Below are 132,890 nucleotides of genomic sequence, written 5' to 3'. Positions count from 1 at the left end.
GACAAGAATCCGCGCGTGGGAGGCGCGGGTGAGTGTGCAACCCCTGGGCGCTGGAGGACTCGGATGGAGCCGGCAAGCGGGGGCTCGACCTGGCCTGACTTGGCACTTGACTCCCGGTCTGGTTGCTCAAAACACCTGAGCCCTGTCCTGGTACTGCCTCGTGCGCCTCACCCCACCCGCGGCCTTCTGGGTCCCAGCTCTCGGCAAGCTGACTCGACAGGGCCGGGGTGCCAGGACCTTAAAGGTATTGAAGATGGCACGAGGAAGTGGGGAGCAGGGGATATTGACGACCCCTGGCCTAAGACCCACCTGGAGGGGTAGCGTGTAGTTAGCCCTTAGAGGACCTCCCCCAAACGATTGTTGGAATCTCTTGCGTAATTGTTCTCTTAGGCATTTCTTTACTTTTTTTTTTTTTTTTTTTTTTACAGATCAGGAAACAGGTTCATAGAGTTTTTAAGTGATTTGCTTAGTCACACAGCTTGAAAGAGGCAAAACTGAGATTAGAAACTTCTCTCCATATCGAAGCCCTCCCCCCCTTTTTTTTTTCCATTTTGGGATTGATTTTGGGATTCCAGACTTGGCAGGAAGCTCTGCCACTTCTCAATCTGCCCTCAGAGGCCCCCAAATTTCATGGCAGAAGCTTTTCTTCATTTTAAGGAGGACACTTGCCCCAGTTGGTGCTGAGAAGGCAAGGCTGGTTACCTATTCCCCTGCCTTACTCAAATCTGAGTGTGGAAAGAGTACTTGGTAGATACTGAATGAATAACATGCTGCCTGACCTCAAGGGTCCTGTGCCCTGGCTCCCCACTGGCCAACTCTACAGATGCAGAAAGTGTCCAGCTTGGGAGGAGTCACTTCCTGGCAAGCTCTTCTAAGGGAAGATGAAACTGTTGTTATTTCACTTTTAAAGTGCCAAGAGGAAGAGACTAGAAATGGCGAAATCAGGACAGGAAGACGCTGGGGGTAGGGGATTGAGGAAATGTGAAGCCCTTGTGCTAAGTCGACTCCATACAAAGATGACCCCCTGATCCCTGGGTCTCCACTGCCCCACCCGGAAAAGAGGGGCCTCACCTGCAGTTACAGTCTATTGAAGACAACAGTGCTTGCTTCTGGGGTTAGGCTTCGAGCTCCCTGAAGACAAGGGCTGGCTCATGTCTGAGTATCTGCTGAACGTGGGATGAGTGAAGTGAGAATTGAAATCAGGTTTAGAGTCAGCCTCCAGGTAGGGGAGGGGCCTTCTCTTGACAACTTCTCCACCCCAAGGTGCTTAATGCCTCAGTTCTGTCCTAGCCAATTCCAGTGGAGTCTCCATATCCCGCCACCTCTGTTGCAGAGCCTGCTCCACTCCTTTCCAAGGATCCTGGCAGAAGGACCCCCTTCCCAGGATGTGCTGGTTTGTAAAGCAAGAGGCCATGTGCCTTCCACTGGTCTCAGGCAAGGGCCATGGCCACAGGCTGGCTAGAGGCAGCCCTCTACTAAACTGTGTTGCCTCTGTGGGCCTGTAGTAGGTAAGTAATGGGCCCCAAAGATATTAGGTCCTAATTCTTGGAACCTGTGAATGTTACCGTACATGGAAAGTCTTTGCAGATGCGATTAAAGGAAGGATTTTGAGATGGGGAAATTATCCTGGATTATCAGAGTGGGCTCTAAATGTAATCACCAGTGTCCTTTTAAGAGAGAGGCAGAGGAGAAGAGGAGGAGGCAATGTGGCCACAGAGGCAGAAATTGGAGTGTGCGGCCACGAGACAAGGAATGCTGGCGGCCACCAGAAGCTGGGAGAAGCCAGGGACGGAGTGTCTCCTAGAGTCTCCAGAGGGAGCAAGGCCCTGCCGACACCTTGACTTTCGTCCAGTGATTTTGGTTTTGGACTTCTGGTCTTCTCAACTATGAGAGAATAAATCTCTGTTGTTTTAAGTCACCAAATTTGTGGTAATTTGTTACGGCAGCCACGGGAACGTAATTAGGGCCCCTGGGAAATTCCTGGTCTTGTTGTTCAAGGCTCCCAGGACTGTGTGAGGCCCCTCCCTCTGTCCTGACCGTCCTCACTGACGGGACCCATCAGACTTGTGCGATCACACACAGCTCTGTCTCCCCATCTCCGCTGTCCCCGGCCTTTCTGCCATCTTCTCCCTCAGCCACGCTCTGCCCTTTCAGACTCCTCTCTCTGTCCGGCCACCATTCATTTGTCAGTCTTCTCCCAGCGCCCCGCCTCTCTTTTCACTGCTCTGTTCCTGCTCCTCCTTTCTTCCATCATCGTTTCATAAACAGTGGCAGGGCAGAGGTGGCCAGCTTTGCCCCAGCTGGAACAGGCTCTGGGTGGCTGACGGTGCAGCCACTGCCGTGGGGCCACATGATGGCTTTCTCCGTTGCCAGGCACTTTTGTCTCGGTGGCCCCTTCCTTCATAAAAAAATTTTTTTTAATTATATTTTACCACCACGTGGGTAGAAAGATGACTAATCTAGGCTTGATTCGTGAGTAAGTATTCATTATTATTATGCTTAATTTTTCTTCCGGTTTTAAAAGAAATGAAATGAAAACATTTCCGTGGGCCCCTGAAGCATCCTGCGTCCTGGGCGCTGAACCTGCTCTGCTTTTTTTTTTTTTTTTTTTTCCCCTGCTCTGCTTAATGGAGAGGTTGGCTCTGTGCTGGAGATGCCGAGGAACAGCTCAGTGAGAGGAGCCCAGACTGGCTCCCGCCCCGGCCCCTGCCTGCCAGAGGCCAACCTCAGGGCTCTGGGGCCCTGGAACCCTCTTCCGCTCCAGCCCAGAGGAGCAGCAAGTCCCGCATCAGCCGAAAAGCAAGGGGGACCCACGATCTGTAGCCCTGGGTCTAGGCCGGCTGCGCCGCTTGCTTGCTCTGTGTCCTGCTCTGTGAGCCACTTCACCTCTCGTTCGTAAAATGCAAATAATAACTGTCCTGTCTGTTACACAACTGGCTGTGTGACCTGGGACAAGCCAGTGAGGCTCCCTGGCCTCTGTTTCCTCGGCTGTGAGGTCAGGTGAGGAGCGGCGCTGCCTCAGCACGAAGGGCTTTTGCCGCCGCGGTCTTTGAGAGACGAAGGGAGACGGCTTTGTCCCGGACTCAGAGTCAAGTCAGGTAGCTTCTCTGTGCTTCCAAAGACCGGGCTTCCCCGTTCCCCCCCGACGGAGTGGCGGAATAAGCCGTGTCCCTGTCTGCCCCCCCCCCAGGACTCCCGACACTTGCACCAGGACTGATCCTAGTAGGTGCTCAATATGCTTGTGTCAGATGCACACACGGGTGAGGGTAACGCCTCCAGGCACCTCCCTGCAGCCAAGGCCCCTCCATCTCTTCCTCCCGTCCTCACCCGCCAGCCTGTTGGCATCTGTCATTTAACCATCACAGGCAGAGTAGCCTTGGTGGGGGCGGGGGTGGGGGGGACTTTAATGTCAGACTTCCTGGCTGCAGGAACACGTTTGACAGCCACCGAGAGGCGGTAACCTCAGAGGATCTTGGTGCCCCGTCGGCCCCCCAGGGGCTGTTTCTCTGCCTCCTGGGAATCTGATGCGGGCTCCCTACTGCACCCCGCCCAGTCTGGCGACAGGGCTCTGTATTTACAGAATCTTTTATCCAGGGAGCTCAAAGAGCTCCGTCACCGGGTGGCAAGTGCAGTTAAGCCTGTTTTATGGAAGAAGAAGTCCAGTTGAGGAGGGAAAGATGCCTGGGCCAGCCGAGGCGCCAGGGACAGGTGTGGATCCCAGCCGAGATGGACTCTCCCAGGCAGGTTCTCGTGGGTGACTGTGCCTTAGTTATCTCTGTTCCCCCATGCCTATTACAATGCCTGGCTCCTCATAAATGCTCGATAAACGTGCAACAAGTGCCCGCCTGACTGCAACTCCCCAGTCTTCAAACATCCCACTCCCTCGTACAGCTTCGGAAAGCCAGCAGTCTGATACTCCCTGCGGCCTCACTTGCAGTCCGGAGCAGATCCCTCCTCAACGGCGCCCCGGGGCCCCTCCCACTCCCACACCTTTGCTCAGGCTGTGCCCTGGCCTGGAATGCCCTTGCCCTGTTTCTCTACCTGATGAACTCCTAATCGTTCATGGATGCGCTCAGAGGTCTCTTGTCTCTTGAAGGCTTGCTTCCCTGCCTCCAAGTTCCCAAGGTGGAAGAAATGGCTCCCGCATCCCTCTCTCCGCCCACTTCTCAGGCGGTGTTCTGGAATGGGAATAATAGTCACCTACAGCCCCCCAGGGGTACCATGAGGGTTAGACGGGCTGGTGCCTGGTACACAGTGAGTGTGGGCTACAATTATCACTCATCACGCCCCCAGCACAGCGCCTGGCCGCATGGAGGAACAGCCTGCACGGGCTGTGGCCTGGAGGAAGGTCAGGGCGGCACTGGGGCCTTCAAGGGCACTGGCCCATGCGTCAGAACTCAGAAGCTGACATCGGGGGACTTGCCTGATGTCTATGTGAGGTTGTCCCTCCTGGAAATGACACATCCACCAGCTGCTCCACCTCCCGTGGGGACGTTGCTGGCCAGTGGTGCAGGCTTGACACCTGGGCTTTCCTGGTGAACAACTCGTGCCAGTCATTTAGCCTTTCTCAGCCTCCATGTCCTTATCTGTAAAATGGGCATGTCTGTTTCTCAGGAGCTGAGCACAGTGCCTGGCACAGGGCAAGTGCTCAGTCAATGTAAACCACTTTTTAATTTACAAGCATGTATTTATTCACCCATTGCCTACTGTGTGCCTGCTCTGACAGTAAGACGTGGCCCTGCTGGAGGAGGCCGTCAAGTGAGCGGATCATCACCACACAGCAAGGCCCCGGGAGGCACACAGGCCTCTAAGGGTCCCCCGTGACCAGGGCCTCAGTATGACTTCTATGGGCCCCTTCTTACAAAAAAGGATTAAAAATTATATTTTGTGATTGTGCTGCTATAAAGAAGAATATAATCCAGGCTGGATTATATCCACCTTCCCCCCTTCTGATTGATAAAAATAATTAAAACATCTCCGTGGGCCCTGTAAGGGTGGTGGGCCCTGACATCGTGCCTGCTGCGTGTAAGGTCTGGCTGTGACTCCTCACCCAGATCCGGGGAGTCACAGAGGCTGCCAAAGATGGTGACCTGAAGGGCAGGAGGAGTAGCCTGGGGACAGAGGGGACAGCTGGGAGAGCACTCAGCTCTTGGGGACGTTGCCAGATAGATTAGGCCCACTGCATGGGGACAGCCTCTGCCCCATCCCAGCCCTGTCACTGGATCCTTCACTCTTGTCCCCCAGGCTAACCTGAGACGCCCCAGCACAACCCCAGCCCCTCCCCAATCCCAATTAAACCTCCATCATTCGCCCAGCTCCCTCCTCCCCGGCCCAGTCTTAGCTTTCCCACCCGCACAACAGGGTGCAGTGGGGCATGGGGGTCATTGCCGCCCTTCCCTGTTCTCCAAGGCCTGGGGAGAAGGGGCTGCATGAGTCCCCACGAGGCGGCCAGTCTTTGCCACAGTGTTATTGTTGGTGTGGCCGGCATGCCTCGCCCAGGCAGGACAGGCCTCAGAGGGGCGCTCAGCACCCAGCCATCAGCACTGCAGCCTGCCTGGAGGCATGTCCCATCACGAGGCACTCAGTGTGGTCCCCAGAGAGGGTGCAGGGCTGGCGGGCCCTGGGTCATGGCTGAGGGCATTTCAGTCTGGGGACCCCAGTTCATTCAGTCCACCTTCTGTGCCCAGCATGGCCCCCACCACCCGTTTCCTGGAGGTCTCTACTTCCCGAGAGCCAAAGCCCTCCAGGTGTAGGGGAATCCGGGTGGCTGGCTTTGGTGGCACACAGGTGGAGCGAGGCAGGGCTGCAGAGATTAAATGTGGTCCCCTGCCTGGCTCAGGCCTATGGGCTGGCCTCCACTAACACCTCCCAGGGCCCCCAGTCTGTGCCCCTGGGCATCATAACCGGCATGGCCTGCAGCCACCGGCCCGGGGCCTCCAGGTGCTCAGAGACTCCACCAGGCCATTGCTCGGGCTGTTGGGCCTGGTGGTCCGGAGCTGTGGACTCAGGAATGTTGACTCCTTGATGCCGAAGGGTGGGAGGGGAGGGCGGGTCCAGGGGAGGATGGCCAGGGGCTGCCCCTTCACCCCACTGGTCCAAGACGGGACTTGCCTTTAGCAGCTGGGGTGTGTGTGTGTGTGTGCACGTGCACACGTGCACACACCTGAGGGTGTGGAAAGCATGGATGGTAGACTGGGGCTGCTACTTGGGAGTGACGTGACCTGGGGCGAGCCTCAGCCTGCCCACCCAGGGGCTGAATGAACTGCCTCTGGGGTCCCTTCCAGAGCCCACCCTGGGCTCAGCCCTCCCCACTGGCCGTAGCTGCCCCCGTCTTTGCTCCAATCACCCTCCACGAAACTTTCCAGCCCCCAGGACGTGCCTGGGAGTGAGTTTCGTGACTCCATGCCCAGCACAGTGCCTGCGGCACATGGACAGCTCAGTTGTGTGGTGTTGGGGGTGTTGGGAGGTGTGGGGGGTGTTGGGAGGGGTGGTGGGTGTTGGGAGGGGTGGGGGGTGTTGGGAGGTGTTGTGGGTGTTGGGAGGTGTGGGGGGTGTTGGGAGGTGTGGGGGGTGTTGGGAGGTGTTGTGGGTGTTGGGAGGGGTGGGGGGTGTTGGGAGGTGTTGTGGGTGTTGGGAGGTGTTGTGGGTGTTGGGAGGTGTGGGGGGTGTTGGGAGGTGTTGTGGGTGTTGGGAGGTGTGGGGGGTGTTGGGAGGTGTGGTGGGTGTTGGGAGGTGTGGGGGGTGTTGGGAGGGGTGGGGGGTGTTGGGAGGTGTGGTGGGTGTTGGGAGGGGAGGAGGGTGTTGGGAGGGGTGGTGGGTGTTGGGAGGGGTGGTGGGTGTTGGGAGGGGTGGGGGGTGTTGGGAGGTGTGGGTGTTGGGAGGTGTTGTGGGTGTTGGGAGGTGTGGGGGGTGTTGGGAGGTGTTGTGGGTGTTGGGAGGGGTGGGGGGTGTTGGGAGGTGTTGTGGGTGTTGGGAGGTGTGGGGGGTGTTGGGAGGTGTGGGGGGTGTTGGGAGGGGTGGGGGGAGTTGGGAGGGGTGGGGGTGTTGGGAGGTGTGGGGGGTGTTGGGAGGGGTGGGGAGTGTTGGGAGGGGTGGGAGCTGAGCTGATATCTGTTCTGCTTATTGTCTGAAGTGCTTCAAATGCTCCTGTTTTCGCCTGCATCTCCCTGTACTACCCCCTACGTCTCAGTTACTCCATCCTCCTGTGTTTAATTCTCAGCAGCTTTGCTCTAGAGGCCGAGGAGGCTGAGGCTATTCGTAATTCAGGCAATTTCTCTGCCTTTCTCTTCCGGCCTCTCCCTAGCGCCCAGCGCCCACTGCAGATCCTCCAGAGTGGGGTCCCTGCCCCCGTCTCGTGCCCCACCCCACCCTCACCCCTCACCACCAGCCCCGTTCCCAGCACAGGCTCCTTGGATCCTGCACCACCTTCTGCCGCTCCGCCCCCCGGGACCCCTCAGCGCCGTGCCACCTCCCCGCCCAACAGTCCCTCTGCCCCCCTGAGGCCTCTCATGCTGTTGTCCTCTCCAGTGAACCCCAGTTCCAGAACTGGACTCTGGGTGATTTCTGCAGCTTCCCCTAGCTGTCCCCCCTCCCCTCCAGACACCATAAAGTTTCCAGAAGGATCTTCCTTAAGCAGAGGCTGGACCTTGTCACCCGTCTCCAGCTTATCCCCTGTCCGTGGCTCCAACACCCCCACCATCAAGTCCAGCCCTGGAAGGCCCTCCCTGACATGGCCTCCACGTGTCCCCCGCCCCCGGCCCACAGCCTCCCTCCTCCCCTTCATTCTAATGGTGCAGAGACGAATGAACACATCAGGCCTGAGACAAAGTTCTGCTTGCAAGGCTGGACCTTGGCTGGCATCTGGAAACTTGGATTTCAGGAAGGTTCCCACCACTCCCTGATAAGCGTGGCCACTGGGCCTAAACTGTTTGTACAGACAGTGTGGTTTATGCTGAACCCCTGCTTTCCTTCTGGGAGTCTGGATTTGGGTACATGCCAGGCAGAGGATGCCTCCATGACAAGCCCCCGGTAAAAACTTTTGCGCGTTGGGTCTCTAACGAGCTTCCCTGGTTGACAACACTTCACACGTGTTGTCACAACTGGTTGCTGAAGACGTTAAGCGCGTGTGATTCCACTGGGAGGGACCCTCGGAGGCCTGAGCCTGGTTTCCTCCAGATGTGGCCCTCATGCCCTTTCCCTTTGCTAATCAAGCTCCGTATCCTTTTGCGAAAATAGCCATGACCACGACTCGGCCAGGCCCTGTGAGTCCTCCTAGAGAATCATGGAACCTGGGGTGTTCTGGGGCGCCCCAGCACACTGACCCTTCCTCAAATACTCCGTGAAGGGGACTTCCCTGGTGGCGCAGTGGTTAAGAATCCCCCTGTTAATGCAGGGGACACGGGTTCGATCCCTGGTCCAGGAAGATCCCACGTGCCGCGGAGCAACTAAGCCCGTGCGCCACAACTACTGAGCCTGCACTCTAGAGCCCGTGTGCCACAACTACTGAGCCCGCGTGCCACAACTACTGAAGCCCGCGCATCTAGAGCCCATGCTCTGCAACAAGAGAAGCCACCGCAATGAGAAGCCCGCGCACCATGACAAAGAGTAGCCCCCGCTCGCTGCAACCAGAGAAAGCCCGTGCGCAGCAATGAAGACCCAACGCAGCCAAAAAAAAATTAATTAATTAATCTAAAAAAAATACATAAGAGCTATTTACTTAAAAAACCAAAAACTCCAGGGATGTTCGCGCCCCTGTGCCTTTGCTCCTCCTGCTCCTGCTTCATGAGCTGACCTCACCCCCTCGCCTGGCGGGCCGATCTGCCCCTGCAAGACCAGGACACAGGCCCCCTCCTCCGAGCTCCCCCTGCCCTCTGCCGTGGCATTTGTGACCCTGTGCTGTGGGCACAAGTGTGCCCGGGCCTCTGCTGGCTGATACGAGGATCCCTAAGTAGTTAGGAGGTGGTTATTCCTTTCTCAGAAGCTTCTTGACTTGACCAGGGGAGGTGAAGGAGGATCCCTTCTCTTCTCGAATTCTTTGTCAGTAACAAGCCTCTTGTGTGCGTTATAAATGAAAGACTGATTTTTGCACGTAGCCTTTTGGGGGCCCCTCTTGTCTGTGAAGTGCGGTGAGCCTGAGGGTCGGGCTGGTGACAGTTGGCAGGGCACCTGACTTGATTCATGTCTTGGTAACAATACTCCTGGCTGGACAGGGGCTGGGGACGCCCTCTCCTACCCTGGTCTGGAGCAACTGGCAAAGACACCGGGCTGCGCAGCAGGGAAAGAACTCGAGAAGGACAGAAAAACAACCCGGGCTTTGGCTGTTAGAAATGCTCCCCCTCCTTAGTCCTTGGGGTACCGGGGCCCATCCTGGGGTGGTCACTGCTGTCCTGACCATCAGGAGGGACGCCACATCACCAAGGGCCACAAGGCTCTCTGAATGGAGCTACCCTGGCCTCAGGCCCAGGGGCCCCCTGCCCTGGAGGGACTAGAAGGGGATTGTCCCTGTAGCCCACTCAGCCATGGCCTCAAACAGGGTCGGGGTGGGATGGGCGAGGCCACTGATGCAACTTCGCAATAAGCCAGGGAGCAGCTGTTAGTGCTCGTGTAGCAGCGGCCGTGGAGCCCTCGAAGCTGCCTCTCTGGGGACCATAATGCTCCCTGGGGTTATTGTGAGGGTTACATGAAATGATCTTTATTTCAAATGAATTTTTTAAAAAACTCATTTGAAATATTATGACTGAATTAATGAATCTGTGCTGCACATTTTAGGAGAAAGAAGGGGTGGCGCTGTGTATCCTCTGGGTCTCCCCAGACCTGAAACTCAGTGTCTGTGTCTGAACCTCACCTGTGGTGGTTCATGGATGTGTTCAGAGCGACAGCGGGCAAAACACCCCCAGGGCAGCCCTCCCCTGCTCCCTTAGCACTTGGAGAGACAGAGGGAAATTTGTGGTCACCTCCAAACACACACCGAGACACACACACACACAGACACACACACACACAGACACACACACACACACACACACACACACACACACACACACACACGAACACATAGAAACACATAGAGAGGGACTTCCCTGGTGGTCCAGCGGGTAAGACTCTGCGCTCCCAATGCAGGGGGTCCAGGATCGATCCCTGGTCAGGGAAGAGTCCGCATGCTGCAACTAAGACTCGGAGCAGCCAAATAAATAAATATTAAAAAAAAAAAAAAGAAGTACATTATTTAAAAAAAAAAAACATAGAGACAACACAATAGACACATACATCAGAGACACACTGAGATACACAGAGACGTACCAAGACACACACACACACACACACAGACTCCCAAGCGGCCCCTGCTGGTCCTGGCCTAACCTCCAACTGTTGTCCAGGTGTCGCAGAAAGTTGTCACTGCCGCACTTTTGGCACCTCTCATAACAGTAGTGGTGCAGGTTCCCTGGGGTGGGGATAAGGCAGGGAGGAGAGACAGGATCTAGCGAGGGCTCTCCCCTGGGGGCGTTCCCAGGTAAAGGTAGGAAGGGCCTGCGGGGACACTGGGGTAATAGCGAGGGGTTGCCCATCAAAGACTTATAGCTACTGTCGCTCTAGAAATGCTCAGGTCGGGAAGGCCCCCCACAGCCGGGTGAGGGGAGCCGTAGGGGACCACAGGGAGGCCGGTGGGGTCTCAGGTGGGGGGAGGCTGCAGCCTGCAGCGCCCACTCACCGAGAAGAGAGTCAGGAGCCGGGTCGCAGCCAGCACTGGAGGACGGGCCTGGCAGCAGTGGGCCTGGTTACCAGCCAGGCTGACCAGCTGCAGAGAGCTCGGCCCTCTGAGCCCCACCGGCCCACAGAGAGGATGGGCATGTGGCCGAGAGAGCAGCTCGCCCAGTGTTCCCTCAGATCTGAGAGGGCTCAGGGGCCCTCTGGAGGCCGGGCTTCCCCCATCCCCTCAGCTAGAGCTGGTCTGCACTCTCTGTTCCCCACACTGGGGTTCCCTGGACAAAGTTGTTTGCAAAAAGAATTCTGCTGCCAGAAACAAAACAAGCAAACCAAAAGGACAACTGGCTTGGCTGGCTTCCCAGCGCCCGCTTCTCACCCAGGAGGAAGCCCAGGACGGTCACGCTGACGACGGGAGCAGGTGGGAGTCCCTTGGATCTGGTACAGCAGCCCAGGTTCACCTCCCACCTGAGAGGGAGGCCGGAAAAGGGGGGCGCAGCTTGGCTCAGCAGTGCCGGGCAGCCCACGGCCACCCCAGTGATGGGGAGATGGCCAGGTCAGGCTGGGCCCAGGGAGGAGGGCGATGGCCGACAGGCTCAGGGTGCCGTGAAAAGGGCCTGGGGGTTGTCGGCAGATGGGGCCCCAATCCCACTTGTGCCCTTAACTTGGCGAAGGAGCTCGGCTCAGGCACTATTCCCCTCTGGGGCTCAGTTTTCTCTAGTAAAGGATGTGGCTACTGATTAATTCATCTAACACGCGCCAGGCCCTGGGGTTCCCAGTGAGCAGGACCACGATGCCTGTCCTCGAGGGGCCTGACCTCAGGTGGGGAGAAGAGGCAGTGCCTGGACCACACCAGGCGCTGCAGACACGTGATCTTCAGCCCTACCTCTACCTTTGCTCTGCTGTTCGCCTGCCTGGGGCCCGTCCCTGCGACGGCCACGTGGCTCATTCTCCATCTTCCCAAGGAGGCCATGTTCTTCTCAAACCGCCCTGTTAAGAACAGTCCCACCTACCCCTCCCTCCATTCCACCTTCCCTGCTTCCTTTTCTCCATAGATCACCACCAAACACAGCCTACATTGTACTTATTTGTGGTTGTTATCGATTGTCGGTACTTCTCCTCTTGAAAGTAAGCTCTCTGAGGGCAGGGATTTGACCTGTTTTGTTCACTGCCATACCCTCAGTGCCTAACGTAGGGCCAGGCACATAGTAAGAGCTCAATAAATACCTGTTGAATGAATGAATAACATCCCTGGTAGGCATTGTTGTCTCCATTTTACAGATGAGAAAACTAAGGCTCAGAGATGTGATTTGTTTAAGGTCATACAGCCAGTTACTAACAAAGCCAGGGTCTTCTGACTCCGAAGCATGTTCCTCTTTCCCTTTGACCAGTGACTGCCCTAGACCTTAGAGGAGAAGTGGGGGGACCATTGTGGGCAATAAGGAGGCCCGTGGCTTGACCAGAGCTGTTCTAGATGAGAGGTCTGCCCTGACTCTCTTGGCCTCCTTGCTCTTGCTGTGGGAGCATCTGGAGGGGCTGCACCAGCTGTGGCATTTGGCCATTCTGGCTTTGGGCAGAAAGGGGACCCCAGAGCCCTGCGACACGTGGGGCTGCCGCACAGCGCGGGCTCCCTCGCGCGGTAGGAGGCGCATACGTGGTTTTCTGCTGAGGGAGGACGAAGGCCGTGGGCGGTGCCAAGTGGGCCAGGTCCTGGGCAGGCCTGTCTGGCTCCCGGCCCTCAGCAGTTTCCCCAGGCTCCCCAGGCTTAGCCCATGCAAGGCCCCGGCCCCGATGCTGGGCATGGGGTCGGGGGGGGGCGGGCAGAAGGACCCCTGCCCCACCTTCTGCCAGGAAGAGGTGACTCCCTTGGGCTCTGACTCTGCACCCACCTCTGGTTGATGTGCTTTCTGCCACTTAGCCCAGATCCCAGCCACACCTGTGCCCAGATCCTGACAACCATGCCCGCTCTGTAGCCGGCCTGGGATAGTAGAGAGAGCGCAGGCCCGGCAGCCAGGCTGATTCACTAGCCGCGTTGCTCAGTCAGTCACTCCACTTCTCCGAACCTCAGTCCCCAGTCTGTTCCTTTCTCTCCTCAAATTCCAGTAACAGCCTCAGCGACTTGCCTATGCTTCCCTCACCCGTCATGCTGTTCCCAGGCTCCATGCTTCTGTTGGTGCTGTGACGTCTACCTGGCAGCCTGTCTCACCTTTGCTCTCTTGGCTAACTCTCATCTAACGCACACGCACGCTGACACACACATACACACACACCGACGCTCTTACATCTTTCAAATCCTAGTGACAATGGCGTCTCCTCCAGGAAGTCCCTCTGGACTCCAGGGTGGGCTATGTGTCCCTTCACAGTACCCTGTAACCTCTGCTGCCTTTGTCATTAGCACTGTCCCCCTGTCCCCTGCCAGAGACAGGCCAGTGTCTGAGGCTCCATCTCCGGGGCTGGCAAGGAGAAGCTCACAGACAGTAGGCGGAGTCCAGAGGACCACATCGGCGTCTACCCTGGCCGCGGGGTGCCCAGGGAGAAGCACTGGGGTGTGGCTGGTGTGGGGGACAGAGTGGGCAGGGGGAGGCCTCAGGGGATGGCTCAGCAGGAGGAGGGCTCTCGATTCACCTGTCTCCCCAGGCCGGGGACTCTGGAGAGGTGGGCCCACTCACCTGGGGACGTGAAGAAGGTTTTGCAGAGCTCTCTTGCTAGTAGTGACGTCTCAAATCTCCTTGATAATATTCACCCTTCGGCCCACGGCCACGGGGACCTCCAGAAATCCAGGATTCTGCCCCAGAAGAAAGGGAAGGGTAAGAAACCCGCTTTTATTTAGTGCCTGTTAATCAGGGGCTAGGCAACTTTCCTACCACCTATTAGCTCACTAATATCTCTGAAAAGTGAGATGTAAGGTGATCATCACCTTTACCGGAAGCTGGGCTTGGAGAAATTAAGGGGCTTGTCCAAGGAAAGCATCTGGTGAATGATGAGGCCAGAGGGTCTGACACACAATGGATGCCAACCCCCAGGTGGTCCCCAGGCTCTGGGCCAAGCATCAGGGGAAGAATCTGTCCCTGGAGAGTCGGGGTGGGGGCAGGGAACCCCAGGGCCGGGTTGAGCTTGAGGAGGTCTGCCGATCTGTCTGTGCTCCCGAGGCGCAGGCCCAGCGCTGCCAGGAACCTGGCCGGGGGAGGCGCACCAGCCAGGAGAAAAGCCGCCATTTCTGAATTGTGTTGCTCAAAGTCAGAGAAGTAGAAGCTGGCAGGGGTCTCCTGGTCCTGGGTCAGTCTGACATTAGATGGAAAGGCCCCCTGCCCACTCCCTACCTGGCCCTCCACCCCAGAGCCCAGCGGTCGGAAGCCACACTCGAGGCCAGAGACCTGCTGTCCTGGTGGAGGGGGCATCTCAGCAACCTGCCCGCAGCGTCAGGGACAGAATCCGGCACCTGTGGGAGAGCTGTTTGACCGTGGGTGTGGCTTTGCCTCCCTGGGTCTTGGTTTCCTCATCTGTCAAAAGTGGATCTACCTTGAGAGACCGTAGTGAGGATGAAATGAGAACCAGCAGGGAGCCTCGCACTTACTTGCCGGCTCCCTGGCTTCCTTCCCAAACTGGTCCACAGGCAGGCCTTTCTGCAGGTGAGCCAGATGGTCCAGGAAAATGGGCCTGGGGTCTCTGCAGAACACTGCACTTGTAGTCTGCTCTGGATTCCCTTCTCTGCGAAGTTCCCATGGCTGTGTGACCCTGGGCAGGATACTAAACCTCTCTGTGTTTCAGTGTACTCACCCTGCCTCACCAGGTAAATCACAGATGTGTGAGTGGCTGTGGGGGAATGTCCCTGGGTTGCTTTTTTTGGTTTTTTTTCTTTTCTTTTTTGGGGAGGAGTGTGGAGCATGGCAAGAGTCCCTCCCCAGGGTGACTGTAGGCTTGGGGTTGGGGGCCCTGCTTTGGACGTGACACTCCCAGCCACAGAATGAAGTACCAAGGGTCTGCCTTCTTGCTTTCTGGGAGGACTCCCTGGGGGCTGAGAGGGACTGGCCCAGCCTGTGTTTTTCTCTGGGGCCTGGGGTGACAGTACTTAAGCCCAGATGCTCTGGCCTGGGTTGGCCATTGGAGGGGGGAAGGGCTCAGAACTGCCCCGCTTTAAGCAAACCCACTGAGCAGAAAATCCAAAGGGGCCTGAAAGGCAAAGTTTAGAGCACTCCCTCAGTCTATGAAAGGATCTTTATTTTATAAAGAGCTTCCCAGTCAAATTCCATTAACTTGACCCCTTCCTTGGTGGGTGGGGGTAGCACCGAAATGATCTCCCAGAGGAGGCGGCCCAGCGTGGGCGGAGGTGCTCAGGCATTGGGATTTGGGGGGGGGGGGTCCCACTGGAAGCCCTTGGAACAACCCTCTGGGAAAAGGGGCAGCAGAGTGTGGAGGTGGGAGGGGGTGGGGGAGGAGGGGTTGGTGACCTACCAAGGGAGTCACCGGGTCCCGGGTGTCTGCCCTGGGCCAGGGCCCCAGCACCAGTGCCTCTGTTGTCATGGCAGCCCTGCGAGGTGGGGCTGTCGAGCAGGCAAAGTTACAGGAGGGACGTGGGGCTCGGAGTGTGAAGTGGAGGCACTGGGGCCTGGCTGGACCACAACTTCAGTAACAGTGGGGATCTGCCTGCTCTTAGGTGGCTGTCTCAGTACCCACACAAGCAAGGCACACAGCAGGTGCTCAGTAAATGTTTGCCAGTGAAGAGCAGTAGGAAGTCAGGTCCGACTGATTCAAAGCCACCACGCCATTTCCCCACTTGGGCCCAATGAACCCGAGGAGGTGGCCTGTGGCCCCCTGGGCCTGGGAGGAGAGCAGGGTGTGGGCAGAGCCAGGCCGCCCTCCCAGCGCCCTCCTGCGGTCCCGGCCGGGGCAGTCAGGGACGAGCCATGTTATGCCCACATGTGTCCACGAGAGGTCGCCCCGCACCGCCAGCAGCAGTGAGACCCGCCTCCCAGAGGACCCCTAGTGGTGGAGGAAGGAACTCACCTTGGAGGAAGCAGGATGCGGCCCGAGCAGCGTTGGAGAATTGTACCATGGAAGCGTTGGCCGAAGGGCACTGCAAAAGCGGCACAGAGGAGGAAATGAGCCCAGAGGGGGATGGCTGGTCCTGGGGACCCGCAGCTAGTCCACGGCAGAGCCTAGAGGTCCCCTCCCAGGTCCTCATCTCCTGGATCTGAAGAGGGCCTGCTTCTGGGGCTGCTTTGTCTGGGTTTCCCCAGACTTCTGGACTGCAAGGTGGAGATAGGGTCGGGGAGGGCGGGGCTGGTGGATGGGGAGCATGGGGTGGGGCCACGGGGTGCACTTGGCTGTACCCAAGGCCACGACCCTCTTGGTAGCCCCTCTTCCATCAGGACGGGCCCAGCTGGTCATGCTGGGGGTACAGCTCCTCCTCCTTGATGTGGGAGCATCACCAGGTGAGGTAGGTGCCCCAGGGGGTCTGGCTGGGAGGCTCTGTCAACTTGGCTTGGCCCTCACTGACCCTGGAACCCCACACCCAAGGGGCAGGGCTGGCGCTGGATGCCCAGGCAGCTGGGCCCTGCTGAGAAGCAGTGAGGCCAGGCCATGCTGGGCCTTGCGGGCTGGGTGAGGAGCTGGGTTTTATCCTGCGGCAGTGGGGAATCTATTGGGTGGGGGTTAAACCAGGGAGCAGCGTGGTCCTTCTAGTCACCGATGGGTGAGTGAGATGTGGGTAGGGAGCTGGGTTAGGAGGCCGTGGTTTCCTGGGCCTACAGCATAACTCACAGCCCAACTCATCCTGACTAGCAGGGCAGGTGACTGGCCCACTGGCTGTCTCCTGTCAGCCCTCCAAGCTGGGAGAAGAGGCCAGGAGACCTGTTTTCCTGGCTCTCTGGCATCATGATCCTTCAAGAAGCCCTCCTTGGCTCCCTGCTGCCGGTTGGATGACAGGTGTATACCTCACCCAGCCTCGGTTTCAGCTCTGTCCACTCCCACCCACAGCGACTTTAGCTGCAACGCCCTGACCCCTCCTCACCTCCCTGGGGCCTGCAGAAACCCCTTCCAGGCCCAGCTCAAATGTTATTTCCTCTGAGAGGCCCTCTCGGCCGGTCTGGGCAGCAAGGCCTCTCCCTGGCACCACATCCTGTGGGAGCTCAGAGCTCGCCGTGTTAGCAGGGTTCTCGGCCAAGGCCCGGCGGGTAGAGCCACTGCTGAATGTAGGGACTGGCCCAGTGGCATGCACAGCATCCAGCGAGGGGGATGCAGGGAGAGAGGACAGAGGGAGTCTGGGACAGAGGGGCCCGGAGGCGAGGGAGAAACCAGCTGAGCCCCACCCTCGAGTCCGTGAATGTCCATTCGGCACTCTCGCTGTTGGTCAGCGAACTTCTCCTTGGGTGACGTGGAAGAGCTTGTCCTTCTCCCCCAGCGTGACATGGCTGTGTAGACGGGGTGGGCAGAGAGCTCACCCGGTCGCCCTGGCCCTCCTGCAGGACTGTGGCCCCAGGCTCTGCTGGGCAGCCCCTCTCTCCACAGAGCCCTTGCCACCTTTGAAGTCCTGCGGCTCCTGAAGCCCCCGTGGCTTCGGGCTAAGTGCCTCCAGGGGCTTCCGAACTGGGGGGGGGGGGGGTCAGGCATGGGATGCCCTGGCTGTGACAAGGCCACCTAAAGGGGCCCAAGAGGAGGGGGAAGCCAAGTGTAGCAGCAGGGCCACCGAGCTGAGTCCCAGGACCTGGAGGTGGTACCACGGCTGCTATGCAAACAGCTGGAAGCCCAGGGAGCTGGGTCACACAGGCAGCCTCAAAGGGGGCACGGATACTGCGAGGACAGAGCGAGGTGGCATCTGCTGGAGCCAGCCACGGAGGGAGGGCCATCTCCCGGAGGGTTGCCCAGAGATGGAGTCCAGGGAGTACGCAAGGCCCTGGGGATGCAGTGGAGGTGGGGCAAGGGAGGGAGCCCTAGCCAGCTAGGGTGGGGTGGGGTTAGGAGCACTGATAAGAGAAGGGGCCGCAGGTCAAGGGGCCAAGGGGAAGGCAGGGCTGGGCTCCGGGCTCCTCAATAACAGAATGCTTACCCTGCCCCACTCCTGGCCCTGGACACACCTCCAAAGATGCTGGTCCATCTCCAGGGTGGCACTGCCCCTCCCAGGTCCACAGCGGCTCTAAGCTGGGGGCGGGAGAAATGCAAGGGCCACCCAGCCCAAGGAAGGACTGAGCGACCCCTCCCCACGCCTCCTCGAGGCCCTCCATCCAACCCTGCGTTCCCAACACTCAGTGGGTCCCTGCACACTGTTGCTTCCCCTGATTCAGCACCCTCTCCATCCCAGTGCAGGCCTCCCCCTGAACCCCCAGCCTGCCCTGTGTGTGGCAGCTGGACCCTGCCACGCGGATGCTGTCACCTCCTTCACTGCCCCCACTTCCATCCTTACCGCAGCGAGTAAGGCCCACGAAGGCCTGGCCCCTGCCTGACTCTCCGGAGGCATCTCTCAACTGTCCCCCCAACCTGCTCATCTCCCCCACCCCCGCCCCACCAAATGGCCTTGTTTTCTGAAAATGTCACACTCTCTGTCTTCAGGGCTTGTGTACACATCCCAAGTTCTGCCTCAATTCCTTCCCCTCGCATTGGACTCAGGTCCATTTCAGTTCAATGTCCCTCCTCTGGTCTCGGCGCCCCTCCTGGGTGCACCCATGCCCCACGATGGCACTTTGCACATGGAGCTGTCCTGCTAGCTCCATGTCTGCATAACTGCAAGCTCCTCCAGGTCGGCAAGCTTGTCCCACTGTCCCGTGTCCCTGACCCCAGCAGAAGCAGCACAAAGAATGTGCTGAAAGGTTTTGCAAATGATAAGGGCACTCACTTAACATTTATTGAGCACCAGCTGTGTACAAAGCCCTGTGCTAAGCCCTGTAGGGGGTTATATAATGCAAAGCCCCTTGGCTCCAGGCTCCTGAAAGAGCTCCAGACCAGACAGTGTTCAAGGGAGATCTTCTGCACCTGCCAGGGTGATCGGGGGCTTCCGCAGGGGACTCTGCCTGGAACACGCGTCTGCTGAACACCCAGCAGCTTATCTCCGCGCGGGCTGCACAGCGTTCTCCAGGAAGCCTCTTTAGAGCTCGTCCGCCCTAGACTGTGTCCCCAACAGCAAGGGACCACAGTGGGTGCCTATTTCCTCTGCACAGGGCCTGGCACCTCCAGAGCTCATTAAATCATTGCTGAGTGATGGCTGGGAAGAGCACCAGGACAGCAGGCAAAAGGCGGTCGTCACAGGCCAACCCGGGGTGCGGGGTCCGAGTTGAAGGCTCACCTGTCAATGATGACGCTCTGGCAGAGGCTTTAATAGCAGGAGCTCACCCCTGACCCGCTTTCAATGGCTGCTCTATAAGCTTAATCCTCCCAGTGACCTCTGGGATAGGAGGACAAGGACTTCACCCCATTCTACACGTGGAAGAGAATGGGGCTCAGGAAAAGGGACTCACTCAAGGCTACACGGCCAGCAAGTGGTGGAGCTGGTGTTGGAACTCAGGTCTGCTCACAGCCCGGATGCTCTTCTTGCTGCTCCTTAGCAAGATCCTCCAGCCTTGGGAACCCACTCGTGCTGCTTCTGAGTCTTCATCTTTTCTTAAGAACCAGATCAAAGGGGAGTGACTTTCTGAGTCCCAAATAAACCTGAGGCCTCCTGTGAGGGGCCAGGAAATTTGGCCGAGGGCATCAGGAATCAAGGGACGCCCCTGACCCAGCTGTCACTGACGTGCCTGCCTCGTGTGCCCTGTTGCTCTGAGCTCCCCGGGGAAGACTTTTCCTCTCATTTATCACCCATCTATCCATCCATCCATCCATCCATCCATCCAACCCTCCCTCCCTCCCTCCAACCATCCTTATTCACTTGCTCACTAGTCACAATGCATCTTTGATACATATCAGGCCCTGTGACAGAGAGATAAGCCATCGTCTCCACCATCAAGTCAATAAAATGTAGCAAGTGTAGATACCAGGACAGAAGATGAGGCACAGTGGGGACACACAGTGACCCTCTAGACGGAGTGTCCAGGGACCATGGGGGGGAAAGAGTCCTAGAGGCGCTGGCACCACTCTTACCCCGTCTCTGAGGCTATCGGTCTGTGGAGGAGAAGCCTCTGCCCCAGGCCAGCCCCCGTTTCTGGCGCACCCCAAGGTCTCTATGAAGCCATTTCCCTACTGTTAGGGCAGGGGATCCTCACGGAATTTACCCGGCTCACTTCAGTGGGCCATTTTGAGGCTGGAAGGACAGACACAGCCTGCTGTTGGGACTGTCTTTCCCGGCTCAGGGCGGAAGGTCTGGTCCCGGCTGTTTGGGATCCTTGGCCACTGGATGTGTGTGTGTGTGGTCACCCTGCCTCTCACGCTCTGACCCTGCAGGGCACTGGTGCCGACAGGGCCTTGGAGGCAATTACCTCCCTGCCCTGCTGAGCCCAACCTTCCAGACTCCCAAGTCTCCCAGTGGAAGTGGGGGCCCGAGGGCAGCAGATGGGTCCCCAGAATGGCCCTGACCCCAGTCCCCAGTCGGCACTTCTAACCTTAAAGCAATTCCACCTCCATGGCCACCATCTCCTTGGTGCCCTACAGTAACCCTGGGAAGGAGGCAGGGCAGAAGCTGGGAACCCTATTTTGCAGGTGAGAAAGCTGAGATCTGAGAAGCAGAGTGGCCGTCCCAGCTGGCGGGCAGACTCCCGGAGAGGTTTAAGAGCTGGGCTCTGGTGTCCTGTAGGCCTACGGTGAATCCTGGCTGTGTGACCCGGAGCTTGACCTCTCTGGGATGCCTCCTCTGTAAAAGGGGGATACTGAGAGTACCTCCTCACAGGGGGATGTACGACTTAAATGAGATAGAGTTTGGAAAATGCTTAGTGCAGGGCCTGGCACACTCGGGGCGCCCAATAGTTTGGCAATATTATGAATACTAATTCAGGTCTTCTGCCTCCTAAGCTTGCTCTCTTTCTACCCCACCCCCCCGCCCCATCTTTCTAAGGATTGAAGACAGCAGCTGGCAGTGGGAGGTGGTTGCTTTAAATATGAGATGAGGAGAACAAAAGGAAAATAGAACAGGGTGGTGGCTTATGGCTAAAATGGAACAATTCCCCTCGCAGACCTGGGGGAGGGGCCTGAAGGACATCATCCGACGTTCCTGCTCCCTGTTCTCGAGGAGCTAAGCCTTGCTTCACAGCTCTGTCAGTCCTGCTGCGGGGAGGGGGAGACGCTGGCCTGGGACCCCACAAGGCAGGAGGACACCCCCTGCCTGCCCGTAGGCTCTGTTCTCCAGAGGAGCAGGAAGTAGGCTAAGCGGGATCCTGGAGCTTCTCTGCACCACTTCCAAGACAACATTAAATATTCACCAGAAGATTCCTCCACAGGCCCACCGCGAGCTTCAAAGGCAGCCTGTCCCCTTGGCAGCGTGCGTGCTGCCTTGGTTGCCACGGGCCCCGTTACCAAGTCCTTGCTCTTCGTCTTCTCCCACTGACTGCCTTGGTGCCCCTGCTCCCCTCCCACGACCCCCCGCTGGTGAGGCCTGCGGTTCTGGCGTCTGTGGGGCCCCGGTGGGGGGACCAGCGTTTCATTCCCCCTGGCCGGCGCGCACTGCTCTCCCAGGCGGAGGGCCGGGCCCTGTGACTCGGCCTCTAGACGTGTCCAGAGAAGGCTGCGATCTCCCCTACGCCGACTCTGGCTGGGCCCGGCAGAGGGGACTGAGGTGTCGGTGGGCGAGTCACCGCTGCCCACACACAGACGGCACCGGAGGGGCCGGGGCTGGCGGCGGCTGCAGGGCTGTGGTCGCTGCCACCATCAAGTGAACGGCCGGGGCTGCGGCAGGCCGAGCAGAGGGGAGGTAGAGGCCTGCTGCCGGCGCAAGGAAGCCGCGGGGAGCCCGACGGACGGAGGTGCGGACTGGCCGTGGGGACCCCCGCTCCCCACTGGGCGGGAGGTAAACAGCAGGCCTGTGAACACAGCTCGAGCAGGGCCGCTGAGGCCGGCAGGCCGGGGTCTAGGTCCCGGCTGAAGTCGCTTCCTAACTGGACCTGGGCAAGATACCCCGCCCGCCCAGCCTCAGTTTCTTCATTTGTAAATGGGGACAGTGATTGCCACCTCGGAGGTCTGTGGAGGATACAGGACACCGCGGGCAGAAGGGAGGGAGCCCAGTGCCTGCCAGGGGGGGACGCTCAGCAGCTGGAAGCTTCCTCGCCCTCAAGCCCAGAAGCCCCTCACCTTCAGCCACTCCTCCTCCCTCTACCCTCTGGGGAGCTCCACGCCCAAATCCTCCACTGCCCCCAACATCCATCTCACCAGCGTCCTCAGGCCCCCGCTGTTCTTCACGTGCCCCTGCCCCCTCCCCCGAGGGTGCCTTCCCCAGGCGTTCCCCCCGTCTCATCCCTCCCCTGGAAATGCCATGGCCTAGTTCAATGCCACCTCCTCTGTGACACCTCCCCCAGTGCCCCGGGCAGGGAGAGCTGCTCCCTTCCCCGAACCCCACATTCCCCTGAACCCCACCGTCCCTCCCTGCTAGCAGATTACTTAAATGCATCCTGCTTTTCTGCTCCTGGGTCTGCCTCCCTCAGTGGACTGCCAGCCACTCACTGCCAAGGCCAGTGTGTTCCGATGCGTTCCTCACCGTCATGACCCTCTCCTGTTGCAGCCCCTGTCAGCAAATGCTTGCTGAATCACTGGCCATGAGCAGGAAGGGGCCTGTGAGGAAGGTCAGGGTGACCACGGCTGGCACAGGTCTCAGGGAGCAGAGGGAAGGAAAGCCACTGAGGTCGAGAAGAAATGCCCGGGAAACACAGCTGCGACGGTCCTGGGTCACCTGGCCCAATCTCGACAGCGGGCACACCGCCTTCTGGGAGCAGGAGGGGGAGGCGAGTGAGGAGGGGCCCGCCGCAGCAGACAGAAGCGGCACCACTGTACTGAGTGCCTGCTGGGGCCGGCACTCAGTACAGTGCCGGCTTGTAAAACCTTGCTGAATTTCCACCCCGTCCTGGGGGAGCTGGGTGTCAGCAGCCCATCTCCAGCTGGGAGGAGAGTAGCACGCCCAAGCACGCAGAGTGTGCACCACAAGGGTACCACCTGCTCCAGGTGCAGGCCTGAGACTCCCAGCAACCTCAGGAGCTGGTTCCTTTTATCCCCATTTTATAGACAAAGCAACTGAGGCACAGAGAGGTTAGGAAGAGCAGGGCTGGGCCTGAGCCGGGTCTGTGGACCTCAGAGTCCACACTCCCCACTGCCACCCCACTGCCTGGGATGCGGGCTGAGCCTGTCTTACTTTTTGGCACCCACGTGTGGCGGATTAAAGGAGAGAACAGCCGCAAAGCCGGCAGTTACTAAACCAGAGCTATTCCAGGCAGCGGCGCCCCCTCTCCTTGTACTCCCATCTGCACGCCTCGCCAATCTCCCGGCAGCACCCGGCGTGGCACAGGGCTCGGGCCAGCGCAGGTCTGAGGTCAAGGAGCTGTCCCCCGCGCCCCCCAAGTCCCAGAGGGCCAGGACCCGCTCCACAGTTAGATCCTGATGGTCAGCCTTGGGGCAGTGACCCTGACTTCTCCTTCTTTTCTGCCCCATTGCACTGAGCTCAGGACCCCACGCACGGCGGCAGCTCAGCGAGCACTTGTGAGGTTCTCAAGTGGACCGACGGTGCTCCTCTCCCTGCTCAGCCGCTCGGGTCTTTGAGCAGAGCTCAGCTGACTGACAGGGTGCCGTCCAGCAGAGCTGCTGACAGAACCCGTTACAACTGGACTCAGCCTCAGGAGGCTGTGACTGGGCCGGGGGCCAGGACTGCCAGGCCTTAATGTCCTAGGTGGGCCATCTCAGGAGGCCCCGTGAGCGCAGGGACAGTGGGCTGGGGAGGAGGACAGGCTGTCCCAGCTCCGCCCAGACCCGGCATTTTGGGGTGTGAGACTCAGAGTCTGGAGCCAGCCCCTGAGCTGAAGGGGCTTCTCGGGCCCGCAGTGCAGCCCCTCATCCTCAAGCCACTTCCGCCTCTGTGCGCCTATCCCCACCGCCCCTTGGCCTGGAGCATCTCCTCCCTGGGGAAAATCCCCTCTCCCTTCCAGAGTTGGCTTTCAGGGCTCACCCCACCGGAGGCTCCCCGTGACTCTCCGGGCTGGGCGTGGAGCCCCTCCTTCCACCCCACCACGTCCTGTCCTCTCTTTTATTACACCACTTTTCACATCCAGTTGAAACAACTGGATTCAAGTGTTCTTCTGCGATAGACTGTGAGCTCACTGAGGGCAGGGTCTGTGGCTTCTCCATCTTTGTGTCCCCACTCCCGGGGCTGGCACTCAGTGCTGCTGAATAAACATCTTTGAACTGAACTACATCATGTGAGACCGAAAACGTCTTTATAGTGGCTCAGGTTGGCCACCAAGGATGTCTCAGTCAGTATCCACGGGGCCCCATCCAACGGCGCTCAGTCCGCACCCGTGACGGAACGGCGGGGGGGCAGGGCCTGGGCACGCAGGGTTGTGCCTGGGCACAGGGTTTCCGGCAGCCTTGCAGTCCGGCCAGAAGCTTCTCCAGGTTCCTGGGACCCAGCACAGCCTGAGGACACTGAGCCTGCCTTCCCCCCAACCTCAAGAGACTGTAGATCAAGGTCAGTTTTTGGTTATTTTAATTGTAAAATCCAAGACATTCATATAAATAAGACCGCTGTGTAAAATAGGATTCACCCGTCTACTAAAACCCTTCTCCCCACACTCAAAAAGAATATAGAAAACCCAGTAGAGATAAGAAGTACAAATCAGCATGCGGTCCCTGATGAGAAGTAAGTGGCAGGCCAGGTTTCCCTGCTGAAACAGGCCTCACGGCGAGGGCACCCCTGGCCCAGGCGTCTCACCGGAGGTCAGTGACACTTTGAGAAACGGCGCAGTCGCAGTTCCCACACCCTCAGCCACTGGTTACCAACTGCATGGGTGAGGCAAGGTAACAGGTTCACGCGGCCTGGCGGCTGGGGAGCGGGGAGGGGACGGAGGGGGACAGGCTGCTCGGTCCTCACGTCAAAGCCCGGGGCTGTGGAGCTGTCGGCCCAACGAGATGCAGTGGCTTGTTCAGCCCGGGGTCAGGCCGGGAAAGGGGCTTCTGGGGCGGGGTGGGGGTCACCACTTCTCCGGAGGACAAGGAGAGAAGCGCCAGCGACCCCCGAGGAGAGACTCCCTCTCGAGGCCATCTGCATATGGCCCGTACAGCCGAGGACAGCGGACGCCTGCCTGCAGTGCTGCGGGCGGGAGCGAGGGGGCTCCCGGGCTCTGAGGGGTGAGCAGCCACTCGGAGAGGCGGGGCTGGCGTGTCCCGGTGCGAGAAGTTCCATCTCCCCTGCTCCTTCTACCCTGTCACATCTCCCCACCCCTCCCCTGCCGCCCCCTCACACCCTGGGACTCAGCGTGAGATGGCTGCGAGCCTGGGGACAGAGATGTCAACAAATTCACACACCCACACCGGGCGCGGCTCAGGAAACGGTACACAGGACAAGAGAAAAGACCCCGGCTTTCCTCTGGAAAGTCAGGACCTGCCTGGGGCTGCTCCCCATCCCAGAGCAACAGCAGGAAAAGGCCCGCGGGGGACGGGGGCAGGGGCGGGGGACAGTGTCAGGAGCACTTCCAGACACACACAGCCAGGGTCCCCCCGAAGTACAGGTAGAGTAGGTTCTTCACCTCATGCGTGATCTCAAAGCCGAAGCCTTCGCCGATCACCACGTGCCAGGAGGAGCCGAACTTCTTGTCCATGGTCTCTTTGATCATCTTGGCGGCGCTCTGGAACCAAGAGGGTGCTCGTCAGAGAGGGAGCTTTCGGGGAGAGAGTGGGCGTGAGTCAACACCTCTCCGGAAGGCAGAAGTCTTGGCAAGGGAGAGGCCTGTTGCCTGATATTGCTGCTCTGCTTACAGAACCTTCGGACAGGGTTTCCGCACGGGCCCCCTCCTGCCAGGGGCTGTCGTTACACAGGGACGGAAACCCAGACACTATCTCATCAATCAGAAGACACTGGCGAGGTGGCAGAGCGGGCATCGGGCCTGACACAGGGCCCCAGGCTGGAGCTCGGGCTCTGCCCTTAGTGCCCGTGTCCAGTGCCAGGGCCACAGGGCTTTCTCAGCACTAAATGAACAAGCCCCCGGAGAGCACGCCGCAGACTGCACGGATTACCATCGTCACCACGAGGTGTCAGGCTTGCCCTCAGGGAACAGAAAGGCTTTTCCCCGATGGGTCTGGTGGGCTCTGGGACAGAAGCTGGCCCGGCTCCCTCCTTCCCGCGCTCGCTCTTTCGAGAAGAGGTCTGGGCATGGGGCGAGGCCCGGCCTCTGCGGGGTGAGCCCCGTGCTCAGGCACTTGCTGTGCACTGGCAGCGCCCTCACCGTGCCGGGCAGCTCACCCACACCATCTCAGCACGTGTCTCCTCACGACCGCCCAGCGTGGAGGCAGCGTCCTCACCCCTGGCCATAGACTAGGCCACTGGGTGATAAGAAATGGCCTGTGCAAGGTTCAAGAGCTAGGAGGGGCTGGACATGCAATGTGCACTTGGGCCTCCCTGGCCCGAAGCCTGGGTCCTCACTAGCCAGGGTCTGCCTCACCCAAGCTGCCATGACACTGACTTCTTTCTCACTCACCACCAGACTGATGAATGACATCCCTGTGTTGATGCCGATTTGTTGTTATCGCCAGCACCTAGAACGGTGCCTGGCACAAGGATGTGTTTAACATCTTATTTGCATGGATGAATGGATACATGAACGAATGCCTGGGCGGGCCTCTGTTCTCCACTGGGATGGAGCCAAGGGGAAAGGTACCCTATTCAGCAGCCCACCTGAGACTGGGAACATGGGCAGGGCCGTCACGGAAAGCCCTCTGGCTCTTCTCCCTCTAGGGCTGGGCGTGAGCATCGATCAGTACTGGAGACAGCACCGGTCTCTCCCCTCACCGGCCTTCCCCACGGTCCGAATGCTTCCAAGGAAGGCTCTAGCCTGGTCCCAGCAGGACTCTCTGGAGCTGGCTGTGGGGACTGGGGCCACAGGGGTCACCAGAGACACGAGGGGCCGCCTGCACTGATGGCAATACCTCGTTGTTGTTGGAGAATTTCTCACAGGCCGTGACACACAGCTCCATGGTCTCCACTCGCATCTCCTCTGGCATGTCCGAGTGCTGGAGACAAGGCAGGGGACAAACAGAGAGAGCCTCAGCCTGTGACCTGCCTTCTGGGCTGGCCTCTGTCCCCAGCGTAAGGCACGGACACCGGGAAGCTGCCCCGGCACAGCCCCGGGCAGAGCCCAGAGAGATGACCCATCTCCTGATGGAATCAAGCGAAGCCTCGCGGGCTCTCATGCCCCGGGCCCCTGTGCGACCAACGTGTTACAGCGACAGACACGGGGTGAAGGCTGGCCCAGGCAGGAGCCTGCCGGCCACGGGAACGGGTTACCAGTAGCCTCAGAGCACAGCTGACTCGCCCAGAAGCCTGAAGAGGTGGTGTGGCCCCTCTGAGGGCTCCTGCTTTTCTTCCTGCCCCTCTGGGTGCTCCTTCTCGGGCCACTTTGCTGGATGTCTCGCCTCCTCTGGGCTTCGTCTCCACCCTCGCCTCTTCTCCAGCTATCTGCTCTCTAGGGACCCCACCCTGCTCCATGGATTTATACACCTTCTATGCGGGGAGGGTTCCCACATGTTCGTCCTTAGCTTTAACTTCTTTTTTGGGCTCCGGATTCCTATGTCCAACTGCCTACCTGACAACCTCAGATGTCTGAAAGATAACTCTTGATTTTTCCCACAAACCTATTCCTCCGTCTTCCCTCTCTTGGTAATCGACACAGTTTTCTCTCCTACGCTCAGGACAAAATAAACCCTAGCAATCACCCTTGGCCTGCTTTCCCTTGTACCCAGCATCCAATGCGCCAGTGAATTCTACTGCTCTACCTTCAAGATCTGTCCAGAACCCTACCATGTCTTGCCACCTCTACTCTGTGACCTGGACTCGGCCACCCTCATCTCTCTGGGCCTCTGCAATAGCATCCTGACTGGTCTCCCCACTTCCACCCTGGTTCCCTAAAATCCATTCTCCTTCCAACAGCTAGAGTGACCTTTTAGAAATACTGAACGTAAAACCAATCACCGTACTCCCACTCCTCTGCTTAAAGCTCTTCACTGTTCCCCTTTGAACTCAGGATAGAATCCACATTTCTCACCGCGGCCCCCAGGTCTCTGAGGCCTGGCCCTGCTGTCACGCTGACACTCACGTCCTGCCACCCCCTCAGCACCCTGTTCCAGCCACGCTGGCCTTCTTTCTGTTCCTCCCAAATGCTGAGCTTACTCAGGCTTTCTGTGCCTGCTGCTTCCCCTGCTTGGGGAGTGTTCTCCCCCAGACTTTCACAAGGCTTTCTCCCTAACTTTATTCAGGTCTCTGATCAGAGAAACCTTTCTAGAAGACATCCTCTATTCTCCATCCCCTTATACCTGCTTTATTCTTCTTCATAGCACTCATTACCTGAAATTATGTTCTTTAAACCTTTCTTTCATGTGGGCCAGGCCTTTGCCTTGTTCACTCCTATATCCACAGTGCCTAGAACAGTGCCCGATATATAGTAGGTGGCCTAAATAAATAATTGTCGAATGAATGAATGAATGAAAGAATGAATCACTGTTGACACCTCGGTCTCTAGGTCTGGCCAGCAGAGCCCTTCTTAACTTCCTCCCACTGCTATTCTGCAGGGGACAAGCTCCCCCTGCCTCTCTCTAAGGTTCTGTGGGGCCTGCCTCCCTCCTCCGGGGCTTACCCTGACCAGAGGGAAGGTCTGCAGTCGTTTATAATCAGCCTCATCTTTCTTCCCTTCTGTTTCTCCCATGATCCTTCCTCTGTGACCAGGAGGAGAGAGTGGGGCTTTCAGGAGGTGCTGGGACTGGTAATTAAGACACACCCAGGAGATTCAGGAAGCAGGCCCAGCCAGCTTGGTGGGAGCAGAAAATGTCTTTCCCCAAGGGGTGCTGTAGAAAACAGGAAAAACCAGGAGAAACGAGTTGGCTTAAAAACCATACATCGCAAATTAGAAATGTCTCAGTAACAATCTGACACCTCCCCATCTCAACTCCTCTGCATCCTTTTCCAAATGGCCAGCAAGTCTGCAGACGGGAGGATGAGTCAACACAAGATGCTGGGACCCAGTTAAGAACACGTTGGTACGATGCTGCAAGCCCACACTGTCATCATCAAGACAAATACTGACTGCGGGCCAGGCTGAGGGTGGAGCCTTGAGCTCGCAATTAACGAACGTAGCTTCTCTGCATGCCCACTATGTACGCAGTCCTTGCCCCCCAGCAGACGTGGTTAGTAAGTGAGATGTCAGGTCACGTTTAACAGTCCTGGGTTTATGGGCAAACGAGTGCCTCCTTCTGCAGGTCCCTGCTCTGTGGGAGGAATGGGACCAGCAATGCTCTGTGTCCTCCCTGGCACGCCTGGTAGCCCAGCTCTTCTCATCCACTCCCTCAGGCCACCTGTCTGGCTGGCCCAGGCGTTGGGAGGCTTAGGCATCAGTACTGGTCCTACCGCTCACTAGCTGCATGGCCTTGGACTTCAGATGCCTCATCAGTAACACGAAGGTAGTCCAATCTATCTCATGGGGCTGTTATGAGAATCAAATGAGACAGTGTACGCCAGGCACATGGTAGGCATTCAGTAAATTGTCCTTCCCTCCCTCTGGCTCCTGGGGCAATCACACAAGGATATGACTGAAAAGTTATAAAGCCTAATACACATGTATAGATTTTTTTTTTTCTTTCCAAATCTAGTTATGGAAAAACAGATGGGGCTTTTTCTAAAGAGACGGGCCTGGATCCTAAAGGACTGGAAGCAGTGCCGGAAATTCTGGTATTTCTCTTTATCCTGTAATTCAAAGAACTTTTAATCTCAGAAGTACTACTAATACAAATAAATACAAACTGCCATGTCCTTAAGCCCTTTGTAACCATCCTTCTTGGACAAATACAGCCAAATAATGTTATTCCAGCACTTCTCACATTTCCAAATAAATTTGTTTTCAGTGCACGGCCACTGAACCCTGAAGACGCCTAGCGTAGTAACTAACGGGCAGGTAACGACGAGTGACGTCTCTTGGCTTTCCTGTGGGCCAGACACTGTTCTAAGCGTTCCACGTGTATTTACTCAGCCTCATGCCACCAACGACCCCACGAGTTAGGGCCTGCACGAATGCAGGGTCACTCAGCTACTGAGCGGCAAAGCTGGGGTTTGATCTGGGCACAGTCACCCCAACCCCTCCTCACAAGGCCTCCGCACGGCAACGACACGTAGCGGGCGCCCACACGCCTGACCTCTAGGGCGTGACCACTAGCACGGCTCCTATGAGCCCAGCAGTGAGAGGAACGTTTGATCTTCCCTTTCGGTGTCTACTGGTCCAATGCTAACTTGACCCTTGTTTGGCCAAGCCTTGAGCTTTCCGTGCACTTTTTCTGGGCTGTGCTCTCAATCTTGCCCCACCCTCTGATGCTGCAGAAGTCCTCAGCGCCACACCATGTGGTCGGCTCTCTCGAGCGAGGCTGGAAGCCTGGCAGCGACCCCACGCCCCACAGCGTGGGTATGTTCTGAGTTCCCAGCGGACGGACAACTCCTCTTACTTCATCATCCTGGGCATTTGTACCACTCAGATATTAGCAGTTTCCGTTTGTCTCTACATATAAGCCTGCAAATTACCAAGTACAATCTCATTGTCCTCTCTGCTGAAGTTTCTTATTTCACCAAAGCCAGTGAAGCATTTCGTCCTTTCTCATTAATGTTAGGGTCCCATTGCACCCTGTCCCCCTAGCTGTCTTCGGTAAAGGCCACTTTACTGCCTCCTCCTCCACATCATCAAGGGGTGACAGAAGATGCAGGCCACACTGATGATAAAAGAATAAGGGCTTTAAGCTTCCACCGCCTCCTGAGGTTTTCAAGTGGGAACAACTTACAATGCTGAAGCAGCTGCTTAGGCCCCTTCCACCTGAATATGTCAACTCAATTCAATTCATCCTCTGGGCTAAAAAGCACTAGCGTGGAGGGGAGCTCGGAGGCAATTGTGCCTACGTCTGCCCTCTGGGAGGTCAGGGTCCGTGACCGCTGCTTGGACTCTGCTTCAACACATGGAATCCTGATGAAACAAGACTTCAGAGGTATTACCAAAGCCCATTCTTCAGGAACAAAGTGGAAAAGTCACTGGGACAGTTTTTTTAGGGGGGACATCACCTTGTAGAGAAGAGAAAGTACAGGATCACGAGGCGGAATATTAAGGCTGGAATACTAGCTCTGTAACTGAAATCAATTCTGCCCTCTTCCTTGCTTTGCAGCCTTGGGCAAGTAATTTAACCTCCTGAGTCTTGGTTTCCTCCGTGAAATGGGATAATCCCGCCTTCGCATTCTCAGAGAGCAGTCGAGAGCAGCAAGCAGATGCACGTGCGCGCTGTGAAACCGCAGAGCTCTCTGCACTCAGCACCGCACTGCTCTTACAGAAACCACGGTATCAGCCAGCACTTCGTCAATAGCATTCAACCGCATTGATTCAGGATCACGACTGCAAATACTTTTCCTACCCACCGCACGTACTCCTGCGGATCCAAAAGGAATGAGACTCACAGAATGAAAAGGAACAGTTATAGATGATGTGTTTCCAAATCCAGAGAGGTAGGAGAATTTTTTATGATGCTGTATCATTATAGTACAGCTACAGTCATTCAGCCACGATTTTAAAACCCTGCTGATAGAATGCTACCGAAAATAGCAGAACTAGAGGTTTTAATAACCTTATAAATCTTCCATGCAGATGAGTGTGTGCCTGACAGGATCAGGCCAGGAAGAAGTTGCGCCAGGTCTAAAAGAGAGCCCTTTAATAATGTAAGTGTGCCCCTGGCCAGGGCACTTGAATCTGCTGGGTACCAGAGCTCGACCGTCCCGGGGCCCGTCCTGGCGCACAGAGCCACTGGCAGCCTTGCTCCCTCTCTGCCCTTTATTCTCCTCCTTACCCAAGGGCCCCTCTGGAGCTTTACACAGCCTCGCCCGTGTCTGATGCGAGGCTTCTCCTAGGCAACAGGAGGCAGAGGCAGGGCTCTCCACCTCATCCTCTTGTCAAAGCCTGTGCCCCTTGTTCTTCTGTGGCGATGACCTCAGTCACTACTTATTATTTTGCTTTTGAAGTGTTTGGGAAGAATCCTTAAGAGGGTTAGGGGATGTGGGAAGGAGGAAGGAAAAATGAATGAATTCTGGGAAATAAGGCCAAAAGTGTCAGCCAGCACCCCGACCCCCACCCCAAGCCACTCAGAGCCTGGAACACGCTTGGCTCGTGGACCACGGCTCGCCACCCCTTACCACCTTCCGGCATCCGAGAGGTGGGAGGACACGCTTGGAGCACGGCATCGTGCTCCACAGGCAGGTCTGACTTCACACCTCGGTCTGTCTCGGATAAGTGTTTACATCTCTAGGCCTTGGTTTTCTCATCTGGAAACTGGGCCTAAGAATAGACTCTGCCTCACAGTAAATGTCAGCTCTTGCTACTGGTGTGGAAGGAAGGGGAAGTGCAATGCCCTTCTTCATATCCCAGCCAACTAAACAGCTAAATGCTAGGCCAAACAAACCAACACTCACCGAGTTCCCCACCCCGGTGCTGTTAGTACTGAAGCAGGAGGGAGTCACAAGGAAATTTGGTAAACACAGTTGGGCCGGGGGCTGTGGTGTGGTGACACTGCGCTTTCACACTTACTGCCTCATTTCATCCCATAACAACCTGTAGGGGCAGCACCCGCTCCCAGTTCTCAGACAAAGACACTGGGGCTCAGAGAGGTTTGGGGGCTGGCCTGTGGGCACACAGCCAGCAACGACAGAGCCAGGATCGGAGCCCATGTCTATTCTTCTGACGCTACCTTCTGTGCTTGCTTTCCTGTCACAAGCAAGTAGGAAACAAGACAGTAACACAAATAATGTCAGTCCTCGGCAGCCACTGGTCCAGCCCCCTGTCCAGGCAGGCCTCCTACTTCCAGCCGTATCGGGGCTACACATACACTCGGCACCTTGGTTATCCTCCTGCCTTTCCCTGACACGTCCGCCCTCTGCCTTCTGGCCAACAAAGGGCAAAGCTCGTAAGGTGAGGAGAAAGGAACCTAAGGACTTGAGCGCATTCGTCTAAGATGTCAGTGGTGAAGTCAGGTAACAACACGGAAGATCTGGATTTCATAATCAGTTTAAAACGCATCTGGGACTTCCCTGGTGCTGCACTGGTTAAGAATCTGCCTGCCAACGCAGGGAACACGGGTTCGATCCCTGGTCCGGGAAGATCTCAGGTGCCGCGGAGCAACTAAGCCCGCGTGCCACAACTACTGAAGCCCGCGCGCCTAGAGTCTATGCTCCGCAACAAGAGAAGCCACTGCAATAAGAAGCCCATGCGCCACCAGAAAGAGTAGCCCCCGCTCGCCGCAACTAGAGAAAGCCTGTGCAGCAACAAAGACCTAACGCAGCCAAAATAAATAAATAAATTTATTTATTTAAAAAAATGCATCATCTACTATAAAAGAAAGTTTTAAGAGTAAGAAAGAGACGATCACAGGAGAAAGAACAGTCCTTCTCAAGAAAAGAGTTACCTTTCATGCACACAAAGGCTTTTTTTTCTCACATCACCCTTATTTTTTCTCATTTCACTGAGGTCCAGTGAAAACTTCTGATGTGTCTTAAACCAGGGGGAGGGAAGGAAAGAAAGAGGGAGAGAGGGAGAGAGAAAGACGGGGAGGTAGAGAGCAAGACATTTTCTTTGTGTATAAGATGATGCAATAAACAACACTGACTCACATGGTACACCCTCATGGACATACCCAAATCCAAACATTTTTGTCAGGATACAAAGTACAACAAAAAGCCATAACTATCACAGACATCAGCTCCACAGGAGAACAGATGCTTACTACAGACAGCAGATTACACAGTCTCCCACCCCCCACTTTCCCACCTACCCCCTCCTTTCCCACTCAAGAGAACAGATTTGAACGTAAGGGACTAAGAACGACGTTATCACAGAAATGAATTGGAGTTAGCCCTGATTTACTTTTTGAAAAAAATCAGTCACAATTGCTAACTACCGGTGACATCTCACAAGCAGTCACGACTCAGCAGTGCATCGTGAGTCCAGACAACCACCTGCGGCTGAAGGACTTGCTCTGTCCTCCTGAGCACCAAATCCAATGTCTGACAGAAGCCCAACAAATATCTACACTGTAACTAAATTATATTTCATTTGCCCCCTGGGAAGGGAGAGGACCTATCAAATCCATTCAATAACATTTATTAAGCACTGACCTTGAGCAAGACGACAGGATGGGTGTTCATTTACTCCCCCTAAGAACTCTGTCAGACGGGTACTATTATCCCTGCTTCTCTGATGAACACTCAGGCTGAGAAAAGCAAAGGGACTTTCCACCCGGCTAATAAACGGAGGAGCTAGGATTCAATCAGCTATATATGACTTCAGGATTAAGCTTTTTCAACGACTCTGCTATAAACAAGAGACAGTCTCTGCTTTCAAGGAGCATACAATCCAATATGACAGACCAACACACATACACAAGGAATTAACTATGGTTCATGGCAGAAAGCAGTAAGTGTCACAAGCCGGGTGCAGAGATAGAGGAAATAGGAGAATTCTGGAGGGGGCAGAGGACAGCGAGAAAAGCTTGGTGGTAGGGGCAGCATTTGAGTCAGACCTTAAAAGGTGAGTGGGAATCCTGATGGGGGGGCAAGGTGAGCAAGACCTTCCAGGCAGAGAGATGAACAAACACAGTGATGTCAAAGCAGAAAGCTCAAAGCGTTTTCTGGAAAGTCCAACAGTCCAATTTGGCCTGAGGACAGAACTTGGCAAGGGAGAGAAGAGAAAGTAGCCTGGGAAAAACGACTGGGGTCAGGTTGTGGACATATAGCAGGGCCCTAAGACCCAGGCTTAAGAAGTATGGATATTTTTAGTGGAGAAAGAGAAGCCCTTTGGAAGTGTCTTGGGGGCTGGTGACATGGTTGTGTTTTGGGGCAATTATTCTGGTGGGCTGGGTTAACAGGAGAGACTGGAGGTAGGAACACCAGTTAGGAAGCTACAGCAATGGCCCGGGTGACGGGCATTGAAAACTTGAACCAGGACGGTGGCTTTAGGCATAGAGTGTGAGACCCTTGAGAGTGTGAGAATCAAAGGCAGAATCAAAGACTTGACACTGCCTAAGTGGGATGGGCATGGCAGAGTGACGGAGGATGCCCCAGGAGGATGGTGATGCCACTGAGACAGACAGGGGAAGTCAGGTAGAACAGATGGATAGATAAAAGATGTGGGCTGGTCTGATTTTTGAACTCCTGAGTTTAAGCTGTTGGTGAGATACACAAATGGAGGTGTCTCATCAGGAGCAGGGAATCATGGAATCATGGATTATCAGGGGCAGGAGGGAAGCCATCAAGCCCAAGCGCCACATCAATATATCAATCTCTACTCCAACCCCACTCCCAAAGTCTCCCTAACCATGGAAGCCCAGGAGAAAGATCAGAGCTAGAGACGTGGATTTGTAGGAGAAACGGAGAAATGACAGCTGACCATAAGGGAGCTGGTGACACTTCTCAGACGGGGAAAATGTGCAGAAATAAGAGACAAAGGAAGGAAGTTCATATTATCCTCAGAATCCCCAAAGGAGATGTGCTGCAGTATCCTAATTCTGTATATACTCAGACTGGACTCCAGAGAGATTAGGTAACTTGCTAGGGTCCTGTAATTGGGAATCCAAATTAGGTTTGCCAAGTCCTTTTCACTACACCCGAAACTTCCCAAAAGGACCACATCGTCAGGGAAGCCTACAGTTGGGTCAAAGAATCACATCCTAGAACGTCAGCGTCAAAGAGACCTTAGAGATCATTCAACCTAACTTCCCGTTTACAAATAGGGAAACTGAGGCCAAAAAGGGAAATGACCAGCCTCGAGTCCCAGCACGTCGTCAACTGCCCAAGTCAAGCGGTCTGGGTGGAGGCGATGGCGACCACCCGCCCACCCGCGGGAGGAGGGGGTTACCCTGCGAAGGATGGGGGATCAAGGCGCAAGGAGGAGTTGGGTTAGGGAGGACGTGGGATCGTGAAGCTGGAGGGGACCTCGGGAGGGTAGGGAGGAGCGGCCTGCAGAGTCGCGACGGCGAAACTGTCTCGACAGAACTCGCAGGTCGCCGAAGCGGTGGTGGAGGGAAATGGGGGTTGGGAGGACCTGGAACGGGGGACCAACAGGCAGGAGGCTGAAGTGGGGCCTCCGCGGTGGGCGAGGCCCCGCCCGCCCCGCAATGCCTCCCGGCCCCCCTTCGGGCCGGCCCTCCCCGCCCGGCTGCCCACCGCTCCCCCGGGCCTCACCTGCTCCCGCGGGGGCCGAAGCCAGGGCCTCAGCGAGCACACCCCCGCCAGGGTTGTCAAGGAGGGAAACAAGAGTGTCTTAGCAACAGCAAGGAAGTCTTGCCCCCTCACCGGACGTTGACAGAAATTTTACTTCTTATTGGTGAATAAAAACGTCAATCAATGTTGAAGGGCCCACAACGTAGAGATGTCTACGGAAAGGGGCGTGGCTTAGAGGTTGGGGAGATGGGGCTTCACTTATAGTTGTCTTAAGTGGGCCTGAGGAGCCGGGCATCTTAAGAAGTTCTCGTTTTACAGAAACTTTGAAAAGCAGTATTGCCTGGGGAGTTTCTTTTAGTCATTCGAAATAACAAATGCAATTTGTCGGTGTCGTGACCCTAAGATGCTACTTTATTGGGATCTCAAAAGCCTAATATTAAGTAGCATTATGTAGGGCTTTTACAATGAGTAACGCACCTGGTTCTCACCACAATGAGATGTGGTTACGAATACTATTCGAATAGTATTCGTAACCACATCCATCTGAACTAAGGTTCAGAGAGGTTAAGTAGCTTGTAAAAGGAAAAAATCAAGGTTAAGTTCCTGGAGAAGGAACCCAGGGGCTCTCGCACAGCAGCACACCCTCATATTGTTGACTAGTCCTAGCCCGTGGGAGACATTGTACCATCTGACCTAAAGATACCATTGTCCAGAGCCTGCCTTTTCTTTCCCTTAGGAGAAATTAATCTGAACATATGAGTACAACTAGGGAGAAGGGAAAGGGGGGAGGGGAGAAGAACCTGCAGATTCAATTATTTGATTGGTGGATCAAAGGGTCAGTGGGGTGCTCCATATTTTAACCATTTACCCTATCATGATGGGTACTTTGGGTGGAACCCCACTTCACATTCATTGGCATTTACTGGGAACTCAGCCCTGGCCAGGTGCTGATGATTCAGAGGGGAGTAAGATGAGGACCTTTGTCCCAGAGAAGGCACAGTCCAGTGTGGGGAAAGTCATGTCAACAAATAGATAGAGAGTAATTCATTCTACCTGTGCTCCGGTAGAGGTGTGGGCAAGGTGCTGGTTCTCTCCAAGGAGGGAGGAACTAACTCTCAGAAGAGGTGGTGCTTGAGTTGGCTGAGTCTAAGATGACCCGCGGCTAGGAGGGTACACACAGTTCACAGGGGAACTGCTGGTGGCTTCATGAGGCCTGGGTAGATGATGAACGTGGTGCAAGTGGGAAGGGGGATGGTGAAGACAGTGGAGGTGAAGATGCAGAGGGAAGTAGGGTTTTGAATGCCAGGTTCAGAGATGTGAGGTGAGAGTGGGGGAAAGTAGCTGCTGGAGGGTTTTAAGTAGGGCAGAAACATGGGCAGGTTTGGGTTATGGAAAGATCACTTGGATGGAGAAGATGGTAGACTGGATTTGGAATGGGTAGGTGAAGGCAGGCACAGCAGGTTTAGTTTTGAGACTTGGAAGCTTGAGGTGCGCCAGGCCTTTGCCAATTCCCAACTTGCCTCCCTGGTGTGTTCTGAGGGTCCACGGGACATCTGACTCAGCCTCCAGATTTCCTCAATCCTCTTTGCCGAGTTTCTCCAAGAGATGGAAGGTGGCCTTTGAGGGGGATGAAGCTCTTGCTTCCGCCTCTGATCCAAACTTCTCCCAAAAGGGGTCCACATTTGCTGTCTTCTCTTTCTCACCTCCCATTCATTCTTCAGCCCACTGCAATCTGGCTTCCACTCCCACGACACCACCAAAATTCCCTCTTCCATGGTTACCAGTGACCTCCTGAAGAGCAGAATCCAATAGACCCTTTTAGTCTTTATCTTAGTGGACCCATCCCCCTGCTGGCATAAATCTGTCGACTACAACCATCTACATGAAATTCTCCACCCCAAAGATAGTGCCTGCAGAACTCTTTACAATACAGATTCCAAGACCCCACAGCATCAGAATAGTGAAGGGCAGTAATCTGTATTTTTCACAAGCACCCCTGGTGCACACTCACAACTGAGAATCACTGCTCTATCCTAACACCTGGGGCACCTCATTCTCCTGGGTCTCCTCAAAACTCTCTTCCTTTCTGGCTCCTTCTTCCTTTGATCTCTGTGCCCACCTTGACCCTCCTCTTATCAATGGTCTCAAATTCCTTCCTACCCTAGGTCACCTCCTCATCAGCAAGAGTTTCCCTTAGTCATGCTGCCTAGAGTATTTACAGGAATTGAGGGTTGGGTGTGAATTTTGGAAAACCTCTCTGGTGATTCCAAACACTCTTCCAGGGAGTTATGCCACCCCACACACATCTTGTTGAGAATTGCTACCTTAAGGACTGTCCTTTGGGGATCTCATCCACTCCCACGGTTCCATTGTCAATGTCCTTGTAGATTCTGATGGCTCCTGTGTTTCTCTCTCCAGATTAGGCCTCTCACTGGAGCTACAGGCCTAAATATCCAAATGCCCACTGGCCATCTCCACCAGAATGTCCCACAAACCCTTCAAACTCAGTGTCCCAAAGTGAATCCCTCTTCCTCCAACTTGCTCTCTTGCATCCCCGTCTCAGTAAATGGCGCCACTACCACCTGCAGTTGCCTCCATCAGAAATCAGGGATCTTGTCCTTCCCCCTTCCCCCTACCGTCACCCACCTCAAATCAATCACACGCCTGCTGATTCTAACTGCTATGTCCTGATTACAGCCCCTTCTGGCCATCTTCATGGCACTCCTCATGTGCACAGCGCCATGATCCCACCTGTATTATTGCAATACCTTCCTAATAGGACTACCTGACCGCAGTCTTGCCCTTCTCTAATTCACCCTCTATACCACAGTCAGCGTGATACTTCTAAAACCCAAATTTCACCACTGCATTCCTCTCTTTAACAACTGCTTCCCTCCCTCCACAGTTCCCCAGCGCCTACCAAGTGACATCCAGATGCCATGACCTGGCATTCAAGCCCATGGCGTGGCCCGTGGGCACCTCCATCTCCTTCTTGCCTCTCCTTCCCCTGTGCTTTACGCTCCAGCCACTCCAGCTCTCACGGCTCTCCACACACTCCACACTGTTCCTCACCTCCCTGCATTTGCTCACACATCCTCTCTGCCCACATTCTTCCTCTGCCCGTCCCTCCTTTTTGGCTATAGGAGCCCATACTCTTTTGGTCTTAGCTTGCACATGTTGGGATTCCACCACTTGCAACCAGAAAAGTCCTTTGTACTCCCATCTCATCTGGTGCATGTTCCTGCCACTGCTCTTCTCCACTGTTTTGTACTTGAGTTTAATTCTCCGTCTTCCCCTGTGAGCTCCTTGAGAGCAAGGACTTTGTCTTATTCATGTCTGCATCTCTGTGTTTCACACAGGATCCAGCAGAGAGTAGGTGCTTTGTAAATGTTTCATGAATAACTATATGAATAAATGAACGGGGTGGGCTTCCCTGGTGGCGCAGTGGTTGAGAATCTGCCTGCCAATGCAGGGGACACGGGTTCGAGCCCTGGTCTGGGAAGATCCCACATGCCGCGGAGCAGCTGGGCCCGTGAGCCACAACTACAGAGCCTGCGCGACTGGAGCCTGTGCTCCGCAACAAGAGAGGCCGCGATAGTGAGAGGCCCGCGCACTGCGATGAAGAGTGGCCCCCGCTTGCCACAACTAGAGAAAGTCCTCGCACAGAAACGAAGACCCAACACAGCCAAAAATAAGTTAAAAAAAAGAAAATGAATGGGGTGGATAGGATCCTACCGTACTTCTTCAGACTCAGCTCTTGTCGATCCCCAAGATTCAGCCTACACTCCAGCTGCACCTCTTCATGCACTGCTCCTGCTGTTTAGAACGGTTAATGGTGGACACCCTGGAATCAGTTAGCAACTGCATCAGCTGCAAATAACAGATATTGGAAGGATAGTGACCTAAAATGACATAAATTTATTATCTTACAGTTCTGGGGTCAGAAGTCTGAAATGGGTCTCAGCAGGCTAAAATCAAGGTATCCCCAGGCCTGCGTTCCTTCCTGAGGCTCTAAGGAAGGCTATTTCTTTCCCTTTTTCAGGTTCTAAAAACTTCCTGCCGTCCTCTGACACTGACTCTTCAGCCTCTTTCATATCTAAGGACCCTTGTGATTACCTTGGGCCCAATCAGATAATCCTAGCTAATCTCTTTATCTCATGGTCATCTGATTAGCAACATTAATTCCATCTGCAACCTTATTTCCCTTTGCCATGTGACAACATATTCACAAGTCCTAGGGATCAGGAAGTAGACATCTTTGGTGGTGGGGGGGAGGGCATTATTTTACTTACTATAGTTAGTATGGGTAAAATTTTCACATGTAATTGAAAAGAATGTCTATTCTGTAGTTGCTCTATTAGGTCAAGTTTGTTTATCATTTTGTTTAGATGTTCTATACTCATGCTGAATTGTTTTTCTTCTGCTAGCCCTATACATTATTGAGATAGGTGTGTTCAAATATCCCACTACAATTACAGACTTGTCAACTTTTCCTTTGTTTCTATGAATTTTTACTTTATATAATTATGCTGTGTTAATACACACATACAAATTTATAATTGTTATATCTTCCTAAGAGACTGACTCTTTATCATCATGAAGTGTGCCTTTTATCTCTAGCAGTGATTCTTGTCTTAAAGTCTACTTTGAACTAAGTATAGCTACACCAACCTTCTTTGAATTAGTGTTGGCATGGTATATATTTTTCTACCCTTTTAATTTCAACCTTTCTATAGACTTATTTTAAAGTCCAGTTCGACAATATTAATATTTTCATTGGAATATTTATCTTTTAATATTTAATGTAATTACCCACTGACATTAAATTTAGGTTTAAATCAATCACCTCACTATTTTCTACTTATCCCTCCCTTTCTGGGTTCCTTTTTTTCCCCTTTTTTGGCCTTCTTTGGATTTTTATTATTCTATTTCTTTCTCCTGTAGTAACTGGTTAGTTACATATTCTTTTACAGTCTTTTTAGTGACTACCCTAGGAAAATTCAATATCGATCCTAGACTTGTTAAATTCTAATGTAAAATTAATACTTTTACTACTTCCAGGACCCTGCAAGGACATTAGAATATTTTAATTGCCTTTACCTCTTCCCACTTTTTAATTCTGTTGCTACCATGAATGTCAAAGCTCACAGACATAATTTTTTTCCAATCAATATTAAGTTAGATTTAGCCACATATTCACCCTTTCCTTTGTTCTTCATTGGAATTTCCATACTTCCTTTCAGGACCTTTTCCCCTTCTCCCTAAAGAATTTCCTTTAGTCTGTCCTTTAAGAGAAGCTCTGTTGGTAACAAAAAACTTTGGTAATAACTATTCTGTTTTTCCTTTGTCTGAAAACATCTTTATGTCATCCTCATTTTTGAAGGGTCTTCAATAAATATAGAATTCTAGGGTGGCAGTTATTTCCTTTCAGCACTTTGAAGATGTCATTTTATTGTCTTCCTTTTTCCATTCCTTCTATTGAGAAGTTAGCGGTTGTTCTGGCCATCCATCCTTGGAAGGTAATGCATCTTTTCTGTCTGAGACCATTTAAGAATTTTTCTTTGTCTTTGATTTGCAGCTGTTTCACTATCAAAGTCCTAGTTATGGTTTTCTTTGCATTTCTCATTCTTGAAGTTCCCTGAGACTCTTGAATCTCTGGCTTAATGTCTTTCAATGGTTTTTGGAAAATTCTCAGACATTGTCTATTCAAATATTATTTCTGCCCTATTTGCTCTCTCCATTTCTGGGGCTCCTTACATGTTAGATTTTTTCATTATGTCCCATATTAATCTTTTTAAAAAAATATCTTTATTGGAGTATAATTGCTTTACAATGTTGTGTTAGCTTCTGATGTAAAACAAAGTGACTCAGCTATATGTATACATATATCCCCATATCCCCTCCCTCTTGAGCCTCCCTCCCACCCTCCCACCCCTCTAGGTTGTCACAAAGCATCGAGCTGATCTCCCTGTGCTATGCGGCTGCTTCCCACTAGCCATCCATTTTACATTTGGTAGTGTATATATGTCAATGCTACTCTCACTTCGTCTCAGCTTCCCCTTCCCCCCCATGTCCTCAAGTCCATTCTCTACATCTGCGTCTTTATTCCTGCCCTGCCACTAGGTTCATCAGTACCGTTTTTTTAGATTCCATATATATACATGAGCATAAGGTATTTGTTTTTCTCTTTCTGACTTACTTCACTCTGTATGACAGACTCTAGGTCCATCCACCTCATTACAAATAACTCAGTTTTGTTCCTTTTTATGGCTGTGTAATATTCCATTGTATATATGTGCCACATCTTCTTTATCCATTCATCTATTGATGGACACTTAGGTTGCTTCCATGTCCTGGCTATTGTAAATAGTGCTGCAGTGAACATTGTGGTACATGTCTCTTTTCGAATTATGGTTTTCTCAGGGTATATGCCCAGTAGTGGGATTGCTGGGTCACATGGTAGTTCTAGTTTTAGTTTTTTAAGGAAACTCCATACAGTTCTCCATAGTGGCTGTAACAATTTACATTCCCACCAACAGTGCAGGAGGGTTCCCTTTTCTCCACACCCTCTCCAGCATTTATTTTTTCTAGATTTTTTGATGATGGCCATTCTGATGGTGAGAGGTGATACCTCATTGAGGTTTTGGTTTGCATTTCTCTAATGATTAGTGATGTTGAGCATCTTTTCATGTGTTTGTTGGCAATCTGTATGTCTTCTTTGGAAAAATGTCTATTTAGGTCTTCCGCCCATTTTTGAATTTGGTTTTTTGGTTTCTGATACTGAGTTGCATGAGCTGCTTGTATATTTTGGAGATTAATCCTTTGTCAGTTGCTTTGTTTGCAAATATTTTCTCCCATTCTGAGGGTTGTCTTTTTGTCTTGTTTATGGTTTCCTTTGCTGTGCAAAAGCTTTTAAGTTTCACTAGGTCCCATTTGTTTACTTTTGTTTTTATTTCCATTATTCCAGGAGGTGGGTCAAAAAGGATCTTGCTGTGTGTGATTTATGTCATAGAGTGTTCTGCCTATGTTTTCCCCTAAGAATTTTATAGTGTCTAGCCGTACATTTACTTTTTTAAAAAAGATTTAATTTTATTTATTTTTGGCTGCATTGAGTCTTCGTTGCTGCATGCGGGCTTTCTGTATTTGCGGAGGGCAGGGGCTACTCTTCGTTGGGGTGAGCGGGCTTCTCCTTGCGGTGGCTTCTCTTTGTTGTGGAGCACGGGCTGTAGGCACGTGGGCTCAGTAGTTGTGGCGCACGGGCTTAGTTGCTCCACGGCATGTAGGATCTTCCCAGACCAGGGATCGAACCCGTGTCCCCTGCACTGGCAGGCATATTCTTTTTTTTTTTTTTTAATTTTATTTATTTATTTATTTATTTGGCTCTGTTGGGTTTTCGTTGCTGTGCGCGGGCTTTCTCTAGTTGTGGTGAGCGGGGGCTACTCTTCCTTGCGGTGCGCGGGCTTCTCATTGCGGTGGCTTCTCTTGTTGCGGAGCACGGGCTCTAGGCGTGTGGGCCTCAGTTGTTGTGGCACGCAGGCTCAGTAGTTGTGGTGCATGGGCTTAGTTGCTCCATGGCATGTGGGATCTTCCCGGACCGGGGCTTGAACCCATGTCCCCTGCACTGGCAGGTGGATTCTTAACCACTGAGCCACCAGGGAAGCCCTGGCAGGCATATTCTTATCCACTGCGCCACCAGGGAAGTCCCTGGCCTTACATTTACGTCTTTAATCCATTCTGAGTTTATTTTTGTGTATGGTGTTAGGAAGTGTTCTAATTTCATTCTTTTACATATAGCTGTCCAGTTTCCCCAGCACCACTTATTGAAGAGGCTGTCTTTTCTCCACTGTATATTCTTGCCTCCTTTGTCAAAGATAAGGTGACCATATGTGCGTGGGTTTATCCATATTAATCTTATGCTTTTTTTTCCTGTACTTTCGTTCTTTCCCCTCAGTCTTTATTAAGGATCATTTCTTTTGAGGTCTCTCATAGAGTTCACAATTCCTTCTTCATCTGTGTCTGGGCTGCTGTTAGACTTATTGAGTTTATAAGTTCAGTTAATGTATTTTTCAGTTCTAGAATTTTCATTTGATTATTTTTTTAGTTTACAGTTCTCTGTTGAAATTCTATTTGTCATCTACATTCTTAGTTATATTAATCATAATTACTTTCAAGCCTGGGTCTTATAACTCCACTCTATGAATCTCCTATAGAGATCTTTTTAAAATTAGACTTTTAATTTTGAGATAATTATAAATTCACATTAAGTTGCAAGAAATAATAGAGAGATTTTATGTGCCCTTTATCCAGTTACCCCCAATGGTGATATCCTGCAAAACTATAATGCAATATCACAACTAAGATACTGACATTGATATTATTCCAATTTCCCCAGTTTTACTTGTACCTGTGTGTATATGTGTGCATGTGTGCCTGTGCGTGTGCATATGTGTGTGTTTATTTACTTCCATGCAATTTTGTATGTGTAGGTCTATTGGCCCTTAAAATTTTTTTTTCTCTTGATTTTCAGTCATTCAGTTTTGTCTCCAGATATGTCTGATAATTTCTTATTGAATGCCAAACCTTGTGTAACAAAAATATGTGAGTTTGGATGATGTTATCTTCCTCCAGAGAGACTTTACTTGCTGGAAAGGAAGAAACGCCCCTTGGAGATCTCTGCCCATGAATTTAAAATGAGAGTCAACACACCTAGGAGCCCTGTGCTTTTCCACATCAGCGGTCAGCTGTGCAGGTGCTGGCACGAAGCAGCTAGACAGCGGGATTTAACCAAGGTTGGACAGTGCCAGCTGAGTGGGACAGAGGGAGAGAGGGTGATTGTAAGTAAATCAGTGCAAGAGAGGATAAACAAGGCATATATGCCTGCAGCTTAATTTTGCTGTGGTGAGTAATTGAAAGCAATATTTTAAAACAAATCTGGATTCATTCTGGAGTAGAATGTGGAAAGAACAGGAGTTTTACAGATTACTCGGTAGACTTGAAATATGGTTTTCCTATTTGAAGTGCTGCTTCCAGCTATACCCCCTGCTCCTTTTGGGGTGAATTCCTCTTGTTGGAAGTTTGGGAAACTTTGGAAAAGTCTGAGAAAGCTGTTCTGCTGGTGTGACCTCCGCCCCGTTACCCCTGACTGGTCCCCTGACATTTCACAGGGACCTTCTAAGGTCCAACTAAGGGCAGTGACAATATTGCTGGAGCAGGTGGGTGGAGGCTGTGCCCCTGAGATGGTGGGCACAGGGAGAGCTGAGGACCGGATCAAGACCTCTCAGGGTTGGGGTGGGTGCTGGAGGGGTGGGCGGGGGTAGCAGACCCTGTCACCGAGTCAGTCTAGAGGCCACACGAGTCAGAGGAGTCCGGGTAGACTGTGGGGAGGGGACGGGTTGAAATACAACAGGGCCGTCCCTCTCCCCTACCCCATCTCCCCAGGACCCCAAAGAAGGCAACACTCTGGGGGTCCAGGCAAGTAACTCAGGCAGATTGGGTCTCAGGGAACAAGTCAGGGACCTGGTTCCCATAACTGGGGCACGAGGTGGGGATGAGTTGTTAGGAATGAGGCCAAAGCCCGGTTATCAGAACTAGGACACTTTCCATGCGGGACCTGTGTTCTTTACATCCTTCCTGCATAAATCCTGAGAAAAGGGGTGTGTCTACACCTGGGACCTGGCAGAGCTTGGTTGCGGGGTCACAGGGGGGTTTGGGTGAGGCTTTGGGGCACCAAGGTGGCACCTGCTCTGGCTTTGCCTACTGCCCCACCCCAAGTACTAGCCACCTCATTCCCTTCCGGCACCCCCAGGGTAGCCCCACCCTTGCAAGAAGAGTCTCAGAGTAAACATCATGTTTATTTCGAACATTCAAATTCACAGAAACAAAAAAGTAACAAAAACCATGACATATCATACACACACACACACACACGCACACGCACACACGCATGTTGCATCTCATGTCACTTTATGTACAAAATCAGGCAGGAGAAGGAGAGGGGGAGGCGGGTCTTCAGTAGGATGCACTAATTTCACAGTGTCCGACAGCTCGACATGCTCTCTCACTGCTCAGCCTGGGCCCATGCGAGCCCCTTCCCCACCCAGCAGGGTCGGGGGTGGTGCTGGGAGGAGGGGTTTAGAGTGGCAGGCAGCTGGGACAAAGAGGGTGAAGAGCATGAGTCCATCTCTGGGAGAGGTGTCCCTTCCCCAGTTTGCTCAGAGCAAGGGTGCTGGGAAATGTAGAAAAGGAGGGACCCATTTCAGGGGGGCGGGGGGACGGGGACTGGGGCCACTGCGTCATGGAGAGAGCACTGAATGCAGAGTCAGAAAGACGGGTTCAGGTCTCCCAGTGTCCCGGCTGGGCACCCCCAAACGCTGCTCACCCTCCCTGGGCCCTGGCATCCTCATCTGTAAAACGAGGGCTTTGGAGCCCTTTCTGCCCAAATCTGGGGTCCTAGGTCACGCACAATGGTGGCAAGGTTATCTGCTCCCTTGGGACGTTGATTAGGGGCACCATGTGCCACAAGGTGGGAAAACTGGCAGATAAGAGCTGTGAAGCACCTGGCGCAGGGCTGGGCCCAAAGCAGGGGGTTGAGAAATATCAACTTTCTCCCCTTCACAGCCTGGGACTCTCAGGAGACGCCCAGCTTCCTCTCCCCTTTCAGCTCTCCTGGAAACTCCAGCTGGTGAGAGAAGGGCACCCCGCACAGGGACATGTTCCCTGAAGGGGCTGAGAACCCTCCCACGGCCTCACGCAAGGGGACCCTGGCCCTGGGGTCAGCCCACCCTGCATCTCTGTTCCTCTCGGTGGGGTGAACGGGGTCAGGAGCAACGGATGACCAAATCCCACTCCACAGACAGTGGTAGTGCCTTGTCCCCTCAGGCTGAGGGGTGGGTCCTGGATGTCACCTGCCTTGGTTTGAACTCTGGACTCCGTCACTTGCTGGCTGATTGACATGGGCAGGTTACTTAACCTCATTGGGTCTCAGTTTCTCTTCTTGTATAATGGGGCTAAGAGCAGTCCTAGCTTAGAACTGTTGTGAGAATAAATGAGTTGATCCCTGTGAGGTGCTCAGCATGAAGCCTGACACTTAAAAAGGGCATTACAGACATGGCTTCAGCCTTGTTTTCAGCCAGGAGAGGCTTGAGGCTGCACCTGAGCACCATTTCTCTTCCCCGTCTTTTTGGCTGTGCCTGGGAGCAGCTGAAGGTCAAAACTGGAGTCCAAACAGCAGGCGTTCGGCAAAGGAAGAAGGATGATCAGTAGATGAAGGGGGTGGGGGGGGGACTTCGGGGCGTTCATCTTTCTGGAATGGAAACGGGGATCCAGGCCACTCACCAATGGCCCAGACTCAGAGCCTACAAGTGTCTCCAGTTTGTTCCTGTTCCCTCTGGAGGGATGACCAGGGTGACTCAGCACAGGTCAGATGTCTCATGATCACCACGAGAAAGCATAAAGGACTTGGGCTGATGCCTCTGGGTGGGCTCAAGTGATCAAACAAGTTCTTTCACCTCCTTCTCAAGACCCTTTCTTTCCCCCAAGGCCTCCACAAAAGCTGTTCCCTTAAAAACAATAACAGAAACCCAATAAAACCCAGTGTCCCCGAAATCTAAGTTCCGAATTCCGCCGTCACCCCAGCAACAGCGTATGTCATTATGAGACGCTTGACCCCGCACTGGGGCTGATGTCACTGGCTGTTACCGGGGCAACCCAGATCTCGGCAGGTTCTGGCTGAAGTGCACCATCACTCCTTCTAGGAGGAGTTGGGCTGGAGGGGCTGAAAGGTCTTTCTGTGCTCTTGAAATGGAAACGAGGATCTGGGGGCTGGAAGCAACAAGTTTTGGAAAAGCCTCCATGGCCCTGGGACCCACAGTCTGCAGCTCTTGCCTAGTGTCTCAGGCTAAGTGGACGTGGGGAGCGGAGACAGGGACCCAAAAGGGGGGCAAAAAGCCACCAGTGCCCATCTGACTCAGGTAGCCAACAGCTGCCCAGACACCTGGTAGGTGACTGGCAAGGGGAGGGACACCTGTGTTCTCAGGTCTCCATTCCTGCCAGAGTGCCCAGGGATCACACCTCTCCTCCCCTACCTTCTGGGGGTGGGGGGTGGGAATGCCAAGATGTTTGTATGTTTCATAAAGGAAGGTCGGCCAGTGGGCATGTTGGAAAGCGTTCTGACCTCTCAAATATCCATTCTCTCAGGTATAGGCTGGACTCAAAGACTCTCATGGGCGGGCAGTAGGGTGTGGGAGAAAGAGCACTGGGTTCTAGTCCTGGCTCTGCTCCATTGTGCTGTGTGATCCTGTGCAAGTCACTTGCCCTCTCTGAGCTCTTCTCCATCTGTACAAGCAAGAGGTCAGACTGGGTGGCTTTTCTCAGCTGATATTCTTCTACTCTCTTGGGGGAGCTGGTGGGGACTCAAGGGTAGGAACCAGGAAGCCACCGGCCCTTTGAGACACTCAGATAGGCAAGGGTGCCAGGCTGGGGGAATCCAGAAGAGCTGATCTTTACAATCTGTGTATGAGGTTGGTCTGCTTTGACCCTTGTCCTTGCCCCTGACTCTTTGGAGCCAGCTTCTGACCCTGACCCAGCCTAGCCAGATCCCACCTGCTGCCCAGTCCCGGGACCTGCCCCTACTGTGCCCCTCAGTCCTTAGGCAGGTTCTCAGGCTTGTCCCACCCTATCCACCTGAAATCACAGACCATCTCACTTTTGATCTGGAGAGCTCTCAGAAATGACCGAAGCAAGGGCCTCAGTTCATAAATGAGGAAGGTCAGCCCGGAGAGGGCAGGGACTTACAGAAGACTACATGGCAGGTTAGCAGCAGGGCTGACCAGGAACCAAGCGCTCCTCCTCCTCATCCAGTGCTCTGCACACCACTCCATGCTTCTCCCTACCCTCTCGGCTTCTTCTTTCCATCCCCCAAAGGCTGCAGGGCCATGCAGAGCGGGTAGGTATTGTGGGTCCCCTGGGGCATGTGCCTCTGTTCCATGCTGTCCCCAGCCCAGGCTGAAGTGGCCCAGGCCCTGTCCTGGCTGCAGAAGGGGAGAGGTGACCATGCCAGTGGGCACAGCTGTGGATGGGCGCAAGGGGTGACTATGGCCCTTTGGCCTCCCGGAGTCTTGGTCCCTAACCCTCCAGGCTGGAGCTGGGAAGGGAATGTCCTGGAAATTGAGGTGGGGCTGGGCCAGGCATGGAACCAACATTCAAACCACTGCACACAAAGAAACAAGGAAAGAGGAGGAAGAGAGGGGTGCAGGTGGGGGTGGGGTGGGGGGAGAGGCTCCATCAAGATCCCACTGCCCTTGACCGGCAGCTGGTAGAAAGATAAAGGAGGGCTGAATCTGAGCCTCCCAGGGTTCTGTCATTCCCTCTCAGCTGGGGGACAGCTCTACAGCCTGTTATGGCCCCGAAGAGGAAGGGGACAGGCCTGTTGCATGGGGGACAAGAGGGCAGATAACCAGCCCTGCCGCTGAGAGTGGGCCTGTCCCCCATACACGGCCTCATGGGAGGAGCTGTGAGATCAGTGGAATCAGTTGTGGTTGACGGATGGGGTGGGGTGGGAGGTGAGAGATGGCTCCACTCTAATGCCAGCGGCGGGGAAGAGCCGTGGGCGCTGCTACACACCCACTGCCGGGCCCTGCACTCACCCCAGGCTTGACCTGTTGACTTGAGCTGCTTGTCCTCATCCGAGTGGGATGAGGGGACAGCCATCAAGGGCAGGGCGTTCTGGAGGTGTGGGTATAGGTGACGGAAAGGGGAGGCGTGGCCAGGAGTGGGGCAAGAAAGGAGGCCAGTATGTGGGTGGGCTGAGGAGGCAATGTGACCTCTCCCCGGAAGGCCCCCGAATTGGCAGGCAAGGGAGGGGCCCTGGACGAGGTGGCCCCTCATGCCTTGGCCCGTCCCTTGCAGACATCGAAGGCGGCCTTCGTTGCACCCCCAAAGGCCTCCACCAGCTTGTCTTCCCAGGGGATGATGTTGCCCAGCAGCGGCCCCGTACAGTTGGCAATGCCCAGGACCTGGGCAGGTGTCAGGGTGTGGTCCCAGAGGTTAAACTGGGCAATGTCACCCACGAAGGCCTGGGTGGCATCAAACCGGCCACCTAGGGTATCCTGGACCAAAAGAGCAGAAAGAAAGAAGAGAGACATGGAGTGAGGGAGCAGAAAAGACAGGCAGGCACTCAGAGTCAACCCCCCGTCCCTGCTGAAGTCCTACCCACTCCAGGTTCTAGCCCCGCCCCTAGGTTCTAGCCCCACCCCTAGGTTCTAGCCCCTTGGGCAAGTCTCTGCTCTCTCTGGGTCTCACTCAGTCTGCCCATCTGCAGAATGGCTGGGTCAGACTGAGTGCTCACTGCTGTGCTTTCAGGGACCCTCCGCCTACCCCTCCTCCTCAGGGCCCCTGAGTGGGTGGGATATCTAGCTGCATCCCACCCTGAGCCTTACCTGCTCTTGGCCCAGGATAAGGATCCCATGAGGCTTGATGGGATGCCAGGCGGCCAGGTTCTCACCGGAGCCCCGCAGCTCTCCATCCTGGTAGGCAGACCACAGCCCGTCCCTTGTGGTCCAGGAGAGGCAGATGTGGTGCCAGCCATTATCCTTCAGGCTCAGGGGCAGCTGGGCCACCTGAAAAGAGGTCCCCCAGCCCCAGGTCAGACATGCCACAAGGCCCAAGGCTGGAGCAGTGGGATGGGGAATGGGGAGACCGGTGTCCCTCCTTCCAGGGACTGGCCCAAGGCTTGACCCTCCCCTTCCTCCCAGCTCAGTGTCTTTCCGACCACTCTTTCCTCTTTCCCCACAATATATCAATATAATCAGGCAGCTTCACTCAGATCACAAGGGACTATTCAGTGTTGGTTTTCAGTTGTTTCTAGGTAGTTTATTCACTCTCTAACAGGCCTGCAAGGTCATGCAGGGCGGGAGCTGAATCTCACAAGCCTACCTTCCCCTGAATACCACACACGGTGCCTGGCACACAGCTGGGCTCAAGAAGTACTGGCAGTGGTAGAACAAGCCTTAGACTCAGAGGCCGGGCACTGCCAACCAACCCCCTGTGGGACCCTGGGGAGGCTGCTTTTTCCTCCCTGGGCTTTAGTCTCCTCATCCATAAAGTCAGGGGTTTGGGCAAAGGATGCAGCAAATATGCAGCCACCTCTGCCTCCTCCTCCACCCAAGGCAGACATGGCTAATCAATCATGAGCCTAGACTCATCCTAGGAATCTTCCTCATCACAGTGCTCTCGGAAGCCACTGATGATTGATTAGCGTTGGCCTGTGATATGAAAGGTACTTGCTGCCTCTGGATTTGGGGCTCCCAAAGGGCTCTTTCATCTCCTAAGTTCTCTGAGATCACAATTTATTGCAGCATTCTCTGAGGCCTACTTGGTGCCAGGCCTTGTTCTGGACACTGGGGGTGTGGATCTGGTCCTGGTCATAAAATAAGCTGAGTCTGCACAGGAGGGAGGGACTTCAGGGACAACATTACAAGACAGAGTAACATGGGGGCCATGTGGGAGGTACAGAGGCTGTGAAGGCCCAGAGGGAGAGAGGGGTGTGGGAACAGAAGATGTGAAATCTAAACACATCTGGAAGTACAATGGACTCTGGCAACTCCGCTGCAAGGCAAACCAAGTGGCGGGGGGCACAGCAGAGGCAAAGGCTTAGAGGTTGGAATAAAGTGAGAACTGTGAGTAGCTTGTGAGGTTGGTGCTCAAAAGGCCCCAGAAGTTCAGGGAATTGGGCCCTGTCCAGGGTGCTGAATTCCTTTTACTAGAACTGAGTGCTAACCATTGGCAGAGCCAAAAATGGCAGCCAGGGGGTGTATGAAGGGAACCAGGAGGTAGGATCTAGATGTCATCCAGCTACCCTGGTGGTCTTAGGACCTACTGGGCTACAAGGGAAATTCACTGTCCCCCGGACCCATCTCCCTCCTCCTCCTCCAGGACACCCATGAAAGGCACCTCCTGCTAAGCAGGGTTCTCCTGGGTGTCAGCCACTCCTAGCAGCTCTCTGTGGCTGTGGCCTGGTCACAAGTGGGTGCAATATATGTTGCCTGCATTTTCAGGGAGTCTCAAAAGACCACCATGCCTGCAAGACCCAAAGCAATGTGGCAGGCTGGGGAAGATATTTGGGGGGAATGGGGTGACAAGATGCTCCCCTTCCTTCCCCCTTGATCACCATGCTCCTGCCACATCACTCCCCCCAGTCCCTCTACCTTGTCCTGCCCCGAAGCCAGGCTGGGGGAGGGGTGAGGGGGTGGGAGTCCTGGGCATGGGGGCAGATGGGTGACCCAAGGGCAGAACAGTGGAGGGGTTAAGAGGTGGTTTCTGGAGCTCAAGACCCCAATTCACATCATCACCCCTTCACCAGCTATGTGGCCAGGGTGCATTATTTGCCCTCACTGAGCCTCAGCTTTTCCATCTGCAAAATGGGGATAATAGGGTGTCCACCTCCTGGTGCAGTTGGGTCAAGGGTGATAATATGGGTAAAATATTTACTAGCACAGGGCCTGGAATAATAAACATAGCTCACATTTATTGAAGTTTGTTAAATGCTAGGCTCTGCTCACAGGCCTTTACATGTATTTAAGCCATTTATTTCTCACCACAGCCCTATGAGGTAGACAGTGTTATCATTCTTGCTTTACAGATGAGGAAAGTGAGGCATGGAGAGGGTAAGTGACTAGTCTAAGGTCACACAGTGGGTAAGTGGCAGAACTAGGACTCACAGCCAGCATGCAGCCCAGAGCCTGACCATGGCACTGTCCTACTCACCACGTAGGGGAGGAGTACAGGGCTGGTTGCAGGGGGGAGGGGGGCAAGGAATCCACTAGCACTCCCTCCCGCCCTTCCTCCCTCCCTCCCCAGAGAGGTCCTTGGACATCACTTGCTTCTCTCTTTGTCCAGAAGAATGAGCAGGGCCCTGGGTGCAGACACTCCCAGCCCTGCTCCTATAGCTGCCTCGCTGGGGAAGTCTCTTAATCTCTGTCAGCCTCACATGCTCCTCTGTAAATGGCATACCACCGCGGACAGCCTCTCCTGGACATCAGCTCCTCTTCCCAGCCCCAGGTCTGGCTTGTCTTGAATTCCCAAAACCCAGCCTGGCACACACTGGGCATTTCACGTGTGCTGATTCTGCTGAGCAGGAGAACTGGTTTGGGGCCCAGCACAGTACAGGTTCTCCTGAAAGGGCCCCCCCTGCCACGCCCCCCCATCCCTCCCACTCGCCCCCCCACCCCGCTCACCTTGTCATTGATCAGCAGCTCCATGGGGTCATGGCCCGCCTCCAGCAGCACAATCTCGTTGGCCTGCCCAGGCACCGAGTAGGAGAAGGGGGTGCCCTGGCCAGTGCCGCCCGACCTGGACCGCAGCCACATGCAGACGCTGAAGGCGTAGAGCTCGGGCAGTGCCTTGCGCACGCGGGCGTACATGTAGTTGTTGCGGATGGGGATGCTGATCTTGAAGGCATCTGGGGGACTGTAGGCTGAGGACCCTGAGCGGGGTGAGCAAGGTGGACACGGCGGGGGTCAGTGGACACTGATGGGGGGTGGGCAGGGCATACTCCATGAGGGTTACTAGTCCCCTGGTAGCCCCAACTCGTTTATAAGCCTCTTAAGGGTGTTCCTCACAAAGGTTAAAAGATGAAAGGTCCCTGAGAGCTCATGAGTCCTAAATCCCCATCTTTCAGATGAGGAAAATGAGGCCTGGGGAGAGGAAGTGAACTTCCAAGGTGACAGAGCAAGTCAGTGACAGCTGTGGAATGAGGAGCCAGGTCTCCTGACGCTCACACCTGTACACTGTCCAATATGTCATGTTTTTCTGACCCCCCGGTGGCGCCAGCCCCAGGTGTTAAACAAATGACAAAATTCTGACGTTGAAGGTGCTATTGTGGGGGTGGTTAAATGCATGGACTTTGGAGTCAGACCTGGTTTAAGGTCTAGATCCACTACTTACTGGCTGTGTGACCTTGGGCAAGTCACTTGACCTCTCTGAGCCTTATTTTCCTCAGCTGTGAAATGGGGATAATAACAGTACCACCCCTGTATGGTCTGTGAAGATTAAACCAGCTGATGTATCAAGTACTTAGCCCACTCCCAGAATACAATAAGTGCCAGAAAATGCTGTTAACAATAATGATAACGCTATCTCTCAATTATTCTTTCTTGTGTTTCACAGCCTCTTCCCCACCATCCCATCTAGCTTTAGCCTCTGGAGAGCATGAAAATGCTTTCCGAGTGAATCTGCCACCCTGAGGACCCGTCTGAGGACCAAGGCCTCGCCTGCCATGCCCTCTGTGGGGCTCAGGACCCACCGTGCTCCAGTTCCGCGACACGGTCCTGCAGGGCGTCCAGTTCCTTCTCCACCTCCTGCCGCTGCTGCTGGCTGCTGTGACTGAGGGCCACGCGCTCCTTCTCCAGCGCCAGCACCTTGGCCAGCAGCTGCCCCTCCAGCTCGTCCATCTTGGAGTGCAGGGTGGTGGGCACCACGGGCGCAGGGGCCGGGGCCGCTGAGAAGTTCACCCGGGCTGGAAGCTCCTGCTGCTCACGGGGCACAGAAAGGGACACACGCGGTCACTTGGAGGGAGGAAGGAAAGAGACAAAGGGCCCAGAGATGCCCACCACCCCTGCTGAGTGACCCCAGGTGAGCCTCAGCTTCCCCATATGTAAAATGGGATGGCAATACCAGCTTCAGGCAACAAACGTGTACTGCGTGTCTAGCAGGCTGTTTCCAGTGCTGATGCGTGATGGGGAGCTGAGAGCAGGCTGGCTCCGGCCCTCAGGACAGCTCAGCATATGCTGGGGTGGGGAGCTGGCAGTAGAGAGCTGTAATAGTCCCCTGGGTGGTCTAACGTGCAGTTGGGGTTGAGAGCCACTACTGAGTCCTTTATCATGGGCAGGCTATGTCCCGATGGGTCCTTGAAGGGGTGGACTGTCTTAGTCTTCACTTAGTCACATGTCAAGCTTCTCTAAGGTGGTGCAAGGCTCTGTGTGAACACTGGGCAGACCCGGGGGGCACAAATCAGGGGCTTCTGGAACACTGCTCCAGTGCTGTGGCCATTCCAGGCTAGCATGTGGTTAAGATCACAGACTCTGGAGGCATACAGCCCAGGGTTCAAATCCAGCTCGAGAACCAACTTGCTGTGTGGCCTGGGGCAAATGCCTCCATCTCTCTGAACCCCTGGTTCCTCTCATGCAACACAGGTCAACGGTACCTATTTAGACGGGTTGTGGGGATGATTACATGTGGTAAATGCCCATGAACAGAGACTATTTACTGCACTTACTGTCTAGGGCAGCGTGTTCCAGGGTGGTCTCTGACACCCCCATCCTGCCCAGGATGAGGACAAAGTGTTTAGAGTCCCCCTTTTTCCTGTCTTAAGACCCCAGCGGGAAGGAGAACTGGGGCAGAAGCCAAGGCACCTCTCCTTCCCCCTCCCCCGCTGGAGGAAGCCCCTTCTGGGGTGGAGGAAGGCAGGCGAGGCCACAAGTCTTGACTCTGGGAGGAGGCAGCCTCTGGCAGACACATCACAGGAACGTGGGTAGGAAATTAATAATTCAGTGAGCTTCTAGGAGCCAAATTAGACCATCCCTGTCCCCCATCTCCCTTTTCCCCTCCTCCACGCTCCCTACTGACAGCCCAATGCTTCCTCACTGCCCAGGGACCCTGGTGGTTCTCACTCCACCTGCCCTGGGCCCTGACCACAGGCTTAGCCCCAGACCTGAGCTCACTGAATTCTCATGATTCCTTCACCGAGCAAATATTCAGTGAGCACCTACTATGGGCTGGGCACTGCACCAGGTGCTGAAGAGACGGCCGAGGGCCAAACAGAAAACCAACAGCACAGCCTAGCATTCCCTGAGTGCCACGTGCCTGCAGGGATGGCCCCACAGCTCAGGGCAAGTACAGAAGACCCCTCCCAGCTTCACTGGCCCAATCCTGGCCTTGTTGGTCATTTGCTGTGTGACATTGGGCAGGTCCCTTAGCCTCTCTGAGCTCCATGCGATGAGGGGATAAAGGTGCCCCCTGCTTCAAAGTGCTGGGGGTGGGGAGGGCAGTACAGGCAGAGTGGCACTGCCACACTCAGCGCCTGAGAGAAGGGAGTGGCCACCACAGACAGTGACGTGACCTTGCACTGAGGAGCTGGAGGGACTGACACTTGGTTCCTCCACTCCACCCCAAGATCCGGGGCAGGTGGGCTAACCTCTCTGGTGTCATTTGTCCTCCTCTATAAAGTAGGGACTTGGGAGTGTTCGGCTCGTGGGGCTGTGATCAGGGGAGCCCAAGCCTGGCCCGGCGTGGGCCACTTTATCCTCCACAGCGTCCCATGGGAGAGGACACAGCCACCCACCCATGCAGATGCCTGCTTTGGCCCGCCAGGTGGGGAGGCCAGGTGAGGGGTCGGGGCACGGATGGATGAGTTGTTCGGTACACCCGGCCCCACCCATGTGACACTAATCTTCACTTTCCACTATCTGGGGGGCTCCTTGTATGAATCCTGACTCTGGTGCTGACTAAACACAAAGCCTCAGTCTCCCCTTCTGTAAAACAGGGACAACGGGCCCCACTCTGTCCATCCACAGGACAGATGTAAGGATGGAACAGTGGAAGTAACAGGTCCCCGTGGACTGTAGAAGCAGAATGCACACTGTGAGGCTTGTTTACATCAGCTGACGGGGAGCTCGCTACCTCCACAATCTTCCCTTGACCACAGAGCGAGAGGGCCAGCCACCCACTGCATCTGAGGCGACTGGACTTTTGGGAAACCAATTAGCTCATGGATTGCCTTCCACGTCAGCACTGGGAGGGCCAGGACTGGGTCTCCTCGGCCCCAGCACCATTCCAGCCTCACTTTCCCTCCTTCCACTGGGCCTAGCTGGGCATGAGGGGCACACCTCTGAAGAAGAGTGTACCGGGCACACCTCTGAAGAAGAGTGTACCAGGCCCACCCTCAGCACTTTCCATGTATTTACTCGTGAATCCTCACAGCCACTTGTTTTGGTTGGTACTCTTAGTGTCCCCATTTCACAGATGGGTCAACCGAGGCAGAAGTCCTTTTGAATTTTCTACAGGGATGGGGCTGGGCAAAGCTGACCTCTCTGGAGCCAAAGCCTTCTCTCTCTAGCAAAGCGTCCTCCTCCCTTGGAGCGAGAAGGACCTGCCAGGAAGGAACAGGACGTCAAGTGCTATTTACACAGATGCTGTTGCGAGGAGACACCGCGCAGGCCGAGGGAGGTGGGCACACAAGCTGCTTTTGTCAGAGCCGCCAGCTCTGCACGAAGGCTAGGGAGGAGGTGGGCTCACCGGATCCTGTGTGGCCCCCTCCCCACCCCAACGTCTGAATCAGAAGAACATGACTCCCCCCACTTTCCCATCTGCTGCGGGTGCGGGCTGTGCCGCGTGGGCTCTCGGCCTGATGCCAAGTGGGCCCCCAGCACAAGACGATAGGGAGACGATGATGCCATCACCCCACGAGGGTCCTGATGGGGGCTCGGAACCCACTCCTGTCGTGCTGGGAGTCCGGGGTGGGGTTTGGTGTAAGTATATGGGGCCTGGAGCCAGAGCCCAGCGTTCGGGTCCCGCTCAGGTAATGTGCCGGGCTCATTAGCACTCAGTAACAAGAGGCCAGCAGAGGCAGCTGTACTCCCTGCCACGCACCGCGTGCCAGGCCCTGCACTCCAGAAGCACTGTGCAAACATTCCACAACCCCTCTCGACAACCTGGGGAAGTAAGGAGGCCCACTTTACAGATGAGAGAGCAGAGGCTCAGAGAGGTGAAGTCATCTGCCTGAGGTCACACAGCTGCGAAGTCACGGACCCAGGACCCCAGTCCAGCCCCTTCTGATTCCAGAACCTGTTCCCATTCTTCATGCTTACCCTGACAGTTTGTTGGTCTGCCAAATGGGCACGGTGTCGGCTGCCCTGCCTGCCTCAGGGGCCAGCAGGAGAGGTTTTAGTGCCATGAGAAGGCTGGGAGGATCTGGCAGGTGGTGTCAGACCGTGCTGTGGGGCAGCTTCACAAAGGGGCCTGGATGCGAGGGACCTGCCTATGCAGGGTGGCTCTGAGGCTGGGGGCCATGGGGAAGATCCTACCACCTTGTCCCCAGTGGGGACAGCTCCTTTCCTTGGGGGAGCAGAGGGAAGGTGCTGGATTTCGGGGTCAAGGTCCCACCCTCTGCAGAGCTCACCCCCGCCCAGACAGCACAAGGCCCAGCCCCAGGGGCAGCAGGGCAGGGTGGCAAGAGAGCAGGCTCGGCGGCAGCGGTGTGGGTCAGGCCTCCTATCTCCCACATCTGCTCAGCCCCCAAGTCCTGTGTGAGTCTGCCCGGGCTCACACCCAGGCTCCACCAGCCCAGTGACCTCATTAGGTAAAGCTTGCATGCCTCGGTTTTCCCATCAGCAAAAAAAGGTACAAAAATAATATTATCTCATAGCATTGTAGTGAGAATTAAATAAGTTAATAGATACAATGCCCTGAGAGTTGGCACATGAGGTGCTACGTGTCAGTTATTATTATGGTTATTACTACTTAAACATGTATGTTTAATACTACTGAAACACCTCTTAAAGGAGCCTCCCCTCCACCTCCACCCATAAATTTTTTTTAATCATTATATTGAGAAAAAAAGCAAGTTACAGAAGAACAGTTAGATGCCATTCACAGAAAGTTGCAAAAATTCAAAACTAGATCATGTATATATAAAAGCAAGAAGGAATGCACGGAGAGATAAACACAAATTCGGGCCAGTGGTGACCCTCTGTCACCTGAGGGGGACCCTGAGGGGCATCAGCTGGTTGCAACTCTTCTGGGTCTTGAGCCTGGGTGGGGACCTGGATGGTAGTCTTTATACCTTTGTGTATCTCTGAGGTACTTCACAATAAATTTCTTTTAACAAACGGGGGAAAAATCCGAAAGCAGAGTCTCTGAGTGTGGAATCTAACCCTGAATCTTAACCAGAGCCTCACTCGGCTCCTGCGTCCCCCACCCCAGCCCAGGCCACCATCATGGGGCTCCGACTCTGGCCCTCCTCCACACAGCAGCCAGAGGCAGGCACCTAATTGCAAATCCAAGCAGGTTGCTTGAAATCCTTCAAGAGCTCCCTTCTCCCACCAATAAATACCCTGCCCCTCTAATCTCAGCCCTTACTATGCACCCCCAGAGGCTACACTTCATTCCGACTGAAAGTCCCCAGCTCCCTCTCACCCTAGGGCCTCCGCACATGCTGTTCCTTCTGCCAAGAACACTCTTCCCACCTCCTCTGGCCAACGCCTCCTCACCCTCCAGATGGCAGCTTCCCTGACGCCTCAGCTAAGATGCGCCAAAGGGAAAGGGAAAGAGGGTGTCTCTGGAGGAACTGCGAGTCCTCACTCACTCATTAATTCACTCATTCATTCATTTATTCATCCATCTGTCAACATGTGCTGTGGCAACACGATGCCATGGGTACCAGCATGACTCTCAGGTCAGACAGGCCCGTGTCATTCCCAGGCTCCCCCACTTACTGGATCTGTGGCCCTGGGCAAGCTGCTCAACTCCTTTGACCCTCGGTTTCCTCAACTGTAAAATGGGGATAATAATAGTATCTACATCTTAGGATATACATAATGACAAAATGAAAAAATACGTAAAGCCTGGCATATAAAAATGGCTGATAAAGAGTCATAACCATTATTATTACCTGCTATTATTGAGAGGCAGGAGAGCATAGTGAGTAGTAACTGTGTGGATGTGGGCCCTGGAGCCAGACTGCCAAGGATTGAAATCCCAGCTGAGTGGGATTTCAAGGTTCTTAACCTCTCTGAGCCTCAGTTCTTTTTTTTTTTTTTTTTTTTTTTTAAATATTTATTTATTTATTTATGGCTGTGTTGGGTCTTCGTTTCTGTGCGAGGGCTTTCTCCAGTTGTGGCAAGCGGGGGCCACTCTTCATCGTGATGCGCGGACCTCTCACTGTCGCGGCCTCTCTTGTTGCGGAGCACAGGCTCCAGACGCGCAGGCTCAGTAATTGTGGCTCACGGGCCCAGCTGCTCCACGGCATGTGGGATCTTCCCAGACCAGGGCTTGAACCCGTGCTCCCTGCATTGGCAGGCAGATTCTCAACCACTGTGCCACCAGGGAAGCCCTGAGCCTCAGTTCTTAAGCAAGGTTCTTAACCTCTCTGGCCAAGGTTCTTACCTCTCTGAGCCTCGGTTTTCTCATCTGTGAAATGGGGAGAGTAACGGTCCCACGGTTCTCATGGGACTAAGTTGTAAGGCCCTTAGAACAGGCTGGCACAGAGGGCGCGCTCGGCCCTGATGCCTCTTTCTAGTGCCAGGTGCTGAGGCTCCCTGGGCAAATAAGGCCCGCGCCTCGCACAGCAGTGCTCTCAGCTGGGCGGGAGGCTGTCTGGGAGCTGTGACAGGGACAGCACCCGCAAGAAGCTCTCTGTGGGGCGGCGGGGGCATGGTGAGTCGGAGAAGGCCTCTCAGAGGGGCTGCTCTGCTCCCGCCTTCCTCCCCAGGAGCTGGCCCGGCGGGCTGCTCTGTCTCCATCTAACCCTGGCAGGGAAGGGGCAGGAGAGCAGGTGGCAGAGGCCGGACTGATCTTTGTCCTGGTCCTCACTGCCAATTTGCAGCTGGAATGGAAAGAAGACAAATGGACCTCTGTGCACCAAGGGTGCCAGGTCAGGGCGGTCGGTGTGTGGGAGGGGAGGAGGCCGGGAGAAGGGGAGATGGCTCCCAGAGGGTGTGCCCAGACACCCTCCTGGGCTCTGAGGCCCCAGAGCAAGTGACAAGGCACCCCAACCCCAGGCCCCTTCTCCTCTCCCTTCAAGTACTCCCCGTCAAGCTGCCACAAAATTCTCTCTTAGGCCCTGCCTGCCCACACACCTTCTGGGCCCTGGCCAAGAATCTGCAGCAGAGACTGAGGACCCCACCCTCAGCCCATTTTCATAGAAAATCCTGGCTGTCATCTTGGCTCAGTTCTGCCGTGCTGTGTGGCCTTGGGCAAGTCACTCAGCCTCTCTGAGCCTCAGCTTCCCCTGGAGTCAAACGAGGGGTGTCGGGGGGCACCTAAGAGCTTCTGCTTCGGGTTGGCTGCCTCGATCTCTGTCCCGAGTTCAGCGGGGATCACGTGCCCGACTGTCCTGGGGAAATCCAATGGCATTGTCACTCGGGGGGGTGGGGGGGCGCCGGCCCCTGATCTCGGTCCACCTCCCACAGGCAAGGACTTCACAAAATGGCCAACACATATGAGAAAAGGTGCTCAACATCATGAGTCATCAGAGAAATACAAATTAAAACCACAGCGAGTTCACTACACACCCACCAGAACGGGGAGTGTCTTTAAAATGACCATAGCAAGGTTGACAAGCTTCACAGCAGGTGGGTGTGCAAACACTCACTGCCACTTTGGAAAAGCGTTTGGCAGAAACTCCTAATGCTAAATATATGCCTCTCCTGGGACCCAAGCATCCCACTCCTGGGGATACATCCAGAAGAAATGAGGACTTTTAGCCAACCAGAGACATCACGAGTACATTCGCGGCAGCTTTATCTGTAATAACCCCAAACCAGAAACAACCCAAATGTCCATCCACAGAAGAATAGGTAAATAAATTAAGGTATCTCCACACATTGAAACACTACACAGCACTGAAAAATAACAAACCACAGACACACACACACCACGACTGAAGGTCAATGTTGAAAGAGAACACCAGACACAAAGGGGTGCAGCTTCTCTGAGTCGATCTGAGTGACGTTCAAACACAGAGAAAACTGACCTACAGTGACAGAAACTGGAACAGTGGTACCTCTGGGGAAGTATGGACTTTGGGGTCACAAAGGAGCCTTCTGGGGTGCCAGAAATGTCCTGAGTCTTATCTGGGTGGTGCTTTCATGGGTGCAGCCATACATAAATTTTCACTTAAGATTTGTGTCTTGTTAAAGTAAGATATGTGAGCTCTTACGTATATTGAATGTAAGATATACCTTAAAAAAAAAAAAAAAGCCCCACAGGTAAGTCCCTGTCTTCCGCCCAAGCGGCTCTTGCCAGGCTTGGAATGGCAGGAAGGGTCTCCTTTCCCAGGCGAAGGCCTGCCAGGGATGAGAGGCCTCCGGGGCACAGGATGACAGAGAAAGAGGGGTTCTCTGGGTGTCCTGCCCACGCTTCCATCTGACAGATGGGGAAACAGGATCAGAGAGAAGAAGGAATTTTCTGAGGTCACGGTGAGCAGGTGGCAGAGCTGGGGTTTTTTAAAACCAAGGTTTCTTGCTAGAATGCAGGTTCCGCACTGGCAGGGGTAGGGGTTAAGGGCTTCTCAGTATGGGTGCCCCACCTATAGATGGGCGTTGGCCAGCCACAGGGAGAGGGGCCATCGGGGTCTGCAGGTGGCCTAGAGGGCACTAGGTTCCACGTCCTCCAACAAAAGGCCGATGGGCAGAAGCTCTCTCACTGGACTCTGCTGGCCCCCTTTTTTTTTTTTAAATTTATTTATTTTTGGCTGTGTTGGGTCTTCATTGCTGCGCGTGGGCTTTTTCTAGTTACAGTGAGCGGGGGCTACTCTTTGTTGCAGTGCGCGGGCTTCTCATTGCAGTGGCTTCTCTCGTTGCAGAGCATGGGCTCTAGGCGCGTGGGCTTCAGTAGTTGCGGCCCGCGGGCTCAGTAGTTGTGACTCACGGGCTCTAGAGCACAGGCTCAGTAGTTGTGGCGCACGGGCTTAGTTGCTCCGCGGCATGTGGGATCTTCCCGGACCAGGGCTCGAACCCGTGTCCCCTGCATTGGCAGGCGGATTCTCAACCACTGCGCCACCAGGGAAGCCCTCTGCTGGCCCCTTTTGTGGCCAAAGAGGCAGGGTCAAGGGAACCAGCCCCCACAGAGCAGAAGCTTCCAGGATGGGCAGGAATGTAAGAGGAAAGTAAAAGCAACCAATAGACTTTTAAAAAGGCACCAAAATATTCTATAATCCACTTTGTTTATCTGCAGACCCCCCTGAGGAACTGGCGGTCTGAGAGTGTGTGGCTGGAGAGTCGGGGGCCACATAAACACGGAACCTCCATACTCCCCACCGCAATTCCTAATCAGGAAACATCTGCCCAAGAATTCAGAATTTAGAGCCCAAAGGGCCCAGACCAAACCCAGCCCCTCCTAACCATTTTACAGATAAAGAAAATGAGGCCCAGAGAGAGAAAGTGATTAGCCTAAAGTCACAAGCAAGAAGAACTCAACTTTATGCCACCCAGCCTTCCTATTTCAGTGAATATTTAGAGCTGCAAGGTGTTTAGGGAGCATCTGCCCACTGTATCATTTTATGAAGGGGAAACAGAAGCCGGGGACGGGGAGGGCAGGAGGTGATCTGTCTGGCTCTGGTTCCTCCAGACTCTACGTGCCTCCATTTCTTTACCCGTAAGATGGGGATGCATACAGCCTGCTTCATAGGTCTGAAGACTGAATAAGCTAACACGTACATAGTAAGTGCCTAATAAATGTTACTTGTTGTTATTATTTATTGTTTTCAGCCTCCTGATTATCTTGCCAGCCAGCACGACGAGGCTTTGAGAACTGGCCTTCATCACTCTCGTTCTATATGCTCTGAGGCAGAACATATAGACATGGTCCACGGCACTATCCAACAAGAGGCACTTCCCTCACTTGTCTTTCTCACTCTCCTGAAGATAGGTGAGGTCTGACCCCTCCAGATGGATCTAGAGTTAATGATGAAGAACAAGGGCTCTGGAGCCAAACACTGACAGGGTCAGATCCGGGTTCCAACGCTGTGTGAACTTGGGCCAGTTTCTTAACCTCTCTGAACGTTGGTTTCTTCATCTGTAAAAGGGGGATAGAATAGTACCTTCCTCATGGAGATTTTATGAGGATTAAATGAGATAACGAACAGCACCTGACACATGGTAAGTGCTCAGGAAGCATGAGCTATAATTGTTATTAAGTCCAGGAGCCTCTGCGACCATCATCAGGGTGTTCCTTTCCATGGCTTCCACCCCAAGATGAGGGGAGGCAACTAGCTTGCCAGGCAGGATTAAGAATGTGATTTATGTCAAAAAATTGCTGCTTAAATCTATCTTGAAATTTCACTTTACACATAAATTAGTGCAAAAACAGAACACTGTAACATGCATACATGGCTGGCTGCCACATAAGTGGTCCTTTTGAAAAGTGGTTTTTGGCCACAGCCATAAAAGTCAATAGCATCTGACCCAGTAATACCACTCCTGGGAATTCAGCCTAAAGAAATACTTCAACAGACTTAAAAAGAAAAAAACAAACAACTATCTGCATGAAATCGATCCTGCAATGAGCATCTAGAAGCAAAAATAATCAGAAACAACCTACATCTCCAGCAACAGGAGACAGTCAAAGGACTGATGGATGGTGGAGCCTGAGTTGGATCCCAGGATATTATGGCCATCATTAAAATGGTAATTATCAGCAACCCAGCGACTCAGGAACAATGTCTACACTTGGATAAAGGACCAAAAGGGGGGCTGCAAAAATGAATAAAATGGTGGAATTAAATATAATTCCCCCTGAAATCTTTTGACATTTTTTCAATTAACAACAAAAATAACAACAAAGATAAAAACATAGAAGACAAACAATTTCTCCTAAGCCCTCAAATGTGACTCCAACTTGAGGCCTGTGGAGAGAGGGTGGGTGAGGGGGACCTTTCCTCTCCTTTGGTAGTCAGCCCAGTGGGGTGGGGAAGGGAGTGATGCAGAGAGGTGGGCAGCGGTGTGCTGAGATGTGCAGGGGTGGGGGTAGGAAGGAGACAGAGGGTGATCAGGGAAGGCCTCTAGGAGGAGGTGTACTCAGAGCAGACTTAAATGATGAGTATGGATACGCTGGGGGTCATCTAGGCAGAAGAAGAAGAAACTGGGAGATGGGCCAGATACAAAATGGCAGCCTGGGGGCAGGCTGAGTTTGCACCACAGGGGAGCCCCACGGGGTGGGCTTAAGGAAGATCCCTGGGGCTGCCTGGAGGAGGATGGATGGAGGGGTGTGCCTGGGCAGGTGGGAGACCAGCAAGGAGGCTGCTGCAAGGAGCCGCGGAGAGATGAGGCCGACTGAAAGGGGGAGGGGAGGGGAGGAGCCAAGTATGGCTTCTCAGAGCGCACCTGAGTTCAGGCTGGGACATGATGAAGGTAGGGGGCTGGCGGGACATCCAGAGGGAGGTGCTCAGGAAGCAGTTGGATCTATTGGTCTGAACCTTGGAGAGAAACCTGGGCTAGAGACGAAGTTGGTTTGGGGCATCACGGTGGAATGGTGTTGGAAAGCCTCAGGGTGTGGCTGAGTTCACCCAGGGAAAGTGAGAGGAAGGCCAGGAGGGGCGCACATGTTACAGGAGGAGGACCCAAGACGGGACAGAGAAGCAGAGAGGGTGGAGGGGCAGGTGAGAGGTACCTAGAAGCCAACCGCATGGAGATTTATAGGAGGGGATGGTCAACGGGGTCAGATGTTGGAGAGGGGTCCAGAAAGATAAGGACTGAAACACTCCCGTTCAATTTATCAACTGTGGTGACGTCACCACGAGCACTTTCAGTGTACCAAAGTGGGAGAGAGACTAGTGGTGAGAAAGTACACCCTGAAAACCTGGGGGCATCCTTCTGAGGCTTTTGGATGAGAAGGGAAGGGAAAAACTAATCAGTGGCTAAAAGGTGCAAGGGGTCCAGCTGAGACCAGTAGTCTGACCCCGAGTCTGTTGGGCTCCAGACCCTGACCCCTGCCAAACACCCCAAAGAGACTGGCTCTGGTGGCTGCCAGGCTCAGAAGGACAGGCCGCCCCTCCACATCCACTGCACTCAGAAAGCAGAAGGAGTGTGTATAGGGAAGCAGGACCCCCCCACCTAGGAGGCTGACCTGGTGCCAAATCCCAGCCACCAGGATACCCCCAACCTCAGCGGGCTAACCGGAGGGGAGCCCACCCTGCCAAATGCACAGGTGCAGGTCCAGGGCAAGCCCAGTCCTGCCAGCCCCAGACGTGGGAGGAACCACGGGTGCCATCTGGGTGTGGGGGCAGGGACTAGGGCAGGCAAGGGGAAGTTTATTGAAGACCAGATCTTTTTTTTTTTACATTAATAAAATCTATTTCTAAAAGGAGGATTTGTTCCCATTTTAAATCTTGGCTATTTAAAAAATTCGTAATATTAGAGCTTAATGTTAAAAATAGCAATCACTCAAGTTGATTGAGCATACCTCTGCCGGACACTGTTCTGGGCCCTTCAAAAAGATTAACTCACTTCATCCTCCTAACACTCCAGTGAGGTAGGTGCTAATACTGTCCCCATTTTACAGGTGAGGAAACTGAGACTTCCCTTCACAGTTGACTTTCCGTATTTCCCTGATTATTTTCCTGCTCTCAGCTCTCATCCTAGGAATCCCCAGAGCTGGAGTGGGAAAAGGGATGCTGCCGGCAGGTAAGACTCTGGGCTTTCCTCCTGTCTCTGTCACTCACCTTAGGAGGTCTCTGAGCCCCAGGTTTGGGGTTGGCTGTGATAGCTGCCTGGCTGTGCTCTGACATCCTGCGGGGTGGGTGCTGACACCAACACGGACTTTCTGGAGGGCCACTGGGCCATGGGCATGGCCAACCTTCCATACCAGCAGCGTCTCCTGTGCTGCTTGGCCAGGGATGTAACTGAGAAAGCCATGGAGAGGAAGGAGTCCCTGTCTTTCCTTCCTTCCAGCCATTCTCTTCCCTTTGACAGCTGCACTCAGTTTCGAAGGAGGTAATAAAGGGGGCAGCTGGTGCTATGGCCTCTTTCTCCCCCCTATTCCACGGATCTAGTTTTGTTGCTAACCCCCTTCCCTGCAGTCTGGAAGTCGTGGATGGCTGCGGGTGGTCAGTGTCTCCCAGACGTCTGTCCTGCCTAGTGTGTCCAGCTTCCCCTCCAGGTGGCCCCAAATAAGTTCTCACAGGGAGGTAGGGATCTGGCAGCTTCAAAGGAGAAATGGCTGGCCCAGGATCACAGGACAGCCAAGAGCGGATTCCCCCTGTTGGACCCCTTGTGTCTGACCCTGAGCCTGGGCCAGGAACATCTGAAAAAGGTGAGTGGAGGGGGAGAGACCCAGGTGGGACCCTATTCTCCACTCAGCCCCCACCCCACAACTGCCGGCTTCCAGGCATCTTGTCTGGGCTACCACCATCTGAGCTCCTGCTATCAAGTCCGTGGTCCGAGCCCAGGTGGGGGGCTTAGGGGTGGAGGCGGTGAGGGGCACCCACGTTTGGCTTATGAGACACTGTTCCTTGCTCTTCCGCAGGAGAGGAGGACCCCGAGTCCCTTGGACAGCGCTCCTATCTTCTGACCATAGGGACTGAGTGTGTGGCTGGTGCTGCTTTGGGGGTGTCTCAAAGAAGGAAATAAAACGGACATTTAACGAGGTCCTAGTACGTGCCTAGCATTTTCACGTACCTACATTTTCATCAATCCACACTACAGGTGGACACCGTTATACCCATTTTACAGACTCGGAAACTGAGGCTTACAGAAGAAAAAGGATCGGGAGCGAGCCTTTCCCGTGCGCCTCCTGTGCCTTAGTCACAGTGTCAGTCTCCGGCCTGGGTGCGCTACCGGACTCCTCCCTTCTCCCCCTGGGAGGCAGGACCAACCATCCCCTTTGCACAGACGGAAACCCGAGGCTCCGAGACTCGCGGGGGCTCCCCAGGGTCCCTCAGCCAGCGGTGGCGGCGGGACCCCGGGACGCCCTCGACTCCCTCGAGCGGCCCCTCCCATCCCCCGGCCAGGTCCCGACGGCGCGCGGGGCGGCGCTCACCTCGATGCGGTCGATGCGGTCCCGGAGGGCGCGCACGGCGTCCTCCAGCTCGAGGATGAGCGCGGGCGAGTCCCAGGGCCCGTCTGCCATGGCGTCGCGGCGGGGCCCGGCGTCCTGGAGGCCGCGCGGCAGGCCGCTCTCGCAGCGGCCCAGCTTGCCGGTGAGCTCGCGGATGGTGTCCTGGTCGGCGCGGATGCGCGCTTCCTGCTGCAGCGCCGTCTGGCGTAGCTGCGCGGCCGTGCTCTGCAGCAGCAGCAGCTCCTCGCGCTCGCTCGGCGCCGCGTCCCCCTGCTCGGCCCCCGACGGGCAGGCAGCCGCCAGCGGCGTGCACAGGAAGCGGCTGAAGAGGGGCACGGGCGGCAGCGGGTGCGCGCTGGCCGCCGGAGCCCCGGGCAGCGCTGGGGGCCCGGCCGAGCCGCCCGCGCCGTGCAGCGCGCTTAGGCTGCGCTGCGGGCCCGGGGACGCGGCGGCGCCCGAGGCGGCCGAGGCGTTGTCGGCACCACCGGGCAGCGCCCGCGCCGGGCTGGCCGCCAGGGGCACGCTGGCGATGATGCAGATGACGGCACCGAGGAACGCCAGCATGCCCGCGGCCAGCAGCACGGCCAGGAACTTCAGCGTGAGGCGGGCGGCGGGGGCACCCGAGGCCCCCGGCAGGCGCGGCGGCGGGGTCGGGGCGCGGGGCCCGGGCGCGTGTGGCCGAGCGGGGCCGGAGCGGGAGCGGGAGCGGAAGGAGCCGGAGCCAAAGCTGTTGCCGCGGCCGCTGCTGCCGCCGCTCTGAGCCCGGGAAGCGCGAGGAGGAGAAGGCGACGGGCGGCGAGGAGGGGGAGCTGGCGCGGCGGCCCCGCCCCTCCGGCTCCTCCGGGCCGGCCCAGCCCCGCACCAGTTCCATGCCGGGCGCCGAGTGGGGGCGCTGCCCGGGATGCGGCGAGAGCCTTATCCGCTGCCGTCACCGCGCAGAGGGCGGCGACCCGCTGGCCGGGCGGCGGGACTCCCGGGCGACCCCCACCCCACCCCACCTGTGCTCTGGCCCCCTCGCGGAACCCATGATGCCGCCTGCTACCTTGCGGGGAGCTTTTCTCCGCGTCGGGCTCTGTGCTATGGGAGCCAGGAGCTTGCTTACAATTAAGCCTCACCGTGGACACACTCACGGTACAAATGAGGAAACTGAGGCCCACAGGGGTCAGGTCGCTGTCCAAGATCACGCGGCTAGTATGCGCCGGAGCAGCATTTGAGCTCAGGCGCATCTGACTGGACCCAGACTATGGAATGGAGCTGGGGTGGGCGTGGGGAGAACAAGGAAAGAGGCCAGTGCTGGGGGCAGGGGACCGGAGATTTTGATCCAACCTCTAGTTATACTATGGCCACCTGCCTGTCATTTCCCACCGCCAACTCCCTGAAGGAGCAGAGGTCACTCCCCTTCAAAAAAAAAAAAAATCTTCCTGTGATTTCAGAGGGCAGCAGAAGTTCCCTCCTCTGAATCTTTGGGAGCACAGAACATCGAGGGACCCAGAGAAGACCTCTCTCCCCACTGCAGACTACATTAGCATGGCAAGACCCTGGTGGGCATGTGGATCAGGCAATGGCAGGAACAAGCAGGCGTGGGAGAGGGCTCTGGTGTGGGGGTGATGCAGGAGCCTTTTACTTTCTCCTGTCAAAAAAGTCTATATATATTTTGCTGCAAATTAAAAATTAAAAATGTTTAAAAAAATTCTACCATCCTTCACAATCCAGCTCCATCTCCAATTTTCCACAAGGCATCTCCTGACCAGCATGGGTTCCCAGAGCTGGAAGGGTGTTCGGAAGGCTGGGACAGAGGAGAGGGGCTATGGCTCGTGGGAGCACTGGCCACGGCCACACCCAGGCCTGTCAACCTTCCAAGCCTGCATTCTTGACTTGAAGGGAAGGCTCACCCTGGGGCTCTGGACCACCATGGCTGCCATGTGGTCTCTGCAGAGTGGTGGGGAGAGACCAGAACATTTCTCAGGAGGCAACAGCCCTGGGAGACGCTGTTTGGCTATGGGGATCCTGCCCAGTGGTCCCTGGGCACATGTTCCACACACCCCACCCCACCCCCAGCCTCAGGATAATGCCTGCCCTGCTTACCCGATCTCTGGGAATCAAAGGTTACCTGAGTTGTAAAGTAGGAGCAAATCAAATGCCAGCTCTGTACACAATGAGCCCCCAGAGCCGTATGTGCGTGCATGTGAGTTAATACTCATTGGAGCAGTGACCTGGAAACCTGCCAAGCAGCACAGCTCGGAGGAAGCGCCTCCCCGATGGAGAGGTGGGCCAGGATCTCTGAAGGTGAAGGCAGGCAGTAGGGGGGCTGTGAAGTCCTTCAGGTGCATGAGGCATCGGGACTCCTGGTGCATCTACGTGTGTTCTGTGAAGACAGAAGCACACACATTACATCCTGGAAGGACAGAGGAGGCCAGGAGAGGGGACTGCTGCCAAGAGCAGCAAAGCCTCTGTGGCTTGGGTACCAAATGGTGCCACCTTTATGTGAGCTTCCCCATGAGAGATGGACAGCAGTTGGATAAGTGGGTCCAGAGACTGGAGCTGAATTTTGTTTAAACTGATTTGTTTATCCCCTAGAATGACTTTTTTTTTTTGGCTGCGCTGGGTCTTAGTTGCAGCATGTGGGATCTTTAGTTGCGGCATGTGGGATCTTTAGTTGTGGCATACATGCAGGATCTAGTTCCCCAACCAGGGATCGAACCCAGGCCCCCTGCATTGGGAGCACGGAGTCTTACCCACTGGACCACCAGGGAAGTCCCTAGAATGACTTTTTAAATCTATGATATGAACACGTCATGCTCCTGCTTACAAACCTATTAGTGGCTCCCCATCCCCATCCCTTTGTGGAATAAAGTCCAAATTCCTTAAGAGGCAGTATTACCTAGTGGTCAAGGGTATGGATTCTGGAGCCAGAAGGCCTAGTTCAAACCCTGCCTCTAGCTGTTACTGGTTGTGTGACCTAGTTTCCAAAGAGGGTAAAGTCTCAGGTCTTTGATAGTTCCTGACACCCTCTCTGTGCCTCAGTTTCTGCAATCTGTAAAATGGGGGAATAAGAGTACATGGAAAGCCTTAATAAACGTTGGGCCTTATTATGTTAGCTTCTCTTGGTTTATGAGACTGTTGGTAATCTGGACATGGCTCACCCTTCCAGCCTCATCTCATCTCCTACCCTCGCTGGCTGGAGCAGTACCAAACTGTGCATAATTCCCCCCAAACACCAGAATGTCTCCTATCTCTGCCTTTGTTCACACTGTCCCCTGCCTGGAAGGTCACCCCCTCCTTCTTCCATAATTCATCTCTATCCCCAGCATCCAGCATGGGGCCACGCCCAGGGCAGCTGCTTGGTGAATGTTTGTAGAACTGTTTCCTCCACAGGCAACCCTGGCTTCTGCTGGAGGTGGAGGGGGGAGATTAGGACAGGGAGGACTTGAAACCCATCTCTCTGGGGCTCTGACTCCCAGAGACCCCCCATGATCCTAACACAGAATTCCTCAAGAGGTGGTCAGAACAGGACTCTCAGAGGAACTTCCATAAGACTGCAATAGTCCTCACATTTTCCCTCTAAACTCACATCTCTGAGGTTTTTATTTCTTTACTTTCATTCCATCCTTAGGGAAAGGGAATTCTGCCCTAAATGAACAAAGAGAGTCATTCATTCAAAATATATGTTTGGAGACCAACTTTGGACCAGGCATAGCGCCAGGCACTGGGGAGAGCTGGAAACAAGACAAGCTCACAGTTTTATATTATGGTGGGGAGGCAAGCAGTAAATAAATGAATACTTAAATAAACAAGTTAATTTATAATAGTAATGAGAACGATAGGGAAGTTTTAAAAGTGACATGATAGTTATAGGAAGTGTGTGTGGGGTGGGGAGTTAGGAGATGGGCATTACTTATAAGGTTGTCAGAAAAGGCGTGCATTTGAGCTGAGACCTGAATGACCTGAGAAACCAGCCATGTAGAAACTTGGGGAAGGACTGAGTGTTCTAGACAGAGGGAACAGCTAGTGCAAAGGCCCTGAGGCAGAAATGAGTTTGATATATACCAGGAACAGAAAGAAGGCCAATGGAGCTGGAGCAGAGTGAACTCGTGGGGAGAAAGGAAGCTGGAGAGGAAGGCAGGGTGAGGTCATGTGGGCCTTTACAGGCCAGGGGAAGGGAATGGGTTTGATTCTAAGCCCAACTGGAGGGCTTTAAGCAGGGAAGTAACACCATATGGTTTGTGTTCGTAAAAGGTCAATGGTAGTTGTGTGGGGGCTGGGTCATAAAGGGATAGGAGAGGAAACACGGAGACCAAGTAGGGACCATGCAACCATCCAGATGAGAGGAATGAGGGGTTTGGAGGTCATGATGATGGAGAGAACTGGGTGGATTGTGGATTGATTTCAGAGGAAGAGTTCGTTAGTTGGGTCCTTCGGGAAGCACACTGAGATGGCGTTAGACATACAAGTGGTTGACTGGGGGCTAAAGCCTGGGAAAAATAAAGAGGAGAAAGACGATTGGGAAGGTTGAAGCTCAGACCTCCATGCAGATCTGACAAAGCCTTGGTCAACTTAACTGGGTGCTCCAGGGCCAACAATGCCCATCAGGGAAGTTTTGCACTGGGCAGAAATGCCCAATCCCTAGTACCATTTTCATGCCCAGTCATTAATGGGCACTGCCCCAGAAGAGGGTGGCTTCAGCTCAAAAGATGGGGTGATGTCCACGCAAAAACCTGCAAGTGGTTGTTTACAGAAGATTTGCTCCTAATTGCAAAGACTTGGAAACAACCAAGATGCCCTTTGATATATCCAGACAATGGAATATTACCCAGCAATGAAAAGACATGAACTATCAAGCCATGAAAAAACAAGGAGGTACCCTAAATGCATATTACTAAGTGAAAGAAGCCAGTCTGAAAAGGCTACATACTGTATGATTCCAACGATATGACATTCTGGAAAAGGAAAAACAATGGAGACGGTGAAAAATCAGTGGTTGCCAGGGATTATGGGGGAGGGAAGGATGAATAGGCAGAGCACAGAGGATTTTTAGGGCAGTGAAACTCTCCATGATACCATGATGGTGGATACATGTCAATATACATTTATCCAAACCCATAGAAAGTACAACACCAAGAGGGAACCCTAATGTAAACTATGGACATGGGGTGATAATGATGTGGCAGTGTAGGTTCATTGATTGTAACAAACGTACCACTCTGGTGCGGGATGTTGCTAATGGGGGAGACTGTGTATATATAAGGGCAGGGGTTGTATGGGAAACCTCTATACCTTGTGCTCAATATGCTGTGAACCGAAAACTGCTCTAACAAACCAACCAACCAACCAACCAACCAACCAACCAAAGCTGTGATGCATCCTGAAGGTGCCCTCCAAGGCTGCCACAGCCCACCCCTTGCCCCGTGAAGATCTGCTTCTCCACACACGACCAGGGAGCAGCCCCTCTGAGGTCCCCTGGGCCTCTTTTCCTGAGGGGACATTTAGAAGTGGGGGGTGGCAGGATGAACCACAGCCCCCATCACAGTTGGTCTCGGGACCCCAAAAGGAATTCAGTGTCTCCCTCCTCCACCACCGAGTCTAAATTCCCCCTGCCTTCTGTTATTAGCTCTGCTGAGTAAAGGGGGGAAGAATATTCTTTCCTTCCCTAGCCTAGTAAAGTCCATGCACAACATATCTGCAAGCAGGGGAGGGAGGAAGTAGAATCGTATGGGGGCAATTTCAGACTATAATAAAGTCATTGCTAAAAGAATGGGGGATTGGGTGCTAGTTAGGTAACTAGTTTCTGCCACAGGCACAAGGCAGAGCCAGACTTTGATCTCAGGGCTTAGGGTGACCGACTCACCCAGTTTCAGCACTGCAGGTCCTGTGTCCCAGGAAATCTCTCAGTCCTGGGCAGATCCGGCCATTTAGTCATCCTAACTATCCCCAAATCGCACTCCCTCAGTGCTAGTACATAATGGACACTGGGTAGCACATGACTCTCTCTCTTTCTGCCTTCCTCAGCCCCCGGGCTTCCCTCTACTACAGGATCTCCCCCTTTACCCGTCTCCTGAAAGAGTGTGAGCTCCTCAAAGGCAGGGACCAGCTGTCATCCTCATCCCTGGGTCTCCGGGTCTGGCCCTTGTGGATACTCAAACTCCCAGTGAATGAAGGCAACGCCTCTTGGGCTGTGCTCCTGGGCCAAAGAACTTCCTTTCCCCAGGGGGTAGGGAGGTGGGGGCTGAGGACAAAGAGAGCTCCCTGTGCCCATCCTGGACATCCCCATCCCAAGGGTCCAGTCTCCACCCAGGGATGGGCTGTCCCTGGACTAGAGCCACCTCAGTTTCCTCATCTAAAAAGTGGGGCCATGGTACCTACCTCATAGGATTGTAATGAGAATTAGAAGACCACATGAGATGTCATATGTGAAACCTCCCAGGGACTCAGGGGCAGGGACCAGTTTTTACCACGCTGCTTTGTATTCCCAGGGCACTCAGTATGCCTGGCACTCAGTAGATGCCCAGTACATGCTACCTCCTTCCTTATTTATTCCTAGCATGTATTAGGTGCTCAGTAAATGTTAATTTCCTTTTTTACTTTTTTACCTTGATTCCCCAGGTACGTACAGTGCCTCCCTCCATAGTTGCTCTGTCCTTTCTTCGTTCCCCTCCCACCCCCTTTCTGAGCAGATTTGGGGAACCATTCAGACTAAGGCTCATGTATGTGTTCAATCAACACATCCCAGACTGGGGCCTTCCAGGGGGAAGCAGGGCTCCGGTAGGGCCCAGAAATGTTTGTGTTTTAGCAGCAGATGCTGGGATTAGTAGTCCAACCAGAGAGGAGGGGCAGAAGCCTCGGAAGAGAGAGCTTTCCTCTCTGGGGAAGCCCAGAGAGTTCCATCCAGGGTTTTTACTTCCCTGGAAGCAGCGAAAGGAGCCAACCCACCTCTCAGGCTCGGGCAGGAAGCGAGGACATCTGTTCCCAGCTCAGGAGGGGCTGAGAAACAAGGAGGAAACGGGTGTCCTCCCTATGGGGGACCTGGGAGTTGGCTGGAGCGTGTGTGCCTGAGTCCAGGCCCAGCTAAGAAGGACCAGAAGGAGTGGCTGCCTAGTAAGGCTGCATCCTCTCTCTGAGGCTGTAAGGGTTGGGGCCGGGGCTCTCACTGTCTCACCGGCGTCCCAAATGCTCCCAGGTCCTCCTCGCCGTACTTTTTACCCTGCCAGATCCTCACCTGTGGCAACCCTGGAGCTCCGTATTCTTTTTTTTTTTTTTTTTAATTTTATTTATTTATTCATTTATTTATTCATGGCTGTTTTGGGTCTTCGTTTCTCCACGAGGGCTTTCTCCAGTTGCGGCGAGCGGGGGCCACTCTTCATCGCGGTGCGCGGGCCTCTCACTATTGCCGCCTCTCTTGTTGCGGAGCACAGGCTCCAGACGTGCAGGCTCAGTAATTGTGGCTCACGGGCCTAGTTGCTCCGCGGCATGTGGGATCCTCCCAGACCAGGGCTCGAACCCGTGTCCCCTGCATTGGTAGGCAGATTCTCAACCACTGCGCCACCAGGGAAGCCCTGGAGCTCCGTATTCTAATCATCCCTATTTCACACATAAGAAAGTTGAAATCAGAAGGGTTCAGCAATTTGACCAAGGTCCCCTGGTCACTGGGTGTACACCTGGGATCTGAACCCAGAAGTTTTCAGACCCCCTGTGGCATGTTCTCACTCTAAGAGTCAATCAGCCCCTGCCCAGTGAGGAAGCAGTACGTCCTGGGAGCTTCCTTCCGCCCTCGGCTTAGTGCCGCCCCCTTTTCCTGGCGTTTCCCTGACCCCAGGAGCCCGCCTAAACCCATCAGCCACTGCAGCACCCCTCCTGCCCTCACCAGTGGTCCCAGTGCCAGTTTCCGTTGCACTGATCTGTAACTTGCGTTCCCCACAAGTTCAAGAACTTCTTGAGGTCTGGCACCGAGGTGGCTTCATATCTGGGTCACTGGCACCCAGCTTGTGCTCAGGATGTATTTGCTTCATGCACGATGGAACCTCAGGGCCAGTGGCCATTACTTTAGCTCCTCTAGAAAAGGCAGTTTTTTGATGACTCCCAGGATTTTGCAGACACTGCACTTGGAGGCAGGAAAGCTGAGTTTTAGGGAACCTTCCTTTCTTAGTCTGTAAAATGGGTATGGGCAGTCCCGTGCTGCCTACAGACATGACGGAAGATGAAAGGCTTCCTGATGAAGGAGGAACAGGGGCAGATGGACACTGCAGGGTCAGGCAGAGGTGTGCGATGGGGCTAGAGGCTAAGGGGGCGGGTACCTGGGACCTCACCTGGATGGCTGTTCACGTGTGTCCAGTGAGGAACCAAGGGTGCCTGGCAGCTACTCCTCAAATACCATCTGTTTCCTGATCTAGCACTGGGTACCCAAGGTGGTCCCTAGGGGAAGGTGGGGGCAGGTTGGGGAGACCCTCCTAGAGGCTAGAAGAAGGCAGAAGGCATGAGACCAGGGTAGAGTGGGCAGTCCTGCTGGCTGGACCCCTCCCTACTCCTGCCTGCCAAGCCTGCCAGCTCTCTTCTCGGTCCACCGTGGGGTGGGTCCAGGCTAGGGTCTCTCTCCTCACTGAAGTTTGTCTGCCACCAGCATTAGCTGTAGCCACAAGCAAATTGTACCCACACACAATTTATTTTTCAGATACAGAAACTGAGAAGCAGGGAAGGAAAGGGACTTTCCCGAGATTACACAGCAAGAAGGAAGCATTTGAGGGGCTTCCCAGGTGGCGCAGTGGTTGAGAGTCTGCCTGCCAATGCAGGGGACACGGGTTCGAGCCCTGGTCTGGGAAGATCCCACATGCCGCGGAGCAACTAGGCCCGTGAGCCACAATTACTGAGCCTGCGCGTCTGGAGCCTGTGCTCCGCAACAAGAGAGGCCGCGATAATGAGAGGCCCGCGCACTGCGATGAAGAGTGGTCTCCACTTGCCGCAACTAGAGAAAGCCCTCGCACAGAAACGAAGACCCAACACAGCCATAAATAAATAAATAAATATTTAAAAAAAAGGAAGCATTTGAGAATAATGACGATCACTAACGCTGAAATGCTTCTTACTATGTTCCTAAGGGCTTTATATGTAATTATTTAAAGACTCACAAAACCGTAGTGGAATAGGCATGCTGCTATCACGATCCACATGTTGCAGATAGTGATGCTGAAGCACAGAGAGGTTAAGCAACTTGTTTCAGGTCACTCAGCTGCCAAGCCAAGGAGCTGGGATCCAAACAGAGACATCCAAGCTCATGACCACTAGGATAGACTGTCTCTCTGGATGAAAGCACAGTGCAGGGAAGGCTGTTCTGGCAGGCCTCAGCCTGGTAGACTAGGACGGGGTTCAAGGGTCGGTAGGAACAGGAGAAGAAAGTAAAAGGGCCTGTTAGGAGGCTGAGGCAGTGAAGGGAGACACAGGATGAGCAGTGCTTGGCGGGCAGCAGGCAGAAAGAATTTTACCCTTTCTCAGTGGCTGCCTTGTTAACCTGTTCTGTTGACCCAAACTTCCCTACCTCTGGATGAGATCCTAGGCATATCTCAGAGCTTGTTCAGTCACTTTTGGGCTTTATCTTATTTTTTAGGTATTAAAATAGTCGGGTCTAATAGCAAAGCTCTAAGCTGTAGTCAAAGCTTCTCCTCTCCCCCAGCTCAAGTCTGCCTTAAATTCAAAGACCTATATAGCAGGAGGGAGGCACGGTGGGCTTTTCCTCTAAGACCCCAGTTTGGTCTGCTCTCCCCTTGCCCTTTCCCGCACTAGTTGCCTCTGGTTTCTCCAGGGCTGGAGCTTGAGGCAGGGAGGAGAGAGAGGTAACAAGGTAAGTGGCTTGGCTGGTTCAGGTGTCCTCAGGAGAGTCTATGTTCTCAGGTGGGTTAGGTGAGTGCCTGGGAGCTGGCTCTTTCTCCTTAGGGGCATTTTTGTGGGTTCCTCAGAGAGCCTGCATCACTAGGGATGTCCCACCTGCAGTTCCTACCTGGGCAAAGCATCCCCTGGCTGGCACTCACAACACCCCTTCAGCACCTGTCACTGGGGGTCCACCCAACATGAAGTCTTCTGGTAGGATCACGTGCACCTTCCTTATTATTCCTCCCCACCCCAACCCTCTTGGGGCCGGATCCTAATTCAAAATGACCTCAAACCAGCCACCTTCTCCAAGGTTCCCCCTGGGACCCCAGGAAACATTCTTGCATCCTGGTCCCCAAATGTTGGGAGTGCAGACTGTCCCCAGAGCAGCTCAGTCCCTGCCTGCCTTGTGGAAACAGGGGACTCAAGCCAGCCTCTCGCCTTTGTCCCTAGTGTCCTCACCTCCCAAAGCCCAGTGGACACATGCCGTGCTCCCGTGCTCTCTGACGCTCCCTCACTTGGCTTGAGGCTGGGGAGTGATGCCAACTGTCTCTAAGGACAGTTCCCTCTCCAACCCCACCTCCCACATGGCTCCTTAGCCCCACAGCCTGGGAGGGCTGAGGGACCAGGAGCATTTTCGTCCAGCTCCTTTGCAAGTCTACCCGTTGGAAGGCGGGTACTTGGTATCCATTGTCCCTAGCTTTGGGATCTGGACTGGGGCGGGCAGCAGGGCTGAGGAGGAAGGGAGGGATCGGAGTGGCTTTTCCATTCGGGGGTCAGTGAGTCACGATGCTGGGGACTAGCTGGGAAGGGATGAGTCAAAGACAAGGTGCCGGGTTCAGGCCCCCGTCAGGGAGGGTGGTGAGTCAGGCAGCTGCGGGGAGTGCCAATTTGCAGTCCGGAGTTTGGTTTTGAACGTGGAGTTTGAGGGCATCACATGGAGGTGAAGCAGAGTGGTTGAAAGCACGGACTTTGAAGTCGGGGCTTTTGGATTTCAGTCCCAGCTCCACAAGTTAGCACCACCTGGAGCAAGTGACTCAACCTGTCTCTCCAGTTTCCTTGGCTGTACCACGGGAAGGTTAAGGCCGGAATGAAACTCGAGTGGGCAGCTCAGAGCCTGGCCCGTGGAGCCCTCAGCGGAGTGCCCTGCAATCCCACGAGGAAGGGAGTTATTACTCTCCTCCCCCATTTTACAGATGGGGAAACGGAGGCACAGAAGAGATGAGCAATATGCATGCCCAGGGTCCCACTCAGGCAGGCAGTCCAGCTCCAGTGACTGAGCCCTCACCTACTAGGCTACACAGGGAGGATGCCGGCATGGTGGGTAAGTATGACTGCATGGGTTCAAACCCCACCTCTACCACGTAGGAATTTTTGAGCAAGTTACTTTGCCTTTCTGAGCTCAGTTCCCTCATCTATATGTTGTGGGTACTGTGCTGTCTGGATTGTGAGGATTAAATGAGTCAGTCCTTGCGAAGTCCACTCTGTATGCATTAGTTATCCTTAGAGTCATTCTGAGTTGGAAAAGACAATTCGAGGAAGCCCTCACCTCCGTTTTACAGAAGAGGTTACAGAGGCCCAGAGAGGGTGATTGACCAGCCTGAGATCACACAGCTGGCAGAGCTCAGACTTGTCCACTGTTTTTCTACCATCGTCGAGCTGTCACACGGGAGGAGGGCATCAAGAACTGGTGAACAGAAGGCTAGAGCTCCGGGATGGGAAGTCAGAGGAGTGGTCGACTCTGGCTACACAGATCGGGAAGATGGCCCTTCTTACCCATGCGGTGCTTGAATAAAACCCTTTCTCACCCGTCATGTTCAGTCCTCCCAAGTAACCGTGCCAAGCAGGGAGTCCTGGCCTCTTTTACTGCTAAGGAACACCGAGGCCTTGAGAGGGGAGTGTCCTGGCCACCTGAACCTGGACAAGGGTCTCTTCACAGTGCCTGAGTTGTGAAAGGCAGGCAGGCGATGAGCAAGGGAGGGGGCCAGGGATGGGGAGGGCAGCAAGCCTCCATCAGGACGCTACTGCCTGGAAACCGAGCTGTGAGTGCCTGCAAGGATTGCCTAGGGAGCCAGTGAGATGACAATCACTTTAATGAGTCCCTGTGGGGGACAGAGTCCACGTGTGCCTCTTCCAAAGTGTGTCCTATTTCCTGGCTCGCAGGTGGGAGTATCAGAGCCTTAACAGAGAACCCCTAGGGACCTCCAAGTCCACCCCAAAAGAGCACGTTGCTCGTCGGCAGGGGGCCTCGGCATTATGACACAGCACTGAGAACCCCTGCCACCTGCCTGTCCCATTTCCATCAGCCCACCTTGGCTCTGCATAAATGTTTCCCAGACCCTCTGGCTCATAAAGGCTGATTGCGGATGGCTGTCATTTAAATGCAGGCTCATGTCTTTGTCACACACTGAGCTCATTTTTGGAAAAGACAGAGAAGAATTTGGTCTTTTGCTCTAATGATCACATCCCGTCCAGAGACCAGGGAGGGACCTGTTCCCACCCAGTTTCAACTCACACTGGCTGTGCTCCTGCTGTGTGACTGCCTTTTACATCCATCCTGGAATCTCATTGTTCTAAAGAGATTTCAGACGTTTGGGGAAGGAGCAAGATGTAGGTGAATGAGAGATCTGGGTTACTATCCAAGTACACGAGGTTTTGTCGTTTAGTTATATTTTTGCTATTGATTTTTAACTTCTACATGATCTGTGATACCAACTTCTTGAAATTTATTGGGACTTGCTTTATGTCCTACTACATGATATTCATGATCATTTTTGGAAATCTTCGATGTGTGTTTGAAAATAACACATCAGATGCAGGATTCTATATATTGCTGTTTGTTGTTCTGCTGTTTGTGGCTTGCTTCTTTGTATGTTTTGTAATTTGGGATTGAGAGCTCATGTTAACAACGGTTTTATCTGTGAGTATCCCACGTGGCCTTTACTATGGGAATGTCCCTCCAGAGAGGGACATGCTCTGTGGGTGTAACTCACCCCACATTTGCTTTTTATATTAATTTCCAGACTTAGGAGTTCTGGGACTGTGTGGGCAATGCAAATCCAAACCTCATATTTTGTGTGAGGGAAGGTCTAGAGTTATAATTTCTCAAGAGAGACTTCATTTTTATTTTTCCCACAGAGCCAAAAATGAGCCAACTTCTTTGACAACTTCTTCTGCTTTTTGCAAAAGGATGGTTTTTTTTGTTCTTGTTTTTTCCCCATTTGCTCTTTCACTGAGGATACGGGTCCAGCTTTACTCAGGTGTCTTAGTTCCAAATCTCTCTTGGAAGGGGCCCAAGGCCTTGTCTCCCATCCCTACATAGATGTAAAATCCAAGCTTCTTGGTTACCAAGATTGGCAAAGGCCAACACCTCCCCGCCCCTGTCCCTGTGCCACCCACCCTGCGGGGCAGCCTAAGGATCGGCATCTGCTTGTCACCCTGATTTTGGCTTCCTCTTTGTTTGTTTTTGGTCCCCGGGGATTTCTTTACTCTCTTGGAAGCTCAGTTGGGTATTTAAAAGAATGTTCTATTTTCTTTAGTATCTCTAAGTACTGTGTTGAGCAGCTAGCTCTTCAGAAGCTTCTATCCATCACGCCCGAGACCTGGGGTCCACTCTTCTGCTTCTGAGTGACCCTGGGAAGCCCCCCTGCCCCTCCTCCTCACCTGTCTGATGGGGTTCATCATCCCCCAGCCACCTGCCTCACAACCTCACCCAGATGAAAGGCATGAAATTGGGAGGGTAGGGGTGGCAGGCAGGGGCTGGATATCCCAGTGGCCTCGGCAGCTAAGCACCTAAGTCCTCATCCTGGTCCTTCCAGGATGTCTGGTGACCAGTCATCTCAGAGCTGAGGTGCACCTGGGGGCAAAGACTCTTCAGCAAAGGGACAGATTTCTCCAGCAGCACCTGGGAGGGCAGGAGTCTCAAATCTCTGGATGAAAATTCCTCCTGGCCCCTCTGTCGGATTCGCACCCAAGGTGTCCCAAACTGCACTCGGCTTCACCCGGGCTGACTCCTCTGCCGGTCCCCCAGCCTGTGATGCCAACACCCATTCATGTGCCTACACCAGATACCCAGGAGGTTTTCAGAGGGTCCCTCTCACAGCACTCAAAGCCAATCACCAAATCCTCAATATTCTAAATCGCTCTGGACACTTCCTGTCAACCCCACTGCCTCGGTCACGTCCAGGCCTCATCATAGCTCACGAGGTGATTTCAAGTCCCGGCCTTTGCCCCTCCTCTGACTCTCAGAGGCTCAGATGTCTGGAGGCCAGGACGCCCGCTCACCCGCTGCTCCCTTCCAGGCCCCACCCTGTGGGTGAGCTATCCTTGTGTGGCCTCTCCCAGCCAGAGGCCTTTGTGAAGTGTGAACCCTCAGAAGCCAGCAGCCTGAACAAAGAGGGTGCAGATGGGCACACAGGCTTGGGATCTGGTTGAGGGGGGCTCGGCATTTAGATGCTGCCACTCTGACCCACCCCCTTCACTTCAGGTACAGCTTAACTAGGACAGAAAAACCATTACACTTTCAGCTTCTATGAAACGACTGAATAATTTTGCAAAATTGTCATTCTCATACCATCTCAACCCCTACTCTCTACACCTTGCCCCAAATCCTGAACTTCACCCCATGGCTGACCCGCACTCCTGGTGAGGCCCAGGAATAGGGCGAGGGGAGTGGGTGGGGGGACTGGTCAGGCACTGCCTGGCAGACAAGCCCCCTGACACCAGCACCGCATGTACAGCGCCCTGACTGACCTCAGCCAAGTTGCGTGGTCTTGCCTGGTCCCCGTCACAGACCCTCCCATCCACCTTAAGAAGCTGCCATGGTCACACTCATTCATCTGCAACTAATAGGCAGACATAGCTGCTAAGAGATGGCAGCAGGACTCGTGATAAGGGACGGTCGTGACACTAATCCCTGAACACACCCGCCTCCCAAGGGCAGCCCCCGTGTTCTCAATCCCAGAGAGATGGGCAAGGGCAGGGGGCAAAGACACGTGCTGGAGGGAAGTTCCCCTCCACTGTGCCACTGGGGGCAAAGGAATGTCTTCAACCCCCTGGCCCTCCTCCGTGACACTGGCTCACCGCTCGAGGCCGCACTGGTCACCAGGGAGCGTGGGAGGGGTGGGGGGGGGTGATGGGAGAGCACTCACCAGTGTTGCTGCTGTTGTTGAACCAAGTACCGCATGAGGACTTCTGGAGAACAGAGCACTGAGCCAGGCAAGACGACAAGGCGGAAGCAAGGCAGCGGTGCACGTGGAGCAGGTACCACGGAGGAGGTCAGCCCTGACTCCACACTGGGCTCCACCCCCTCACCCATCTTCCCATCTCCCTGCCCGGCTTCTGTACGGAGACCAGACTCGGACAGAGACGGGCTCTTCTTTGACCAGGGCCAGCTGGATGAGTCACACTGGCGCCCCACGTCTACCGCTCGGCCGCTCCCAAGCCTCACTGACCGCGTTAGTAAGGAAGGAGAACCGAGCTTGGTGACAGTTAGAAAAAGATGAATCAAGGGTCCATGTGCCAGGCACCGAGCTGCGACTCTTGCGTAGCGAGACGGGGGATGGGGAGGGGGCTCAGGCAGGGAGCTCTCCCTGGATAGAGTGGTGGGGAGGACTTTAGACACGATCCGAGGGCAGTGGGCTTCCTGAAGGCTCTCGGCAGGGCTGCCAGGCCCCTGCGGCATCCGCATCATGTGGAAGAGCAGGGGTGGGGGGAGGTGCCGGGAGAGTGCGACAGATCAGGGAGGTTTTGCCAAAGGAGCCGGGGTCAGGACAGGTGAGATGGGGGTGCAGGGTGGGGAGACCTTTGAGAGGCGAGCCTTGGGGGTTTCACAACAAGGGGGTGAGGGTGGTGGGGAAGGGGAGGGTTGGAAGGCGACACCTGTTCCAGGCCTGGCAAACGGGTGGCCGTGGAGGGATGGAGGTGCCGCTCACGGACATGGGCGGAGTGGCAGACCCTTGAGGAAGGCACGGGAATTCGCGGGGTCTGCTGCTTTTGGATCCCTGTGGGCGTCCAACGGGCTCCCCAAGGCTGCTCGTCTCATCAGAGAAGGCACATGAGCGCCCAGAAAACAGATGTTTCTCTGAGCTGAAGCAGCTTGTTAGCAAGGGCTACTACTGGCAAGGGTAGCCCGTGCCCCCAACCCTGGCCTGCTCCCTCCCAGGCCCTGTGGTGACCGGCTGGCTAGGGATCCAGTCCCCGGGGGCCCCCTCTCTGCGGGTGCTGTGACTCCAACTGGGGGGCGGAGAGTGACGGGAGCCCCACCCCTCCCACGTGCCCGCTGACCAGGTAGTCTCCGGGTTCCAAGAAGTGGCACGCACCGCAGCTTACCTGTGTAGGGGGACTCTCCTCAAGCTCATCTCCCTTACGAGGTGGACGTGGGGTGGGAGGCGGGGATCTTGGAATCAGGCGGAGCACTGGCCTGCCACCGCTGAGGGCCAGGGCCCCCCCTCTCCTCGCTGCACCCGCACCAGGAGAGGCATGGCCTGAGCTTTCTAAAGACCACAGTCCCAGCCGGAAGAAATGAGACAGACCTGGGGCTAGACCTTAGCTTCGGAATGTGACAATTTATTTGAGGGGGGGGGCAAAAGAGGCTTTTCGTGCCCCCTTCCTGGCATTGATACGATATTGAAGAGCAGCAGAACAAAACATACAAGACAGAGTAATCAGCACAGACGCCCCTCCCCCGGCCCAGAAACAACCGAACCCGGAACAACAGAACCAAAAGCCACACCCAACACAAGGCGTCTTCTCCACCTGCAACCTCTGGGAGAGGGGCCTGTGGCCTGGGGACCCAGCCCCACGCTGAGGCGGCGTCCCCATCTCCGGTCTCCTGTTCACCCTACTAGTTTCCTGTCTTGAACCACTGGAGGCAAAGTTTAGCCAGCTGGGAGCTGGATGGTTGAACCACAGACGAAGGCAACGACACTTCATTTTTAAAATGAGAGAGAAAAAAGAGACAGTGCCCCTCCCCCAATATAGAGCTATATATGTATATTTTATATATATAGAATTCATTCGTGCACAATTCATTAAATGAGCTTTTCAAAAATTAAAAAAAAATTATAAGATACATTTCTTTAGGCCTTTGTGTTTTTAAATTAAAACCAACAACAAGAAGTCTCCATCTCTACTCCGCCCTACAGCAGGGGGAAGACCCAGAACCCTTGGTTCCTTCTACTGTGGCCTCTTGCAAGGGGGTCCCTCGTTAGACCACCAGCCCCGCTCTGCCTAGCCAGAGCACTGCATACAGTAGGCGCTCAGTCACTATTGGAGTGGGGTGCTGACTCCTTCAAGGCGGGATGGGGGGGGGACCCCGCAGGCCTGGGAAGCGGGTGCCTCAGTCTCCACCCAGCCTGTCCCCCCTATTTTGGCGTCTTGGTGACTATCAGCAAGACAGGGTCAGGCCGGGGACACCCCCTCTCTTAGAGTTTTAGCCCCTAATTCTGGGCTTTCTGAATCTGAGAGGAGATGCAGACAGAGAAAAAACGAAAACCTTTAAACACTTTTCTTTCTTTTTTCAAAAGTGATTCCTTAAACCATACAAGCCCTCAAGAGGCTGCCTTGGGCTAGTGCATGGGAGCCTGGAAGTGGAACTGACCAGGCGGGTTCCACTGTCCAGCGTGGGCCAAGTGCAAAAAAAACCCAAAAAAAACAAAAAAAAACAAACCAACAACAACCAACAAAACCCCCAAAGGCAGAAAAGGCGGTGCGTCCACTTGGGTCCACCCGGAGGCTAGAAAGGCTGGTGGCAGCCCAGCTCCCCGAGCTAACGGTTTCCTCCTCTGGGCTGACTCCTCACCCGGGACCGCCTGGCTCGCGGGTACCCCCTGGCTTTGCAGTGGCTCCAAGGCCCAGGTCCCCACCTTTTAAAGAGGCTTCCCCCAAAAGGCCAGAGCAGCTGGGCTCTTCGCTCCAGTGAAGTAGCTTGCCTCTTAGAGCCTCAGTTTCCTGGTCTTGTAAGTGGGGTGACCCCTCCCACTCTGCCTGCCTCACACTGAGGTTGGGGACTTGATCATCACCTCTTTCCAGGGCAGAGGAAGGCTGAAGCCCACTTTGACCCTGACCGCTTTGCAGGGTGAGAATGAAACGGGACTGTGGGAGGCTGGAGGCCCCAGTGCCAGCAACCTCGACCACCACCTAATCTTCAGCAGCTGCCTGGACACCAGCAGTGCTTTATGAAAAAGCTGTGCCGCCCAATACACCCATTTCACAGAAGGGCAAACTGAGGATCCGGGAAGGGAATGAGACAGGAATGGGTCCCAACTTCCCACCTCAAACCAGAGACACCAGACCTCGTCTGTTTCCTATGACATGGGGGTGGGGAGAGGGTGGCATCAGGGGGAGATGACCCCAGCCACTACTGAACATGGGAGAAGATCCGGCTTTGAGGGGTATTTCACATATAAAAATAAAGCAAACCAGACTGCAACTTCTGCTTGGTAATAGGCAAACGGAAAAGCAGCAATGGGGGAGGAAGGGCCCATGGGAGGCTGATCCGTGCAAGCGTGTGCTGGGGGGCTGTGGGACCCCGCTCAGAGCCACCCTGGGAGAGAGGTAAGGAGGGCTCCGCTTGCTCTTGACCAGGTGCCCACTTAGGCCCTCAGGGGAGCTGCCCGCCTGGGAGCAGTGTGCATGCGTGCCTCTGCACGGGCTGGGGCAGGGCTGCACAGCTGGGGGTCAAGGGCGGCACCCTCCCTGTGAAAAGAGAAGGGGCAGGCACTCCCTCTCCCTACGGCTACCCCCAACCCCCTCTGATCACCACCTAATACTCTCCCAGAGTCCATAGCTCCTGTCTTCCTGAAGCTTGCATCCCCTACCTGGCCAGGGAAGCTCGGGGTGTCTTGGTTATTGGGGCGATGGGGAGGGAGATTCCCCCACGGGGTGGCGGTGGAGGGACCATACGGCCCAACAGGCTGGCAAAGGAATGGAGGAAGGCAAGGAACCCAACTGTACCTACTCACCAGCCTTCCTGGAGAAAGTCACCAACGATGGGTTCCGGTGATGGTGGGACCCCTGTTGACTCCTACCTCCCCAAATCTCAGCTCTATTTGCCTGGCCCCTGCAGCTTCTGGCAAGTTCCCTTGGGATCAGGGGTCATCCCTCCCCTCAAGCGGGGACAGGTGTGGAGTCTGGGTCCAGCGCAGGAGGGAGGGCTTACCTTGCCTCGGGCCAAGGAAGGAGGGCGGTTGCCGTGCCTGGGAGCCTCCCAGCTGGGCCTGGGCCTCTATCCACGTTCCTAACATTGCCGCCTCACCTGTGCAATCACTGCGTTACTAGTTTTTCTTTAAATATCTCTTTCTCCCCACCCCCCCCAACCCCATAGGAATCCCACAATATTTTTTTCTATTTCTTTTTTTTCCCCTCTTTTTTTGTTTTTTTTTTCTGTTTTTTGCAAAACTAATTCTTTCACTTTCCTGTCATAAAATCACCTCTGAAAACACAACTTCTTTACAAAAAAAGTCACGAATGACACGGACTCTCAGGAAAACACATTTCTATGGTCTCTGGAAACACCTGTAACTGGCACCCAGGTGGACACTCACCTGGGGTGGGGGTCGGGGGGGAAATCCCCTCTAAGGACAGAGGAGAAATACCAGCCCTTATTTGGGGGGAAGCCAATTGGCACTTGGACGGCCACAGAGCCAACACAAAGGGCAGGGTGGGGAGGGGTCCAGGAGCACCAGTCCCCCAAACCCTGTGACGGCCCCCGTTCTACATCCTGGGGCGGGGAGGGTCAGGGGCCCTGCCACAATCCCTGGCGGGGAGATTCGGAAGAAAGAGTCCTCCCGTGCTTACGACCAAGGCGTTTGTTTCCGAACTGGAATTCCCTTTCTGCCATCATGGCTCTCAGCCCACACACCAGGAAGCCACCTTGAGCCACGTGCAAGGACACGCCACTCATGGCAAACTGAGTCCGGGCAGCGCCTCAGGGCTGGCCAGCAGGGCTGTCTCCCCTGCCCACCAGACCCCTGGTCCCGCACGTGCCCGCTCTCCTGAAGGACACAGGCCCCCTCTTCCGTCCCCCACACCAGCTTCGGCCATCCTGCCCTCCCAGTACCCGGCCTAAAATTGGGGTTTTGGTCTCTGCCACTGGCATGGACACCTCAGCTCCCTGGCAGCAGAGGAAAGAGAAGCTGCCCAGGGCACCAGAGGCCTCCCGCTGCTTCAAGCAGCCTGGTCTGTGAGAAAGCCTGGGCGGTCAGAAGCAAGAGAGAGGGGGCCGGAGAAGCCGGAGACCCTCGGAACGGTGTCCAGGCTTCCTACTCCCCCCGAACACCCGGGAGGAAGAGGAAGCTTGGGACGGGGGTCTCCCCTCTGCCTCGGTCCCCACCATGCCACGTCTGACCGCCCCAAAGGAGAAGGGCGTGGGATGCGTGCCCCCCGCACACGCGGGCTGGGAGGATCGGCCTCCACAGCAAACTCCTCAGACCTGGGCCAGGTCCCAGGCCCGGCTGATGGCAAGGGAGGGTTCCAGGCCTTCGATCTGACGACCTTACTGTGAGGAACCCTAAAGGGCGCAGCCTCGAGAGCCGGGCCCAGGGGCCAACGCACACACGGATCCACGCAGACCCACCCAGGACGGCAGGCGCATGCGCAATCGGAAGTCCGCGCAGCAGGCTCTTGTAGCACCTTTGGTCGAGAACTGAGGGGCCTTTAGATGCTGGGAGGCCGTGGCAGGTGAGGTCCGTGCCAGTCCCTCCCGCCTCTGAGAGCGGGACAAGGAAAGAGATGGGTGGGTGAGGCCCACGGGGACCTGCCTAGGTCTCGTCCGAAAGTGGGCCCTGCTCCTGCCGCCCTCGTGGGTGGGGGCGAGGAGGGGCCAAGGCCGCCTTCACCTCAACCTCTGTCCGGGCTTTCCCATCCCTGCCCCTCCTTCCCGGGCATCTGGAAGAAGGAAAGGGACGGTGCCCAGCTGGGATGGGGTCCCCTAAGGGGCCCCAGCAGCTGCCGGGTTAGCACCGAGAAATCAGATGCTGTGCGCGAGAGCTGGAAGCAAGCTGGGGAGAGATGGGATGTGGAGGGGGCAGCTGAACCCCAAGTTCCGGGGCTCCCCAGGAGCCACCCAGCAGGCCCCACTGTGCGTGGGCAGGGAGGGGGCCAAGAGACAAGAGGGAGGACTTCCCAGTGTCCTGGCCCCACCCTAGCCCCACCCCGTTCCAGGACCGCCCCTCCCACTGGGCTTCAGGGGGCTCCAACTGCCCAGCCCCATCCCGGGGTCAACACCGAGCCATTTGAAACAAGCAAAGCACAGGCAGGGTTGTCTGAGTGCGGGGGCGGGGGCGGGAGCAAGAGTATGACTTTGGGCAGGAGGGCCCCCCAAACCCCCCTCCTTGGTGGAGCCCCTCACTTGCTCTGCCCACTGCTGCCACCCCCCGCTGCGGCGCCTGCTACCCCAGCAGCCACCTTCTCGAAATCCTCAGGGTTGCAGAATTCCTTGATAGTGACCGTCAGGAGATTGCTGGTGACATCGGTGACGACCACGTTGGAGCAGGGTGACATCTCAGGGCGCCAGTCTCCAGCCTCGGGCTCTGAGGCGGCGCCGACAGGCTGAGGGGCTGCGGGAATGGCCTGGCTGGCAGCCGCAGTGACATCGGGAGGCGCCCGCTTGCTGGTGGCCGCCGCCTCGGGAGGGATGGATAGGTCAAGCACCTCGGGCTCCCGCCAGTCGGGGGCAGATGGACTCGTGGTCTCGGGGAGCAGCTTGGGGGGCGCGTCATCCGGGTCGGAGGAGGACTGCGGGGTCGGCGAAGGGCAGCCGGAGGAGCTGGAGCTGCGGGCGTCGTACGGGGCACTGGGGGCTGCCAGGAGCAGCCCCTGGCCAGGGGAGGCGGCGATGTCGGCCTTGGTGGCTGGCGGGGGCGGCAGAGGGCCGGGCGGGGGCTTGTTGTACATCGCGAAAGCACCGAACTTCATGTGGCGGATCTGCGTGCGCAGGATGCTCTCGCTGAACTTCTTGCTCTTGCCGATGACGCGGTTCCGTGAAGGGACTTTGGGGCGGGCAAGGGCCCCGGCCCCCTGCCCAGCGCCGCCTCCGCCCGTGCCCTTGTCGATCACCTTCAGGTTCAGGATGATGCGGTTCCGCTTGGGCTCCCGCGGCTTGACCTTGCGGTTGATGATGCGCACGGTCTCGGAGAAGGGTGAGATGGGCGGGCGAAGGCCGGGGCTGCCCCCCTGGGGGTCTGGGCGGGGCAGGGGGCGGCGGGACATGCGGTGGCAGCGGCGGATGTCCTTCTTGAGCCGGTGCACGGCAGCGCTGGAATGCAGCTTGGGCGAGGAGGCGCTGGCGGTTGGCTTGACTGAGAAATGCACATCACTGATGCGGAGGGCCTCCGCCTGGGCCCGCGCCTGCGGGACAGAGGGAGGCAGTGGCTGAGGGCTCGGCCGCCCGCTGACCTCCTCTGGACACCCCTGCACCAGCCACCCACAAGTATGGTCTCAAGAAACCATCCTGAGAGCACTTAAGAAATTGCCTTAGCCATAAAAGGAAAACAGGTTCAGACGGGTGATAACAAAGTGTGGAAGGTTGGAGGGCAAGTCAGACCCTCATCCAGGCCCAGCTCCAAGACTAACTTTCCAAGTTTGGCCGTGGGTCCGAGGGACAGACGGGTCGGTGGCTGCCCTTGCTGACACAGAGGAGTGTCAACAGCCAGGACACTGCACGGAAAGAAGCCCCTGATCAACCCCACCCTGGGAGGATCCCAGCCCAGCGTTCCTCCACGGACTAATTTTTGGTGACAGAAAGGCAAGGGCGACCCCTCCCACCTTCACCCCATACCCCAGCCCTACGGACCTATTAGCAGATGCCCTGAGCTCCTTCTCTCCCTCTGAACAGGAGGCACCTCCAGCTCAGCCTTGCCTCCTCAGCTCATCACCAGCTCTGGGACAGACCCTTGGCTCCTCCTCCTCACTCCCAGCACTCCACTCCCCGCCCCCCCACCCCCCCACCCCCGCCCCCGGCACTTCCCCTCCTGGATCTGATTCGTCTGACTGCCCAGGGTCTGGCTCAGGGCCTGGGTCTGAGCAAATTGGTGCCAACAGACTCCAAAGCCAGCACCTAAAGCCTGGTTGGCATCCACCCCAGGTAGACATGGGTTTGGTGGGGATGGACTAAGAGGTGGGATCAGCCACTTCATATTCTCTGTGCCAAGATGGCCTGGGGACCGGATGGCTGAGCAGAAGTCTGTGGGGAGCAAGGGATACTGTCCCAGGCTCCTGGGCCCAGCTGCACACACTCCCAGGGGTGAAACTATAAAGCCCCACCAGGGCTCTGCAGCAGCTCACCTTCTGTCTCATGGAAGATGCGAGGGGGTGTGTGTGTGGGGTGTGGGTGTGCGTGGCAGGGCCCTAAGAGACTCCAGGTCTAGGGCAAGAGACTCACAAGGTTATGTAAGCCATCCTCCATGGCCAGTCCTTCCTTCACTAAGAAAGTACTGATGAGTCACGTGCCAGCTGCTTAGGGCTACAACTATGACCACACACAGCTTCTACCCCTAGGGGGCTGTGCTCCACGGAGAAGACAAGTAACAGGCAACTAGGGTGCAGGGTGATTCAATACAACAGAGGAAGTACAGGGTCCAGAGGAGCACAGATTAGGTCCCAGTTGTGGAGGATGAAGCCTAAGTAGGAAAAAACCCTGGTCCTTCCTGAGCTGACTGTGCCCCAGGTGGCCTGCTGAAGGGGCCCTGCTAAGACAAATGGTGGAGGCAGAGAGCGCCCAGCGATGAGAGGATGGAGTGGCCAAGGGACTGAAAGCAATGGCTGGACAGAGGGTAGAGATGGATGACTGGTCTGGGTTCTATACAGATACCCTGGTTCCTGGGGGGAAGAGGGACCATTAGCTGGTGACTGCCTCCAGCCAGGTGAGCTAGGGCTGGCAGAGAGGAAGGACACATTCCCATGGTCAGTCTGTGAGCTCCCCAAGGGTGGGATCTGTGGTTGAGGGTCTCTCCACCTCCCATCCTCACAGTGCTGGATGCTTGACCAGTACCTGGGAGGCAGCCTGTACACCTCTCAGACAAGACTAGACTGTATTTGACCACAACCCCCAGAAGAGGTGTTTGTGGACTTACATGCTGAATAAGCGAGGATGTCACTTAGAATGTAGGAGAGGCACACTTTACTGCCACATGGTCCTCCCAGCCCTGCTGGGGGTTTCCTGGGGTGGCTTAGTTAACCATCCCTCCAGCCACTAGGTGGCAGCACACGTGGGCCCGACCTGTCCTGTGCCAGGGCTGCCAGCTCCTCCTGCTCCGAGCCAGTGGAGCCAGGGACTGGTTCCCTCACACCCCTTCCCAGACAAAGGCAGGAGAAAGCCAGCCTTCCCTTGGCATGGCAACAAGGGCTTTTTGCAGGTTCATCCCCCATGGAGTTTAGGGGATTCCCCACTCTTTCTGATCCCCAGGGGTTGGCGGTTAGTCTCTCTGCATGCTGTCTGAGCAGGACCTCTGTAAGTATGGTTATGCTGGAGTCCAGCAGTGATGCATGGTCCCTGGGGACTGGCAAGGAGCGCAGGCAAGGCAAACACCAGATCCAGGATGAAACCCCAGCTTAGTGGGCCTCCTCTGACCACAGTATATGTTAGCTGGTTAGCACAGTGCCTGGCACACAGCAAGCACTCGAAGAATACTAGACTATCCAAGGGGCGGGGCGGGTGCTTATGAGCAGTAATCTTTTTCCAATGTATGGTTTCCAACCTTTCTACAAAAATATTTCTTACTTTGTAATGTCTAAACATTATTATTATTTTTAAAAACGGGCTGGTTCACCCTCCTCCTCTCTTCTCCCCAGGTTGAGAATTCTTTGAAGGTGGGACCTGGGTCTGCCTGTAGATTAAAACTGGTAACCACAGCCCAAGGCATTTATTGCACTCTGTGTGACAGGCACGGCTCTGAGGGGTTGGCATGTATTATACATACATAATGTGGAAGGTTAAAGATCTGGACTCTACCACTCACTCTCTGTGACCACGGGCAAGTTATTTAATCTCTCTGGCCTCAGTTTTTCTATCTACAAAATGGGGATAATGCAGCCTACCTCAGGGGCTCCTGTTCTCTTCAGAATATTTCCCTGCAGAAAGTGAGTGCTATCTGAGTGTAATTTGTTTACTATACACACTGCCTCTTGGTGACCCACAGAGCAATGGGTTCAGACCAAGCTGATCTCCATCACCCCTTGCAAATATCTATCTCTCTCATGCTACCTGTTTTTAAGGTCCAGATCAAGGTTCTCTCATCTGCCTCTCCATCCCCTGCCCCACCAACTCTACAGCCTTCATAGTTTCCTTTTTGTGTGTGTATGTGTGTGTGTCCACCTTGCTCCCTTAACCTGACGTGTACTCTCTGAGGGACAGGGTTAAGAAAAGGAGACATGATGAAGCCAGGAAGCTGGGTGGTGGGAGCTCAGGTAAATCACTTCCCCTCCCTGGGCCTTGATCTTCTCATCTGCAAAATAGGGATAATATTCCCTACTTCATAGGGTTGTTGAGAGATTTAAAGGAGATAATCCATGTGGGCTCAGCACTGTGTTAGGCCCATAGCCAGCTCAGGAGATATAGCTATTAAAAAAGAAAAGCATTTTGTGAATCAATGCTCATGGTCATTACTCACTTCCCCGCTAGAGGGCACTCCAGCTGCACTGAGAGGCTGTCACACAGCCCACTGGCCCTCCAGCTGCTCTGCCCCATCCCTCCGAAGAAGCATCAAGAGTTAAGGTTACTCCAGAGATCCCCTAAGATGTGTGTAATTTGGCGACAAGGGTCACAGAAATATGTAATTCTGGAAACCATTATTTCTTTCAATTCTGCCCAGTTCTTTTGGGGGTGGGGGGCTGGAGAGCCCCCCCCAAATTGGGCTTTGAGCCTTTAGGACAAATTGGAGATTCTGAGTTCTGCATTCTGCACAGCCTCTTTTCTGCAGAGTCCTGCCTGCTCTTCCCGTGCCAACTGTCACAAAGTCACAGGCTGTCGGGGTGGGAAGGGGCCCTGAGACAACCTTAGCACTAGTGGGGGGGGACTGTGGTTGCCCACGGAGGCCCGCCTGCAGCCTTGCCTGCCACCTTGGGTCATCTCGCCTTCCCTTCCCAGACTGTTCTTTCTCACTAAAAAAAATAAAATAAACACCAAAAAAACTCTAAGATGGCTTCCTCTGGAGCTAGGTCGCCCTCCCTTGCCGAGGCTAATGTGCTCTGCTTTTACTCTCCCACTCTCCATCCTCATTAGAGCCTCCAGAGACAGCCAAAAGTGGGCAAAACTAAGAACCAGTGGCCCAGCCTGGGTGATAAAACTCAAAGTGAAGTGATTTAAGGTCAAATTCAAGTTGGATCCCTCTGTCAGGAGGGTAGGCATACAGAACAAATCCTGAGAGAGGGAAGCTGCGGGCAGGGAGGCAGGTGCCCCCCCCCCCCCGGCAAAGCCTCTCCCTGTTCCCCAGGATGAGGGAGACCAAATTCACTCTCCCCCTGGGTTCTAATTCCAGGCAGAGCCCTACCAGCTCAAGGCTGGGGGAGATGAGGGCTCTCACGTGCAGAAGCAACCTCCCTGCCACCCCCTCAGGTGGGCACCCCACCTGCCTCACCCACCCGCTTCCTGCTGGCCTCCCCAGACCCTGGTTTTGTCAGTGAGGATTATCCTTCCCCCTTGTCCCCATTCCCAGGCCCCTCTTGCTGAAGCTGGAGCTGGCCAGGGCCTGCTGCCAGGGGCTCTTCGGGGGCTCACAACCACCCCCTGCCCAGCTGGGGCCCCTCTGGAAAGACCCGCCCGCCTGGGCGGCCGCGGATCTGTCCCTCCCCTGCAGGCCCCGTGTTGCGCCCGGGCTGGGGGCCCGAGAGGGGCCTGCTGGGGCTGGGCCAGGTTACCTTCAGGAGGAAAGTTTTGGGTTTGGGTCCCCTCTTCTTGGGCCCATACAGCTCACGCTCCCTCTCCCTGCGGCCGAGAAACGCCAGAGGTTAAAAAGAGCCCCTTCCTGGGCCCCACTCCGCGCTGCCCTCCCCGGCTCTCCCGCTTCCCCGCGCGGCGCCCCAGCCGAGCCTCAGCCCCGCCGCCCCTGCCAGCTTCCCAAACTCACTTCTGCTCGAAGGCTGCAATGAGCCGCGAGTCCAGGATGTTCTCCTCCGGCTCCCAAGTGCTGTACCTGCCGAGTTACGCATGCACAAAATAAAAAAGAAAACCAGGGAGCCAGAGGCACATGCGAGGGAGCAAATGTGCGCACCCTCCAAGAAAAAAAAAAAAAAGGCCCCGGTGTGCGCTGCCTCCCTTCCCCCCTCGCCCCTGGATCCCGTGACACTCACTTGATGGCCCACCCCTTCCATTTCACCAGGTACTCGATGCGTCCCTGAAAAACAGAGAAGGAAAAAAGGGGGGAGTGGGGGTGGGGAAGATGCGGGGACGCGAGGAGGCGGCTGCGCGGGGGTGGGCGAGAAAGCCCGGGTTAGCGGGACCGCTTCGCCCCGATGGCCCGCGGATCTGGGGACCGGCTGCGGGGTTAGGCGTCCCGCCCTGGGAGGCGGCTAACCTTTCGGATCCGCCGTTTGATGATGGATTCGGCCGCGAAGACCCGCTCGCCCACTGCAGACAGCTCCATCTTGCTCAGCGGCACCCACAGCCCATAATACTCCCTGCTCCCGCGGCCGGTGCTGCACCGCTCGCGCACGCGCCACAGCGCCCAAGCTCGGCGGGCGGGCGCGCGGCGGGGCGCGCGCTCGCGTTCCAGCTGCGGGCCGTCACGTGACCCTCTGGGCTGGCGCGCCGTTGCCAGGACCTTCTCCTCCCCCGGGGCGGTTGCTAGGGAAAGTGAGCGCACGCGGGGCGGGGGCGCGCGCTGGTTCTTAAAGGGGCCTAGCCTGGTTGGGGGAACCGGGGCCGGAGGCCGGGAGGGAGATGCTTGGCCCGCGCGAAGCCGGGCTGGGGGCGGTGCAATCTTACAAACACTTTCTCATTCCCCTCTGCATCTTCTCGGCCCCCGTGAGCTGACAACTTCTCCCTCTGAACCCTCCCTTGCAAGTCTCTCTTGACCCCGGGCGGGGAAGGGCGGTGGAGTCTCTGCAGCCGCTGCTCATCCTCCCAGCAGAAGTTTGCAAACAGTTAAATATGATACAGCAGAAATGCATTTGCTGTTGCCTTGCCAGGCCCTGCGGGAATTTCTTTAAAACATTGCCCCCCACCCCACCCCTTATCCATTATTTATGTATTCGTGGGAGTGTGGTTTTGTAACCAGTTCAGATGAATTAAAACAAAAACGCCACCGCAGGAAAGGGTGGGGGAGGCAGTGAATGGGGCCAAGGAAGGCCGGGGTGATCCTTTGCATCTGTTTTTCTGCCGGGGGCTTGGGCGGCACCTGCCCTCGCCCGGGAGGTCGGGTGAAGATGCAGCGAGGAAGATGTGGCCGTGGGGCGGTTCGGAAGAGAGAGGCCGCGGGGTGACAACGAACTCCCCACATACTAGATTGGGCCCGAAGCGGGTCATCCTTGGGTCATTCGGCCGAAGCCGCCCTCGCGGTCACGCCTGTATGTTTTCTAATTCCCAGGCCCGGTGCCGCGTCACCCTCCTGCCCCCTACAGTTCCTCTAATGGTTCCGCCATTGCTCACGGGGAGACCAGAGCCCAGCTTCCTATTTGGGGAGGGGCTGGGAGACCTAGGCTGTCTTGGAAGGGACGCAAAGTAGCCCTGTCACACAAAACGCTCCAATTTGTTTATTTTGTATTATTTAAACTTTATTTATTTTTTAAAATCACACCAACAGTCCTGTACTTTGTAAATTTTTTTTAAAGTAAGAAAAAAAGCAACCGTCTATAATCTCCGTCAAACCATTAACCTCTTCACGGATCTTCTTCCAGCCTCTGTCCTATGCCTATATAAACACATATATGCACATATACACACTCTATATAGATGATATAGATCTATTTAAATTCTTTCTTTTTAGCAAAATGGGATCGTATCACACTAGCTGGAATCCGTTTGTCTCTCTTAATGAGATAAAGTGGACCTCTTTTGGTGTCACTAAATACAGATTTCCCTATCATTTTAGTGGCTGTGGTGGGGTTGAGACGGAGGTGGAGAGAAACGGGAATGTGGTAAGGCTCAGGGGTGTCTCTTGCGCTCATTATTTATTTATTTATTGGAAAGGAGGATTTTTACATGTCTGTGGTGCAACACCAATTCTTGTGGTTTCAAGTCAACCGCGTCAAAATTTCTGCTTCTCACTCCTGCATGTCTGCTGATTTGTCCAGTTATTACCTTGGGAGAAATCCCCCTCCCCCCTTAAAATCGACATACTCTTGAGAGATAGCTATTTGCTGGCCAGCCCAAAGTGGGCTTCTGTGTAAGGATAGAGCTGCCCTCCTGGGGGTGGTGTGGGTGGATGGACAGGTAAGCTATGTGGATATGAGTGTGTGTGTGTGTGTGTGTGTGTGTGTTCTCAGGCTGAGGGACACAGGCAGCCGGATGAAGCGGGTAAGCATCAATCCATTTGTTAGTTCATTCGGCAGCTTTTGTGAGCCCTTTTTGAGGCTTTGTGTTAAACTGTCAGAAACAAAGGTGCCCCAGGCTTGAGGAGCTCTCAGGTGAGAAAGGTAACTGCTATGCAGTGTGATTAGTGCTGGAATAAAAATGTATTCATTTCGTATGGCTGCTGTAATGGTACCACAAACTCAGTGGCTTGAAACAACACAAATGTATTATCTTACAGTTCTGGAGGTCAGAAGTTCCAAATTGGTGTCATTGAGCTCTAGGGAGAGAATCCATTCCTTGCCTCTTCCAGCTTCTAGCAGCTGCTGGCATTCCTTGGCTCATGGCTGCATCACTCTAGTATTTACTTTTGCCTTCCCTTGACTGACCAACTGCCTCCTTCTAATAAGGGCCTTTGTGATTACATTGGGCCCATCCAGATAATCGAGGATAATCTCCCCATCTCGACACCCTTACCTTATCTGCAAAGTCCTTTTCACTATAGGGTAACATATTACATAGGGTATATAAGGTATCATGTTCATAGGTTCTAGGGATTAGAATGTGGACGTCTTTGGGTGGGTGGAGCATTGTTCAACCTGCCACAAACAGCAGGTATAGGATGCCCTGGGAGTCTAGATGTATTAGTCAAAATTCTCCAGAAACAGAACCAATAGGATATACATAGAGATATATAAGAGGAGATTTATTTTAGGAATTGGCTCACATAGTTATAGAGGCCTAAGAAGTCCACTGTCTGCAAACTGAAGAACCAGGAAAGCTGGTAGCAGAAGGCCTGAGAACCAGGGGGCTGCTGGTATAAGTCCCCAAGTCTAAGGGTGTGAGGAACTCCAATGTGTGAGGGCAGGAGAAGATGAATGTCTGGGCTCAAAAAGAGAGGGAATTTGCCGTTCCTCTGCCTTTTGGTTCTATGCGGGCCCTCGGTGGATACCATGGTGCCTGTCCACGTTGGTGAGAGTGGACCTCTTTATTTGGTGTACTGAATCTAATGCAGACCTGTGAGCAATAATGTTTACTAGCTATCTGGGCATCCCGTAGCCCAGGCAAGCTGACACATAAAATGAACCATAGTACTAGATAAGGGAGCAGCCCACTGCCTGGAGGAAGGGAGGCTGGGAAGGCTTCTCAGAGGTGGGGACATTTAATTTGGAACTTGAAAGATGAAGAGGAGTTTGCCTGCTAGTGAAGAATGAGAAAGACATCCCAGGTAGAGGGGTCAGTAGAGCAAGAGCTTCCATGAGATAAAGTCCCTTCCACCTCTTCCACAGTCTGAGATTTGGTCCAACACCACAAGGTGTTCAATAAATATTTGTTGGATACATGAATGGGCCATTGAAGGGATTTTTCTTTTTCTTTCTTTTTTAGCTTTTATTGGAGTATAGTTGATTTACAATGTTGTGTTACTTTCTGCTGTACAGCAAAGTGAATCAGTTACACATATACATATACCCACTCTTTTTTAGATCCTTTTCCCGTATAGGTCATTACAGAGTACTGAGTAGAGTTCCCTGTGCTATACAGTAGTTCCTTATTAGTTACCTATTTCATATATAATAGTGTGTATATGTTGATCTCCATCTCCCATTTATCCCTCCCCACCTTGAAGGGATTTTTAAAGAGTAAGTTTGACCCTATAACATATGTGTGGATTCGGACCCAGCGAACACCACTGAGTGTCCCCTTCCATCCCTGCGTTGGGCTCTAGGAACTGAGGTGCACAGAGGGATGAAGGTGCAAACAGATGTGATGTGAGCTGTGCAACTTTTAGTTGTCAGCCTCTCTGAGCCTCAGTTTTCTTCATCTGTAAAATGGGGGTAACCATGCCTATCTTGTAAGTTTATTGTGAGGATAATGAGATAACGTAAGTATGGCACCTGGAGCTCTGTCCGGCACATAGTAGGTATGTGATATTGGGAGTGTATGTATATGCCCTAGACCAGCTCATAGCTAGAGAAATACACACACACACACACACACACACACACACACACACAACGTATATACAAGTTTTTCTTCCACTGAAACTCAGTTTATTGGATCAGTTCTAGAAATTGAAACTGTATTGGTCAAAAATAACACCAAACACTTTATGTGGCGTTCATCGTGTTTCAAGGACTCCACCAAGTGCTTTACATATGATATTAACTAATTGAATTCTCAGAATAATCGTATGAGGTAGATACTATTATTATTCCACTTCACTGTTGAGGATATTGGGTTTCTACCCAAACATGGAAGATGCTGAAATGAACAAAACTTAAGTTCTACATCCATTAGATGCCCTTCATCTCCTCCTGGTACCAGATGAGATCTGCCATGTGATGTAATTTGACTTACAAAACTATGGACACAAAAAGCTGAAGATGTGAAGTCAGGTGACAATACTAGTCCCAAAGAGTGGAAACATGTATAGTTCCTTCTGAAATATTGTGCTGTGAAATTATGTGCCCCCAAAGAAAGGCTAACTATTTTTAGAAAGAGAGCAGTAGAGACTTTTGGAAATATGCCTGAATACGGTCATAATTGGGCAAGGGATACAGGGAATGCCAATTTTGGCAGAGGGATCTTTTGGAAAGGCAGTTCTGACCAAATCATTCCTCCATTTAAGACTTTTCAACACTGGAAGAAGCTAAAATATCAACAGGGGGAAAAAAAACCCTCTCAGTGGCTCATCGCTGCCTCTAGAAAGCAGCCTGAGCTCTTTCTCATGGCGAAGGGGCCCTTCCTGATGGTTTCCACTCCCTGCCCCCCATCCCAGACAACCCCTTCCTTTGGTCTCATCAGACCACCTGCTGTTTCCTGAATGGTCTCTGCTTTTTCACACTTTTGCATCTTTGGTTCATCTGGGAAGCACCACATATCTTTCAAAACACAGTCCTGGGGTGTCCTTCTGTATGAAGCCATATCTGGTCCCCCAGATAGAACTGGCCAGGCTTCCTTGGCCCCATTTGAGTATTTGCAGAGTTCCAGGAGCACTGAAGAGTTCTGTTGGGTCACTTGTCATCTTCTCCTACAAAGCATGATCTCCCTGAGGGCAGGGTCCCCTATACCCCTCACTTCCCTGACATTGGGTAGCCAACCAACTAATATTTACTGAGTGCCACCCATGTACCCAGCACTATTCTAGGTGCTGGAGATCTGGCAGAGAAAAGACAGACACCTGCCCTCAAGAAGCTTAGATTCGGGCTTCCCTGGTGGCGCAGTGGTTGAGAGTCTGCCTGCCAATGCAGGGGACACGGGTTCGGGCCCTGGTCTGGGGAGATCCCACATGCCACGGAGCAGCTGGGCCCGTGAGCCACAATTACTGAGCCTGCGCGTCTGCAGCCTGTGCTCCGCAACAGGGGAGGCCGCGGTGGTGAGAGGCCCGCGCACCGCGATGAAGAGTGGTCCCCACTTGCCGCAACTGGAGAGAGCCCTCGCACAGAAACGAAGACTCAACACAGCCACAAATAAATAAATAAATAAATAAAAGAACGTGAATTTCTTTTAAAAAAAACAAAGAAGCTTAGATTCTTATGAGGCAGCAGACAGACATCGAACACACAAGACAAGGAGATGATTTTCAGGCCGGATATGTATTATAAAAAGACTAAGATCGCATGGTAGGGAGGAACAGGGTAGGTGGATGGGGTGCTCAGCTAGGGTGGTCAGAGCAGGTCTTTTGCGGGGCCATATCTGAGATGAGCCCTGCATGAGGAAAAGGAGGCAGCTACATAGACCTGGGAGTTTTCCAAGCAGAAGCAGCAGGTGCAAAGGCCCTGAGGCAAGGACGTGCTCGGCATATCTGAGGGACAGAAGGAAGCCTGGGGGGCTGAGGTGGAGACTGAGGTCTTCCAGGAAGGCAGGGCGCCCACATGCAGAGTCTTACAGGCCACGAAGGAGAGCTTGGGCGTTGTTCTGAGTGCAGTAAGGAAGCTCCAGGAGAGAACTCACGGCAAGAGGAGAAGGGTCCTGGCACAGCGAGGTTAACACAGAGGCAAAGCCTTGGGTGGTTGGAGTGGTCCTGAGAGCCAAGCTGTGGCTGCTTCTCAAATCAGCCACGGCCCAGCCTCCTGGATGTAAGTCCAGGGCAGAGGCAGAGGGCTGTAGATAAAAAGGGAAAGAGCTGTGTCAGGAATCTCCAAGCTTGGGCACCCTCTAACAGAGGTGAGCAAGGGGGAGGAAGCCATTCCCCTCGTCTGCTGGTTCATTAAGCTTCTCTACAAAGATGCCCCAAAGTAGAACAATTTGTTTCTCTCTTCAACAACCATCTGGCTGTTGAGGCTGGCGGCCCCCAGCGAGGTCAGAAGGACTGAACTGGGGGGAGGCGGTCAAGGCCATGATTGGAAGAAGCTCACTCCTGAGCAATTACAGATAGAATCCAGGGCCGATTCCATCTCCTGTGGGCCCCCTGGCCCTGGCGAACCCTCCCTCCTCTAGTGAATGCAAAACAGATGAGAAGAAATACAAAGTTCACGGCTGTTCTCTTTCCTCTCCCAGCAGAGTGAAGCCAGCTCTGTGCGAACTTGCCCTCTTCCTGCTCTTCCTGTTTTGCTGAGAAACTCCCCCCGCCCCGAATACTTTTTGGTTGTTTGGGAGGCGATGTTAATTTCTCCAGATCCTTTTTCACTGCGAGGAAAGGTTAGTGCAACCTGACAGGTGGTGCTGGGAAGCTGCATCTGGGAGAAAGAGAAGCAAGAGGCCGGTGTTCCTTTTGGTTTCCTCCAGCCAGTTCTGCCAAGCCGCGTGGCCCCCGCCCTGGGGCAGTGGGCCAGCATGAGGGCCAGAGAAGGCTGGCTGCTGCCTTCGGCTGCTGGCCGCCTGCCCTCCTCACCATCCTGGCTTCATCCCCGCTCCTGCTCACAGTGGGGACCAGTGTCACCCCAGAGCTGGCAGACCTGGCCGGAGAAGGAGAACCTCTCACTGTGTCCCATCACCTCTGCCTTTTCCTCTTTGTCTCCTTCCCTGGGGTCTCGAGGGTAAATGATAGTAAAGACCAAAATCTTACTGTGACACAGCGGTTCTGGGCCTGTTTAAAAGATAAACTTCTAGGGGTTCAGTTAGAAAGAACCCCTCCGATGGATTTATTGAGTTCTGTCTGTGAAATGCACGCCCCGCAGAGAAAGCTGCTGTGTCCAGCTACGCAGCCCAGATACAGCGGGAGGGGAGTGGGTCTCCAGAGCTTGGGGACACACCTGGGCCTCTCAGCCATTACTGGGAGGGATTTCCCAGGGGTGTGAGTTCTCAGGTGAGTAGGTAGGCCGCAGCCAGAGGACAAAAGAATGTGTCGGCCTGATTATGAAGTTTAGAAACAGTCACTCTGGTAGAGGCCCCCGGCTGGGGCAGGCTGCCCCCGACCTTTGTCACCAGCCAAGTTCATCACCGTTCCTCCAAGGCTGTCAGAGAGTATTCCAGTATTGTGTATGTGACCCCGATTTGTAAGGTGGACTCTTCCACCTGGGCAGTCCTGCTGTCGGGCACAGGCCTTCACCTGGAGGGGGTGCCCATGAGGATTTTGCCGAAGAGAATTTGCATCTTGATCTTCTTGTTCTGAGCCCTGGAGGGAGCAGGAGGCCTGGGGCATCTCGGCCTCAGACTCTGGGTTAGGTCTTCAGGCCACCATCTCTCAAACAGAAATGGGACATCTCTCTGGGGGACACCGTGGGCCACAACCTTAGTTGCAGGAGGGCTGGGGACGCTTCTGCCCTCCAAGTCCTGTGGGACCAGTAACTGGTGATGGCTGTTTATAGCAGGCAGAGTCGTGACCCATGCCCAGTTCCTGAGTGGATTTAAGAGGGCCCGGTGGTCAGCTCAGGGGCCTGCTGGCATTTGTCCTATTCTAGACCCCGCATGAACAGAAATAAGAGGTGATTAGACTGTCTCAGATAACAAACACATTACTGTGAATTTTTTGGATATCCTTAAAAGCGGTTTTTGTGTGCAGAAAAGATGATTCAGGGGTTTGTTTCGGTTTTTAAAAATTAATATTCAATTTATTAAAGTTATGCATAAAAGGAAAAACCCTAGTTCATCCTTAAGCTCTTAATTTCAGCTTACATTACTTATTATTTTAATTATAGGTCTAGCAAAGTTTAGCAATCACTTTTAAGAAGGCTTTGATTAATTTTGGTCTCATTTCCGAACTTAAACTCCTTTAAACATTTCATACTGCATTATCCAGGACATATATTTGCTTAACTTCCTAAGTATAATAGGCTGACAAACCTTCTCAAGTAATTAAGCCTAACACATTCTTATAAGCCTAACACATTTAGCTTAAAACTATGGTGACTTTGAAATTCTATGAGCTATCCCAGTTCTGTGTATGAAAGAGTAAAATCTTAAGTGCTGATCAATTACTCGATTACGTATTTTAAATTGGAATCACAAGGCAATCTATTATTCTAATAAGCCAAGTTCTCTTTAACATTGTAAGGATATAAAATAGCAAAACCGCCTTCACATAAAAATATGAACACTTCAGTTTTTGTTCTTTTTACATTTCTGTACCTAATTTAAATCTTCCTGGGGGTAAAAAGTACTTACTCACTAGGGAAACCATTTAGTCATTTGAAGCAATTTTTGAGGATACCTACCCAGCCGTTTGAAGTCACATAATGATCCAAGACCTATAGGCCAGGATTCTCGCCTGTGATCCTCATGGGCCATTCAGAGATCTATATATAGATGCTTATCTCAAGATCTCCCATGTGGGGTCATCTCAGAGCCCTTGGTCCATATCCTTGGGTTTGAATCATATCATTACATAATTCTTCCCTCTGTTCATGGAAATCTGTAACTCTGACCTTCGTTTCTACATCATTGATTGGATTTTGTATCATTTTGCCTCTTAAAATATATAAAAATACCTAAAGTCCTTTGCATGTGATGATATTAGTAGCTAACGTTTATTGGAGGCCTACTCTGTGCCAGGAATAGTTCTATGTGCTTTTCACGTATTAATTCATTCAATTCTATCAACTCTTGAGGTAGGTGCTATTAATTTTCCCATTTTACAGATAAAGAAACTGAAGCACAGAGAGATTAGGTCATTCGTCCAGGGTCACATGGGCAGTTAAAAGATGATTCGGGATTCAGAGCCCATGCTTACCTGGGACCTTGTTGTTGTAAAAAAATCCTGGTAGGACCACTTAACTCTCATAACAATTAAAAGAATTCTGCTCTCTCTCAGGACTTTGACTACTGAGTCAGGACTCCACACTTAGACACACACGTCACATGGGTCTGATGTCTGCTATTCAGATGTATCCATTCTGAGCTAGCCCTGATAAACTGATCTTTACATTTTGGGAAATGGCCCTTGCTTCTCAGTCTGAAGAGATAGTGCGGAAACGTTTTAACAAAACATAAACAATGGGGAAGTATCAGTAAGCTTTTGCAATCGAACAAAACACCCCAAAACTCAGTGGTTTAAAACAATACTCATTTATTCTTCTTTTTTTTTTTTAATATTTATTTATTTATTTATGGCTGTGTTGGGTCTTCGTTTCTGTGCGAGGGCTTTCTCTAATTGTGGCAAGTGGGGGCCACTCTTCATCGCGGTGCACGGGCCTCTCACTATCGCGGCCTCTCTTGTTGCGGAGCACAGGCTCCAGACGCGCAGGCTCAGCAATTGTGGCTCACGGGCCCAGCTGCTCCGCGGCATGTGGGATCTTGCCAGACCAGGGCTCGAACCCATGTCCCCTGCATTGGCAGGCAGATTCCCAACCACTGCGCCACCAGGGAAGCCCTCATTTATTCTTTTTTAAAAACAGCTATATTGAGGTATAATTTACCTATAATAAACGTATATATTTAAAGTGTACAATCAGTGAGTTTTGACATATGCATAAACCTGTGAAACCATCACCGCAGTCAAGAGACTTCGAAGGAGCCTTCCCAGCAAGACCAGCCACACAGTCGGTTTCTAAAATCCACCGGTAAATCACTCAAAACAGTATTTTCAAGTTCTTATCATTTTCCAGGCACTCTTCCGGGTGCTAGGGACCATATTTTGTTATTATAGCAACTGGACCTTTTATAATCGTTGGAATAGGTTGATGATAATGTCAGCCTTCCTCTGGCACAACCAAAGCACCGGCCATCTGGAAAGGCAGGCCACTTGGATGCCCTTGGACCTGGGCAGGGGGGGCCCCAGGCTTCAGAGAGCCCCAAAGCAATTATCCTCAAAATATCCTTTATAGCTGTTTTTCTAAATTAGGATCCAGGGCCCAACCTGTTTACACTGTAAATCTTTTAAAATTTAGAACAGTTCCTATTTTGCTAATGTGAATTGAAGGAACTAAGCTATTGTCCTGTAGAATGTTCTACCTTCTGGATTTGTCTGTTTGGTTCCTTGTCATGACGTGAGTTCAGCTGGTCCTTTTGTCTTCTTTTTCCCCCCTGTGTCTAACCTACCTCACTCAGTAACTCAGATGGAGCAAGCAGCCCTCCACCCCACAAAATCTATGAAGTTAAGAAGATGAGAGTTATGGAATTACAAGTGTCACTTCATGGGAATTTCTAGAACATTTCACCAAGTAACTGGAGACGTGACATTCTTTTCAAGCACACCTGAAATATTTGTGTGAATTGACCATTTAGCCCATCAGAAAACAATGTTTGGTTAATGTCAAAAAGTTGTCTTGAACAAATAACATTTTCTGACCACCATGTAATTCAAGAAGTAGTTAGTAACAAAAAAATATGGAGATAAAAAAACCCTCTTTAAATAATTCATGACTAAAAAGAAAGCATAATAAATTTTTGAGTATGCTTAGAAATGAATGATAATGAAAATTCCACACATCAGAACCTAGGGGAGGCTTCTATGAGATAAAAAGGCTGAAAATCAACAAGCCAAACATTCAACACAAGAAGTTAGCAAGAGAACAGCTGAATAAACTCAAAGAAAGTAGGGAGAAGGAAATATAAAAGATAAGAATAGAAATAAATGAAACAAAGAACATCCATAAGGTAGATGTGACTAATGACGCCAAATTCTGGTTCTTTGAAGAGACTAAGAAAACGGGCAAACCTCTGGCCAGTCTAAACAGGAAACAGAGAGGTGGCACCCATAAACTATTGAGAGGAATTGAAAAGAAACATGACTGCAGACAAATAATAAATTTAAAATATGTTAAGAGAATATTAGGAGCACTTTTTGGCCAGTAATTTTGAAAATTTAAATCAAATCAAATTTTGAAAATTTAAATCGAGTGTGCACAATTTTCTACACTTACAAGTAATAAAATTTGGCTCCAGAAGGAATTTAAAATGTGAACAATGTTGTAACTATTTAAAAAATTGAGGGACTTCCCTGGTGGTCCAGTGATTAAGACTTTGCCTTCCAATGCAGGGGGTGCGGGTTCAGTTGCTGGTTGGGGAGCTAAGATCCCACGTGCCTCGTGGCCAAAAAGCCAAAACATAAAATAGAAGCAATACTGTAAGAAATTCAATAAAGACTTAAAAAAAATGGTCCACATCAAAAAAAGCTTTAAAAAAAATAAATAAAAAATTGAATTAGTTACCAAAAATCTTTATATCAAAGAATATCAAAACTGAACTTCTTAAAGAAATCAGGAGTTTCACCAAACATTTAAAGACTTAGTAATTTCAATCTAATACAAACTCTTTCAGAGAACAGAAAAAACACCAATACTCCCTAACTCATTTTTTATGAAGTTGGCTTAATCTTGGTATCCAAACCAAAGACTGTTGGAGAAAGGAAGTATAGGCCAATCTTTTTCATAAACAAAACGTCAGCAAATCGAATCCAACAATGCATATGAAAGATAATGCATCATGACCAAGTTGGATTTGTCCCAGCAACGCGTTAGAAAATCAAGCAATGTGATTCGTCACATTAACAGATAACAGGAGAAAAACCATATGATCATCTCAATAAATGCAGAAAACATGTTTGATAAAATTCAACCTCCATTTATGATCTTAAAAAATTCCAAGCAAACTAGGAATAGAAATTCTCTTAACTTAATAAAAGATATTTTTTAAAAAAAACATTAATTGAACATGTTAAGATCAGGAACAAGGCAAAGATGCCTACTTTCACTATTTTTATTCAACATTAAAGTACGGTAGAGCCAGGAAAAATGAATAAAGAACATAAAATTGGAACAGGAGAAACAAAGCTGCCATTATTTACAGATGATCTGATCACTCTCTCTATATAGGAGTTGCTGAGAATTGTGCCTGGCACATGGTAGACACTCAAAAAATATTAGTTGAATGAATGAATGCATGATTGGATGGAGAAAAGTGTGTAAAAATGATTCACCCTGACAGTGATTTGTCGATTTCTGTTTGTAGTTTTGTTAACTTTTTCTTTATATATTTTGAAGCTACATTGGCAGTGAAGGGTAGAATTTTTCTATCTTCCTGATGAAATTTGTATCCCTTGTGTCAAAGATAAAGTGACTCACTGTGTCATTAGTTATTTTATTTATTTTTGCCCTGAAATCCCTTGTTTTTCCCCTCTGAATATTAAAATATGTACACCTGCTTTCTTTGGGTATTTTCCCAGTATATATTTTTTATCTGTTTACTTTGCAACTTAGATTTTGTTTTTATATCAAATCTGCAAAATTCTTGCCTTTTTAAAATTGCTATAAAATTCACATAACATAAAAGTCACCATTTATTTATTTTTCCTCACTTGCATTATTTTTTTCTTCCCGTTTTATTGAGATATAATTGACAGTACAGCACTGTATGAGTAAAAAGTTACCTTGGAAAAGTGTCTATTCAGGTCCTCTGCCCATTTTTTAATTGAGTTGTTTAACCACTTAAAGTGAACAATTCAGTGGCATTTAGTACATTCACAATGTTGTGCAACTCCCACCTCTATCTAGTTTCAAAACATTTTCATCACCTTGAAGGAAGACCCCATACCCATTAAGCAGTTTCTCCCCATTCTCCTCTCTCTCCAGCCCCTGGCAACCACAAATCCGCTGTTTCCATGGATTTACCTGTTCTGAATATTTCATATAAATGTAATCACACAACATGTGACTTTTTTGTGTTTGGCTTTTTTCTCTTAGGATGATGTTTTCAGGTTCATCCATGTTGTAGCATGTATCAATACTTCACTCCTTTTTATGGCTAAATAATATTCCATTGTATGTATATACTACAATTTGTTTATCCATTCATCAATTGATGGATATTTGGGTTATTTCCATCTTTTGGCTATTGTGAATAGTGCTGCTATGAACATGAGTGCACAGGTATTTGTTTGAATACCTATTTTCTATTCTTTTGGGTATATACCTTGGAGTAGAATTGCTGGGTCATATGGTAATTTGTTTAACTTTTTGAGGAACTGCAAAACTGTTTTCCACAGCGGCTGAACCATTTTACGTACCCACCAACAATGTACAAGAATATCAGTTTCTCTGTATCCTCACCAACACTTGTTATTGTCTGTCTTTGATTATAGACATCTCAGTGGGTGTGAAATGGTATCTTGTGATTTGATTAGCACTTCCCTAATGACTAATGATGTTGAGCATCTATTCCTGTACTTATTGACCATTTGTATATCTTCTTTGGGGAAATGTCCTTTCAAGTCCTTTGCTTGTTTTAAAAATTGTGTTGCTTGTCTTTCTTTTGTTGAGTTGTAAGAACTCTACATATTCTTGATACTGTACAAAGCAGAGTATAGAATGGTGGTTTCAGAGCTGAGAGACAATAGCTTCAGATATATGATTTGCAAACATTTTCTCCCATTCTGTGGGTTGTCTTTTCACTTTCTTGATAGTGTCCTTTGAATTACAAAAGTTTTAAATTAAGATGAAGCCCAATTTGTCTATTTTTCATTGGTTTGAAACATCAGTGAAAATTAACCACGCTATGCTACAAAGCAAGTCTCAACAAATATCAAAGATTAAAATTATACAGATCACTTTCTATGATTATAGTGTGTAAGTTAAAAATCAACAAAGAGATAATAGATAATTAATGTATTTGGAAATTAAGGTGCTCACATTTATATAATCTATTAGTCAAAGATGAATTATAATGTTAAAGTGAAAGATAATACTGAAAATATCACATGTTAAAACTTGTGTCATTCAGTTAAAATAGTATTTAGAAGGAATTTAAAGCTTTTTTTTTTAAAGTACAGGTTGGTTCTTTTTTTGTTTTTAATTTTTGGTTGTGTTGGGTCTTCGTTGTTGTGTGCGGGCTTTCTCTAGTTGTGGTGAGCAGGGGCTACTCTTTGTCGCGGTGCGTGGGCTTCTCATTGCAGTGGTTCTCTTGTTGCGTAGCACGGGCTCTAGGTGTGCGGGTTCAGTAGTTGCAGCATGCACGCTCAGGAGTTGTGGCTCATGGGCTCTAGAGTGCAGGCTCAGTAGTTGTGGCACACAGGCTTAGTTGCTCCGCGGCATATGGGATCATCCTGGACCAGGGCTTGAATCTGTGTCCCCTGCATTGGCAGGCAGATTCTTAACCACTGCACCACCAGGGAAGTCCCGGAAATTTAAAGCCTTAATTTCATGCAATGGAAGATAAGAAAGACGAAAAATTTATCATTTACTCATCCATCTCAAGAAGTTTAAAAAAAAATGCAGCAAAACAAAGCCCCCAAAAAGGGAAAGAAAAAATATTAAAGTATAGAAACTGATGAAAGAGAAAACATATAGTACAGCAGATCAACAAAGAGAACAGTAAGTCTTTAAAAATACTAATGAACTTGGTAACCTTCTGCTGAGATTGATCAAGAGAAAGAGGGAAGGTACAAATAACATAATAATATCCAGAATGAAAAAAGGAGGACATAATTCCACACGTTGCAGATATCCATAAGATAATAGTGGGATATTATGAACAAACTTATACCAATATATTTGAAATTTTATACTGGATAAATGCCTAGAAAAATATACCTTACTAATATTGACTCAAGAAGATGTAGAAAACATGAAGAGTCCTATAACCATTAAATACACGGAATGAATAGTGTATCAGTCAGAGTCTACTCAGGAAATAAAAAACACACCGGTTATTTGAGCAGAGAGAATTTAATGGAAAGAATTGTTAACTAGGTACAAAGACATTAACTAGGTAACTGAAAGGGTAAAAAGATAAATCTAAGATTTGCAGCTAGCAACTTCAGGATGCAGGTATCTCTCCTAGGGTTGGGGAAACAAAGGGATGAAGTCAGAATTATTAAAACTTAGTGACTTGCGGGGGGGTCTCATAAAGGCGAAACTCAGATTTCTAATGAGCAGGGACTGTCAGGCTGGTGCAGGGGTTTTTCAGCTTGGAGGAGACGCCCCACGGGCTTGGAAACAAGACTTGTGAGGAGGGAGCACAGTCTGGCTAGTGCTGGTGTCTCTGGGGTGTGCATGTGGGGTGCGATCAAGCTGGTTCTACAAGTGTTGGAAAACTTCAAACTGGATTCAGCTGCTGTTGCAGGACGAACTGCTAGGCGACTCTCAGTAGGAAGCAGATGGAAAGTAGGCAGCCCTATCTTCCTCCCCAGGACTCCTATTATCCCTCTAGCGTTCCCCTACTGGCAAAGTCTAATATGGCACTAGCTGGCCAAGTTGAAATGAGGTTTGGTGTCCCAGCTCCAGCATCACGACACAGAATATAGAAGGGGGTTTAGAGCTGAGAGGCAATAGCTTCAGAAGGGGCAGGTCCACCTTGTGGGCTTCTCAGCATTCATAGTCACCATTATACATGCATTTGACTTTCACAGAAGAAAACAACTCTATTTCTTTTTTTTTAAATATAAATTTATTTATTTATTTTTGGCTGCATTGTGTCTTCATTGCTTTGCACAGTCTTCCTCTAGTTGTGGCGAGCGGGGGCTACTCTTTGTTGCGGTGTGTGGGCTTCTCATTGCGATCTCTTGTCTTTGTTGCGGAGCGCAGGCTCTAGGTGCGCGGGCTTCAGTAGTTGCGGTGCACGGGCTTAGTTGCTCCACGGCATGTGGGATCATCCCGGGCTGGGGTTCGAACCCGTGTACCCTGCATTGGCAGGCGGACTCCCAACCATTGCACCACCAGGGAAGTCCCAACTCTAACTTTCCATTTAACATGATGCCACAATCCTTCATGTAGATAAAGACATTCTCAGTCTCTCCCCCAAATGAGAAGATGCAAAGTCCCAACAGGCATGTATCCATATTTGGGCAATGTTAATAACTCCTCAAATCCAGTCACAATCCCATCTGAATTATCTGTTACCTAAATACAAAATCGGAAAGTTAACCTCCAAAAAACTTATGTAAAATAATAATAGGAGAGGGGAGGGAGAAGAAAAAAATACACACACACACATCCCATATAGCAAGCATGGAAGAACATATTCACAGTTGATACAGTCTTTGTTTCTGTAACAAGTCATGAGGCTGTAGTTGACATTTATAATTTCTTCTTCTACTGCTCATTCTGCATATCTTTTGCTTTCAACTGGCTGGGGTTCTTTAGCTGATGAGGTGACCTAAATCTTCATTCCTGAAGTCTCTGAATTCTTAGTGCTCCTGACTTTTTGACTGCTGTAGTTTTCCATTAATTTTTATGATTGGACATGAAGTACTAAGGGGCATCCCAGAACATCCTCTAGGTTTCAGATATCACTCTCCCTGCCTCCACAGTGTAGTAGCAAACCAGTTTCTCCTTGTAGTCAAGATCAATCACCCCAGGCAGTAATCCCTTTCTCGGTTTAGTGGCAGGGAGACCCAAAATGGCTGGTAGCAGCTGCAACTCTTGGGAACCGCAACCTCCAAACCCACAGAGCTCAGAGTTGTGGGGTAGGGAAGCAAAAGTTCTGCAGGCAGGTTATTAGGTGTAATAGTGAGAGGACCCACTCCTATTTCTATCCCTTAATTCTTAGACTCATATATTCTGGCAATGAGAGAGAAAGCACCATATATCGGTTTCTAACCCAAAGAATAAACTGCATCCTGTAAGTTAGAACTCCATCCTTTCAAGTTGTTCTTTCTGCTTGGTAGCCTGGAAGATTTTCTCTTTATCTTCTAAGAGCATGCATTTTTACCAGGATGTGTCCTCACGTGTGACTTTCTCATCAATCCAGATAGAATTCAGTGAGCCTTTAAATCAGTTGGTAGGCGTATTTTCCCCCAGCTCAGGAAAAATTTCTTCTAGTATTTAATTATGACTTCTTCGCCATCTGTTTGCATTCGTCTCCATCTGGAACAGCTATTATTTGTCCATTAGATCTACTGGTTTTGTTCTGCTTTCCCTCATAAATTACATTTGGGGGTGGGGTGGGGGTGATCTTCTCCGTGTTTCTGAGATATTTCCTGTATGTCACCTTCAGCGTTGCTAACCGGGTATCAATAAGCTTCAATTTACCTGTTGAATTTTTTTTAGTTGAAAACCATGTTTTATGCTCCAAGAAATCTTGTGTGTGTGTAATTTAAAAAATGAGATCCACTTGGATTCTATTTCATTAGGCATATTAGTTCCCTATTGTTATGGTAACTAATTACCAAAAATTCGGTGTATTAAAGCAACATGAATTTGTTATCTTACCAGTTCTGGAGGTCAGAAGTCCAAAATCAGTTTCACTGGGCCAAAATCAAGGTGTGAGCAAGGCTGGTTCCTTCTGGAGGCTCTGAGGGGAGAATCTGCTTCTCTGCTTTTTCCAGCTTCCCAAGGCCGCCTGCATTCCTTGGCTCACAGCCACTTCCTCCATCTTCAAAGCACTTCATTCTGACCTCTGGTGCTGTTGCCACATCTCCTTTTTCTGACTCTGACCTCTTGCCTCCCTCTTATAAGGACTCTTGTGATTTTATTGGGCCCACCTGGATAATCCAGGCTACTCTCCTATCTTAAAACCCTTAGCTTAATAACATCTGCAAAGTCCCTTTTGCTATATAAGGTAACATGTTCATAGGTTCTGAGATTAGGACATGGACATCTTTTGGGGGTGCATTATTCAGCCTACCACACTCGGCCTGTGTTCTAATTGTCCAACTCGATCTTCCTTCCTCTGGTGGCAGGGGTGCCTCAGTTACCTTCCTTGGGAAGCCTGTTGGAATAGTCTCAAAGCCAGGTGTTTGGCAAGTGGTGAAAGGCAGAGAAGTTGTACACCATGAGTGCCAGTTCAAGGGTAACGTCTGTCAGTAATCTCACCTCCCGGAAATCCCAGAGGAAACTTCTCTGCAGTGTCTCCCAGTCTCGAGTCCGTGCAGGCATCCAGGTGTTTGACCCTTCTCCATATATTTACTTCTTTAAAGCCATTGTCATATTGTTCTGTGATTACTTAATCTGTAGTGACTTCATGTGTTGATTTTGTTGGCTTCCTTTCTTAGCATTAGATTTCTTTATACGTTTTGGGGATTTTGGTTTGCAGACTTATTTTGAGAGGAAACTTTTGTTTCTGTTTCTCTTTTTTTCCCCTCTCTCCCTCTAGATAGTCCTCCCTGTGAGCATCTTTCAATTGCTGGGTCTTTGAGGCCCCAACCTGGATCCCATTTCACAGCAGTAGCTCAGGTGGTTACCGTTCTGGTATTACTTTGGGCAATGACTGATCCAATGACAGAGCAGTGGGAAATTAGCACAGCCCCTGGTCACAAGGTTTCTATCTCCCTACCTGTACCCACCCCCCCACCAGCTTCCAGATCTTCTTTTCACAAGCAGGGGACAATCCACCCAAGATCCAAGATTTCAAGCAGTGAGGCTGGCCCCTCCCCTCCATTTTGTGAGCAGTCCTTGGGAGCACATCAGCTCATTTCATGGTTGCATTTCCCTCTGTGCATACCCTAAGCATCATCGGTTTTTTCTTTTCCATCTATTTTCAGTCTTTCAGATTATTTTCTTCTCTAGGACCTCTCTTTCATTCTCTTCTTAATTATGGGTTTATTCCCTTTTTATTCTTTACTGTCATCTTGGAGGGGTCTCCAGCGGGGAATCGGCTGAATGTGTGTGATCACCCCATCGACTTCAACTAGCAGTCGGTAAAATAATTAAAAACCCTGTTCTTCAGTCTACACAGATTTTGGATGAATGGTTGATTTAGAGACTTTCTAAAGAAAGGATAAATGTTGTCACTAGCATATATAACAGAGGAGAGGAAGATCCAAAGGTGATTCCATATGGCTATAGCCTCAGGGACCAGAGTTTAAGAATCCAGGATGGTGAAGCAGATTTTGGAGGCAAAGACAGGGAGGTGAGACCTGAGGCTGGAGACGGAAGGAAAGGAGGACAGGGAGAGAGTCAACAGAGTGGCCCAGACTTTGTGTTTGTCAAGGCCTTCAGTGAGGGGGTAGGAGGAGGGGGAAGGAATGTCAGTCAAGGAGTTTTGCTATGAGGGGCATTGCTCTAAAAGCGGACTCTCGGGGAGGGAAATCTCACCTTCCAGGTGCAACAGACAGGCCAGCAGAAAAGGCTCAGCCCTCCTTTGTGTTTGGCTCTGGGTGCCCTTTGCTGGGGCACTCCTCCATGAACTCCTGTACCTGAAAGTCATTGACTAACTTGAATAGGGGGCTTAAAGCAGAAAAGCAATGTGACTTGGCTTAGGAATTGCTCTTAGGGAAATCCACAGATGTCCCATCCTTTTATATCTGCTTACCCCAGAAGCTGACAATTGGAGCTCCCCTTTCTCATACATGGGTCCAAATGGAAAGTGTTCCTGGGTATTTTTGGTTTTCAGAGCCGTCTTTCAGCCCTGAGAGGAGGGTTGTCATAAGTCACAGCACGAGTGCTGGTGTCCATCCAGTTACTCCAGCAGCTAGAGCCACACTTATGAGAGGCAGGGAGGCTCTGCCGTCAGAATGGCTCTTGTATACAGTGAGGCCCTGGGCTAATAGGACTCACCTGTCTGGACCAGGAGGCGCCCATCTGGCGCTGTTCGTGGTCCTGAACCACAGCTGCTGGTCTTTATTGCGCTGTTATTCCACTTCCACTGGGGCAGTGGTGACTCCTGTTCAACCCCTCCCAGGGACTGGGAATCAAGTGAGCAAGGATGTAAGAGATAGAGAGAAGGGAAAAAAACAGACTGAGCCCTTTGGAGAATACTGCTGCTGAGACATTTCCAGAGAGAAGAGACTGGGACTATTGTGACTGTCATTCACAAAGTTTTATAGTTACCAAGACATCTGGGAAGTTGAGAAGCACATGACCCCACCATTTCCCACTGATGGTAAATGTATAGATGAGGCTAGAGACATGGGACTGTGAATTCCTGGAGTTCAGGTTTCATGCTGGATTCCCTTATTGCCTTGCCAGTGTATGTGGCAGGTGTTCAATAGGTGTTGGTGGAATTGATAAGATGGGTGTAAGAGAAAGGGTGTGAACTAGATACTTAGAATAAGTTTTGCTTTCATCCCTGCCCTGAAGGAGGGCAAAGGGGCTAACATTTGAGATTCAGCTGTTTCAGCCATTTGATATTAGGTTCTTTAGTTTAATCCTCATGAGAGATTTATCACGAATTTCCCAGTCAAGAATCAGACTCATAGAGGCAAGCCTCCTGAATGAGATCCCATTGTTCCCATGTGGGTGAGTCTAGGGCTCAAACCCAGGTCTTGCTGACTCCAAAGGCCATGTGTTTCCCATCATCACTGGCTACTTTCTTCTTTTGCAAGGAGAGAGACATAAATTCCACAAGGGAAAAAGGGGCTTGCAATCTGTACAAGCATCTTGTTTAATGTCTGGAGATCATGTTAAAAGGTTAGAGAGCTGGTTTTGTGATGGCAACTATTGCCGATCAGGGTTTGGGTTCAGGAGCTTAGGTCTAGGGTTGGGGGTGGAGGGAGAGTATGGGCTCAACCCTCAGCAGGGCCTAGGGTTTTTCCCTATCTCAATGCCTCATGCATGTTCCAGCTTTGGACAGCAAAAGTAATGAGTAACTTCCAGTGACAGAAGAAGTCATTAGGAGAGCCAATAAAGACGCAACAGATCTGGCAGGGGAACAAGATATGGCTCAGGTGATGTGGTATGAGGCTTGGTCTAAGCTACAGCCAGGTGGTTTTCTCCAGCTCCTGGATGAGTCACCTTGGCAGTCACCCAGACTTCAATCAGATCCAAAGGTGCAGCCAACTCTGGATCCGCGTCAGGCCAGGTCTCTGCTCATGTCACCAGAGAATGGAGTTTCTAGCCTACAGGGAGCTTATCTTGATTACACTTGGTCCACCTGAGCGCTGCTCTCCACTAGTGCTGCTAATACACTAAGCATGGACGATGCTGGCCTATGAACTGTCTTCGAAAAGTACCCTTAGAGGAGGATGTGAGGTTGTCTTCCAAAGGATCTACAGACAAGCTTTGAAGTACTTATGCAGCCAGTGTCCCCTTTGCTGTGATCTTCCCTCCTCCCCCACATTGGTGGGAACCACAGGCTTCCATGGCCAATAGGACCAGGTGTGGACACCTGATGCAAGTAGAGCCAATCAGATTCTCCCTTCTGGAGACTTAGACTTAAGAGGCAGTGGTTCTCCTAGGTGAGCTTTGGCTGCTGGACCTGGAAGGTCAGAGAGCCCTGGGGCTGTGTGGGCCATTTTGGAACAGGCATGACAGTCCTTGTGCAGAAAGAGACACCAGACTGATGAGGGATGGAATGAAGGAACTGCAGAAGGAGAAGCAGAAACAGAAAAGGACGAGGCGGACAGAGGCGCTGCCTTGGGGAGGACAGCCTGCAGGGAACACTGACATTGTGGGGCTGGTGACAGGTCAGCACAGAGTTCGGAATAACAGCATAGTAGAAAGTCAGGCCTGCTGCTTCCAGCTCTCTCCCTGCCACTTGCTGACTCCATTCCCAATGAGGGGAACGGATGAAGGAGAGTTTTATTAGGGGGTATGAATTTGTAATAATTGTTTAAGCATTTGCTACTTAGGAGAACATGGATTTGCAAGGGATATTCGTTAGGTATTAGATCCTTGAAGCATCCTCTTGAAGCACAGTTCCTCAAAGGTTTCACACCACACATCACCAATTTGTAGTATTAAAAAAAAAAAAAAAAAGCAGAGTTTCATCAATGATTTTAAATTACAAGATAAAACAGTATTTTAAACGTTAAGAATAATTTCATATCGGTAAGATCGCCTTCCTGCCCTTCCCACTGTGCTTTGCGGGCTTTTTGTCTTTAGGCCAGGGGTGGAGCAATCAGTGGGTTCCACCCCCCAGCCACACTGTGATTGGTTTAGAAGTGGACATGTGACCTGAGCCCGTCCAATCACTGTGAGCCTCAGGACTTTTTTCTGGGAATTCGGGGATACAGCTACTCTGTTCGTCTGGAGTGTGTGGGCTGAACGTGTGGGGACTGGTTCTGTTGTAACCATTTTCTACCACAAGGGAAGCTAGCCTGAAAAGAAGCCAATACAAGGAGGAGGACGGAGCCAAGGCACCTGCGGTGAAATGGAGCCAGAGCCCTGACATCACAAACGATCTAATTAGTTCCACTTACTGTTTAATCCACTTGGAATTGGGTTTCTGTCGTCCCTGACTAAAAGCATACTGACCTGTATACTGTTTTTTTTTTTTCTCACAGTATGCAGAATAGATGTGCATTTAACTTCATTGGGATTAGATGATATCTGTTTTTGTTTTGTTTGGTTTTTTACTTCCTTTAACCCTGAATCAAGGTCCAGCTGCATTTTCTTGACCATAAATGCTTTTCTGTGAATAAAGCAGCGTGTAAAAGAGCAACCTCTTTTATTCACAGAGCAGAGTCCTTGCTTATGGCAGCCATGGCTGCTTCAACTCTGGCACCGATCCCAAAGTGCCATTTCTAGCACATGACTCACAAAGTAAATAATCTATAACTGAGAAGCCTCTTATCATACTTTGGCACGACAAACAAAATGACAAGCCAGGCAGCATTTTTTCCTTCATGTTTGAACCCCATATATGCCAAGGGCTTGCTTCATACCCCACACGTGAGCAGTTTTGGCTTGCTGAAAAGCAAAGTATCCACTGGCATGTGTACGCACTAATTGCTCTTCTACTTTGTGTATTCTTAATGTTGTGCAATGTCTAACAATGTAATCTGATAAAGGAATTTTGTCAATAGTCCCTTTGGCTCTCTCTCCAAGAATAGTCTTTATCATTGTTTTTGCAGCTGGTTTACAGCCTTCTTGGTAATTTTGTGACTGACTTTTATGTGCATTTTATGTGCATTTTTAAAGGAGGGCAGCAGCTTAGAGCGATCCCTCGGTAGCTTTGGTCTCCTCTGCACTTTTAGCAACAAGGATAATTAATCTTATGTTAGAAAGCATTATTTCGTGTTTGTTCTGGAAAAACTGGATTGGTTGCTTTGGGGGAAGATAATGGAGCCTTTTTTATGGCTTCAGACTACTATTTACCAAAGTTTTAATTTTAATGGTAAGGTTGAGGACTAGGAGCAATGGACTGCTGGTCCAATAAATGAAATTTTCAAATATTTTTCATTGAACTTATACTCACAATTTTCATTTATGGCTACATGTGTAAAAATCATTGCCCCAGAATTTGTTTGTCTTAGAATACGCAGTTTAATATTTCATAGATACACTGGAGAACTATTTATTCATTATGCTTACTGTGTTCTTCTGATGATTTATGCTGCCATATCATCATTACTTTACATTTTGAAGAACCTCTTTCAAGGCATTGATCCATTTTTGGGAACTGGAGATAAAATGCAACATAACAGTAACCATAGAAATTCAAAAATAGCAAATATAAACAACTTGCAAGTGAGAAGCCCTCTGCCAGTCTGATTCTCGTTCCTTTCTAGGCAATATATCCCTTCTAACTGGTAGCTTTTAAGATTTTATTTTTGTTCCTGATGTTCTGAAGCTTCACAATGGCATCTTTTTGGTGTGTGTGAGAGAGTGAGAGAGATGGGGTGGGGGTGGAAGCAGATGGGTGAGAGCAGGCAAGCCTTTGAACAAATATATCAGGATTGAGAGACCATTAATACTTTGTCTGAAGTCTCTTTCCCTCAGTTCTCACCTTTCTATAGAAACATTTTGCTTTTTCATTGGCCAGGAGGTGGCTGGTAGGTAAGGTGTGTAAGGAACATGCCAGGCAGGTGCATGCTCTGTGCCTATGCTGTGCTGAGCTGGGACACTGATGCCAACTTCTGCCAGGCTGTGGCCTCTGTCCTTTTACGGGGAGCTATGACAGAAAAATAATCTAGAAATAGTGTTGACAAATGTAGCTTCTTTGGAATTATCATACCTCTTTCCCTTTTCTGGGCTTATTTATTGGCTCAGACTTTCACAAAGAAGTTAGCTAAACTATTAGAGAAATGAAAATCAAAACTACAAAGAGGTACCACCTCACACCGGTCAGAATGGCCATCATTGAAAAGTCTACAAATAACAAATGCTGGAGGGTGTGTGGAGAAAAGGGAGCCCTCCTGTAGTGTTGGTGGGAATGTGAATTGGTGCAGCCACTCTGGAAAACAGTATGAAGATTCCTCAAAAAGCTAAAAATAGAGTTGCCATATGATCCAGCAATCCCACTCCAGGGCATATATCCAGACAAAACTATAAGTCAAAAAGATACTTGCACCCCTATGTTCATAGCAGCACTGTTCACAATAGCCAAGACATGGAAACAACCTAAATGTCCATCGACAGACGAATGGATAAAGATGTGGTACATATATACAATGGAATACTACTCAGCCATAAAAAAGAATGAAATAATGCCATTTGCAGCTACGTGGATGGACCTAGAGATTATCATACTAAGTGAGGTAAGTCAGAAAGAGAAAGACAAGTACCATATGATGTCACTTACATGTGGAATCTAAAATATGGCACAAATGAACATATCTACAAAACAGAAACAGACTCACAGACATAGGGAACAGACTTGTGGTTGCCAAGGGGGAAGGGGGCTGGGGGAGGGATGGATTGGGAGTTTGGGATTAGCAGAAGCAAACTGCTATATCTAGAATGGATAAAACACAAGGTCCTACTGTATAGCACAGGGAACTATATTCAATATCCTGTGGTAAACCATAACAGAAAAGAATATGAAAAAGAATGTATAACTGAATCACTTTGCTGTACAGCAGAAATTAACACAACATTGTAAATCAACTATACTTCAATAAAATAAATTTTTTTAAAAAGTTGGCTAAGCACAGTGATACGATAATGTGACGGCCATCAGGGCTACTTTAGAACATTCCCATTATTCTTCTTCCAGCCCTTGGTGAAGTTTCACTTTCCGACACCTTTGAGGTTAGGTGTGAGCATGTAATTTGCTTTGGCCAATGAGATGTTAGCAAAAGTGACACATCATTTCCTGGCAGAAGCTTTAAGATTGGGAGAGTAATGTGCAGTGTCCCTGCCAGGTTCCTAAGTGATCAGGTGGAGGCGCGGTGGCATCTGCCTGCATCCAGGAGGCTGGCAAGGATGGTGGGATAGAGTGTTCCCTACCCCCTACCATGCACGGTGAACATAAGCAAGAAAAAGCCTTCACTGATTTTTTTTAATCTTTTTTTTTTTATTGGAGTAAAATGGCTTTACAATGTTGTGTTAGTTTCTGCTGTTCAATGAAGTGAATCAGCTATATGTATGCCTATATCCCCTCCCTCTTGGACCTCCCTCCCCACCCCAATCTAGGTCATCACAGAGCACTGAGCTGAGCTCCCTGTGCTATACAGCAGGTTCCCACTAGCTATCTGTTTTACACATGATAGAGTATTTATGTCAAACCTAATCTCCCAGTTCGTCCCACCCTCCCCTTCCCCCGTGTCCACATGTCCGTTCTCTACGTCTACGTCTCTATTCCTGCTCTACAAATAGGTTCATCTGTACCATTTTTCTAGATTCCACATGTATATGTTAATATATGATATTTGTTTTTCTCTTTCTGACTTACTTCACTCTGTATGACAGACTCTAGGTCCATCCACATCTCTACAAATGACCCAATTTCATTCCTTTTTGTGGCTGAGTAATATTCCATTGTATATATGTGCCACATCTTCTTTATCCATTCATCTATCATTGGACATTTAAGTTGTTTCCATGTCCTGGCTATTGTAAATAGTGCTGCAATGAACACTGGGGTACATGTGTCCTTTTGAATTATGGTTTTCTCAGGGTATATGCCCAGTAGTGGGATTGCTGGGTCATATGGTAGTTCTATTTTTAGTTTTTTAAGGAACCTCCATACTGTTCTCCACAGTGGCTGTATCAACTTACATTCCCACCAACAGAGCAAAAGGGTTCCCTTTTCTCTACACCCTCTGCAGCATTTATTGTTTCTAGATTTTTTGATGATGGCCATCCTGCCTGGTGTGAGGTGATACCTCATTGTAGTTTTGATTTGCATTTCTCTAATAATTAGTGATGTTGAGCATCTTTTCATGTGTCTCTTGGCCTTCTGTATAAGACTTCACTGATTTAAGCCACTGAGATTTCAAGGATTGATTGTTCCTGCAGCATAACTAGCCTCTTCTGACCCAAACAGGTGGGTGCGCATATAAATAAAGAACGTGGATCCCGTTGCCAGGTTCGCTTTCTGAGAGCTTCCCCTGATTGGTGCCCCACAGAATCCCATGAGCGGGTCTACCCTCACCCCCAACCCCTGACTCCCCAAGGCCTTCTTTTTTACAGAGACGCACACTCCTATATTTTCAAGCTTTCATTATTCTAGTCGCCATTCTTTTTCTATTTGCCAATCACACACCCAAAATCAGGAATATTCTCAGTACCTCACTTTATTGGTATGGATTTTCATCAAGCAGAAATAATCTCGACAGCATTTTTTTTTTTTTTTACAAAAACTGAAGCTAATGTTGGGCCTGAAGTCTCCCGTGGTAATTACAAGAATCTGTGCAATATTCAGAGATTTCCGGTGCGCGGCGCTGCTGCGCAGCCGGCCGAGTCCCTGGCATCGCCGCGCCCAGCGTGAGCCTCGCTCTGCCCTGATAGCGGTGGGGATGTCGCGGGGCGCGGGGAGGAAGGCGGTGCGGGGGTCCGGCTGCGGCCTGGGCTCGTTGGAGAAAGGCGGACGCGCACCCCAGGGACCCGCCTGGCCGGCCTCCGCGCGCCGTCCGCGCCCCCGACTCGCCATCGCCCCGCCTCGAGCGGCGGCCGGAGCAGCAGCGAGCGGGAGACCTGGCACCGCTTCCAGGCCCGAGATCGCGCAGCTGGAGGGAGGATGGAGCTGCAGCGAGAGGCTGGCTGGGCTGTCGGAAGGCAGGTTTACGAAGAGGCTGGCGTCAGAGGAAAATTAGGGAGACGCCTGGGCAGATTTGAGCGGCACCAAGACTCCAAGTTGTTAACCTTTGAAGAATAGGATTGCCGCTAAAAATTGAGTGCTGTTATACTACCGGAAAATCGGGGCCACGGTTTAGAAAACGAAATCTTATGCCATAAACGCAGCGCAGCACATATGTTTATGTTCTTACCGTCACTGAAATATGAGAAGATTGGGAGAGATTCTGTGAATATGGCAAAGGGGAGAATGATTCCACGTGGAAGATGCAATCACAGCTCCCATAAATCTGGAGAACGAGAGCTGAGTTGTTTTCGAGCGATGCAGACGCCACGCCCCTTTCCTGCAGACCGTTTGTTTGCGACTCTGCACAGACCTCAGGGTTACACCGAGTGTAAGAGGGGAGTAAGCATCCGACACCGAGCAGTGTCAGCCGAGAGGAGCGGCTTTATTATCCTTGGCAAACATCTGAATGACACTTGCAAACGAATTTGCCATGCCGGGATCTCAAACAATTTGCACGTTTCCCAGATGCTTTGAAATCCTCTTTAAAAAAAAAAAAAGTGTAAAATATTTTAATAGGCCAAAGCCATGTGGATTAAAAAAATGTTTATGTGTCTTAACTGTGCCTCACCACCACCTTGTGTTTTTTGAGTGTCATTGTCTTCACAGCATTCAATTTTGGGGGGTCCATTTGACATCAGCCTGTGGTTTGTTTTCTAATGGTGGCTTCTCCAAGTCAGATCCACTTCCTTGTGGGTACATTTCCCCCTGTTTTCTCTTTCATAGCACTTGCATATTCACCACTCCCTCTATGGGGGGAACTGGTGAAAATGCTCATTCTTGGGCCTCAAGAAATTTCCATCAATTCCAAAACTTGTTTCGTAGGGTCACCATCTTAATTCATAGATTTCAGATTTGGACTGGTGTTGTATTGTGCAGTATTTATTTTGGCAAATGATTTCACTTGCTATTTTCAAGAATTTGTCAACTCATTTGCCTCTGTTTTCACAACTAGTATTTTGTCACTAGCTACTTCCTATGACTATTTCCTTTAATAACGCAAGAGCAATTTAACACAAAGTGCAACTCTACAGAGCTGGGGACTTTTAGGGGGGTGTTGTTAACAAAAGGCAGTTTTCATCAGAAGCTGTATTTACTACTTACTGTCAGTGTTTGACTAATTCTGAAATTCCTGCACTTCCCCCAACCAGGCTGGAAATGAGGTAGGAGGAAAATCCTTTGAATAAGGTGTGGGATGGGAGAGTGAGAAAGATCATCCTGTAGGTAGATTAAACTTTCTGCAAATATTTCAACTGATAATTTATAAAAAGGTAAAAAATAAATATGGCTAAAATATTTTTGTCCAAGTTGTTAACCTTCTAAAAATATAGTTGCTACTAAAAATTGAGCACTGTTACACTTAAGGAAAATTGGTACCACTGGTTTGGAAATGAGGTCTTAAGCCATAAATGTAGCTGAACTAAAGATGAACTTTAGTTCACAAATTAATGCTGTTAAAGGAAGGAGTCAAGGGACTTCCCTGGTGGGTAAGTGGGTAAGACTCCACACTCCCAATGCAGGGGACCCAGGTTCGATCCCTGGTTGGGGAACTAGATCCCACGTGCATGCCACAACTAAGGAGTCCACCTGCTGCAACTAAGACCCGGCACAGCCAAAGAAAGAAAGATAGATAGAAAGAAAGAAATCTTTAAAAAAAATAAAAATAGAAGAAGAAAGAAGAAGTCAAGTAGAAAATAGCTTTTAACCACAGACATAGTTTCATTCTAAATCATCTAGTGCGTGTGATCAGATATGGTCATCCAAAAGTCTGCAATTTTTCTTTGTACAGAAAGTGATTTATTCTGGATTTTTTTTTTTTTTTTTTAAAGCAAACGTTGAAAATCCCACAGGGGCTTCCCTGGTGACACAGTGGTTGAGAATCTGCCTGCCAATGCAGGGGACACGGGTTCGAGCCCTGGTCTGGGAAGATCCCACATGCCGCGGAGCAACTAGGCCCGTGAGCCACAACTACTGAGCCTGCGCGTCTGCAGCCTGTGCTCCGCAACAAGAGAGGCCGCGATAGTGAGAGGCCCGCGCACCGCGATGAAGAGTGGCCCCCACTTGCCACAACTAGAGAAAGCCCTCGCACAGGAACGAAGACCCAACACAGCCAAAAATGAATAAATAAATAATTAAAAAAAAAAAAACTTAAAAAAAAAAAAATCCCACAGACTGACCTTTTCTATCAGTCTTTAATGGACCAAGATTTTTTTCACTCAGTAATCCCTCAAATTTCTTTAAGATATATACCCACACAGCAGAGACACTAGATTGTTTTTGTGTAAGACTGCTTCCACCTGAAACGCTGTCATAAGCACTTGGGGTTTACCTTCTACGTGATATTCTTAGAGGTAGTAATGCATGACCCTATTTTATATACTCTTGAACTCTTAATTTGACACATAAAATATGCATCGTATTGATGTTAACCATCTCTCAAAAATTACAATTTGTTATAAAATAGTCTTTGGTCATTTGGGCTAAGTAGTGTCATTTGGGTCAGGATTTTTTCAATTCCATTGAACAAACAACTGTGTTTAACCTAAATAGACATTTCTCCAAAGAAGACATACAGATGGCCAATAGGCATGTGAAAAGACGCTCAACATCGCTAATTATTAGAGAAATGAAAATCAAAACTACAATGAGGTACCACCTCACATCAGCCAAAATGACCATCATTAACAAGTCTACAAATAACAAATGGTGGAGAGAGTGTCGAGAAAAGGGAACCCTCCTACACAATTGGTGGGAATGTAAATTGGTGCAGCCACTATGGAGAACGGTATGGAGCTTCCTCAAAAAACTAAAAACAGAGTTACCATATGGTCCAGTAATCCCACTCCTGGGCATATTATCCAGACAAAACTATAATTCAAAAACATACATGCACCCCTATGTTCATAGCAGCACTATTTACAATAACAAAGACATGGAAACAACCTAAATGTCCATCAACAGATGAATGGATAAACAAGATGTGGTACATATATACAATGGAATACTATTCAGCCATGAAAAAGAATGAAATAATGCCATTTGCAGCAACATGGATGGACCTAGAGATTACCATGCTAAGTGAAGTTGGAAAGAGAAAGACAAATACCATATCACTTATATGTGGAATCTAAAAATATGACACAAATGAACTTATCTATGAAACAGAAACAGACTCCCAGACATAGAGAACAGACTTGTGGTTGTCAAGGGGGGAGGGGGGTGGGGGAGGGAAGGATTGGCAGTTTGGGAGTCACAGATGCAACCTGTTATAAATAGAATGGATAAACAGCAAGGTCCTACTGTATAGCACAGGGAACTATATTCAATATCCTATAATAAACCATATGGAAAAGAATATGAAAGAGAATATATAACATATATATAACTGAATCACTTTGCTGTACACCAGAAACCAACACAACATTGTAAATCAAAAAAAAAAAATTGTCTTTATGTTACTTGCAAAATTCTGGAGTCTTCTGTTCATATAAGCAACAGAAGACTTTAAAGTTGTCACACTTTGAATTTGTGGTTCTTGTTCACTATGCTTCTGGAGCCCCATTTAGCAAAGTTAGACCCCAAACAGATTTGTTTTTCCTAAGAGAATCAGCCAAAAATTTCAGGCTAGAAAAGTCAAAATTACTATAGACAAACTATCTCAATCCTTCAAAATTTGCAGTGTTGGGACCGTCATCTGTGTCTTTTGTGTGGTGGCTGAGTGAAATTGGGCAGCGAATTTTGCAATCCTAAGTGCCTTCCAAATAAAAAAACAGAAAATAATTTGTTATTGTAAATTAAGACTTGCAGACACGAAGTAGAAACTGTTCTACATGTTTTGTAAACAGGTGACATTTTTGCCACTGGAGGGGAAGGGGGAATGGAGAGTTAGTTTTTAATGAGTACACAGTTTCAGTTTAGGAAGATGAAAACATTCTAGACATGGTCGGTGGTGATGGTCACACAACAATGTGAATGTATTTAATGCCATTGAATTGTCCACTTAAAAATGGTAAATTTTATGGGAGTTCCCTGGTGGTCTAGTGGTTTGGACTTGGTGCTTTCACTGCTGTGGCCTGGGTTCAATCCCTGGACGGGGAACTGAGATCCCTACAAGACAAAAAAAAAAAGATAAATTTTATGTTGTGTATATTTCACCACAATTTCAAAAAAGGCCTTCTGTGTCCTGGCTTCACTGCCAGCTCAGCCCCTTAGCCCTCAGGTCACCTCCCAGCGGCATCAGCGAGCTGTACTTCTGACCACACCCCTCCTACCCCTGCCTCTACTTGCTTCTGCATCGTTGCTGTGCTCGGCTCCTTGTCTGCAGTGCCTTCCTCTTCCTCTTCACCTGGTCCATTCCCGGCCCTCCCCGCCCTGCCCCATCTTTCTGAATTAGGAAGAGGACAGTCGGGAATCACAGCCTTATGAAAATCAGCTTTGGGAATCCATTCGTGATCTAGGTTGCCCCCCAGCCCCGCCCTTTTTATCTGCAGTTAAGTATTCAGTAAGTCAGAATGTGCCTGGGCAGGTTCTGGGGCCCCTGGAATTCTTGGCATTCACCTTGGACCTGTGTGGCCCCAGTGGTTCTGATGCAAACTTCCCCCTGGTTCCGAAGCCTCACGCCCTGCCTGCCCACTCCCCTCCACAGCACTTCCAGCGGAGAGGGGGCGAGGCTCCAGACTGTCCAGGCGTCAGGGTCCTGGGAAGTCCTGAAGGATGTTATGAACTGAATGTTTGGGTTTTCCTAAAATTCTCATGTTGAACACCGCCCCCTACCCCCCTACCCCACCAGCCATGTGATGGTATTAGGAGGTGGAGCCTTTGGGAGGTAATTAAGATCAGCTGAGGTCATGAGGGTTAGTGCCCTTATAAGACTCCCCACAGAGCTTGATTCCTCTCTGCCCTCGGGCATGTGAGGCTACGAGAAGTCAGCCGTCTGCCACCCGGAAGAGGGTCTCACCAGAACCCAGCCATGCTGGCGCCCTGATCTCAGACTCCCAGCCTCCAGCATGGTGAGAAATACATTTATATTATTTATAAGCCATCCAGTCTATGGTACTTTGTTACAGCAGCCCAAACATATTAAAACAACAGAGAACCATGCCATCTTGGGATACGGAATTTAAAGAATATAGAGTCATGAAGCGTGAAATTTGGCGCTAAGCCAGGCCCATCTCTTCTCCTGGATTCTGGCAAAATTAGACTCTGTTGACCCCTGGTTTTGAAGGGACCAGCGTCCAGCAAGGCTGGGCTGTCATCACCCATCAGTCACTGCAGCCAGAAGCACAGGGTGGTAACACTCAGTCCTTAGGCTTTGAGGTATTAAAAGAAGCAGCAAAACTCGTCTTGATTGAGAAGATCCGAGGAGGGAGAAAAAAGGAGAGCGCTCTCTCTAGGTGAACGTGACTTCAGTTCTTCAACTTCTGGCTCCTGCAGCCCGTGTTTGGGCTGCTTACCTGGAGGAGCTGCGTTCTGTGTTCTGTCTCTTCTTGGCCCGTGGGAGGCGCCACCTGGTCCCGGGGCAGCACTTTGCAGAGGGTTGGCCCCTACCCTCCCTGACGGGCTCTTTGTAGACTGAAAGGGTGGCTCCCGTGGTGGGGCCTTATTAGCCTGTGCCTGGGTCAAGGTCCACCCTGGAGAGGGCCTGTGGAGAAATGATGGCTTCGAGACTTTTCTTTCTTAATAACTTCTGTGACTATATAAACAACAGTCGCTCATTGTAGGCAATTTGAAAAGCAGAGATAATTTGCGACAGAAAACGACTCATATTACCACCTAGAGATAGTGAGCATTTTAATTTTACTTTTTATTGTTTAAGCTTCTTATTTTAGTTCAAACTTACAGAAAGTTGCATATAAAGAGCATCCAGGGGGGTGGAGTCACGATGGCGTACTAGGAGGACGCAGAATTCGCGTCTCCGCACAACTAGGGCACCTACCAGGCACCGGTGGGGGACCACGAACACCGAAGGGGACGGGAGGAACCCCCAGCGACCGGGTGGGACGTGGGACCTGGGGGCAGTGAAGGGGGAGGAGAAGTGGAGGCGGGATGGGACTGGCGCTCCTGAGGGGCGGCTGGGGGAGGGGAAGGGATCCCACGCCCGAAGGGGTCAATTGGGGGACCACTGGGCGGGCAGAGGATCAAAAGGGAGCGTGGCCAGGTTTCCCCTGCTCACTTGGACCCCCCAAGAGCTTGTTGAGATCCCGGGCCTGATCCTCTGCCCACCGAGGAGGCCCCCTCCAGCCGCATGGGTCCTGAGGGAGTGGGAGGGAGGGAAAGGGGAGCAAAAGTAAAGGCCGGACCTCTGGGACCGGCACCCCTGAGGGGTGGCTGGGGGAGGGGAGGAGTTCCTACACCCAGAGGGACCCACCCACGGTTAGGGGTCCAGTGGCAAGGGGGGAGACCCTCGGGGAGACGGCAGGGGAGGGGCACGAAGGAACAGAAGGGAATGGGGCCAGTGCTTTCCCTGTCCACTTAGGCACCGGCAAGCCGCTTGGGCTCCCGGGCCAAATCCTCTGCCCTCGGAGCCTCCCTCCTGCCGTGCAGAGCCCAAGCCCCACCCCTGCACCTCCACCCAGGGTCCTACCTCTGCACTCGGAGACCCCCTCCAAGGAGCTGGGCCTAAACCCCACCCACACACCCTCACTCAGGGCCTTACCTCCAAACTCCGGAACTCCACACCCCAGAGGTCCTTCTTTCCCGGTGCTACCGCTCCCCTTCTGCACAGGTCCTAAGCAAAGGCCCCACCCCACGCTTGAACGTCGCCCCGCCTAGGCCCCGCCCCACGCTCAAACGTCACCCGGCCACCCACCTAGGTCCCGCCCCACCCTAAACCCCACCCCTGCCTAAGTTCCACCCCCGCCTAAACTCCGCCCCCATAGCCAAGACTCTTCTTTTCTTTTCTTTTCTTTCCTTTTTTCCTCTTTTAGATTGGGGTTCTGTTTTACCTTGTTGATTCATTGTTGTTGATTCTTTTATATTTTTATTTTTCCTAATAAATCTTTTATTTTTCAAAATGGATTAAAGACCTAAATGTAAGGCCAGACACTACTAAACTCTTAGAGGAAAACATAGGCAGAACACTCCATGGCATAAATCACAGCAAGATCCTTTTTGACCCACCTCCTAGAGAAATGGAAATAAAAACAAAAATAAACAAATGGGACCTAATGAAACTTAAAAGCTTTTGCACAGCAAGGGAAACCATAAAAAAGATTAAAAGACAACCCTCAGAAGAGGAGAAAATATTAGCAAACGAACCAACTGACAAAGGATTAATCTCCAAAATATACAAGCAGCTCATGCAGCTCAATATCAAAAAAACAAACAACCCAATCCAAAAATGGGCAGAAGACCTAAACAAACATTTCTCCAAAGAAGATATACAGATTGCCAAGAAACGCATGAAAGGATGCTCAACATCACCAATCATTAGAGAAATGCAAATCAAAACTACAATGAGGTATCACCTCACACCAGTCAGAAAGGCCATCATCAAAAAATCCACAAACAATAAATGCTGGAAAGGGTGTGTAGAAAAGGAAACCCTCTTGCACTGTTGGTGGGAATGTAAATTGGTACAGCCATTATGGAGAACAGTATGGAGGTTCCTTAAAAGACTAAAAATAGAACTACCATATGACCCAGCAATCCCACTATTGGGCATATACCCTGAGAAAACCATAATGCAAAAAGAGTCATGTACCACAATGTTCATTGCAGCTCTATTTACAATAGCCAGGACATGGAAGCAACCTAAGTGTCCATCGACAGATGAATGGATAAAGAAGATGTGGCACATATATACAATGGAATATTACTCAGCCATAAAAAGAAACGAAATTGAGTTATTTGTAGTGAGCTGGATGGACCTAGAGTCTGTCATACAGGGTGAAGCAAGTCAGAAAGAGAAAAACAAATACCATATGCTAACACACATATCTGGAATCTAAAAAAAAATGGTTCTGATGAACCTAGGGGCAGGACAGGAATAAAGACAAAGACGTAGAGAATGGACCTGAGGACATGGGGAGGGGGAAGGGTAAGCTGGGATGAAGTAAGAGAGTAGCACTGACATATATACACTGCCAAATGTAAAATAGATAGCTAGTGTGAAGCAGCTGCATGGCACAGGGAGATCAGCTCGGTGCTTTGCTACCACCTAGAAGGGTGGGATAGGGAGGGTGGGAGGGAGATGCAAGAGGGAGGGGATATGGGGATATATGTATTCATATAGCTGATTCACTTTGTTATACAGCAGAAACTAACACAACACTGTAAAGCAATTATACTCCAATAAAGATGTTAAAAAAAAAGAGCATCCACATACCCTTTACCCAAATTCACCTGTTGTAAGCATTTCCCCCATTTGCTTTAATAATTGAGTTCTCTCTCCCTACCAATCATCTATCTATCATCTCTCTTCCATCTATCTATCTATCTCTATTGTTTACCTGTCTATCCATCATCTATCTTCCATCTGTTTGTCTACTTATCTACTTGTTTATCTATCTATCATCTATCTATCTGTCTTCCATCTTCCATCTGCCTGTCTACTTACCTACCTATCTATCATCTATCTATCTATCATCTACCTATCTATCTATCATCTATCCACCTCTCCATCATTTATTTCTCATTTAATTATGAAATTGACATTTTGCTGTATTCAGATGGGCCTTCCACTCCTTTGTACAGAATTCATCACTGTGATTATATGAAAGAAGGGGCCTGGCCATAGTGTCACTGCTGTAACCAAGGCCTTAGAATGGCAGCCGACACAGGCCCAGATGTCTGCAGAAATGCCAGCTCTGTCTCTACAGCGGGGTGCACATCACTGTGTTATTGCCTTTGCCCTGTAACCTTGTAAAGTAAGTGCATTAGGCTGTGAAAGTAAAGATGGAGCGAGAGGAAATGCAGGAGCCGTAACTAAAATGCAGTTTAGACAGATCTGGGGATCATGAAGCAGGAGGAAAGGCGCAGCTCTGGTCTCCCCAGAGGCTCAAAAGGAGAGTTTTCATTGTTGAAGAAAATGATGTTTTAAAACCTGTATCAAATGCTAAAACCAAATGGCTGACAGTTGTGTCTAAAAGACAAGCTATACTGAGAAATTTTGAGAAATATTGGAGTGCTCTAGGAATGGAATCGTGCAGATGTGGACATGTACCATTCCTTTCATGCGTTCTTCCTTTTCAGTTTCTGCCATGACTTCTTTTTTTTTTTTTTAATCAGTCATCAATTTTATACACATCACTGTATACATGTCAATCCCAATCGCCCAATTCAGCACACCACCATCCCCACCCCACTGCAGTTTTCCCCCCTTGGTGTCCATACGTTTGTTCTCTACATCTGTCTCAACTTCTGCCCTGCAACCCGGTTCATCTGTACCATTTTTCTAGGTTCCACATACATGCGTTAATATACGATATTTGTTTTTCTCTTTCTGACTTACTTCACTCTGTATGATAGTCTCTAGATCCATCCACGTCTCAACAAATGACTCAATTTCATTCCTTTTTATGGCTGAGTAATATTCTATTGTATATATGTACCACAACTTCTTTATCCATTCGTCTGTTGATGGGCATTTAGGTTGCTTCCATGACCTGGCTATTGTAAATGTTGTAAATAGCTGTTGTAAATAGCTGCAATGAACATTGGGCTGCATGTGTCTTTTTGAATTATGGTTTTCTCAGGGTATATGCCCAGTAGTGGGATTGCTGGGTCATATGGTAATTCTATTTTTAGTTTTTTAAGGAACCTCTATATTGTTCTCCATAGTGGCTGTATCAATTTACATTCCCACCAACAGTGCAAGGGGGTTCCCTTTTCTCCACACCTCTGCCATGACTTCTTGAGTACGATTTTCGTTTCAGATTCTTTTCACTTTGCTCATTTTCTATATTATCAGATACTCATTGAATGAGTCATTTTATTTTTTTATTTTTTTGAATGAGTCATTTTAATGACAGAGTTATATTTTAAACATTGCTCACATAGGCTGTAGTTATAATAGAAATAATCAGTAAGCAGGACTTAAGAGTGAATGAGATGCTCTTACAGTTGACAGCGTCGTCATAGGAACCAGTGTAACCTTGCCTGGCTACCTGGCTTTTTGGTCATAAGATCTGAAATAAGGACATTCTCTCTGAACACGTTGTGAACTTTTAAATCCATTTCGACGTAGTTTCAGTTCCACCTCAGTCGACGTTCTGAAAGATTAGCAGGTCCAAGGGTTTCTGAAAGCCCTGAAGTCTGCTTACGAAGTTAGAAGGTAAGGACACGTCTGTCCAGTAGCCACAGAGATACTGGAGGCCCCAGAGCCCTTACATAGGCGGGAATGACAGGGTTTGGCACTACAGGCAGAAAAGAATCCAGGGTGACACAAAGCCCAGGCCAGGAGCCTGGAGGGGGTTGGGCTGGAGAAGCCGATTTGGGGGCTTCAACAGAGCGGTCACAGCCAGCCCCAGGGACAGGGCCCATTCCTGGGGGGAAGGAGCCCAGAGGGAGGGCAGGTGGCCAGGGCTGTTCTGGAGAAGATCCAGGGAGAGCCCAGGAGGAGAAGAGGAGCTCTCGGGGGAAGGAACCAAC

At 51.8% G+C, this 132,890-nt stretch overlaps 3 protein-coding genes across 7 annotated transcripts; all 3 read right to left on the bottom strand.

The window, feature by feature from the left end:
- Positions 1-13,391: 13,391 nt before the first annotated feature.
- Positions 13,392-36,159, bottom strand: DNAL4 (dynein axonemal light chain 4). Of its 5 annotated transcripts, XM_057557706.1 has the most exons (6): positions 36,047-36,159; positions 28,437-28,644; positions 26,734-26,817; positions 25,338-25,436; positions 15,706-15,775; positions 13,392-13,486 (listed from the first exon to the last, which is right to left on the bottom strand). In XM_057557706.1, the coding sequence occupies exons 2-6, from the start codon at positions 28,503-28,505 to the stop codon at positions 13,407-13,409; spliced, it is 402 nt and encodes a 133-aa protein (XP_057413689.1). In that variant the 5' UTR covers positions 28,506-28,644; positions 36,047-36,159; the 3' UTR covers positions 13,392-13,406. The 5 variants fall into 5 exon arrangements, with proteins under 5 accessions (XP_057413689.1, XP_057413690.1, XP_057413691.1 ...); XM_057557707.1 differs by lacking the exons at positions 13,392-13,486; positions 15,706-15,775 and adding an exon at positions 19,217-19,285; XM_057557708.1 differs by lacking the exons at positions 13,392-13,486; positions 15,706-15,775 and adding an exon at positions 19,267-19,290.
- Positions 36,160-45,863: 9,704 nt separating this feature from the next.
- On the bottom strand, positions 45,864-69,711 carry NPTXR (neuronal pentraxin receptor). Its single transcript, XM_007189290.2, has 7 exons — positions 69,682-69,711; positions 68,905-69,030; positions 67,772-68,704; positions 54,324-54,549; positions 53,257-53,504; positions 50,461-50,640; positions 45,864-50,130 (listed from the first exon to the last, which is right to left on the bottom strand). Exons 1-7 carry the CDS (start codon positions 69,709-69,711, stop codon positions 49,906-49,908), a joined length of 1,968 nt encoding a protein of 655 aa, XP_007189352.2. The 3' UTR covers positions 45,864-49,905.
- A 14,476-nt stretch (positions 69,712-84,187) lies between these two features.
- On the bottom strand, positions 84,188-95,321 carry CBX6 (chromobox 6). The gene is made up of 5 exons (XM_057557061.1): positions 95,152-95,321; positions 94,928-94,971; positions 94,705-94,770; positions 94,496-94,562; positions 84,188-89,989 (listed from the first exon to the last, which is right to left on the bottom strand). Exons 1-5 carry the CDS (start codon positions 95,218-95,220, stop codon positions 88,988-88,990), a joined length of 1,248 nt encoding a protein of 415 aa, XP_057413044.1. The 5' UTR covers positions 95,221-95,321; the 3' UTR covers positions 84,188-88,987.
- Positions 95,322-132,890: the final 37,569 nt, after the last annotated feature.

Source organism: Balaenoptera acutorostrata, chromosome 11 (assembly GCF_949987535.1).
Source record: "Balaenoptera acutorostrata chromosome 11, mBalAcu1.1, whole genome shotgun sequence".
In the NCBI taxonomy this organism is placed as follows: Eukaryota; Metazoa; Chordata; class Mammalia; order Artiodactyla; family Balaenopteridae; genus Balaenoptera; species Balaenoptera acutorostrata.
Note: the sequence above shows the minus strand (reverse complement) of the source record. Positions and strands in the feature narration are given on the sequence as shown.

Coding starts and splice junctions, on each gene's coding strand:
- DNAL4 (XM_057557706.1), bottom strand. CDS start 28,505: ATGGGAGAAACAGAAGGGAAGAAAGATGAGGCTGATTATAAACGACTG. Junction 15,776..25,337: donor GCTTTGAGATCACGCATGAG/GTGAAGAACCTA, acceptor CCGCTTTTGCAG/TGCCCTTCGGCCAACGCTTC. Junction 13,487..15,705: donor CGCATCCTGCTTCCTCCAAG/GTGAGTTCCTTC, acceptor CTTCTGGGGCAG/AATCCTGGATTTCTGGAGGT.
- NPTXR (XM_007189290.2), bottom strand. CDS start 69,711: ATGGCAGCCATGGTGGTCCAGAGCCCCAGG. Junction 54,550..67,771: donor ACCGCATCGACCGCATCGAG/GTGAGCGCCGCC, acceptor CCCCGTGAGCAG/CAGGAGCTTCCAGCCCGGGT. Junction 50,641..53,256: donor AGCTGCTGATCAATGACAAG/GTGAGCGGGGTG, acceptor ACCTCTTTTCAG/GTGGCCCAGCTGCCCCTGAG.
- CBX6 (XM_057557061.1), bottom strand. CDS start 95,220: ATGGAGCTGTCTGCAGTGGGCGAGCGGGTCTTCGCGGCCGAATCCATC. Junction 94,771..94,927: donor TGGAAGGGGTGGGCCATCAA/GTGAGTGTCACG, acceptor GTAACTCGGCAG/GTACAGCACTTGGGAGCCGG. Junction 94,563..94,704: donor ATTGCAGCCTTCGAGCAGAA/GTGAGTTTGGGA, acceptor TCTCGGCCGCAG/GGAGAGGGAGCGTGAGCTGT.